At 39.0% G+C, this 103431-nt stretch overlaps 3 protein-coding genes across 5 annotated transcripts in view; all 3 read left to right on the plus strand.

The window, feature by feature from the left end:
• Positions 1–4236: 4236 nt before the first annotated feature.
• SLC25A31 (solute carrier family 25 member 31) lies at positions 4237–22874 on the plus strand. Its single transcript, XM_070417203.1, has 6 exons — positions 4237–4480; positions 11414–11541; positions 12997–13114; positions 15576–15730; positions 17988–18113; positions 22680–22874. The coding sequence occupies exons 1-6, from the start codon at positions 4237–4239 to the stop codon at positions 22869–22871; spliced, it is 963 nt and encodes a 320-aa protein (XP_070273304.1). The 3' UTR covers positions 22872–22874.
• A 4098-nt stretch (positions 22875–26972) lies between these two features.
• HSPA4L (heat shock protein family A (Hsp70) member 4 like) lies at positions 26973–86479 on the plus strand. Of its 3 annotated transcripts, none has more exons than XM_070415165.1 (20): positions 26973–27020; positions 27174–27371; positions 36082–36139; positions 38726–38866; positions 39446–39568; positions 41712–41811; positions 42244–42377; positions 46357–46601; positions 46727–46803; positions 48275–48426; positions 49341–49453; positions 57091–57224; positions 60934–61133; positions 63267–63362; positions 68830–68967; positions 71476–71601; positions 72130–72237; positions 74275–74394; positions 78710–78871; positions 81623–86479. In XM_070415165.1, the coding sequence occupies exons 2-20, from the start codon at positions 27265–27267 to the stop codon at positions 81812–81814; spliced, it is 2526 nt and encodes an 841-aa protein (XP_070271266.1). In that variant the 5' UTR covers positions 26973–27020; positions 27174–27264; the 3' UTR covers positions 81815–86479. The 3 variants fall into 3 exon arrangements, with proteins under 3 accessions (XP_070271266.1, XP_070271265.1, XP_070271264.1); XM_070415164.1 differs by having other exon boundaries at positions 27012–27079; XM_070415163.1 differs by lacking the exons at positions 26973–27020; positions 38726–38866 and having other exon boundaries at positions 27040–27371.
• A 12096-nt stretch (positions 86480–98575) lies between these two features.
• PLK4 (polo like kinase 4) overlaps positions 98576–103431 on the plus strand; it is a 21292-nt gene continuing 16436 nt past the window's right edge. Inside the window, exons 1-4 of the mRNA XM_070417204.1 lie at positions 98576–98694; positions 99290–99385; positions 100090–100185; positions 100266–100380. Coding sequence (XP_070273305.1) covers positions 98665–98694; positions 99290–99385; positions 100090–100185; positions 100266–100380 — 337 coding nt within the window. The 5' untranslated portion in view covers positions 98576–98664. The remainder of the gene's footprint in view (positions 98695–99289; positions 99386–100089; positions 100186–100265; positions 100381–103431) is intronic.

Genomic DNA, 103431 nt, shown 5'->3' on the forward strand with positions numbered 1-103431 from the left:
ATTTCACAAAGGATCTTAAAATCAATGTAATGAGAAGACTTTAATGTTTTTAAACCTATGAATAATGACTAGTCCAGTGATGACGAACCTATGACACACGTGTCAGAGGTGACACGCGAACTCATTTTTTTGGTTGATTTTTCCTTGTTAAATGGCATTTAAATATATAAAATAAATATCAAAGATATAAATCTTTGTTTTACTATGGTTGCAAATATCAAAAAATGTCTATATGTGACACGGCACCAGAGTTAAGTTAGGGTTTTTCAAAATGCTGACACGCCGAACTCAAAAGGTTTGCCATCACTGGACTAGTCCAATTTCTTCAGAAAGATTAATCTTGCGACAACATGTAAAATGGAGAGAGACTTGGGCTGAAAAACCAGTTAAGAACTGAATAAGTAGCTATAGAAAGGAAAATAGCATGAAACACCAGACCAGTAGGACTTGCCAACCTTTTATGTGAGGTAATCAAAATATTAACAAAACTAGAGGCCCGGTACACAAAATTCGTGCACTGGTAGGGCCTTTAGGCCTGGCTGGCCATCAGGGCCGATTGGGGCCTTCTGGCTGCCAGCCGGGGCCTCCCTTCCCCAGCTGCCAGCTGCCAGCTGCTGGCTGCCGGCTAGGGCCTTCCTTCGTTCCATGGTGCCCCCTGGTGGTCAGCACACGTCATAACGCGCAACCAAATACCCAAGGGGACACTTTGCATATTAGCCTTTTATATATATACACTAGAGGCCCGGTGCACAAAAATTTGTGCACTCGGGGGGGAAGAGGGGGTCCCTCAGCCCGGCCTGTGCCCTCTCGCAGTCTGGGACCCCTCGGGAGATAATGACCTGCTGGCTTAGGCCTGCTCCTGAGTGGCAGAGGGCAAGCCCAATCCCTAGGTGCAGCCCCTGGTCGGGCTCAGAGCAAGGCTGATTGGGGAGTTGGGGCGCCGCCCCCTGTCATGCACAGAGCAGGGCGGATTGGGAGGTTGCGATGCCACCCTCAGTCACGCTCAGGGTAGGACTGATTGGGGGGTTGGGGCACCGCCCCCTGTCACACTCAAGGCAGGTTCAATGGGGAGGTTGCGGCGCCACCCCCTGTGATGCACAGAGCAGGGCCCATCAGGGGGTTGGGGCACTGCCCCCTGTCACTCACAGAGCAGGGCCAATCAGGGGGTTGGGGAGCTCCCCCCTGTCACGCACAGAGCAGGGCCCATCAGGGGGTTGGGGAGCTCCCCCCTGTCACGCACAGAGTAGGGCCGATAAGGGAGTTAGGGCACCGCCCCCTGTCACCCACAGAGCAGGGCCAATCAGGGGGTTGGGGCGCCACCACTGTCACACTCAGGGCAGGGCCGATGGGGAGGTTATGGCTCTACCCCGTCACACACAGAGCAGGGCCCGTGGTGGGGGGGGGGGGGGTTGGGGCACCACCCCCTGTCACACACAGAGCCGCAGGGCCATCAGGGGGTTTGGGCGCTGCCCCCTGTCATGCTGATCTGGTGCCAGGAGGCCTCGTGGCTCCGCTGATCCCTGTGCTGGGAGGCATATTACCCTTTTACTATATAGGATAGAGGCCTGGGGGCTGGCTGGTTTGCCCTGAAGGGTGTCCTGGATCAGGGTAGGGGTCCCCACTGGGGTGCCTGGCCAGCCTGGATGAGGGGATGATGGCTGTTTGCAGCTGGTCACACACCCTTCAGGGTGGGGGTCCCCACTGGGGTGCCTGGCCAGTCTGGGTGAGGGGCTGAGGACTGCTTTCAGGCTAGGGGTTTTGACTGAAGCTCCCAACCACTCCTTTTTTTCTTTTTTTTTTTTCTTCTGGGCCAGCTTTAGCTCTGGCTCTAGCTCTGAGGCTTCCGCTGCTGGTTTGTTTGCCGTTCTATAATCGAAATAATGTATAACTTCAGCTCTGAGATCCCAGCCAGCTATATTTGTTAGAATGTTTCAAACTGCCAGCTCAGAGTCCGGCAAGTCAGGCGGGGAATGTTGGAATCTGCAGTCACGGGAGCAAGCAAGCCTCACGTTCGCTTCCAGCTGCCTGGCTGCCAGCCGCCATCTTGGCTGACAGTTAATTTGCATAAGGATACGCTGATTAGCCAATCGGAAGGGTAGCGGTCGTACGCCAATTACCATTTTTCTCTTTTATTAGTGTAGATTCCTACTCTGGCCTTTTGGCCTACATATTTGGTGTTTTACTAGTGGCAAGTAGCATGAAAAGTGTTAAAACACACTTAAGATAATGAAGAAAAACTTAGAACGTAAGTTCAAAATTGTCAATGACTCATCTTGGGTTTTCTGGGTGTGTTTCAAGGCTGCAGATCCTACAGAGTAAGCGATGATAACACAGTGTCTCCATGTATGAGAAACTATCAAACAGGCTATCAAAAGGAGTCAGGAATCTATTATAGAGGGATCTCTAGGATATATGATTTTTTTAAAAAGGCAGGTGGAAGGAAATGGAGGCAGGCATGATGTACTGAGTGAGTATTCTTGCCCAAAGAAGTCAAACCTCAGTCTGCTCAGCCTCAGAGGAGTTCTCAAAGTGCAGGAGAGAAGGAGAGGAGAAGTGTAGGCGTCACCAAGCCGTCTGGGCCTCCATTGAGGTCAAAACTAAGATAACATCTGCCAGTGTCACTATCATTCTCTCGTTTGTGTAAGTGCTCTAGCAGCCACATGGGGTGTGACACTGCCACAGGCGGAACAGCAATTATGTAAATCCAGCTGTCTTTCCAAACATATAAAACAAGGCTATGCTCCTCACTACATTTTTTTGTTTTGAAAAAATATTTTAATTATTTCTGTTATTTTAAATGAAATAATAGTTTTACATTTTGTTTCAATTTCTGAAATGGCACATATCAATTAATGTCCCACAAAAACGGAAGCTTCTTTGGGCTCCTAATTTTTAACAGTGAAAACGGGGGTCCTAGAATAAAATAGTTTGGTCCTGGCAGGTGTGCTCAGTGGTTAGGGCATTGCCCTGCGCACTACGGGGTGGAGGGTCCAATTTCCGGTCAAAGGCAAGTACGTGGGTTGCAGGTTGATCAGGGAGGGCCCTGGTTGGGGGTGTGTGGGAAGGCAAACAACCAATGTGTCTCTCTCACATCAATGTTTCTGTTTCTTTGTCTCTCTCTGTTTCTCCCCATTCCTCCCTCCCTCCTTTCCATTCTCTCTGGGAAGCAATGGAAAAATATCCTGGAGTGAGGATTAACAAAAACAAAAAGTTTGTGAACCGGGAGGCGACGGCCTTGGCGCTGGAAGAAGGTCGTGGCGCCTGGACTGGAAGCTTCTCGCGCTCCCTGCGGGGTTGGCTCTGCGGGTTGCATCGCCAGGGAGGGAGGGAGGGACGCAGCGTGGGGCCACCGGCCTGCCGGGCGGGCGGGAGTGGCTTCTGGGGGTCCCCAGCCAGCGGAGGGCCCTCAAGGCCGCCCTCGGAGCGCCGCCAGGTACGTGTGTTTTCCTTGTCTCCTGCGCGTCTGTCCGGAGCGCACTCGGCTTAGGGAACAAATAAAAACCTGGGTGGTGTGTACGAAAAAAAAGAAAAAAGTTTGTGAACCTCTGTTCTAGAACAGGTCACTGGCAACCTGCACATGAGCACTGCCTAAACCCAAGCTGTAACATGAAAAGCCACTCCATCTCCTCGGAATGTGCAGTTTGGACTGAGAGGCACTGTTCTAGATGGCATTGGCCAATTTCAGTAAAATAAAGGAGAAAGAACATGTTGACTTATGCTTCCGGGGCACAAGCAGCAAAAGCAGTGACAATGTGACTAAGTGACCCCTGCAAAATGAAAGGAGCAGAAATTAAAGCGATTTCTAAGAGAAAAATGAAGAGTGACCCTGGGAACTAAAACTAACCTCGGTTCATCCCACACTGCTGTGCTCTAATTTGCACACTATCTTCATAGAGAAATAGCTCTTCGAGGCTCAGAAGCCACGGGTTTCTTCCCGGCAGCAAGGAAAAACTCGGGCACCGACACTTACCCAGACAGCACGCGTGCGCGCGCACGCACAAGTGCACGCGCTGGTAGCTGCGTGTCAGGAGTCACGTGGCCCGCACCGGTGGCGGCAGGCGGTTGGAAGTGCATGCGCAGCTCCCCGGCCCCGCCCCACGTGGTGCGCCCATCTCCCAGCATCCTCAGCGCCGCTTTCCCGCCAGGACGACGCTCAAGCGGTTTTCTGCTTCCCTTCGCCTCTTCTGAATACGTTTCAGCCTGCTGCTGCTGGATTTTTACGTCCGTCATCCCACCATGCAGCGTGACCCTCCGAAGAAGAAGCCGGAGAAGAAGACAGAAAAGCGGTTCTTTGATGCCCTGTCCTTCGGGAAGGACCTGCTGGCTGGCGGAGTGGCGGCGGCTGTGTCCAAGACGGCCGTGGCACCCATCGAGCGGGTGAAGCTTCTGCTGCAGGTGCAGGCGTCGTCCAAGCAGATCTCCCCCGAGATGCAGTACAAGGGCATAGTGGACTGTCTGCTGCGCATTCCCCGCGAGCAGGGTGAGTAGGGGCGGCCGCCATGCCTTCCCCCCGCCCCCGCCCCCACCCCTGTGGATCGGGAGGGGACAACTGCAGGGGCCAGGGCCGTGTCCGTTGGGGGGTGATGGGTTTGTTTCTTCAACTTGAAAAATTCAAGAATGGTAACTAGTCTAAGAGGCTCTGCTTTCCCAGGGCCTGCACGTGACCAGTCCTAGTGCAGGCGAGAACACCTTCTCTTTCTCTAAAGTTCTCCTTCGCAGCAGGATTTACATACACCTTGGCGCAGAAGGCAGTGTTTGACTCCCAAGATTAGAGGAGAGGAGATGCTATTAAGCGTTTTGCTGTGTGTTAACAAATGTCCAGATTGCTTAAATACTTGTTGAAATACTATGTTCTCCAAATATGGGACCATTGGGGCCTCCCGGTACTCTGATCCCTATTCGGTGAAAAGAGGTTCTGTTTATTCTTGAAAACTACTGAAGAGGCAGTCACCTCTGCACAGATATGAGGGGGGAGCAAAATAACATAATAAAGACAAATAATTTTTTAAATATATTTTATTGATTTTTTACAGAGAGGAAGGGAGAAGGATAGAGAGTTAGAAACATCGATGAGAGAGAAACATCGATCAGCTGCCTCTTGCGCACCCCCTACTGGGGATGTGCCCGCAACCAAGGTGCATGCCCTTGACCAGAATCGGACCTGGGACCCTTGAGTCCGCAGGCTGAAGCTCTATCTACTGAGCCAAACCGGTTAGGGCTGACAAATATTTTAATGCAGTATTTTTTTAAATCCAAGATGAGCAAAATAAAATTTTAAAGACAGGATCAGTATTACCAATTTTTCTTTTGCATCAGATCCTGTCTTTGTTTAAAATTTTAATGTTTTTGTGGCGTCTCCTCTCCCTCCCCTCCCCCCCATTAATATTGAAAGAAAGATTTCAAGGGCTAACTAATGAAAGTGCTTTGTTAGCCATTAAATGCCTTCCAGTTGCAAAATGGCTTCTAAGTTAGCTCAGAGAATGTCAGGATAAATTTATCAGTAGTCTTCTATAATCCATCCATATAGTTGGATTCAATTGAAAACTCTGTACGAACTTTTTTTTTCTTAAATATATTTTTATTGATTTCAGAGAGGAAGGGAGAGAGAGAGGGAAACATCAATGATGAGAGGGAATCATTGATTGGCTGCCTCCTGTACGTTGGACGGAGCCAGCAACCCAGACACATACCCTTCACCGGAATCGAACCTAGGACCCTTCGGTCCACAGGCGGAGGCTCTATCCACCGGTTAGGGCTCTGTACGAACTTTAAAAAGGAAATAGGCCTATTGACCCCCCGTCATGTCTTGTTGTGTGTTTACAGCTGTGGGCAAACTACGGCCTGGGGGCCGGATCCGGCCCGTTTGAAATGAATAAAACTAAAAAAAAAAAAAGACCGTACCCTTTTATGTAATGATGTTTACTTTGAATTTATATTAGTTCACACAAACACTCCATCCATGCTTTTGTTCCGGCCCTCCGGTCCAGTTTAAGAACCCATTGTGGCCCTCGAGTCAAAAAGTTTGCCCACCCCTGCCTGACCCATGGGTTCTCAACCTGTGGGTCGCGACCCCTTTGGGGGTCAAATGACCCTTTCACAGGGGTCGCCTAAGACCATCGGAAAACACATATATAATTACATATTGTTTTTGTGATTAATCACTATGCTTTAATTATGTTCAATTTGTAACAATGAAATTGGGGGTCACCACAACATGAGGAACTGTATTAAAGGGTCACAGCATTAGGAAGGTTGAGAACCTAACCTAACTCTGATTTAATCTATTTTTTTTTAAATAGATTTTATTGATTTTTTACAGAGAGGAAGGGAGAGGGATAGAGAGTTAGAAACATCAATGAGAGAGACACATCGATCAGCTGCCTCCTGCACACTCCCTACTGGGGATGTGCCTGCAACCAAGGTACATGCCCTTGACCGGAATCGAACCTGGGACCTTTCAGTCCACAGGCCGATGCTCTATCCACTGAGCCAAACCGGTTAGGGCTGATTTAATCTAAATACAAACTATCTGGGCACAGTTCTAGTAAACACCTCTGCTTTCTTTCTAGCCCAAGGGTAGATTTCTCTATTCTTGCTCTGAACATAGCTTTAAACATCTCTCTGGATGTCTTTGATACTTTTTAATAAGCTTTCCTTGGATTATGAAAGCTTCTGGATTTATCCTGAGTAATGCTGTTCTGAAATATTTACTCTATTCTTCAGTTGGTTTTATGATCTTCAACTTTGTGGGGTTTTTTGTTTTGTTTTGTTAATCCATTAATCCTCACCTGAGGATTTTAGGGAGAGTGGGAAGGAGGAAGGAAGTAGTGGGAAGGAGAGAGAGACAGAGACAGAGAGACAGAGACAGACATCAATTGGTTGCCTCCTACACGCACCTCAACTGGGCCTGGGATCGAACCTGCAACCCAGGTATGTGCCCCTGACCAGGAATTGAAACCAAGACACTTCAGTTCTCCAGTCACTGCCAGGGCTGATCTTCAACTTTGTATGTGCAGTTTTATTTAATACTGTTTAAATTTGTATTACACAAGTAATGCATGTTTATTATAGACAATTAGAAAAAATAGAGAAGCAAAAAAGTAAAAACAAATAATTGCTAAAATCACCACAGTTAACATTTTGGTGTCTGTGCTGTGATGTTTCACTGAGCAAAATATGCATATGGAAATATATTCTTAATTAAAGCAATTGTTGTATTTAATATATTGTGAAATAGCCTTTTAAAAATCTGAACTCTGCAGTCTCATTTTTAAGAGCCTACCAGAACTCTTCTCATTTAGATGTTCCTGGCCATGAGTTCATCAGCTATCTTTAATCTAAACTTTTCCAAACTTATTTTTTTGAAGGCTAGAGCAGTGAAGTTTTTATTTGAAGAATGTTTTGGGACATGCAAATAACATTAGATATTTACTTTATTTAAATAAAATGAGAAAATAAGCTTTACTGATATTTAGTGTGTGAATTGGCACTGGCATTTATAATTGGGCCAAAAGTCAGTTACATATCACGGGACACTAAGGCATTCTAAAAAAGGAGTAGGGGTTAGTTCCACAATGTAGAGGGGATAACAGGCACTCGTCCTCAGGTATTACATAATAAACATGTTATAGTTTATGTTTGCTCAGCTAAATGGATCTACAGAGACAAGAAGACTATTTGAATATTTTAAATTATCAACAAGAATATTTGAAATATAATGTACACTATTCTTAAAAATTAACCTCGCTCTAAAGATGCCTTAAGATAGTAGGAAATGATGGCATAAAAACATCATGTGGCTCAGTAGTTGAGTCAGCCTATAAACCAGTAGGTCCCAGTTTGGTTCCTGGTCAGGGCACACGCCCAGATTGTGTGCACAATCCTCAGTAGGAGGCATGCAGGAAGCAGTCAATCGGTGATTGTCATTATTGATGTTTCTATCTCTTTCTCCCTCTCCCTTCCTCTCTGAATCAATAAAAATACATATTTTTTTAAAAAATATCATAATTAGCAAGATATATGAAAATATGTTCTAATGGTTCAAATAAGTGCTCATTTATATTCGAATATCTCCTAGCAATAAGTTTTCCCCAAGCAACCTATTTAAGTAGCTCTTTGTCATTCTCCATCTCCATATACAATTTTTGTTCTTATGACCACTTGACATAAAGTTTTTTTAAGTGAGGAATCTTTATCTCATTCTTTAATTTCTATTTTTGGTATACTAGATAATAGGTATACTAGCAAAGGCATATGACTTTTAAAAATGTATACATATTTATGATAGGCTACATATATTTTTACTGATAGGCATTCTGCCAAAACATACTGGGACCCACTAGTCTAGAATATATTCTAACTGTGCCTAGCATTCCCATTATTGGCTGTAAATTGACCAGTAAATGGCCAGTAACTGCTTCCTATTTCCCATCAGTTCTGTTTTAATTCTTGATTATTTTCTCAGAATTAAGTTCAGAGTATGTTTTTTCTTGCCCTTAAATTTTGAAGAGATTATTTTTTCTGAGCAATTAAGATACTGATATTATCAAAGATACCACAGTTGCTATGTTTTTCTCTACCAATTTTGTGATTATACAGAGTGTCCCAAAAAAATGTATACACACACTTTAACAGCTGATACCTCAATTTGGAAAATGAAATGTATTTTATAAATACTGCCTTTATAATTATTCAAACTGGTATACATATTTTGGGACACTCTATGTATTAGGAAAGTGTCCTTTTAATCTGTATGACTGCTTTTCCCTTTTTTTATTCTGACCTAAAAAAGGCTTGTTTTTTTATTGAGAATGAATTTTTATAGAGAGGCAGTAGAGATTTAATAGCTCTAGGTTGGAGTCAGAACTGGAATCAAGTTCCAGCCCTTCCCTTACCTTGTGAACTTAAACCGTTTTTATTTAGCCTCTCAGCCTCAATTTTCTCAGTTGTATGCTACATACCTGATGAATGGTAGTTGTGAGGGTTAAACAAGATACTGCCTATAAAATATTCAATTATGTGTCTATTGCATAGTTAGTGCTCAATAAATTTTAACTCTTTAAGTCATTATGTATGCATTCATAAATTTGTAAGCATGTATTTCTGATGTTCATTTGTAAATAAGTGCATCTGGGATAAACTTGTGTAGAGGAGCAAAAATTTTCTTTCTACCCCTCTAGCATCTTTGAATATTCTGATAATCAAGTTAACAGAAGACATTTTAACAGGAGAAAAGCAAATTTAATTGGGTACATACATGGCCCTATAAAAATCTGAGAACCACAGGCAGACAGTTGAGGCTTATATGTCCATTCTGAGCTAAGAAGAATGGGGTAGGGTTGGGTCTTCCAATGGGAGGAAGAAAATTTACAGGAAGATAGGAAAAGCAAATATTTTGTAAACAAATGTTTGTTGTGTTTTGCTGAGGTAATGGGGCACTGAAGAGACTTTGAACAAACAGATCCTGCCCAACTACCACCAGTTTATCATACCTAGCTTATACTCTTTGATAATTCTCTTTCTGTACCAAGCCCTCTCTCTAAATTTGTTCTGGTAATTAAGGAGAAGGTTAAAATAAATTTAGAAAGCCTTCTAGCTTTTTGTTTCTTAAAAACCATCAGCCCAAAATAATACTTACTCCAGAGACACATTTTGGGGTGGCAAATTTTATTCCTCTATGCTTGAACAGAGGATAGATTTTTTTTTTAGTCTGAGGGAATGCATTTTTTATCTTTAAGATGAAGAGACTAATAGTACCTACCTCATGAGTGATTATGTGCAACTGTTTTATATTCAGCTTATGGTTCACCAAGATTCTGGGAATTTTCCCCCACTAAATATACTTACTTATTTAGCAGGTAAGTATCTTTCCCTCTGTGTACTACACTAATTTAACTTTCAGGTTCTGAGTACCAGCCCAGTAAGCTGAAATTATTTTATTTTTTCCATCACCATTTATTCCCTCTATGCCCTCTTCCACCAGCACCACCACCCCCTACCTTCCTCCCCACACCCGACAATCACCACCTGTTATCCATGTCCATGAGTTCTCTCTTTTTTCCTTTTTTGTTCAATCCCTCCATCCCCCCTCCCATCCCAGAGCTATCTGCCTGCTCTCTATGAGTTGTCTTTATTTTCATTTGAATGTTCATCTTTAGAAGACTGATTTTGGGTGTTCTCTAAGCTAGGTGGAGAGGTATCTTATTCAGAATAGTAAGATGAAACCATTTGACAATTTGCAATCTAGTAAAAACAATTATGGCTACTGAAGAGCAAGCCTGTTGCATTCTGGGGCAGCTCTGGATTATAAAGGCAGCTCTGAAATATAAAGGTAACACATATTAGGATTGGTCAATCCATTGAGATTTGAAGTGGGAAGATTATTAATCTCTAAAGTTTCTTCCAATCTCTCTATCAAGCCTTCAATTATAAATTGTTCCCTTTTCTGTCTGGGTTTCAGAACGTAAAGATAAGGATGCTTTAGACTTCTGTCACTTTCTCTTTCTCATAAGTATGTATACAAACCAATTCTGTTCTAGCAGCCTTACTACTATAGGAATTGTATGTCAGGATTTGGAAATGACGCTTAGAGTTACTAACTTCTCTGACAAATACTCCTGTACTGTTTTTCTAACTAGTGAAGAAACCTATATTCAACTGATAATGGTTTTCCAGAGGTTGTTAGGTATTCAAGGCTTTTTATTGGAAACTAGAGGCCCAGTGCATGAAATTTGTGCACAGAGGGGAGGGTGTCCCTCAGCCCAGCCTGCCCCCTCTCACAGTCCGGGAGCCCTCATGGGCGGGAGGCGACCTGGTGATCAGGGGAAGGCAACGCCCCCATCACACCTCTGCTGCTGCCACTGCCGGCAGCACAAGCCTCAGCCAGCCCTGGTTACCTGAGCCTCGGGCGGCCCTGGAAGGCTGGGCAGCCACCATCCGAGGCTTGCCTGTGCCCTGGGCTGGCCCTGGGGCTGAGGGGACTGGGGGACTCCAGAGGAAGGTGCACAGAGCTGCCGGGCCACCTGGGGGTGGGACCGGCCTTGCCATGCACCTGCCGCCCTAGCAGGGCTGAGGGGGACTGGGCGCCGCCATCTTGTGGCTGTGGGCACTGCCATCTTTGAGGGCGTGGCAGTCAATTAGCATATTCCCTCCTTATTGTCTGTGGGTGCCCAATCTTTGCGAAGGTGTGAGGGTCAATTAGCATATTCTCTCTTTATTAGATAGGATTAACAAAATTGAAATGGAAGTACATGGAGTTAATACTACTTTTTTTCTTCAGTGGAGACACATAAATTTTTTTCATGAGAAATGGATTTGCTTTTATATAGTTCAAATAACTAAGTTTGTTAAAGCTATGGGAATTATTTAACGATAATACAGTATAAGTTTATATGTAGTATGTTTTCTTTTGCAGGTTTCTTCAGTTATTGGCGTGGCAATCTTGCAAATGTCATTAGGTATTTTCCAACACAAGCTCTAAATTTTGCTTTTAAGGACAAATACAAACAACTTTTCATGTCTGGAGTTAATAAAGAAAAACAGGCAAGTATAGATAATATCTCTAAAATTTTCTAAGAAATGGTTTGTCTTACGTATGATGGGCAGATGTACTCAAGTGGTAAAAAAAATATTTAAAACAGTTACTGTTTATACAATATTTCTAAGTTATATAAATTATATGTGAAAACCACAACTTTTACAAATTTCTTTGAACACAGTTTTAATATTTAAGGCATCTCTTGTCTCAAAGCAGTATTTCTCTGAATAAATATTAATTTTAATGTAATTATATTTTATAATCACTGCTACACTAGAAAAATTTAGCATTTTGCCTGCTTTTATTAAGCAAAAAAGAAAAATCAGGCAAGAGGTATGTATTTCTGCCCTAGCTGGTTTGGCTCAGTGAATAGAGTATTGACCTATGGACTGAAGGGTCCCAGACAGGGGCACATGCCTGGGTTGCAGGTTCTATCCCCAATAGGGGGCATGTAGGAGGCAGCTGATCAATGATTCTCTTTCATCATTGGTGTTTCTATCTGTCCCCCTCCCTTCCTCTCTGAAATCAGTAAAAATATATTTTTTTAAAAAGAGATATGTATTTCTAACTCTGAGGTAATTTATTCCTTAAAAAAGCAAGTTGTTTCTTCTTTATTACTAAGGACCTATTTAGCTGAGCTTTTTGTTTTTTAAATCCCCACCTGAGGATATTTTTCCATTGATTTTTAGAGTGAGTGGATGAGAGAGGGAAAGACAGAAATATCCATGTGAGAGAAACACATCAATTGGTTGTCTCCTGCACCAGCACCACCAGGGTATGGGCTGGGGAGGGGAAGAATCTGAAACCGGGGTTCAAAATTGAATTGAGACCCTTCGGTCCCCAGGCCGATGCTCTATGTACTGAGCCAAACCAGCTAAGGTTAGCTGAGATTTAAAGTGCATAGTATAGCCCTAACCGGTTTGGCTCAGTGGATAGAGCGTCAGCCTGCAGACTGAAAGGTCCTGGATTCGATTCCGGTCAAGGGCATGTACCTAGGTTGCGTGCACATCCCCGGGGCGGGGGGGGGGGGGGGTGCGGGAGGCAGCTGGTCGATGTTTCTCTCTCATCAATGTTTCTAACTCTCTATCCCTCTCCCTTCCTCTCTGTAAAAAATCAATAAAATTTATTTTTAAAAAATAAATAAAGTGCATAGTATATATAATCTAAAGGCATAATTACCTCATGTGTCCACTCTCGCTAATTTGGGCTACTTTTTCTGGAGGCCATTAAAGTATTTTGCAATTCAGTATGTCAGCATCTAAACTGTACCTCCTAGACTGCCTGGTAAGAAACAAAGGACATGTAGACAAGTATTCTGGATAGTATGATATGCGTTATTACAGATGTTTACTTTAGAAAATCAGTTTGTAAATCTGGCCTTTCAGCCTTTAGAAAAATAAGGATTTCACACAGTTAGGTTCTGTAGTTTAATAACCACATTTTAATTTACTATGTTTCAGTTCTGGAGATGGTTTTTGGCAAACCTGGCTTCTGGCGGAGCAGCTGGGGCAACATCCTTATGTGTAGTATATCCACTAGATTTTGCTCGAACCCGAATAGGTGTTGATATTGGAAAAGGTATGGGATTTTTAGAAATACTGACCCTTCCTTCTTTGTGTTTTGAATAATGTATTATTTATTCTAAAATTATGCTGTAACAAGTGTTAGTTACAATCTAAAAATTGTATTCTCAACCAAATGGTAAGGTCATAGGGGCTAAAGATTACTACTTTTTTCCTTTTCCCTTAAAAGAGGGAAGGGGAAGGCCAACACTCTAGTAACAAAAGAGCAAACATAAAGACTGTTTAAAACTTACTTTCTTTTTTATTTTCCTGGAGAGCCACCTCCTAGATCCCTCATACACTTACTCCTGCCTCAACTATGACTCCTCTCTAGGTTATATGTACAGCTCTCATGCTAGAGATTCCTTTTCCCACTGTTCCTATGTGTTTTATTTACCATATCTTCTGTATTTTTGTTATGCAACTGTTTTGGTAGATTATGTTCTTCAGTAGCTTTCTGAGCTTTCTGAAAAGAGTGGAACAGGAGATAAGTTGAGATCTTGCTTATTTAAAAATATCTCTGTTTTATCCTCTTAATTCTTGGCCATATAAAAAAATTCTGGGTTTACATTTAATTTCTTTCACAATTTAAAAAGTATTACTCTGGATTCTAGTTTCTAATATTGCTCTTATGAAGTCGATCTCTTACTGTTGATCCTTTTGTATGTATCTTTTTTTCTTTTTAATCACCTTATATCCCTGATGACCTGATATTTCACAAGATGTATCTTTGTGTGAGTCTTTTTTCTGTAATTGTGGAGGCAACTCAGTCTGGAGCCTTATGTTCATTTCTGAGGATGGCAGAGGAGAAAGAGACTTGGCTGCTCAGGGTGAAGTAGATTTTGAGTACCCAAATGCTACTTTGCTTTCACTACAAGAATAGTACAGTACTTAGTCCCCCTAATTTCTAGGTTTTTCTGAGGTTGGAGTCCAGGGCTTTCTTTTCAACAATATCTCCTTCTGCAAGAAAATAAATTTCAGTTTTCTCTGCTCTACTTAGTGAGGTTCCACTCCTCCACCTCCTTCCCGTCATCCTAAAATTTGTGGATTTTTGTCAATGTTCTTCTTTGCCTATATGGCTTTAAACCTGTTTTCTTTACTAGAGGCCTGGTGCACAGATTCAGGCACTGGTGGGGTCCTTTGGCCTGGCCTGTGCCCTCTCACAATCCAGGACCTCTCGGGGGATGTCGGAGGCCCAGTGCACTGATTTGGTCTGATCCCCACAGGCCAGGCTGAGTGGCCCCACCAGTGCACAAATCCATGCACCGGGCCTCTAGTATGCATATAAGATCTTTGTAAATCTCTTCCTACCCTCCCACCTCCTCCCTTCCCTCTGAGATTCATCAGTTTGTTCCATTCTTCCATGCCTGTGTGTTGAGCATCTGCCCCCTGGTGGTCAGTGTGCATCATAGCTACCAGTTGAACAGTTGCTTAGGCTTTATATATATAGTATCATTTTAATAAAATGTCTTAAGGGAGCAGAGATTCATTTAATAAATATTTCTCCATTGAATGCTGTGAACCAGGTGTGCATGTGCGCGCGCTCTCCGCCCCCCCCCCCCACCCCCCGTCACTTTCACACACACACACACACACACACACACACACACACACACACACACAAAATATAAAACATGGATTTTGCAGCTCATGTACCTTATAGTGTAGTGGGGGACACAAGTAAAAAACAATGAAGCAATGACTAAAATATACTGCCACTTAGCAGTAAATGTCATAACAAAATTAGGAGAAGGGAGTGACATCAATTTTAGATAAGTGATCAGAGAAAATATCTCAGAAAGGATAACAGTTTGAGGAAAAATGAAAATAGGGGTTCCATCTTATCATGTTTAACTGGCAGTCCAAATTTTCTTGTTATTGCTAAGAAAGTGAAAATAATTCATGTTCCTTATTTAAGTTCAGTAGTTTTGTTTTCTCTGAAAATTGGGAGAATTTAGCTTATTTTGAAGAATTATATTCTACACATAATATTTCAGTTATTGGCAAAGAGTTCAAGTCGGGACAATAAAACAAAACCAACAAACACTCAAAAACTGTGACACTCCATCTAAAATGTTAATGATTCTTAAGTTACTAGTTTTTAGTTTTGTCTTTTTGCTCTATTTGTCTGTTTGCTCTTCAACTGAAACAAGTCATGAAGTTTTTCATTCCTAATGAAAACTAAAAATTTCTAAATTCCTGGTTGTTACATTTCTAGGAACTTCTGGTAATTTTATTGAGCCTATCATATTGCTTGAATTAGATTGGTTTTATAAGAGATTAATATTTTTAAAAATTTAAAGATACTATTTGAAACCTTAATTATTTGTTAACTAATGGGAGAATTTTGATGTGTGCTCTTATTTTGTTAGATTTTTAAGTGGCAATTCCAAATACTTTAAATCTGTAAAATGTTTAAATAAAGTATTTATCTGATATATAATGCTGCTAATAAATTTTAAATGGCTTTATTTTAGGTGCTGCAGAGCGACAATTCAAGGGTTTAGGTGACTGTATTATGAAAATAGCAAAATCAGATGGAATTATTGGTTTATACCAAGGGTTTGGTGTTTCAGTACAGGGCATCATTGTGTACCGAGCCTCTTATTTTGGAGTTTATGACACAGTTAAGGTAATTTGGGGCTTTAGTATATATTAAATGGTTCGTTTCCTTTTTTAAATTCTTTATTGTTTAAAGTATTACATATAGTATTACATATGTCTCCTTTTTCCCCTCATTGACCTCCCTGGCCACTATCTCCCTTTCCCACACCCCCACCCCCCGCACATGCCCTCACCCCACTAGTGTCTGTGTCCATTGGTTATGCTTTTATGCATGCATACAAAGTCCTTTGGTTGATCTCTTACCACCACCACCACCCCCGCCTTCCCTCTGAAGTTTGACAATCTGTTTGATGCTTCTCTGTTTCTGGATCTATTTATGTTGATGTTGTTTATTATATTCCACAAATGAGTGAGATAATGTGATATTTATCTTTATCTGACTGGTTTATTTCGCTTAGCATAATGCTCTCCATGTCTATCCATGCTGTTGCGAATGGTAAGATTTCTCTCTTCTTTACAGCAGCATAGTATTCCTTTGTGTACATGTACCAGAGTTTTTCAATCTGCTCATCAGCTGATGGGCACTGAGGCTGTTTCAGATCTTAGCTATTGTAAATTGTGCTGCTATGAACATAGAGGTACATATGTCCTTTCTGATTGGTTTTTCTGATTTCGTGGGATATATTCCTAGAAGTGGGATTACTGAGTCAGAGAAGAGTTCTATTTTTAATTGTTTTAATTAGTAACATGTTCAGTAGATATGTTTACTTATAATTATATAAATCAAAATAAATGATGGAATAAGAGACATTATAGAGTTGTTTAATCATGACTTTGCCATACCTAACTAAATTATAACTCTATTGTGGATCTGATTTGAGATATAGAGCATAAACCCAAACGTTAAGTTTTTTTGCTGTTTACACTGAAAAACTCACTATACATCGTATTGCAAATATGAAGCATTCTGGTTAGGCTTACATCACAGTCAACTCTTTGACATATAGAAAGGCTCTGACAGAACTTCCTGATTTTACATTGAGTTTATTATCTCATTTTTCACATGCAAATAGTAAGTTTACTATCACCATTTTAGAAAGTAGGCAAGGCATAATTAGTTAAATATAATAAATGCTACTATAGCTCAGGTGTTTATTAGGTACTGTTAGATTCTTTATTGTATTCTCCAGATTGTTTTAGCAATTGCCTTTTCATTTCAGATTTTAATATCATTTCCATAAGGTAGGAAAGAGAATGTAACAATGGCTACCATTTTTGAGCTATTACTTAGTTCTAGGAACTTCATTAAGTTCTTTACATCCTCACAGTGTTCTATGATAGCTTTTTTAAAAAATGTTTCTATTGATTTTTGAGGGGAGAAGGGAGAGAGAGAGAGAGGGAAACATACATCGAGAGAATCACTGACCAGCTGCCTCCTGCACACTCCCTATTGGGGATCAAGCCTGCAACCCGGGCATGTATCCTGACCAGGAATCGAACCAGTGACTTGTTCAACCACTGAGCCACACTGGCTGGGCAAGGATAGCTTTTAATATCCCCATTTTAAAGATAAATAACTGAGGAGTGGTTAAGTAATTTATGTACATGGCAAGCAAAATATCCCATTATCTTAATAACTATATCATAATGCTTCCAAAATTAGGCAACGAAATTAATATGAGTATTATTTACTAAATTAGATTAAACATTGATGGAAGTTTTATAATAGTTTTCTATATTATCTCTACCCTCTATTAAATATAGTTGCATATCATTTTTATTATGGTTCAGACATAGAACTTTTAGTTTATAGTGTGCTTTTTCTTATGTATATTTACTTAATAACGGAAAAGTTTATGTGCACTTTCCCTCTTTGCTCTATTAGCACCTCTAGTAGCTGTGAAATTTAGGAATGTTTCTTCACTAACTTAGTGCTTTAAAGCTGTTTATCAAATATTATCTTTTGATGATAATAGCAGGCATTATTATTTCAGTTTTTTTCAACTCTGTGAAGAGCCATGAACAACTTTTTTGGTCACTAGCTGTTATCTTCCCTAGTTTTAAGTGCCATTAATGACAAATCAACTTAGAAAATATGCTTTTTTTTCCCAAATATGTTTTTATAGTATAGTCATGTATGACATTCTCCTTTCTAACTGATAGCATGCTAATATTTCAGTTTTTCCACATTAAATTCAACTGTTTTTAATTGCATCTTAAATATAAATGAGCCTTCTTTCATATATTCTTAAGAGTTATTCTTTGACTTAAGATTTAAGATGCTTTAGAAATTTAGATAGTTACTTTATACATTTTTTTTCTAGGGCTTATTACCCAAACCAAAGGAAACCCCATTTCTTGTCTCCTTTTTCATTGCTCAAGTTGTGACTACATGCTCTGGAATACTCTCTTATCCCTTTGACACAGTTAGAAGACGTATGATGATGCAGGTATTTTATATTATTATTTGAAAGTTTAGTTGAGTTTTCCACTATCTCTGATACTCAGGTATAATTTATTCAAATTTTAGAGACATTTTGACTGGAAAATAGGTCATTTGTTAATAAATGCATGCTGTGCTCTCGCCCAGTGGCTCGGTTGGAGCATTATCCCATACACCAAAAGGTTGCCATTTTGATTCCCAGTCATTTGCAGGTTCAAACCCCTACGGCAGGCAACCGATCAATATTTTTCTCGAATTCATCGCGCTCTCTCCCTTCCTCCTTCCCTCCCTCCCTCCCCCTATCCTCCCTCCCCCTATCCTCCCTCCCCCATCCTCTCTAAAAATCAATAAAAACATATCTTCAGGTGAACAATAAAAAATAAATAAATGCTTGTAGTTTTGACTTGTATTTCTTTACTGTTACTATTATTAGACAGCCAACATCCAGCAAAGCTTTTTTTTTTCTTCTGCTATGAGAACAGAAATGCTTTTTACTCCTGTATCATATATTGTTTGAAGGGTAGAGGAAGATGGTAGGGATTTAATGAGTATGTCTGTCTTAACTGAATATTAGATCAAGTAGAATAAGGCTAGTCACAACTTAGGTAATATCACTAGTTGTAGTATATTTCAATAAAAGTAAATAATTTTTACTTCAAAGATGAAAACTTGTTAATCTATGTTCTAAATATAGTCAGTTTTGATACATTCAATCTCCAATGCTGTTACTTGTTAACATTCATTCATTCAGCAAATATTTGACTGCCTAATCTATGCTAAGTTATGGTGACACAAGTAAAATAAAGCAGAACCTGCACCAAAATTCATAGCATAGTATTGAAGGCATACAGTTAATGGTTTAAATAGAAATGTGCATAGGTTCCAGGAATGCAATAGAAGAGGGTGCCCAAATGCTTACTGTGATCAGATGTGGCCTCTTGCAGAGCTCATCTCAGTAAATAGGCATTTTCCCTGGGGAGAGAACATTCTAAGCAGAGTGGAACAAACATAGTACATAGAGGTACACTTGAGAAGTAGTTACTTATACCCAGATGATAGGTTTCATGGGGCAAGTGCAAATAATGAGGCCAGAAAGCTAGAAAAGTTCTGTATGGCTTACTATGCCAGATACTGCCCTAAGCATTTTACACTTTAACTCATTTAATTCTCAGAGTAATCCAAAGAGGTGTGGTTACTACCATTACCCTCATTTTATGTCTATGAAATGGTCCTGGAAGAACACACTAGACCACCAGAAAGGGTAAAACATTATCTAACCTATTACATTATTCTTGGACCATCCTTAAAAGTTATTCCATTTATGCCTTTGTTTCTTCTTGATCTATATCTAGCTCTAGTTTAATATATTGATAACTTTTTATCTTCACCCAAGGACATGCTTAGAGAGAGGAAGGGAGAGAGAAAGAGAAAGATCAGTGTGAGAGAAACATCAATTGATTTCCTGCTGTATGCTACCTTGACTGGGAATCAAACTGGCAATCTTTTGATGCACAGGACAACGCCAACTGAGCCACTCTGGCTGGGCTACATTGAAACATTTTTTAAATGAAAAATTGATTTATACAGTATAGTAATAAGTCTGTATTGTGGATTAGTAAATGGTACTGTATCAATGTTAAGTTTTCTGATCTTGATAACTATACTTTGGGTATGTAAGAAAATATTCTTAGAAAATGCACACTGAAGTGTTTAAAGATAATGGGTCATGATATCTGCAACTTACTGTCAAAATAACTGCATTTCAGTGTATTGCTAGGGCTGCTGTAACAAAGTACAATAGATAACAGAGATTTATTTTCTTTTTTTAAAAAATATATATTTATTTCAGAAAGGAAGTGAGAAGGAAAGAGATAGAAACATCAATGATGAGAGAGAATCAGCTGCCACCTGCACGTCCTCTACTGGGGATTGAGCCCACAACCTGGGCATGTGCCCTTTACCAGAATAGAACCTGGAACCCTTTAATCTGAAGACCAACACTCTATCCACTGAGCCAAACTGGCTAGGGCAAGATTTATTTTCGTACTGTCTTGGAGCATAAATGTTCAAGTCAAGGTGTCCACCAGGGTTGGTCCCTTCTGAGGGTATGTCTCCTTGGCTTATAGATGGCTGTCTTTTCCCTACATCTTCCCATGGTCCTTTTGTCTCTCTTCTTAAAAAGATGGCCATATTGTATAACAGTGCACCCTAATGTGCTCATTTGATCTTAGATACCTTTATTAGACCCTTTCTCCAAATATAGTTAGTCACATTTTTAGGTGTACTGAGGATTTAGACTTCAATATGTGGACTTTGTGGGCACACAATTCAGCCCATAACCGTACTGTTGAATTTTTGTACTTTTATTTTATATCCCACAACTTTCTTAAACCCTATTACAAATACTAATCTATGTGTACACTCTTTGAATATTTTTTTTTTACACACAGAGGTCTACAATCTGCAAAAAATGCCAGGTTCTTTCATTTCTTTTATCAATACTTACACCTTGTATTTCTTTTTCTTGCATTTATGCACTGTCTGAGACTCCTGTTACAGTGGTATATTAAAGAAGTAATTGGCCACCTTGTCTTGTTCTAATCTTATAAGGCAGTGGTCGGCAAACTGTGGCTGGCAAGCCACATGCGGCTCTTTGGCCCCTTGAGTGTGGCTCTTCCTAAGCCTTAGGAGCACCCTAATTAAGTTAATAACAATGTACCTACCTATATAGTTTAAGTTTTAAAAATTTGGCTCTCAAAAGACATTTCAATCGTTGTACTGTTGATATTTGGCTCTGTTGACTAATGAGTTTGCCGACCACTGTTATAAGGAGTGCCTTCAGTGTTACATAATTTAATGTTAGCTGTGGGGTTTTTGTAGTTATCCATTGTCAAGCTATGGCTGTTCCTTTCTGTTTTGGGTTATAATAGGTAGTAATTATGAATGGCAGTCATGCTTTTTCTATATTGACATCAGATCATATTTCACTTTTCATGTGAATATATAATATTATCTTAATCTATTTTTTAAAATATACTTTTATTGGTTTCAGAGAGGAAGGGAGAGGGAGAGATAAATAGAAACATCAATGATGAGAGAGAATCATTGATTGGCTGCCTCCTGCACATCCCCCACTAGGGATCAAGCCTGCAACCTGGGCGTATGCCCTTTACAAGAATTGAATCTGGGACACTTCAGTCTACAGGCTGAAACTCTATCCACTGAGCCAAACCTGCTAGGGCTGTTTATCTATTTTCCAGAGCTAACCCAACCTTTTGTGCCTGGAATAAATCCAGCTTGGTCATGATGTGTTGTATTTTGTATCCCTTACTGGGTTTGATTAGCTAGTTTTTGTTCAGGATTTTGGCATCCATGTTTCAGTGACATTGGCTTGGAATTGTTCCTTCGTATATTGTCCTATTCTAATTTTGATATCAAGGCTTTGTAAGCTTCATAAAATATGTTGGGGATTCTTCTTAATTTTCTCTTCTCTAGAATAATTTATGTAAGATTAAAATTAAATGTTTACTGAATGTTTAGTAGAACTTAACATATAAAGCCACCTGGTTTTCCTTATGAGAAGATTTTCAGTAACTGACTGAATTTAATGAATTTATTCCATTTTTTTCCTATTCTGTTGGTAAATTATGCTTTTAAGAAATTCATTTTTTAATTTATTTTTTAATTAAAACTTCTGAGTTTTCCAAATAATTGCCATGACGTTTTTTGTAATATCATGTTACTCTTCTTCTTCTTCTTCTTTTTTTTTTATTGATTTCAGAGAGGAAGGGAGAGGGAGATAGAAACATCAATGATTAGAGAGAATCATTGATCGGCTACCTCTTGCACACGCCACACTAGGGATCAAGCCTACAACCCGGATATATGCCTTGACCGGGAATCAAACCGTGACCTCCTGGTTCATAGGTCAATGCTCAACCATTGACCCACACCAGCTGGGCTATCATGTTTCTCTTAATCTCTGAATCATTTGCTATTTCTAATAGTTTTGGTGCCAGAATGTTTCCAAAAATTTATCAGTAAATTATTTCAAATAACTAATTTTCGGCTTTTCATGCTTTCTGTTGTGTTTATTTTCTGTTTCCTTTATTTTTTTTATTTTTACTTCCTTTGGGTTTATTCTTTGTCTAAAAATGTTTAGATTGCTCATTAATTTCCTTATAAGTTACCACTCAAGCTGCATCTTAAGGAGTTTTGTGGTTATTACTAGGTTTAAAATATTTTCTAAGATGTGTTCTTAATATCCAAACATGATATTTTTCTAGTTATTTTTTTTTTACTATCTATTTAGCACTTCGTTGCGGTGTGGTGAGAGTATAAACAATGGTTTGTGATGCCATCTTTTGAAATTTGTTAAGCCTAATATTTGCTCAGTTTTCAAGTATGCCTGCAAAGTACAAGTATTCTCCGACCACTAGATATACATTCAATATATGCCCATTAGCCCAACATACTTGCTCAACATGGTATTAATTTTATCTGTACTTAGTGCTGAATAAAATCTAAACGTAAAAGCTCTTATAGTAATGGTAAACTATTTGTCTTCATGTAGAGTGGTGAGACTGAACGGCAGTATAAAGGAACTGTAGACTGCTTTGTGAAGATATACAAACATGAAGGAGGCGTTGCATTTTTTCGTGGTGCCTTCTCCAATATCCTTCGTGGTACAGGGGGAGCTTTAGTGTTGGTATTATATGATAAAATTCAAGAATTCATTAATATTGGTAGTGGAGGTAGTTCATAGGAGATTGAGAAATGCATACATTTAACTTGTTAAACATACAAATTATATAGCTGCCATTTGTATATATTTTGATAGTTGTTACTGTCAGCATTTTTTAAAGTGGTAATTCTACAATAAAGCATAAGCTTTTTCAAGCATTTAAATAAAAATCAGATAAATGTGGGTTTCCTTCCCACTAAGACTCAAACTCACTTTACTGAGACATTTTACTTAGTAAACGTTATTTTTATTAGTTAAAATCTTTTTCTTTTGTGATGAAAAATTAAAAAGTATAATGTTAAAATGTAAGAAATTAAAGTTCTTAAAAAATGCTATTATTTTAATGTAATTGTCTTCCCTTCTTTTAAAATCATATGACATATATTTCTTTAAAGCTTATCAGAAGATGTCATCATCATATCTTTGGGCATAAGTAAGCTTTCTTCAACATCTCTACTAAAACAGCTCAGTTTATTACTAAGTATAGTGTTTATGGTATTATATAGCTTTTAATAAACCCAGATTCTGGGTCTCATTAAAAAAAACCTGATAATGACATTAATGACACTATAAACCTGTAGTTGGGAAAAAAGAGATACAAAATGGCATATATCTGCTAACTTTTTTCTTTAAATAAAATCTTGCTAATGTGAATATATCTTGGAACAGAAAAAGTCCCCTCAAAAATTAGTTTGTGTATCTGGTATTAATAAAGTAAGTTTAAAGGTTATATCTGAGCTTTTTAAAAAATTAATCTTTATTGTTGAAAGTATTATAGATGTCTCTCTTTTTTTTCCTCATTGGTTCCCTCCTCCCCCATCTCTTCCCCTCCCCAGGCCTTCACCATACTATGGTCTGTGTCCATGAGTTATGCATATCCTATATAATAAAGAGGTAGTATGCAAATTGACAATCATGCCATCGCACAAGATGGCCGCCCCCATGATCACAAGATGGCCGGCAGGGGAGGGCAGTTGTGGGCGATCAGGCCAGCAGGAAAGGGCAGTTGGGGGAGACCAAGCCTACAGGGGAGGGAAGTTGGGGGTGATTGGGCCAGCAGGGGAGCAGTTAGGTGTTTATCAGGCTGCCAGGGGAGTGGTTAGGGGGTCATCAGGCTGGCAGGCAGAAGCGGTTAGAGGCAATTAGGCAGGCAAGCGGTTGGGAGCCAGCAGTCCCAGATTGTGAGAGGGATTGGGCCTAAACTGGCAGTTGGACATCCCCCAAGGGGTCCCATATTGGAGAGGGTGCAGGCTGGGCTGAAGGACCACCCCCCCCACCCCAATGCACGAATTTCGTGCACTGGGCCTCTAGTATGCATATAAATTCTTCAGTTAACCTCCACCTGCTGCCCCCTCCCCTTCTCTCTGAGAATCCTCAGTTTGTTACATGCTTATGGCCATGTTACCCTCCACACATGGACTATTAGACTTTAATTAGCTTGGATACTAAGCTACTCCCAACTGAAACATGGAAAGTAAGCTCCAGATACAGGCCTGCTCCTGGAACCCCAGCTACACCTTTTCCAGGACTGGCTTCTCCCAGTAAACTTTGGTTCTATTAATCGTTTTTGTCCACAACTTCATTCTTCAATTTCGTAAGACATTGAACCGGACTCAAACACCCACATTTTTTGTTTCAGTGGGGAAAGAAAAGAGGGACATCTGTAATACTCTCAAATTTTTTTAAATGACTCTATTTTTTATGTTTTTATTGATTGTAGAGAGGAAGGGAGAGGGAGAAACATCAATGTGAGAGAGAAACATTGAACAGCTGCATAGGACCAAGCCCACAACCCAGGCATGTGCCCTGATTGGGCATCTAACTGGTGTCCTTTTGATGCATGGGATGATGCTCAACTAACTGAGCCACACTAGCCACAGTCTCATTTTATAAAAATATATATATTTTTATTGATTTCAGAGAGGGAGGGAGAGAAAGAAACATCAATGATGAGAGAATCATTGATTGGCTGTCTCCTGCACACACCCCCATGGGGATCGAGCCCACAACCCTGGCATATGCTCTAACCAGGAATTGAAATGTGACCTGGTTAATAGGTTGAAGCTCAATCACTGAGCAATGCTGGTCTGGCCAGGTCCTCATTCTTGAAAAGGTAAACAACTTTCCTACAAGATAAAGACTTATTATCATGGCGTACAATATCCTTCATGATCTAGCTCAACTTCAGCTGTACATCATATCTGCCCTAGGCACCACAGGCATACAAGTAACTTCTGATTCCTCAAATACAGTATGTTTTTTGATACTTTTGGGCTGTTGCACCTGTTGGTATTTTTATGTCATTTATTTTCTTTGTAGAGTTAAATAACATGCCTAAGGCCCTACTGCTAGTAAGTTAGGCAAGCCTGGGACTACAAATCTCTTTGACCCCCAAAGCCTGTTATGCTTCTAGCCACTAGGTACGCTCATTTCCTCCCAGGAAATGTAAAGAATGTGGTAACAATCTCTTGCTCCTGGCCTCAACTATTTACTTTCACTCTGGTATTTTAAGTGTGTGTGTTTTTTAATAGAAAAATCATTCTCACACCCTCGTTATACAGACAGAAAGCATGGGTAATTATATGGCCCTAGGAGATTAAGGAGATTCTGGGATAAATCTAAGTGGTGGGCCCAAGAGGATGATGGCTGCAAAGGCAACTGAGGGAGAGGGTCAAAGCCACGTGCCACTGGGGGCGGGTTTCTGTGGGGAGCCCAATAGCCAATCCCCATTGTGCTCGCGCACTGGCCCACGGGAGGCCCCTCCCCAGCCTGCGGTGTCCCTGACAACGGCAGCGATGTCCACCAGGAGCTCCAGTGAACTTGTGAAGGTGTGACTCCCTAATGTAGAAAGACCAGAGTCAAAGCAGTACTGTACATTCCAGGTTCCCAGTATTGCCCTTGAAAATGGACTTCACGGTTTTTATAGCAATAGCAGCAGGAGTTATAGCCACACTTGCTGCTGCTGCTGTTGTAGCATTGATAGTAGTAAAAAGCATAAATTCTTTTAAGAAGTGGACAAATAATGACAATAGGAGCACTGGAAAATTTGGTGAAACCGTCAATTTCAAGATTGAAACAAGTAGGAAACAGGATAAAGAATCGATCGAGAAGGAACAGAAAATATCCGAAGAATTAGTAGAAGAGGAACAGAGAACATCCCAAGAATTGGGTGAGAAGGGCCAGGAATCATATGAAGAATTGGGCAAGAAGGAACAGGAACCCCATGAAGACTTGAACCAGAAGGCACAGGACAGCCAAGCTCCGTAAGTGTAAACTATGACTTGGTTAATTTCAGAAGGACAGACAGCAGGTGCTGATCACCGGAGAGGGACACAGGGCTGGGCTACACCAGGCTCCTATCCTGCCCCCTACAGGGCAGGTGCTGGAGGGAAGCCCTGGCTTGCCGGGTGTAGTGGTGGCGGACACACAGAAGTCACTTTTCTGAAAAACCGGGTTTTGGTGGCAAGGGTTAGTGGAGGGGACTGCATCTTTAGAACGGGGCGAAGGCAGGTACATGGAGGGAAGGCTGTCAGTGTGCTGGTTTCTTGACCGTTTCGTTTGGGGTATTTCAAGCCCTGGTAAGGAGAAAGAAAACACACACACACCAAGATCTGTTGAGTCGGCTTTCACAAAGGCATTGAAGTGAAAAGGCCGCTTTCCCCCTGTCGGCGGCGCCCTCGGGAGAGGCGGCCGCGCTGCACAATGGGCGCGACCTCACAGAGCCGAGCGCGGCGGGCGGCACGTGGGCCCCTCGGGACGGCGAGGCGGCGGGTGGGTGCTGGGCTGCGGTTGGCCCTGAAAGGCTCGGGGCCCGTCTCGGTGGCATCCCGCCGCTGTGCCAGGCCCCGGTTGCCAACCACAGCCCAGGGCCGCCTCCGAAGCCGCGGGGCGGAGCGCCGGGCGGGGGCGCCGCTCCCTGAGCCAGCCGCAGTGCTCCCGGCCGCCGCGCGAGGGCGAGCGAGCCAGCGCCGTTTCCTGCCTCCTCCCCGATCCTCCGGCTCCGCCTTCCCATTCCTGCCCCCCCACCCGGCTGGCTCAGCCTCCTCCATTTTCCAGATCTTTCTCGAACCCGCAGCTCCACGAGCGGCCGTTGCCCGAGCGCTGACGGAAGCGGCCGAAGCAGCGGCTCGCGCGTCTCCCGGGAGGCCGAGCGCGCAGGCTCAGAGCTCGGTAACTGCCGGTTGGAGACGCCGACCCGCAGCGGAGAAACCCCGGCGGCGGAGGCGGCGGTGCGGCGACCTCTCCCTCTCCGCGGTTGCCGGACGCGCTGCCCCCGATTTAAAGCGTAGCGACTTCAGGTCACCTCTCCTTTGCTTCTCGTAGGAGTCGCAACCCCAGGAGCCACAGCCCAACAGAGGACGCGGCCCCCACCCAGGAGCTTTCGGCACCAGCATCCCGACTACTCGGCGGCGGGATGTCTGTGGTTGGCATTGACCTCGGCTTTCTCAACTGCTACATCGCGGTAGCGAGGAGCGGCGGCATCGAGACCATCGCCAACGAGTACAGCGACAGGTGTACCCCGTAAGTGCCTTGTCCGGTCCTCATCGCGGCCCTGGCGGTAGGTCCCGCCAGGTGACTCCTCGGGAGGCGCGCCGAACCCCGGGGTGACAGGTGCAGCTCGGCGAGCCAGGGGGGCGTCGGGCCGCCCGCTCTGCCCAGCAACCCAGCACCGGGACTTCACTGGCAGTTTGCGCATCGCTACTTTCTGTTCCCTAGCAGCCCTGCTTTCGTTTGTGTCAAGGGGTTGGGGTGGGACGCCCTGAACATTACAGAAAGATCTCCCATTACTTCTTTCTACTGGGGCTTGCGGGAAATTCTCGGCCGCGGGAGCCGCCCCCCCCCCCCGCCCCCCGCCCCCGCCAGCTGAGTGAAGAATTCTGCATTCATTCTGCCCTTCCTGCTTTCCCCGTCTCTCTCTGCGTGACAGCTTTCTCGCAGGAAAGTAAGAAATGAGAGCTTAGACTGCACACATGAGAAGATGAGTTATAGGGTCATCTGGCCCAGAAATCTTTTTTTCCCCCATTTTCTTTCTTTCTTTTTTCTTTTCTTTTCTCTTTTTGGAACCAGTTGCGGTGTGCAGGGTTTTCCCCCAGTGTCCTTGAGAATTCCAGGTAATGGCCCGGTTTCCAGGGGCGTGTGTATTAACACATATTAACAGGAGAGAGTTGCGGATGGGAGTCGTTGGTCTCTTGTATGGGTAATGTACATCCTTTAATGGGAAATGGTGGAGTTAGACTCTATCCAAAGCGTATTTCTGCAGAATGAATTGTTGGGAGAGTCGGAGGCGGCTGTCCTGTATAAACATGCTTGAAGAGTGACTGTGTTGTGAACACTTGATGAAAGACTTAAAAGAAGTGGCATTATGTCATGGAAACATGTTCCATTGTTTCTTTGGTCTGGGAAGTTTGTTGGTGAAAACGTAATAGTAATTAGGGCAGGGATATGAAAAATTGGCTTCGTGTTGTAGGCTCCTGTTACCGGTAATTTTATGAGGAAACCAAGTTTCCATGTCTTACCTTCTATGGACAAGTAACTAAACATGTTAATTTGACCTTTCCGAATGACCCAAAATATAATAAATATAAGACTAATCTTAACCACCATCAGTGTTAAGCTAAGCCTTTAAATAATTAAATTACTGCAATTCTATGAATAATTTTTAAATATGTCAAGATGTCTAAGAGTAGCTTACTTGAAGCAGTCTGCTTTGGTTTCTTTGAAGAATATTCTAGAAGGTTTTATATAACCTTTTCCAGATATGCACTATACTTCTATTGAAATTTTGGGTCTTTATATACTCAAATATGAGCTTAGGTCAGTTAATCTTCATAGTACTGTTAGAACTCTTCTTTTTACATTTAAAAATGTTTTCCATGTTCTAGTTGTCAAGCTAACATGACACAGATATTTCTAAGATATAAATATATTATGAAAGGATTCTATGGAAAAGAGGAAATTCAGTTGGTTCAGCATCCATATAATTTGCACATTTGTTTCATTTTTTAACATACTTGATTATGTATAAATGAGAGAATACTGTGTGTAAACCAAGGACAGTTCAATGAAACAAATAATTACTTAATTTTGGCCTACAATTAAAGGACGGAGGCCAGGTAATTTAACATATTAATTCTTTAGACTTCACCTTTGTAAAGTTGGGAGTGCTTATACTAGCCTCTCATGTCATGCATAAATTGAAGAGGGAGAAAGAAATTAACAGGCATAAATTGAAATTAGCTTAATTTTTCTGAAAATTTTCTTAAAAGAATAATTATACAAGAAGTACATGCTCATTGTAGAAATATGGGCACATTAAAAGATGAAATTAATAATTATAATTATTCCACCCAGAAATAAAACTTGCATGGTTTTCCCTGCGTGTGGTTTAAGAATAGATTATACTTTATATTCTGTTTGGTAATCTCATTCTATCTAAAACATATCTTTACACTAATTTTAGCATTTTTATCATTTCCTTAATTTAATCTATCCCTTATTGGACATTCAGATTGTTTATATATATATTTATAAACAATATAACTATCTTTGTAACTAAAAATTTTTTAAGTAGCTAATCTTTACTGGAATTTTTATGTGGCAGATACTAAGCTAAGATCCTTCTATTTTAGAGAGAGGAAGGGAGAGGGATAGATAGAAACATCTATCAGGTACATGGCCCATTCACCCTAGTAGGGATCGAGCCTGCAACCTAGGCATATGCCCTAAACAGGAATCGGACCATGACCTCCTGGTTCATGGGATAATGCTCAACTACTGAGCCACACTGGCCAGGCTAGAACTAAATTTTTTACTTTTAATTCCTTCAAATAAATTTCTAGAAATAGAATTAATATGTGTACATTTGAAAGGCCTTAGATATGTTTGTACTGTTCAATTAAGTATACAGATGGGGATTGGAATTTCCATTCCAGGCTTAATTATATCAAAGTAATTAGTTTCAACGTAGGAAAAGAAACTGCAGCCAAAGATCCTCATTCAATATCAGATTAAAGCATGTGGTCAACTAAAACATTCTGCCATGTTGATAATAGTGCTTGCACTATGATACATACCTCACTAATTCTATTAGTTTGGTATTAATAGCTACCTTTTTTCATAAGAAACCTAAAGCAGAGTTAAGAATTTTTGCCAAGAACTAGTAAGCAATAAAAGATTCAGTTCAAGCCACTTTGATTCCAGAACCCCAATGTGCTTCCATTATCCATTCACATATACAGACTAGGTTACTGGGGATGTAATGATCAAAGGGATAAATTACCTGGGCAGTTACTGTACGGAGAAACATCTTTGCTCTAATAACAAACTCATCTATTTTTGGCTAGTTTCTAAGAAATACTATCTTTTTAAAAAATGTTTTAATATACTTTTAAGTTATTTTAATAACACAAAAATTTATTTTGTTTAAAAAATCATAAAAAACGTAACACAAAATATGTTAGTATAAACATAAAGGAAAGTAGTGTGGAAGACTACTAGTATAAACTATTAACAATGGCTGTTTCTTGGAAGTAGAATTAGGGAAGGTGTGCTTTTAATACATAGTCTGTAATGTTTTGGATTCTTAGGAATGAACATATTTTACAATGAGGAAAACTGATTTTTTGAATGAAACTATTATTTCAAGATATTTTTGTTAGGTGTATTGTTTTATCATCAAAATTTTGTGTGAACAGACTCATTATTCAGTGCCCTGACTTTCTGTCTCTATTATTTTCCCCTATTTCTTTACCAGTGTGTGAATAACCTGACAATATGGGAAAATATTATTTATACATTACATCTCATATATTTGGGATGTCCTCTTCAATGCACAAAAGTAGAAATCACTTACTTTGGGGTATTACAATTTTTTACATCAAAAATGCTAAACTAGCCCTGGTGAGGATTTTTTTTTTTTTTTTTTAAGTAAAAATAGGAAACCAAGCTAAACAGATTAACAGTGATTATAGTTGGATAGGAGACTTTATAGTGATGAGTTTTGGGGGGAAGAGGAGGCTTTTATGTTTTTTTATTAAATATTCTTTGTATTATATGAATTGCTTTTGTTTGTATATTTTACTATGAGCTTATGCCATAGTTGATTTAAAATGCTGAGCCCAGAAGGCATGGCTCAGAGGTTGAGCATCGATGATTCAATTCCTAGTCAGGCCCGGGTTACAGGTTCCATCCCCATTGTGGGTTGTGCAGGTCTCTCTACCTCTCCCTTCCTCTCTGAAATCAATAAAAATATATTTAAAAAAATAAAATAAAAGATAAAGTGCTGAGGAATTACACAAAGTAAATCTTCCCCTTTGTCCTTTTCCAACCACCTCTTAACTTAAGTGTGTACTATGTTCCTAGTTTTATGCAAGTATGTGAGCATATGTACATAACTGGGATGTTTTTCTATTTGTTTCTTAACCAAGTAGAATTACATTATACACATTTTGCAGTTGCTTTTTAAAAAATATATTGTGGACATCTCAAACTTGTACATAAGGCTCTAATTTACCTTTTTAATGGCCATAAAGTATAGAAACTCTGCCTGTTAGTGGAAAATTCAAAATATTATTTTTCTGTTGACAAACAAAAATTCAATGAACACCTTCACTTTTTTAAAAATCAAATTGTGCTGAGATGGGTGGTAGGACAGACTTCTCACACTTTAGCATGCCAAAGCTAGGACTATAAAAACATTTTATTTTATGATTACTTTTATCCTCACTCGAGGGTATGGTTTTATTGATTTGAGAGAGAGATGAAGGGAGAGAGAAGGAGAAGAGAGAGTGAGGAGGGGAGAGAGTAAGAGGAGAGAGTGAGAAAGAAAGAGGGGGGGGGGGGGAAGGGGTGGGGGAAGGGGGAGGGAAGAAGGGAAAGGAGAAAGGAAACATTGATCAGTTGCTTCCCATAGATGCCCTGACCAGGGATCAAACCCAAAACTTTGCCCTAACCAGCTTGGCTCAGTGGATAGAGCGTCAGCCTGCAGACTGAAGGGTCCCAGGTTCGATTCCGGTCAAGGGCATGTACCTTGGTTGTGGGCATATCCCCAGTAGGGGGTGTGCAGAAGGCAGCTGATCAATGTTTCTCTCTCATTGATGTTTCTAACTCTCTATCTCTCTCCCTTCCTCTCTGTAAAAAATCAATAAAATATATTTTTTTAAAAAAACTTTTAGGTACACGGGATGATGCTTCCAACTAACTGAGCCACCTGTTTATCTTTTAGTAGAATATTAGCTACAACAAAACAAAATAAATCTTCACTCATTGCCTTGAATTTGTGGGTGAGAAATTCTATAAGGTTTCTAGAAGGCCAGGAATGATAAATACAAATTGCATAATATCTGAGTTTAAGATATTTAAAATGCCATTGGTAGTCTTTGTTGGTATGTGGTTGGTCACTACAGTATACATTAATGAATAGAACCATATTTTGATAAAACTTTATTTACAAAAGTTGGGGGCAAGTAGTAATTTGCAAAGTGGTCTAGAATTTTCAATTTATTGTGTACTGTTACTTGTTTTTGAACTGGTAGATTTTTAAGTAAAAATCTCTAATCTAATAATCTAATAGTTAAATAATATGTCTAATGCATCTAATCAACTTTTCAAACATTGTCTCTATGTAAATGTTTATGATTTCTATTAATGGTTTCAAGTTATGAACTAATTTATTTATGAATTATGCTTACTAAAAGCATTTGGAAGCTCTTAAATATTTTTAATTTAATATATTTTTATTGATTTCAGAGAGGAAGGAAGGGGGAGAGAGAGAGAGAGAGAGAGAAACATCGATGATGAGAAAGAGTCACCAATCCGCTGCCTCTACATGCCCCCTACTGGGGATTAGCCCACAACCCGGGATGTTCCCTGACCTGGAATCGAACCACAACCTTCTAGTTCATAGGTCAATGCTCAACACCTGCCAGGCTTAAATAAATTTTTATTATTTTTATATGTTAAAATGTTGTATACATTGTCCATACTGAAAGATTGGCAAGTTTTTATTATTACTAAATATAAGGCCTAAAAGAAGTCCTATTTTTCAAAGAAAGCAAATGGTAATAAGTCCTTTGAGAATATTCCTCCCTCACCTCCTCCTAGGGCAACATTTTTCTAGATAGTTAAGTTTGGAAAATAATAACCAGATATTTTTGTGTTATTTTTATGGCATAACTTCTCAGATCCCTTCATTTACTTATAGCCATTGAAACACTCCAAGAATGTTTTTCCCAACTTATTTGAATGTCTAAGCAATAATATTCCACAGGATAATATTTGAAAAATGATGCAGTAGGTCAGTGGTTCTCAACTGGAAGAGATTCCCCCCCCCCCCCCCCCCCCCGACCTAGGGCACATCTGACAATATCTGAAGATATTTTTCTTTGATATACTGGAGGTAGAGAGAGGTTAATGCTACTAGCATCCAGCAAGTAGAGTCCAGGGATGCTTTTAAAATGCTACAGTGCACAGAATACCCCCACTCTGCCAACAAAGAATTGTCTAGCCCAAAGTGTCAATAGTGCCAAGGCTGCTTTATGGACATGTTGGCAATCATAGTTGAAATTGGCAGTGTAAGGAGCTAACCCCTTAATTTAAAACAGTTGATTGCCCTCTCGTATCATTAATTGAGCTATGGTGTTTCTTAGAGTCTACTCAATGATAGAAGATGAAGCTACAAATAGTAATTGTGATCTTATAAAAACTGGCAAGGGAAGGTCAGATTTTTAAAAATAGGGCTATATTAAAAGTGTAAGTGGTAAATCAGTGCATTTTGAAAGAAGCAAAGAAATTTAGAGTGCTGACCTCTTAAGTGAGAAATCTCTTATTCTGCGGGCAGTATGTGTTTCCTCCAACCTAATCAAGCATGTCCTTATAAAAATAGGCTCTATAAGAGAGAGGGAAAGTTCATCTTAAATTTTAAGGGAAAATATAACTTTCTTAAAGTAATATACTGTCATTTGATTTTTATGTCCCTCCTCTACTAAAAGTGACATAGGACATTTAGAAGTTCTGTTTGTTTGTTTAGAGTTCTGTGGCATTCTCTGGGAATCTGTGAAGGCCAATATAGTGACAATATTAAATTGAATATTATGGATTTAAGCTGCATTGTAAACACTCCTTTTTTTTTTAGGTACAAAATGGAATTTCTAAATAGTAGCTGAAATAATCTATAAAAGTGTTATATATGTGAATTATATGCTATACATTTGTATAAACAATTGAATATCCTTTCCTATAAAAACTTATATCTGCCTAATATGTGATATAAAGTGTCCATTCCCTTTGTTATCACTAACGTTAGGTAAAAGTTTTGAGAGCAAATGGGTATTTATTTAGATATTTTTGAAAATCCTTGACAGATATTTATTTAGTGGTTATGTTCTATAATATTTTTGACAGAAAAATTAAAGAAAGGTGTTTGAAGACCTTTAGCTATATTTTCTATATATTGATTATTTCCAAGTTATAACATTAAATTTTTTAAACTTTATATTTCTACTCTTAACTGAAGAGAATATCTGATTATGGTAATTGTTTAGCTTTCTCTGTGAGGTAATGTATATGTGAAGTATATGTCAAAGAATCTAGCACTTACTTAATAAGTGATAGTTGTTGAATCAATCTTATTTGGATCTAGTGTTCTAAAAGAAGTTAAACTCTTGAGAAATCAACCTAAGAATGAGATTTTCTGTGCACTCAAGTAATGGTGGTGAAGTATTGAAAAGTTAAAAATTATTCAGGAGATTACTGTGCTAAGTGAAATAAGCTAGTCAGTGAGAGACAAATACCATATGATCTCACTTATATGTGGAATCTAATGAACAAAATAAACTGACCAACAAAAGAGAAACAGAGGCATGGATACATGGAACAGACTGATAGCTGTCAGAGAGAAGGGGAGAAGGGGACTGGAATAAAGAAGGTGAAGAGATTAGCCAAAGAACATATACGCATAACCCATAGACACAGACAATGGTGTGGTGATGGCCAGAGGGAAGGTTGTAAGCAGAGGACTTTGCTGACCTTAGTCTTTAGGAGAATTCTCTGGGTATCATATTGAGAATAGACGTGTAATATATACCGGAAATGTCCTCAGCAAAACACATATTAAAATGCTTTCTCTTCTTTTAAGCTTTTATTCAAAAATCACCTTTACTACTAGCTTTTTCTAAACCTTATTATCTAGATGTGATTAGTCTCTTTTTTTTTTGCTAATGTCACTCATAATCATATTCTGATTTTTTTAATAGACTGTAAATTATCCAAGAGTGATTGTAGCTAGTATGCACACAATGCCTGTAACTATTTGTTAATTAAATAAATAGTTACCTTAGTTACAATGGAAATCATGGAAATACTTTCTTGAATCATTACATTATTGATAATAATGTTACTCTATACTTGCTTTTATAAGCAGAATTACATATAAATGCAGAAATGAAAACAGTAATTGTATTGTTCAAAGCATTTACCTATACTCAATTAATACAGTCCTATGAGCAGGTGTTACCATTACTATCTGCCAGATGGGAAACTGAGGAAATAATGGTTAGGTGATTTCCACAAGGTTATTTACTTGTTATGTAGCAGAGCCAGGATTTAGATCCAAGCAGCCTGTCCTTACTGAATACAGTTAGTTTTATTTATTTTTTATTTTTGTTAATCCTCATCCAAGTATATTTTTTCCATTGATTTTTAGAGAGTGGAAGGAAGGAAGGGAGGGAGGGAAGAGAAGATCAGAGAGATAGAGAGAGAGAGAAAACATCAATGTGAGAGAGACATATCAATTGGTTGCCTCCTGCACACTCCCCTGCTGGGGCTGGGAATTGAACCTGAAGCCTAGGTATGTGCCCTTGAATAGGAATTGAACCCGTGACCTTTAGGTGCCAGGGCTCATGCTGGAACCACTGAGTAACACCGAGCAGGGTGAATCCAGTTAATTTTATTAGTAAGTCATAAACCAATAGAATTTGAAAAACAATTTTAGAAACCAATACAGTGTAGCCACCAATAGAACATTTATAAAAAGTATAACATTTATTCTAACAACTATTCCATTTCTTATGAAAGTTTAAAAATATGTAAAATTCTGATTTTAGATAACCTCTTTTTAAAATAGTACATGATTATATTAATCCTTTTAATTTATTTTTATATAAGGTGAAGTGGAATAATAGCACATTGATATAAAAACACCATGGGAAACAATATTGTTTTTTTCCCCTTTTAGGGCCTGTATATCTTTGGGATCAAGAAATAGAGCCATTGGAAATGCAGCTAAGAGCCAGGTAAATTGTTAATGTAGATGTTTTGATTTATTGAGACAATTAACTGAATCTTGGTAACTGAGCTCCCATTTTACATAAATTAAGAGTGAAAACAAAGAGTAGGGAAAATATGATAGATACTAAACCTTTGTATTTTATTATATATATTTTGCTTTGGTTTATAAAATATTTTTAAATTTTATTTATTAAAAATCTTTAGTTGTGAAGTTAGGATGTGCCATCATATAGCATCAGTTTTTCACTGTATAGTCATTTTCTATGGGATATCCTATCTAGAACATATACTTCAATAACAAGTGAGTGATGTCTTGGTAAAAGAAGGTAGGAAGAATGGAGGAACTAATTTCCAGAGGAACCCAATGTGGCTACCAGTACTTTACATGGAATCTGTTTAAGTCTTCATATTTCTAGACTTCTGAAATACTTATGGTAGCACATTCATTTTTAATATTCCAGGCTACAGGTTCATTGTCCATGGACTTTGTTTTTTGCCCTGAACTAAATGCCCTTAATAATTACTTTTCAAATTTTAATGTATGCCTGGGTCTTCTTTTCTTCATTATTAAGATAAATTTGTTTAATAGGGCTTTTTCTTCATGACTTTGTAGAAATAATTGCTCATTTATCCAGGAATTTTTGCTTACAATTTTTTTTTTTTTTTTTTTTTTTTTAATATTTTATTGATTTTTCACAGAGAAGAAGGGAGAGGGATAGAGAGTTAGAAACATCGATGAGAGAGATCGATCAGCTGCCTCCTGCACGCCCCCCACTGGGGATGTGCCCGCAACCAAGGCACATGCCCTTGACCGGAATCGAACCCGGGACCCCTCAGTCCGCAGGCCGACGCTCTATCCACTGAGCCAAACCGGTTCGGCTGCTTACAATTTTTATCAAGTTTGTCTTATAATTGGTCTAGATATGAATATGTTTGTATCTTCTACTTTCATCTGTATATATAAAAGCCTAAGCAGCCATCCGTTCATTCGATTGCTTGACCGGTAGCTATGATGCGCACTGACCACCAGGGGGCAGACACTCAACACACAGGCATGGCAACATGGAACAGACTGATGAATTTCAGAGGGAAGGGCGGAGGGAGAAGGGTAGGAAGAGATTAACCAAAGATCTTATATGCATACTGGAGGCCCAGTGCATAGATTCATGCACCTGTGGGGTTCCTTGGCCTGGCCTGCGGGGATTGGGCCAAAATTGGCAGTCCAAAATCCCTTGAGAGGTCTCCGATCGCAAGAGGGCGCAAGCCAGGCCAAGGACCCCACCGGTGCACGAATCTGTGCACCGGCCTCTAGTTGGTACATAAATGTTGAGTTGGTTCCAAAATGACCCCTTCACTAAAGTTTACATCTCATATTCTGGCTGATCTTCTAAGTGTATCATAGATATCAGAGTCTCTAAAGAAAACAAACTATAAAGTTATTTCTCCTATAAAGCTAAAGACCAACATGTTAATTCAGCATTCCTGCAGTTTTCATCTCATAATTGAAGATCAACATCTATTTGGCTTTTAAAGGTCACTAAGAGGGCACCAATGGATCTCAGTAATATTCTTTTGTTAGAACTACATGTTCTAGTTAAAGAAAAAATAGCTTTGCCAAAGTACAAGCCATTTACTAATTAGCACTTTAACTTAGCACCATGCTTCATGGAAGGAGTTTTAATTTACTAGCCTAGGAGCAATTCGTTGTAATCGAAGCAACATAGTAGTACATGAGAAATTTCATAAAGAATTACGTATTCAGAGGAAAAGAAAGAAACATTTTAAGTAAAAAGTGAAAGTGGAAAGAAATAAGAGAAATCAAAGATACTAATTTTCTTGAGCAGCGATTTCAACCTTTTTCTTCTTATGGCACACATAGACTAATTACTAAAATTCAGTGGACACCAAAAAAATATTTTTTGCCAATATGACAAAAAATATATAATTTTAATTTATTTACAAAAATAATAATAATAGTGATTACCTACCCTATTGCTCCAAAGTGATTTTTTAAAAACTCAGGTGCCTATACTTGTATATAAGGAGTTCTGGTACCAAGAATTAATCAGTCAGACACAATCAGATGCAACTCTATTATATGACCTATATATTTATGACTCAAGACAAAGGCATTCACACTAGATTGCTATTGTCATGTTGGCTGTTGTCATTTTTTATTTGACAATCTAAGGGAAAAGGAGGTCAGGTATTTCATTTTTAAAAATTCTTGTGGCACACCACTTGAAAATCGCTGTACTAGAGCAAAAGTGTTGAGGAAAACCAGACACAGGTTGTAGATAGGTTTTATTATTTGAAAAATATTTAAATTTTATTCTTTCTTTTTTTAAGACAGTAATTTTATATCTAACTTTTCTATGAAAGGATGAAAATTTGGGGGGGGGGGCAATAGTTTAGATGCATATGTTCTCATTGTATAATTTTACTATTAGTAGGAAACCAGAAAAAATGAATGAATGTGTGTAATTCTGTACTTGGATGTGTAGGATAAAGAGACTTAGTGGTTCTCAAGTAATAGCATAGTGTTTTATTTGCATTTATTAAGTAATTGATAAAGTGTTTACTGCCAACAGATAGTCACAAATGTAAGAAATACAATTCATGGCTTCAAAAAGCTTCATGGACGATCATTTGATGATCCTATTGTGCAAACTGAAAGGATCAGGATTCCCTATGAGCTGCAGAAAATGCCCAATGGAAGTGCAGGAATTAAGGTAAGTTTATATTCCCAGAATACAAACATATGTTTAAATGAAAGAAACCACTAACCGGTTTGGCTCGGTGGATAGAGCGTTGGCCTGTGGACTGAAGGGTCCTGCGTTTTATTCTGGTCAAGGGCATGTACCTTGGTTGCGGGCACATCCCCAGTAGGGAGTGTGCAGGAGGCAGCTGATCAATGTTTCTAACTCTCTATCCCTCTCCCTTCCTCTCTGTAAAAAATATATAAAAAATATATAAAATATATATATTTTTTAAAAAGAAACCACATTCCATATTTTTTTCTTTATTGTTAGCTAGGAAGTTGAATGATAAAAATTGCTTTTGTGGGAGGTAAGGATATGGAACAGGTAAAGACACTTTGCAGATTATTTGCTTGTAACAATGTGTTAGGCACTGAAACTTCAGAACTAAGAGATTATAACACTAGAACAATCTTCTGGAATGTAACTTCCTTGAGCAATGACTTTGCCTTTTTCACTGTTGTATATCCAGTATGTATAGTGGAGATTTTCACAGAATATTTATTGGATGAACAAATGACTCAATAAAAATCTCTCAACTTTTGGTTTCAGGTGCGGTACCTAGAAGAAGAGAGACCTTTTGCTATTGAGCAAGTTACTGGGATGCTGTTGGCTAAGCTTAAAGAGACTTCAGAAAATGCTTTAAAGAAACCAGTAGCTGACTGTGTGATATCAGTAAGTTTTACTTCAGTGATGAGTACTCTTGAATCCTGTTTTCCAGTGTACTGTAGTCCTTCTTATCCATGGGGTTAAGTTTCAAGACCCCCAGTGGATGCCTCAAACCATGATACCAAACCCTATATATGTACTATGTTTTTTGTATGCATTCATACCTTTTCTCTTAAAAAAAGGAAGCACTTTACAGCTTCTCTTTGGCATATTCAAATTACCAGCATTACTACTCTTGCACTTTGGGGCCGTTATGAAGTAAAAATAAGGGTGAGTTGAACACAAGCACTGTGGTACCACAACAGTCAATATGATAACTGAGATGGCCACTATGTGGCCCCTGGGCAGATAGTGTATACAGCATGGATACTTGGGACAAAGTGATGATTCAGCCAGGCAGGACAGAGCAGGATAATACTAGATTTCATCACACTACTCAGAAGAGCATGCAATTTAAAACTTAAGAATTGTTTATTTCTGGTATTTCCCATTTAGTATTCTCAGACCTTGGTTGACCATGGGTAATTGAAACCGTGGAAAGCAAAACTGTGAATAAGGGAAGCATCCTGTATTAATGTCACATTAAAATGCTTTTATTCCCTTTCTTTATTGTATCTGCCCTTATCCAGTAAATAAACTAAATCCAGTTTTACTTTTTTGTTGTTGTTAATCCTCACTGGAGGTATTTTTCCATTGATTTTTATTTTATAGAGAGTGGAAGGGAGAGGGCGAAACACAGAGAGGGAAATGTCGATGTGAGAGAGACACATCGATTGGTTGCCTCCCACATGAGCCCTGACTAGGGCCAGGGATTAAGCTTGCAATTAAGGTACATGCCCTTGAACGGAATCAAACCCAGGACCCTTTGGTCCACAGGCCAATCACTCTGTCCACTGAGCCAAACTGGCTTGGGCTCTATTTTTACTTTTACATTAAAAAGAAATTACCTTATTCAGTAAAATTCAGGAGTGAGTTTCCCCAAAATCATTTGTGATAATGAATCTTAAAAAAAATACAACTAATATATATGATTAGTGGCTGCTGTAAATGTCACTTCTCCCTAAGAATCTTTCCAGGGAGCACTGACTTTCCCACCTCTAGGGACTTGAACATTGTATGTCAAAGGTTGAAAATTCCCACATGGTACTTTGAGAGTATGAATATTCTGTATCAGAAAGAAGAGATTTATTTTTTAATGATAAATTGGATATATTTCTAAAGTTTTGACATATGCATATACCCATAAAACCATCATCACTGTCAATATAATAAACATATTCCTTTGTGCCTTTTTAAAGATAAAACATGTTGGTTATATAAGCTGTACAATGTGATGCTTTCATATCATAGTGAAATGATTAGTGCTGTCAAGTTAATTAAAATTAAAATATCCACCTCCTCATATGGTTACCTTTTTATTTATTTTGTGTGTGTGTGTGTGATGAGAGCACCTGACCTACTTTCTTACAAAATTTCCTTGATACAATATTATAAACTACAGAGCCCGTGTTGTATATTAGATGAACTAATATATTTTTTCATAAGCCAAACCGACATAAGTTGGTTTCATAAGCCAAACCAACATTTTGGAAGTCCTGCAGTATTATTCCATATTATTCCTTGCTTTACAATTGTTTGTACTTTAGGTCACCATCTTATGATATAGAATAGCCAAACTTAAAAAACAAACAAAAACAATGCCCATCCCCCTGGGTCTCTCATAGTGCCCCATGCCAGAGCAAACTGTGACCATGAACCATAGCCTGCAGGCACTGAAGCAGGTTACACAGTGGGCGGGGGCGGGTTGGGTGGAAGAGTATGTTTTCTCATTTAATTTACATTTTTCAGCTGATGAAATGTTTAAGTAAAACATATTACATAGCCGAAACCAGTTTGGCTCAGTGGATGGAGCGTCGGCCTGCGGACTTAAGGGTCCCGGGTTCGATTCCAGTCGGGGGCATGTGCCTGGGTTGTGGGCACATCCCCAGGGGGAGATGTGTAGGAGGCGGCTGATCGATGTTTCTCTCTCATCGATGTTTCTAACTCTCTGTCTCTCTCCCTTTCTCTCTGTGAAAAATCAATAAAAATATATTTTAAAAAAACATACTACATAAATTTAATATACTTAATTGTTGTTTTTAAATATCAGATTCCTAGCTTTTTCACTGATGCTGAGAGAAGATCTGTGATGGCTGCAGCCCAGGTTGCAGGTTTAAATTGTTTAAGATTGATGAATGAAACTACTGCAGGTGAGCACTTTGCTGTTTGAAATGACTGTCAAAAAATACTGTTACTTTTTAAAAACTGTTATGTACTGGTTCCTGTAAGCTTTTCTATTTGGAGTATAAAATTTTGGCATGTTGTACATTGGCTATAAGAATCATTAATTTTCGAGAGTTATAGATGAGTAAAGAAAAAAATAACATTAAAAACATTAATTAAGAGGGAGGGCGGCTCGGACCCCGCTGCAGGCTCCGGCCACCAGGGGGTGCTGCGCCTCCCTGCCGCCCGGTGGGTGTGAAAAAAATTAAAAAAACATTAAGCAAATTATGAAAAGTTAATTTGAAATTAATAATTTGTATTACTCTACTGTGTATTAAAGTGTGTAGTATCAAAGTGATTTATCTGTCTTCCACATGACTGCTATACTGAAAGTAACCTAATTCTTTGTTCTTGCACAGTTGCACTAGCATATGGAATTTATAAACAGGATCTTCCCTCGTTGGATGAGAAACCAAGAAATGTAGTATTTATTGATATGGGACATTCTGCCTACCAAGTCTCACTTTGTGCTTTTAACAAAGGAAAACTTAAAGTAAGTAAGTGATTTGCAATATTTAGCTTTAATGGTTCAGAGCATTTAAGACCATATAGAGGACCTTTATGTCTGGGTTTAAAATCCTTTCTCTGCCACATGAAAACTATGAACTTAAGCAAGTTACTTAACCTCTCTAAATCTTAGGTTTCTCACCTGACGATAACAGTAACTATCTCATAGAATTTTTGAGGACAAAATGAGTTAACATATACAAAATGCTTGGAATGCCAAATAGTAGATACTATAGTGTACGTTAGCTATTTATATTATTGTTGAGGTGTTACATTAGCTATCAGATAATTTTACGTATTTATCTATAAATATACATAAGGAAACATTTTTAAAAATGATTCCATTGTTTTTAGAAACATTTGTATCTAGGAATCCTAATCAAAATTTTCTATAATGTGGCATTATTTACTTCTATGTGACTATTTTCTTATAGTCTGTATTTGGTTTTATATTTATTTTTACATTGGTTATCTTATCTAGACTTGCACATTCTCTCCATTATGTACATGTGTAGAATTGACTAGAAGATGAAATGCTTTGGGTTATCCAACACTTTTTAGAGCCTTTTGTCTTACCTATATATATAAAAGGCTAATAAGCTAAGTGTCTGAATGTCTGACCGGTCGCTATGACGTGCCCACAAAGCAACACTCGGCTTCCCCCAAGTTGGACACAGGCCCTGCCACCACCCCAAGCGACAGCCCACCAAATCACAGCCGACGCTGCTGCTGCTGAGACCCCATGGCACAAAATGTGGCCCACAGCCCAGCCCAGCCTGGAAATGGTGGCTGTTGGTGCCAGGTAATGACATCATATAGCAATGCCTGGCTTCCTTTCCCTACCAACGACTAGCCTCCTTGGAGTTTCTTCAGCCCAGGAACATGACTTGCTTTATAGCCAGGTGCAAACATTTCACACTTTAACCAAATGTCTGTGAAGCTTTTTCCCATGCCTCATCTCATTTAATCCTCACAGAAGTCCTGGAGTAGGTAAATAGGAGACTTGGTGGAATCCTATTTTCTTTTCATTAGTCAGAAAACGGAGATTTAGAAAGTTTAGACACTTGACCTGACTGAAAAGAAGTAAGAAATGGTGGACCTTGAAAATGACTTCAGGTTTTCACACTGCAAAGAATATAGGCAAACACTGCTGCAGTTAAATATTTTACCCTTTGTTCTCCCTGCGTGATCTACAATAATAATGTGCTTCATGTTGATATTTACTGCTGTGTTGCTGACAGTTACCTGAAAGAGAAGTTGGGGTGCTTCACTGGGCTGGAAAAAGTTTAGCTTAATCAGAAAGCAGGTCTAATTAAGCAAGTTTATCAATATATATATATAAAGCTCTCACTGATGCCATATGCATCAGTGTGTTCAATATGTCATTGTCAATCGTGAATTTGGTTGACACTTCTATCATAGAGAAAGGGCGAATAGCGATATTAAAATATTTCTTCTAATTAATTTCCTTTCAATGTGCATGATTTCGTGCACTGGGCCACTAGTAGTTTATATAACTATATCATCCTTCATATCAGAAAATTAAATGGAGATGACTCACACTGAATGTAAGGTAGTTTTCTGTAAATTGGTTTCATTCTTGGTAGTTACTCTTGAATTTCAATTTAAGGAAAATTAAATGAAAATTTTCTTTCCTTTTTAGTAAATACCTTAAAGTAGTGATCATAGAACCCTTTGAAAATTTGGTAAAAGCTGTTCTCTCCAGGAGGATGCACATTTGTACAAGTCACATACCAATACAATTTTGCATGATACTGGACCATGTGAGAAGTCTGTGCATTGATTCCCCGTGCTAGTCTGCGGGAGGACATTCCAGTCAGATTACACTCACTTCCTACTATCATGCTTACCACTATTCCACCACCCATCCTTATGGGGGGAAAAAAAAAAGTTGACGAAAAACACAAACAGTGGGATTCCATGTTTTAGTAGTCACTTTGTAAGTAGTCATTTCTGCCCTCTACTGTAGGGTGAGAGGCTAAACATCTTGGTCCTATGATTTCAAGAGCTCTGGTGTTAAAGTTCTGTGACTTGTCTATTCCTGTTCCACCTGATTGCTAGCTGGGCTTATTGCTCAGCATGCTTACCATGTCAAATTCTTGTCTTTCTTCTTCATACTTTTCTGTGTTCTTTTTTGTTCACTCGTGTATTCTTTTGTTTTTCTGTATTTTTATAAAAATAGCCTAGTTTTTTTAAAATAATTGAAGTTCTACTCCCTGATCTATAAATTGACCAATTATAGTATTTTAAGTTTAATCTTTGGATCAGCTTTTCTTGGGTAATTTATTTTTGGTTATATATTTATGACTATTCTTTGTTCTGTTAAACTTAGTTTTTGGCCTACCTGTTCAGTGCTGTTATAGAATAAAAAGGTGTGTAATGGTAAAGTTTTAGTTGTTGTAATTCAATTATTTCAGAACTAGAGGCCCGGTGCACAAAAATTTGTGCACTCAGTGGGGGGGGGTCCCTCAGCCCGCCTGTGCCCTCTCGCAGTCTGGGACCCCTCGGGGGATGACCACCTGCTGGCTTAGGCCTGCTCCCCGGGGGATGGGCCTAAGCTGGCAGTCAGACATCCCTCTGGCAGCCCGGGAGCCCTCAGGGGATGTCCACTTGCCAGCGGGGAGCAGGCCTAAGCTGCAGTCGGACATCCTTAGTGCTGCTGAGGAGGCAGGAGAGGCTCCCACCACCACCAATGTACTGGCAGCCGTCAGCCTGGCTTGTGGCTGAGCAGCGCTTCCCCTGTGGGAGCACACTGACCACCAGGGGGCAGCTCCTGCATTGAGCATCTGCCCCCTGGTGGTTAGTGTGTGTCATAGTGACCAGTCATTCCCAGTCGTTCTGCTGTTAGGGTCAATTTGCATATTACCCTTTTATTATATAGGAGTGCCTGGCCAACCTGGGTGAGGGGCTGATGCCTGTTTGCAGGCTGGCCAAAGCCCTTTCAGTGTGGGGATCCCCACTGGAGTGCTTGGTCATCCTGGGTGAGGGGCTGAGGGCCATTTGCAGGCTGGCCACAGTCCATTCAGGGTTGGGGGTTCCTGCTGGGGTGCTTGGCCAGTCTGGGTGAGGGGCTGAGGTCTGTTTTCAGGCTGGCTAAGTCCCCCAGTGGGGTACCTCACCCCATGAGGGTGTGGCCAGCCTGGGTGAGGGGCTGATGGCTGTTTGCAGGCTGGCCACGGCCCCCAGTCTCCCAAGCTCCCAGTGGAGGCTGGCTGGAAGCAGGTATCTGGGATTTATTTGTCTTCTATAATTGAAACTTTGTTGCCATGAGTGGAGGCCACAGCCGGCTCAGGGCAGGTGGGAAGCTTGGCTTCCTCCATCACCCGGGCAACCGAGCCTCCTGCTTGCTCCACCTCTGTGTCTGCCAGCCGCCATCTTGGTTGGGTTAATTTGCAATATAGTTGCTCTGATTGGCTGGTGGGCATGGCTTGGGGCATAGCAAAGGTATGATCAATTAGCATCTTTGTCTTTTATTAGTGTCAATTAGAGTTATTTTTTTAAAATATATTTTTATTGATTTAAGAGAGGAAGGGAGAGGGAGAGAGAGAGAGAAACATCAATGATGAGAATCATTGGTTGGCTGCCTCCTGCACATCCTATACTGGGATTCTAGCCGACAACCCGAGCATGTGCCCTAACCAGGAATTGAACCATGACCTCCTGGTTCATAGGTCGATGCTCATCCACTGGCCAGGCTAGAGTTATTCTTACATTATGATATGTTGATCTGTAACCTAATGCAGATAATTCAGAGTGGGTAAATATTTTGGCTAAATATAAATTATAATTGATATAAGTGACTTCAAATTTGGCACCCTAGTGATTTTTGACAAGTTTTTTGGGTTTGATTTTATTTTAATTTTAAAAGGGTGTTTTTGTTTATTTGTTTGTTTGAAAACATCTATATTTCTGAAAATTCAGTTCTGATTTTTTCAATTAAACAGGTCTTGGCTACTACCTTTGATCCATATTTGGGTGGCAGGAACTTTGATGAGGCTTTAGTAGACTACTTCTGTGATGAGTTCAAGACCAAATATAAGATAAATGTGAAAGAAAATGCTCGAGCCTTGTTGCGTTTATATCAGGAATGTGAAAAACTAAAGAAGCTAATGAGTGCAAATGCATCAGATCTTCCACTGAACATCGAGTGTTTCATGAATGATCTTGATGTTTCTAGTAAAATGAACAGGTACCATGTATGTTTTCAGTTGGGAAAGTGTTTGCTTATTTTATAATGTTTAGACTCTGTTATTTTAGAAGATATGCTTGATTTTTAGGTCTCAAAATAGTGAATTTCATTTCATTTTTCCACAGGGCTCAATTTGAACAATTATGTGTTTCCCTCTTTGCCAGAGTTGAACCACCATTAAAAGCAGTACTGGAACAAGCTAGTAAGTGGAGATTATTAGACTAACCATCGAAACTGTAGCATGGTGTTACTCATTTGAATGGTATAGGACAGCAATTTTCAACCGGTGTGCTGCAAGAATTTTTAAAACATATAATACCTGACTATTTAATCAGAGGCAATGACATTTTTCCCCCTTAGATTATCAAATAAAGAAATGACAACAGCCAGCACAACAATAACCATCCACTGTGAATGAATCAAAATTATACCTATTTTTTTTGTGAGATCAGCAAAAAATATAATTTTGGTGTGCCACAGAATTTTAGAAATTAGTTTATATGTGCTATGAGAGGAAAAAGGTTGAAAATCTCTGGTGTAGGAAATGGTAAAACTATAAACCTTCATCTGTTTTTTGAAGATTTGTATTTCTCATTTTAGAGGAGGAGATTATGACTCACTCTTTATTCATAAAAATAAGGTAGTAGAAATCTGGGTTTTTGAGAACTTATCCTGGTTCGTTTTATTGTTTATATCATAAAACTAATGCTAGTAAAAACTGAGGTGTTTAGAAGATTTCTAAGATGAAAGTAAAGTAGAAATGGGACCCTAGCTGATTTTCTCAGTGGTTAGATCATTGGCCTGTAGACTGAGCGGTCTGATTCCGGTCAAGGGCACATAACTCAGTTGCAGACTCAATCCCCAGTTCTGGTCTCCCCGGTTCTGGTCGGGGCACGTGCAGGAGGCAAGTAATCTATGTGTATCTCACATCAATATTTCCCTTTCTCTCTACCTCTCCTCAACATCTCTCTCTCAACATCAATAGAAAAATATCCTCAGGTGAGGATTAAATTTTTTTAAAAAGTAGAAATGGGGATATGCTTGTTTGTTGTCAAAGTTTTTGGTAATAATTAAAAGTACCTTCTATGAAAAAAAATTATAATTGAAAACTTCCCAAGGAAAAAAGTGTATTTTGTCCTTTAAAAAAATTTCTTTCTGTGTGGATTTGGGAGGTGAAAGATAAAACATTGAAGGACTCTGGAGAGTCCCTTTAAAGCCCATGAGGCCCTAGCTAGTTTGGCTCAGTGGATAGAGCATCAGCCTGCGGACTGAAGGGTCCCAGGTTTGATTCCAGTCAAGGGCACATTGTGGGCTCGATCCCCGGTAGGGGGCATGAAGGAGGCAGCCAGTCAATCATTGATGTTTCTATCTATCTCCATTCCTCTCTGAAATCAGTAAAAATATATTAAAAAGAAGTAAATAAATAAATAAATAAATAATAAAGCCCAAAGGTGCTTGTTTTTATTGTCACTGCATCACCAAGTCAGTGCCTGACACATAGTTAGTATTTATTAAATTTCACCTTTTATTTGCCCATCTTCTTTCCTTTTATTCTTGTTTTAAGCAAATGAAAAAATTCACTTTTTAATAAAGTACTTTCCAGGGTCTACTTTTTACATTGTTATAAAGATTACCTTATTTTTCTCAAAATTTTCTCACGTTTTGCTTTCCAGACTTACAGCGTGAAGACATAAGTAGTATCGAAATTGTAGGAGGAGCAACTCGAATTCCTGCAGTAAAGGAACAAATCACTAAATTCTTTCTTAAAGACATAAGTACCACATTAAATGCTGATGAAGCTGTTGCAAGAGGATGTGCATTACAGGTATGATTAATATTATTTTTATTTTGGAATGTATATTTTTCCAGAAATATGGTGACTGACCTAAAAGGAGTTTAAATATTATCTATTCTAACCACTTGTCAATAGGCTAAACGTAAATTGAAATTATTTCTGAAAAGTAAGTCTTATGCCTTTCTTATTTTTTATTTTTGTTAAGGATATTTTTATTGATTTCAGAAAAGAACGGAGATGGAGAGAGAGATAGAAACATCAATGATGAGAGAGAATCATTGATTGGTTGCCTCTTGCAGGCCCTTTACCAGAAATCAAGCCTGCAACCTGGGTATGTGTCCTGACTGGAATTGAACTGTGACCTCCTGGTTCAGAGGTCGATACTCAACAACTGAACCACACCAGCCAAGCTATTTATAATTTTACATGATCATAAAACAGTATGTTTATAACTCTACTGAAATAACATTTATTTTATGAATCCATATAATTATTCCGATTAAAAATTCTTTTTTGGGGTTTTAAAATATTTTTGTATTAATTTGTATAAGGTCACAGAAAAAGTACTCTGACACTTTTATTAAAAGATATATTTTTTTATTGATTTCAGATGAAGAGAGAGGGAGAGAGATAGAAACATCAATCATGAAAGAAAATCATTGAACAGTTGCCTCCTGCACGCCCTAGTGGATTGGGCCTGCAACCCAGGCAAGTGCCACGACCAGAAATAGAACTGTGACCTCCTGACTCATAGGTCAACACTTAGCCACTGAATCACACCAGCTGGGCAACACTTTTAAATTTTAACTAGTTTTACCATTAAACAGTAATTTTTAAAATGTAACAATTTTATTGCAAGGACTTTATTAAGCAGTTTAATCAGGGGTAATCTAGTGTGTGTTTTGTGTTTGTTGATTTAAATATAATGTACATTTTATTGGCAGTGTGCGATTCTCTCACCAGCATTTAAAGTGCGTGAGTTTTCCATAACGGACATTGTTCCCTACTCAATCACATTACGATGGAAGACCTCTTTTGAAGATGGAACTGGGTCTGGGTAAGTTACTTTTTAATATGTTTGTGTTTTTTATTTCAGAGAGAGAGAGAGAGAGAGAGAGAGAGAGAGAAACATTGATGTGAAAGCGAACCATAGATCAGCTGCCTTCTGTACACCCTCTCCTGGGGATTGTGCCCGAAACTCCAGGCATGTGACCAGGAATCAAACCAGCAGCCTTTTGGTTGTGAAGCAAAAAATGCCCAATCAGAAGAGCAAAAGAAAAAAATAATCTAAAAATATGAAGATAGTATAAAGAGCCTCTGGGACAATTTCAAGTGTACCAACATTCAAATTATGGGGGTGCCAGAAGGAGAAGAGAGAGACCAAGATATTGAAAACCTATTTGAAGAAATAATGACAAAAATGCCCCTACCTCGTGAAAGTAATAGACTTATAAGTCCAGGAAGCACAGAGGCCCCCAAACAAAAGGAATCCAAGGAGGCCTACACCAAGACACATTATTATTAAAATACCAAAGGATAAAGACAAAGAAAGAATCTTAAAAACAGTAAGAGAAAATCATTTAGTAAGAAGATAAAAAATATGAACAATATCAAATGGCAATAAATATATGTCAGCAATTGAATCTAAAAAAATAAATGAACAAAGAATCTAATGAACAAAAGAAACTGATGAATAAAATAGAACCAGAGACATGGAAACATGGAACAGACTGACAAATCTCAGAGGCAAAGGGGAGGAGGGGCAGGAAAAGATTAACCAAAGAACTTATATGCATACTAGTGACCTGGTGCATGGATTCGTGCACATTGAAAGGTAATTAGGAGGTGGCCAGCAGGGTGAGACTGGATGAGACAGGCTGGACACACCCTGGAGCCAACCTCCCGCAGTCTCTCCCCAGCCAAATACACCTGGAGCAGTGCTGTGGCTCGAAGGGCATCTGTAGAGTGAGCGGGGTCCCTCCAGCAGGTGGGGTCCCTTGGCGTGGCCTGCAGCGATCTGGCCAAAACCAGCTCTCCGACATCCCCCAAGGGGTCTCGGAGTGCTAGAGGACACTCTGCAAAGTTGCTGTCTTTCAGGGTGTGGAACACAAATGTGCAGTAAAATCGATTTGGGGCCAACAGTGCCCCAGCAACAACAACAACCCACAACCAAAGGTGGAATTGCGCGGCCCCCCAAGGAATCAGAATCTCTCCTCTCTGGTTCCGGGGTGCATCACCCAAGAACTGTTGCTGCCAAGTCACGGCAGCTGGCAGCTCCTGTGTTGAGCATCTGCCCCGTGGCGATCAGTGCACATCATACCTACTGGCTGGTTGGACGGTTGGACCTTAGCCTTTTTTATTTATATATATATATATATATATATATATATATATATATATATATATATATATATACACACACACACACACACACACACACACACACACATATATATATGTTATATATATAGATATGCATTACCTATGGACACAGACAATAGAGTATTGAAGACTTAGCTCAGGGCCAGAACCAGGTGGAGGGGGGCAATGGGGAGATAAAGGGGTATATCTGTAATATTCTCAACAATATAGATTTAAAAGAAAGAAAATATAATGCAAAGTTAAATTTTAAAGTAAATATATCTTAGTGACTACAATAAGAAAATAGGAGGTAGTGGGTTCTTGAATACTAGAATATAGAAATGGTCCATGAATGTGAAAATTTTAAACTTTGCCTAATTAGTAGGATGATGCTATGTATTGAAGAATGTGTTTCTTGGACACTGTAAACAACAGTTATAAAACTGTTATACTACTTAATGAATAGGAATTGCTTTGGAGGTTTTTATTTTATTTTTTTTTGATTAGTTAAATCTTTATTGTTCAGATTATTACATTTGTTCCTACTTTTTCCCCCATAACTCCCCTCCACCCAGTTCCCACCCCACTCTCCTCCCTCACTCCCCACCCACTGTCCTCATCCATAGGTGCACGATTTTTGTCCAGTCTCTTCCCGCATCCCCCTCACCCCTTTCCCCCCCAAGAATAGTCAGTCCACTCCCTTTCTATGCCCCTGATTCTATTATAATCACCAGTTCATTCTGTTCATCAGATTATTCACTTGATTTTCAGATTCACTTGTTGATAGATGTGTATTTTTGTTCATAATTTGTATCTTTACCTTTTTCTTCTTCTTCCTCTTCTTCTTAAAGGATACCTTTCAGCATTTCATATAATACTGGTTTGGTGGTGATGAACTCCTTTAGCTTTTTCTTATCTGTGAAGCTCTTTATCTGACCTTCCATTCTGAATGATAGCTTTGCTGGGTAAAGTAATCTTGGTTATAGGTTCTTGCTATTCATCACTTTGAATATTTCTTATCACTCCTTTCTGGCCTGCATAGTTTTTGTTCAGAAATCAGCTGACATTCGTATAGGTACTCCCTTGTAGGTAACTGACTTTCTTTCTCTTGCTGCTTTTAAGATTCTCTCTTTGTCTTTTGCTCTTGGCATTTTAATTATGATGTGTCTTGGTGTGGTCCTCTTTGGATTCCTTTTGTTTGGGATTCTCTGCGCTTCCTGGACTTGTAAGTCTATTTCTTTCACCAGGTAGGGGAAGTTTTCTGTCATTATTTCTTCAAATAGGTTTTCAATATCTTGCCCTCTCTCTTCTTCTGGCACCCCTATTATTCTGATGTTGGTACGCTTGAAGCTGTCCCAGAGGCTCCTTACACCATCTTCGTATTTTTGGGTTCTTTTTTCATTTTGCTGTTCCGGTTGGGTGTTTTTTGCTTCTTCGTATTTGAAATCTTTGACTTGATTCTTATGATCCTCTGGTCTGCTGTTGGGAGTCAGTATAATATTCTTTATTTCAATCAGTGTATGCTTAATTTCTAGTTGGTCCTTTATCACAACCTCGAGGGTCTTATTAGATTTCTTGTAGGTCTCATTAAGTTTATCGGCAGTTTCTAGAAAATTCTTGAAAAACCTTAAAAGTGTGGCTTTGAACTCTATATCCAGTAGTTTGCTTTCCTCCATTTCTGTCATTTGTGTCCTTTTTCTTTATCTCTGCATTTTTTATGCTTCCCTGTGTTGATAATGTGGTTTTCTGTGCTAAGTGTCCTCTAGGGCCCAGTGGTTCAACCTCCCCAATTACCTGAGGAGGACACTCTTGGTGCACCCCCTTGTGGTCTTTGTGCACAGTCTTGTTGTAGTTAAGCCTTGACTGTTGTAGGTATCTCTGGGAGGAATTGACCTCCAGGCCAATTGGCTGTGAGAATCAGCTGTGTCTGCAGTGGGAGAACTTCTGTGCTGGAGAAACCCCTCTGGGGCTAGACTTGCTTCAATGGGGCTTTGGTGCTCACTGAGTCTGCCCCCTGAGTGTGTACTTTATGGTTCCACGGAGCTGCAAACTGGATGGTCCCACTCTGACCTCTGGGTATATTGGCTCCTGGATCTCTAGGGAGATGCTAATTTAGCCTCTGCCTCAGGCTATCCAGCAAAAGCCTCCCTGCAGGGCTTGGGCTGGGCTGGTCCCACAGGATCAACAGGGCAGGGTTAGCAATTATGGCTGCTCTCAGTCTTGCCCTCAGAGGCCCTGCTTCTCAGTGTCTCAGCAATTGCTGCAAGCCCCTCTGAGAGAAAGCTGCCCTCGAGTTCCAACTGATGCCAGACAGTCCCGCTTCTCCTGTATGAGTCTGGGTCCCCAGAGACTCGCCCGGAACTGGAGCTCAGAGCCTGAGACTCCCTCCCGATTGAGGATCTCACTACATTTATCAGCAGTCTCACCAGTCTTTTCAAGGGGCCTTATTACATTTATCGGCGGCTTCTAGACAGTTCTTTAAAGACCTTAAAAGTGTGGTTTTGAACTCTATATCCAACAGTTTGCTTTCCTCCAATTCTGTCATTTGTGTCCTATTTCTATGTCTCGGCATTTTTTATGCTTTGCTGTGTCGATAGAGTGCCTTTCTGTGCTAAGTGTCCCAATTACCTGAGGTAGACACTCTTGGCACACCCCCTTGTGGGCTTTGTGCACAGTCTTGTTGTAGGTAAGCCTTGATTGTTGTAGTTATCACTGTGAGGAATTGACCTCCAGACCGATTGGCTCTGAGAATCAGCTGTGTCTGCGGTGGGAGAACTTCTGTGCTGGAGACACCCCTCTGGGGCTAGACTTGCTTCAATGGGGCTTTGGTGCTCACTGAGTCTGCCCCCTGAGTGTGTCTTTTATGGTTCCACGGAGCTGCAAACTGGATGTTCCCAGTCTGACCTCTGGGCTTCCTAGCTCCTGGATCTCTAGGGAGGTGCTAATCTAGCCTTTGCCTGAGGCTATCCAGCAAAAGCCTCCCTGCAGGGCTTGGGGGGGGCGGGTCCCACGGGATCAACAGGGCGGGGTTAGCAGTTATGGCTGCTCTCAGTCTTGCCCTCAGAGGCTCTGCTTCTCAGTGTCCCGGTAATCGCTGCAAGCACCTCGGAGAGAAAGCTGCCCTAGGGTTCTGTCCGATGCCAGACAGTCCTGCTTCTCCTGTATGAGTCTGGGTCCCTAGAGATTCGCCCGGAACTGGAGCTCAGAGCCTGAGACTCCCTCCCGATTGAAAATGACAACCGCGCCCTCAGCCGCCAGCCCGCTCCGCATGCACTCCGAACCTTAGTATTTCACTTCAGCACTGTGCCTCCTCTGAGTCACGGTATGCTTTTCTCTTTCCTCCTAGTTGTAGAACTTCCACTCAGCCAGCCTTCCTGTGGTTCTGGATGATGTCCGTTCCGTCTTTTAGTTGTATTTTTTTTTTTATATGCTGGATTTCCTTATGGGTTTTTGTCTTTTTTTTAATAATTAAATCTTTATTGTTCAGATTATTACATTTGTTCCTCTTTTTTCCCCCCATAACTCCCCTCCTCCCAGTTCCCACCCCACCCTCCGCCCTCACTCCCCACCCACTGTCCTCATCCATAGGTGCATGGTTTTTGTCCAGTCTCTTCCCGCATTTCCCACACCCCTTCCCCCCCCCAAGCATAGTCAGTCCATTCCCTTTCTATGTCCTTGATTCTATTATAATCACCAGTTCATTCTGTTCATCAGATTATTTATTCACTTGATTCTTAGATTCACTTATTGATAGATGCGTATTTGTTGTTCATAATTTGTATCTTTACCTTTTTCTTCTTCTTCCTCTTCTTAAAGGATACCTTTCAGCATTTCATATAATACTAGTTTGGTGGTGATGAACTCCTTTAGCTTTTCCTTGTCTGTGAAGCTCTTTATCTGACCTTCAATTCTGAATGATAGCTTTGCTGGATAAAGTACTCTTGGTTGTAGGTTCTTGGTATTCATCACTTTGAATATTTCTTGCCACTCCCTTCTGGCCTGCAAAGTTTCTGTTGAGAAATCAGCTGACAGTCGTATGGGTATTCCCTTGTAGGTAACTGAGTTTCTTTCTCTTGCTGCTTTTAAGATTCTCTCTTTGTCTTTTGCTCTTGGCATTTTAATTATGATGTGTCTTGGTGTGGTCCTCTTTGGATTCCTTTTGTTTGGGGTTCTCTGCGCTTCCTGGACTTGTAAATCTATTTCTTTCACCAAGTAGGGGAAGTTTTCTGTCATTATTTCTTCAAATAGGTTTTCAATATCTTGCTCTCTCTCATCTTCTGGCACCCCTATTATTCTGATGTTGGTACGCTTGAAGCTGTCCCAGAGGCTCCTTACACTATCTTCACACTTTTCGGATTCTTTTTTCATTTTGCTTTTCCAGTTGGGTGTTTTTTGCTTCCTCGCATTTCAAATCTTTGACTTGATTCTTGTGATCCTCTGGTCTGCTGTTGGGAGTCTGTATAATATTCTTTATTTCAGTCAGTGTATGCTTAATTTCTAGTTGGTCCTTTATCACACCATCGAGGGTCTCATTAGATTTCCTGTACATCTCATCAAGTTTATCGACAGCCTCTAGAAGCCTCTTGAGAGATCTCAAAAGTGTGGTTTTGAATTCTATATCCAGTAGCCTGCTTTCCTCTGGTTCTGTCCTTTGTGGCCTGTTTCTTTGTCTTGGCATTTTTTAATGCTTCGCTGTGTCGATAGACTGGCTTTCCATGTTAAGTGTCCCAATTACCTGAGGTAGACACTCTTGGTGCACCCCCTTGTGGTCTCTGTGAGCAGTCTTGTAGTCAAGCCTTGATTGTTGTAGGTAATTACTACTTGACCTCCAGGCCAACTGGCTGTGAGAATCAGCTGTGTTTGCAGTGGGAGAACTTCTGTCCTCTAGGGAGGTGCTAATCTAGCCTTTGCCTGAGGCTATCCGGCAAATGGCTCTGTGCAGGGCTTGGGCGGGGCGGGTCCCACGGGATCAACAGGGTGGAGGAGGGAGCAGTTATGGCTGCTCTCAGTCTGTCCCCAGGGGCTCTGCCTCTCTGTCCCAGCAACCGCTGCAGACCTCAGAGGGACCGAAGCCAGACAGTCCCGCTTCTCCCGTTTGAGTCTGGTTCCCTAGAGACTCGCCCGGATCTGGAGCTCAGAGTGTGAGGCTCCCTCCGGATTGAAACAGACAACCGCGCCCTCAGCCACCAGCCCGCGCTGCGCGCACTCCGCACCTTAGTATTTTACTTCAGCACTGGGCCTCCTCTGATTCTCGGTTCCTCCTACTTGTCTAGTTGTATTTTTGAAGTGGTTGTTCGAGGCAGCAAACTCCTGTGTTTCGATTTGTAGGTTTTTAAATTGCCTGTACTGGAGAGCAGAAAATACTACAAATGACATTATTACATCAATTTAAAAGATTGAAATATGGATTATACATTAAAGTGTCAATGTAAATTTATAAAGTTGACAGTTGTACTATTGTCATATTAGAGAATATCCCTATTAGGAAAAACACATTGATGTATTTAATGGTAAATGGCCATAAATGTATGTAACAGCCTCAATTGTTTCAGAAAAAAATATACACATACATTGACAGTGTGTGTACACTCAAATTATGAAACAAATGGGGTAAAATGTTAATAGTAGCAAATCTAGGTTAAAAATATATATAGTGCCCTAGCCAGTTTGGCTCAATGTATAGAGTGTTGGCCTGCGGACTCAAGGTTCCCAGGTTTGATTCCGGTCAAGGGCACATGCCTGAGTTGCAAGCTCGGTCCCCAGTAGGGGGCTTGTGGGAGGCAGCCAATCAATGATTCCTCATCATTGATATTTCTGTCTCTCTCTTCCTCTCCCTTCCTCTTTGAAATCAGTAAAAATATATTTAAAATATGTGTGTGTGCATGTGTGTGTGTGTGTGTGTTATTCTGTTTATTCTTGCACAATTCTGTAGGTTTGAAATTCTTTTTCCTTTTTATAGAAGCTAGAATAAAAAAGTTCCATATGAAAGTATTTTGGAAACTAATGGGTAGGATTTGGTCCTCAGATGGAAGCAAAAAACAATAAAAAAAAAATCTATCTGTATTGGCCTTAACATATACCTATTCTCAGGTACTGTTTTTTTTTTTTTTTTTAGTAGAACTATTATGTTGACAGACATTCTAAAATCTTTGAGCCATAAGCCTGTCAAAATCCAGGTTAATAGTACAAACAATTTATTTTTCTATACTTTGTGCATGGAGAGAGGCCTTTATAATTGCTACTTATGAATTAAAAATGAGGTGGATTCTGTAATTATTTTCATAGGCAAGTTTCTACTTGTTTTAAACTGAGTGTTTTCTCACTCCATGTTAGGGAATGTGAAGTATTCTGTAAGAACCATCCTGCTCCATTCTCAAAGGTCATTACTTTCCACAAGAAGGAACCATTTGAGCTAGAAGCATTTTATACTAATTTACATGAAGTGCCTTATCCTGATCCAAGGATTGGTAAGAGAAAGTTCTCATGCATTTTTTATTTTTATAAATAATATGTTAATATTTGAATTAAGGAAACAAATAAGTTGATAGTTAAGCTAAGCCAGCACTGGACTTTAAAAGAAAGATATTCCATAACTTTTTCTAAAATGTACTTGTTAGTGTTTGGAGTTGATTTCTGGAATAACAAAAGTTTGAATATTTTCAATTCATTTTGACATCTATAAAGTGTTCTGTAATTGGCCTAAAAGGTTTGGGTAAGGATTCTTTTTTATGGAAAAAGTCTAATCACTAAATTGAAATTGTTCTGCCAGACTTACTATGCATATATTCTGATTTTAAACTTATGCTCACTGGTGGCAAATAGAATGAGTATCATTAGATTGATATGAAAGTGAGAATAGGAGACTGTAATATCCATTTTAGTTTAGTAATCTTCCTAAAAAATACAAAAAAATCATGATTTTATATCAATTGAAAGAGAAGGGGTCTGGCCAGCGTGGTTCAGTGTTTAAAGTGTCAGCCCGTGCACCAGAGGGTCTCGGGTTCAATTCCGGTCAAGGGCACGTACCTGGTTGGAAGTTTGATCCCCAGCCCCTATCTGGGTGCCTGTGAGAGGCAACCAATCAAAGTGTCTCTCTCACATCGATGTTTCTCTCTCTCTCCTTCCCCCCTCCTTTCCACTCTTTTAAAATCAATGGAAAAAATATCCTCAGGTGAGAATTAACAACAAAAAAAGAGAGAAAGAATAATTTTTAAGTTTTAAAATTCTCTATATGTATTGCTTTTATTGACAGACTAGAAAAGGAATATTATAAATATTTCGAGTACATTATTTCAATCATAGATATTAATTACTGAACGTGGTATTCATTTGCTAGGGTTTCTTAATAAAGTACCACAAACTGGGTGGCTTAAACAATAGAATTTAGTCTCACAGTTCTGGATGCTAAAAGTCTGAAATCAAGGAGCTGGAAGGATTGCTTCCTTCTGAGGACTATGAAGGAGGGATCCATTCTAGGCTTCTTTCCTTGGCTTGTAGATGGCCATGTTCACATGATATTCTCTCTGTATGTCTGTCTCCAAATAAACATATCAGTCATTCGATTAGAGTCCAGTCTGATAACCTCATTTTAACTTGATTAACCTCTGTGAAGACCTTATCTTTAAATCAGGTCTCCTTCTGAGGTACTGGAGAGTAGGACTTCAATATATGATGGGCAGGGAGGGGGGCATAATTCAACCCACAACATAGGCCAACCATATTGTTTACTACTCATTTTTTCTGCCTAGTATTCTTTCTCTACTTATGGGTATCCTTATTTGAGATTTTTTAACATTAGAGTTCTTTTTTTTTTTTTTAATCTTTACCTGAGGATATGTTTTTATTGATTCTAGAACAGCGGTTCTCAACCTGTGAGTCGTGACCATCGGAAAACACATATAGCATATCAGATACTTACATTACGATTCATAACAGTAGCAAAATTACTAAAATTCATAAAAGTAGCAACGAAAATGATTTTATGGTTGGGGGTCACCACAACATGAGGAACTGTATTAAAGGGTCGCGGCGTTAGGAAGGTTGAGAACCACTGCGAGAGAGGGGAAGGGAGAGGGAGAGAGAAAGAAACATTGATATGAGAAAGAAACATTGATCGGCTGCCTCCTGACCAGGGATTGAACCTGTAACCTAGGTCAGTGGTCTGCAAACCCATTAGTCAACAAAGCCAAATATCAACAGTACAACGATTAAAATTTCTTTTGAGAGCCAAATTTTTTAAACTTAAACTATATAGGTAGGTACATTGTTATGAACTTAATTAGGGTACTCCTAAGCTGGCCTTTGCTAAAAATGTCCTCAATCTGAGGGGTCGACCTCAGCGAACGTACCCCCACTTCTTCTAACGCCACTTCTTTTTTTTTTTTTTTTAACCTTTTGTTTATTTTTTTTATTTTTTTTAAGAAATAATTTTTTTTTTTTTTATTGCTTAAAGCATTACAAAGGGTATTACATATGTGTCCTTTTTTTTCCCCGCCCTTGACAATACCCCGGCTTCCCCTACCCCCCAGTGTCTTATGTCCATTGGTTATGCTCATATGCATGCATACAAGTCCTTTGGTTGATCTCTTACCCCCCTCCCTCCTGCCCCCCAACCCTCCCCGGTCTTCCCGCTGCAGTTTGACAATCTGTGTGAGGCATCTCTGCCTCTGTATCTATTATTGTTCAAAAGTTTATAATGGTCTCTATTATCCATGAATGAGTGAGATCGTGTGGTATTTTTCCTTCATTGACTGGCTTATTTCACTTAGCATAATGCTCTCCAGCTCCATCCATGCCGTTGCAAATTCACTTCTTCTAACGCCACTTCTTCAAAATAGACTCGCCCAGGCCGAAAACCAACTTCTGTGCATGGGCCACGAAGTTTCAATCGCACTGTAAGTGCGCGCCCGCGCACACGTGGTATTTTGTGGAAGAGCCACACTCAAGGGGCCAAAGAGCCGCATGTGGCTCGCGAGCCACAGTTTGCCGACCACTGACCTAAGTATATGCCCTGACTGCAAATCAACCCGAAACCTTTTGGTATACAGGACGATGCTCCAACCCAATGAGCCACCTGGCCAGGGTAGCATTAGATTTCTTTTTTTTTCTACTTACATAATTTACTCCTTAATGTACTTATATATTTATTTTTACATTTGCCTTAAGTTATAAATAATTCAGAATAATTGCATGATCTATAAATCTCTGTATATCAAAATGTTGATTTAATGACTTGATGGTGAATGTTTCATCATTTGTGTTTTATCTCTCTACCATTTTAATTTTGAAAAATTGCAGAGCTATAAGAAATTGAAGGAATGGTTTAGTGCAGTGGTTGCCAACCTTTCGGACCTCACGGACCACCAGTGGTCTGCAGACCACCGGTTGGCCACCGCTGATTTAGTGAACGCCATACATTCACCTAGATCCAGTTGCTAACATCACAGATACATACACTTTTTGACAAACCGTTTGAAAGTTTGGTATAGATATCCCAACAACTCACCACTAATTACATGTCATAGGTCTCTTAAGAAGAACATTCTCTTACATAAAGACATCATTATCATACCCAAGAAATTTAACATTGGAATAATACTATTTACTATACAGTCCAAATTCAAATTTCTCTGATTATCTACAAAGATATTCTTTGTAACTGTGCTTGAAAAATTAATATGACCTTTGTAGGTATTAGTGACTGGATAACAGCAATTTTGCTATAGGAAAAATGCAGGAAAATTTTAAGTCATTTTATTTATGAATTACCAAGATGATTATGATTTGCATACCTTGTAGCAAAAAGGGGTAATTTTATATTTGGTTTTTAAACTCAAAAATTTGAATTTTATTTTGGTTTTAGAGCATTAAAAACATACTTAAAAGTTACATTGCCTTGAGTCAGATTGTCCTTGGTTAAAATCCCAACTCTCCTTTTTTCTAGCATTGTTGATTTTGGACGGGTTACTTACTCTTTCTGAGTCTTAATACCAAATTTATTAAGGTATGAAAATGATCTGGGGAAAATATCTGTCCCACAGTAGTTAATCTGGATGTGGTAATAATGTTACAATTATTTGCCAGCATTGGAAAGATGATAGTCAAATTACTGAATTTAATGAACTGAATGAGTTAATCTGAGGCCCATGTATTGATCAAAGCTCTTTTTTCTTTAAGGGAGCTTCACTATTCAGAATGTTTTCCCACAGTCTGATGGTGATAGTTCTAAAGTGAAGGTTAAAGTTCGCATTAACATCCATGGAATCTTCAGTGTGGCTAGTGCATCAGTAATTGAAAAGCAAAATATAGAAGGGGATCACAGCGATGTTCCTATGGAGACAGAAACGTCATTTAAGGATGAAAGCAAAGATGATGTGGTATGTAAAATTGTTTCAAATTCCTCTAATTAAATATAGAGTACTAGAGGCCTGATGCATGAATTCATGCACAGGTGGGGGTCCCTTGGCGTGGCCTACAGGGACTGGGCTGAAACCAGCAGTTCAACACCGCCTGCTGCTCCCGCTCATCCCAGCCCCGCAACGCCAGGGGGAGGGACCATAGGAAGTTGGCCTGCCAGCCCCCCCAATTGGGGCCCTGGGGGAGGGACTGTGGGAGGTTGTCTGGCTGGGGGGGAGGGACCCCAGGAGGTTGGCTGGCCAGCAGGGGGGAGGGGCCACGGGAGGTTGGCAGGCAGGGGACGGGGGTGGAGGGGTGGGGGACAGGTGGGGACTGAGGGAGGTTGGCTGTGGGAGCGCACTGACCACTGGGGGCAGCTCCTGCATTGAGCGTCTGCCCCTGGTGGTCAGTGCACATCAAAGCAACTCATCAACCAGTTGTTCCAGCTGTTCGGTGGTAACAGTCGCTTAGGCTTTTATATAGAGAGATATTAAAGGCCTACACTGGAGCAATTTTTTAAACAAATGATAGGTCACTTATTAATGGTCTTGATGGCACAAAGGACATTATTATGTAGAAAAATACATACATTAACAAATTAATTTAATGATTTTCAGAAGCATTGGCTTCTGAATGTGAACAAGTTTTAGAACTACCTTAACCAATTTATTTGGTTAATTTGCCTTTAGATGTATAAATATATATACACACTAGAAGAGCTCTTTGAGTAAGTGTAAAACAAAAATGCCAAGTGAGCCCTGGCTGGTTTTGCTCAGTGGATAGAGCGTTGGCCTGTGGACTGAGGGGTCCCGGATTCGATTCTGGTCAAGGGCACATGCCAGGGTTGTGGGCTTGATCCCCAGTAGGGGGCATGCAGGAGGCAGCTGATCAATGATTCTCTCTCATCATTGATGTTTCTATCTCTCTCTCCCTCTCTCTTCCTCTCTGAAATCAATAAAAATATTTTTTAAAAATGCCAAATGGCAAAGCATTTTGGCCTTTTAATTGGCAGCATCTTTTCTTAGTATTATAAGAAATGGAGTAAATAATGTAATTGTGTTTTCCTACATTACGTCAACTCACCACTGTCACTTTTTTTTAATTATTGTTAATCTTCACCTGAGGATATTTTTTCCATTTATTTTTAGAGAGAGTGGGTGGAGAGAGAGAGAAAGAAAGAGAGAAAGAGAGAGATCTGTGTCAGAGAAACACATTGATTGGTTGCCTCCTGCACACTCTAACCACTGAGCAACCAGCCATAGCCCCCATGTTACTTTTTTCACCTCTTCTCAATCACAGGGTTGGAGAAACTGTACAGTTAGAAGGTGCAGGGCGAGTTGATATGTCAGAAATAATTATCCTTTTATCGACAAAGAACACTTACAGCTTGTTTTTGTCTTTGGTACAAATAAACTTATTTTTTTATTAAAGCTAGCCTTCTGATTATCCTGTATGTGCTTAACTCCAGATATATTAGAAGACCTAAATTATACTGATTCCTGAATCCTAAGCTTTCTTCTCTTTGAAAGGACAGTAAAGGATAAGATTTTAAAAACCAGAAAAACCTAATACTTAGTACTATTTGCCAAATAGAGAGTCCATTTTGGCAGCCTTAACTGGTTGAAAGTTTGTCTTTTAGACATAAAAATATTTAAGTTTATGTTATAATAATTCATAGACATCAACTTTGACAATTTTGCTGTATTTCCTTGAGTATTTTGTTACATTTAAAAATATTGAATTTATGAAGTACATAAGTTTTGTATCTTTTTTATTTTCCCACATTAAATTCTTTATTGACATTTTTCATGTGAAATTTAATAGGGGTTTTTTGCTGCTGTTCTTGTTTGTAAGCTTGCTTTTATGAATTTGACTTGAAATTTTTCCATTTATTTTGTGTGTGTTTTTACCACAGGTGAATCACACAAGATTTATTCACAGCATCAAATAGATCTTTTCATTTTAATTACTTGTTACTTGTAGTTATTCTCATGATTGAAAACAAGCTTCTATTTTACTATTTACATAGTTCAAAACAGACTTGAACTCTAAGATGCTGTTTATTAAAAAAAATAGACACCATAACTACTATCAATTACTTATTTTCTTTTCAGGATAAAATGCAGGTTGACCAAGAAGAAGGTCATCCAAAATGTCATGCTGAGCACACCCCTGAAGAGGAAATTGATCACACAGGAGCCAAAACAAAGGTTTGTTTTACTATTTCTATGGTTGTGTCTTTTTGGGAAGTTTATGTATTTTCTTTATATTGCATGTTTTTAATACACTTGATTTTTTTATTTTTTAAATATTTATTATTGAGAGTATTACAGATGTCCCCATTATTCCCCCATTGCCCCTCTCCATACGGTTCCTGCCCTACTCCAGGCCTTCACCCCCTTATTGTCTGTGTCCATCAGTAATACATATATGTATATCTTTGGTTAATCTCTTCCCACCCACCCATCTTCCCTCTGAGATTGATCCATATTTCCATGCCTCTGGTTCAGTTTTATTCATCAATTTATCTTGTTGATTTGATTTCTTGTTCATTTATTTTGACATTTAGACTCAATTATTGATAGATATGTATTTATTGCCATTTCATTTTTCATATTTTTTATCTTTTCTTCTTCTTCTTCCTCTCCTTAAAGAATACCCTTCAACATTTCATATAATACTGGTTTGTTGTGATGAACTCCTTTAGCTTTTTCTTGTCTGTGAAGCTCTTTATCTGACTTTCAATTCTAAATAATCACTTTGCTGGGTAGAGTAATCTTGGTTGTAGGTCTTTGCTATTCATCACTTTGAATATTTCTTGCCACACCATCTGGCCTGCAAAGTTTCTGTTGAGAAATCAGCTGATAGTCATATAGGTGCTCCCTTATAGGTAACTAACTGCTTTTCTTTTGCTTCTTTTAAGATTCTCTCTTTGTCTTTAAACCTTGGCATTTTAATTATGATGTGTCTTACTTGATGTGGCCTCTTTGGCTTCCTCTTGTTTGGGACTCAGCATTTCCTGGACTTGTAAGTCTATTTCTTTCACCAGGTAGGGAAAGTTTTCTATTATTATTTCTTCAAATAGGTTTTCACTATCTTGCTCTCACTCTTCTTCTGGCACCCCCATAATGCGAATGTTGGTAAGCTTGAAGTTGTCCCAGAGGCTCCTTACACTATCTTCATACTTTTGGATTCTTTTTCTTTTAGCTCTTCTGATTGAGTATGTTTTTGCTTCCTCATGTTCCAAATCATTAATTTGATTCTCAGAATCCTCTACTGTTAAAATCCTATAAATTATTCTTATTTCAAGTAGTATATGCTTAATTTCTGACTGGTCCTTTTTCATGTCTTTGAAATTCTCACTAAGATCCTTGAAAGGCTCACTAAGTCCCTTGAAGCTCTCATTAAGATCCTTGAGTAACTTATAACCATTATTTTGAATTTTGTATCCAGTAGATTGCTTGCTCCCATTTCTTTCATTCTAACATGTTTCTTTGTCTCCTCATATTGGCTGCTTCCCTGTGTTTGTTTCTATGTATTAGGTAGAGCTGCTATGTCTCCTGGAATTGGTAGGGTGGCCTTGTATATTAGGTGTCCTACAGGGCCCAGTGGCTCAGCCTCCCCAGGCACCTGAGCTGGGCACTCGAGGCGTGCCCCTGTGTGGGCTTTGTGCACAGTCTTGTAGTTGAGCCTTGACTGCTTTTGGCATCACTGGGAGGAATTGACCCACAGGCCAATTGTCTGTGAGGACCAGCTGCGACTACAGTGGAAGAACTACTGTGCAGGAGACAACCCTGTGGAGCAGGACTTGCTTCAGTGGGGCTTTGGTGCTCACTGAGTCTTCCCTTTGAGTGTGTCGCTTGTGGATGTGAAGAGTTGTAAACTGGTATAGTCTCAAGCTGTCTATTGGGCACACTGGCTCTAGGGCCTCCCAGCAGGAGCTATAGAGAGATCTACAGATTGCTGCTACTTGTATTTGGCTGGCAAGTGCCCAGGCAAGGCCCAGTTGTGAAGCAAAGCAGGTTGGTGCTAGTGCTGGGTCTTGGGCCCATTATTGATAGGTTTGTAACAGGCTGACTCCAGCTACTGCTTGTTTAAGAGATTTTAGCAAAGTCTGAAGCCTGAGTCAGGACACGCCATTCATATAAAAATGTATCTGCAAACAGCTTGGGTGGGGCTGCATATTGGATGGGGTGAGATCTCAGGGAATCATCAGGGCAGAGAAAACAGTATGGGCCATGCTGATGGAAACTCAGATATGGTTGCCAGTTCACTCTGCCATAGGGGAGGTACCAACATGGGAACCATGAACCCTGTGAGCACCCCAGGCTGTGAGAAAGTCACCTCCAAGTTCCTGCCCTGATATCTGACAGTCCAGTTCCTCCCCATATGTTCCTAGATTCCTCCAAAGCCTCTGCCCAGCACAGGAGCTCAGAGGAAGCTAGACTATGAAAGATTGTGTGTGGGCCCTTCAAGAGGAACACCTAGGTCTCCAGCAGCCTCCACGTCACTCAGCCATAATCCCCACTGGTTTTTACAGCCTGAAGTTTTGGAGACTTCTCTTCCCAGTTCTGGAACCCTGGGCTGGGGGTTTAGTGTGAAGCTGGGATCCCCTGCTTCTCATGTGAGGCCTTGGAGATATTACTCCTGATTAAAAATAAATGCCACAGGTGGTTGTCAGACCAGCCTGTTCTATTCCTCTGCCCCTCCAATCAGTCTTTCTTTACTTAGAGAATAAAAAAGAATGTGCTCTCTTCTTACTTCTCTAGTTGTAGGACTTCCATTCAGTCAGATTTCAGGCAGTTCTGAATGATGGTTGTTGTGTATTTTAGTTGTAATTTTGATGTTATTGGGGGAGGCAGTGAATACTGGAGTTTACACTACCATCTTGGTTCTCCAATCTTATATAATAAAAGGCTAATATGCAAATCGACCAAACGGCAAAATGACCAGTCACTATGATGCACACTGACCACCAGGGGGGCAGATGCTCAACACAGGAGCTGCCCCATGGTGGTCAGTACGCTCCCACAGGGAGAGCACCACTCAGCCAGAAGCCGGGCTCTTGGCTGGTGAGTGCAGCAGCAGTGAAGGGAGCCTCTCCCATCTCTGCGGCAGTGGTAAGGAGCAGCGAGCCGAGCAGTAAGGAGCAGTGAGTAGGCATGTGGTAAGGAGCGAGGACTCCCGGACTGTGAGAGGGCGCAGGCTGGGCTGAGGGCTCCCCCCCTCCTCAGTGCATGAATGTTGTGCACTGGGCCTCTAGTACACTTGATTTTTTAATATATATTTTATTAATTTTTTACAGAGAGGAAGGGAGAGGAGTAGAGAGTTAGAAACATCGATGAGAGAGAAACATCAATCAGCTACCTCCTGCACACTAGGTATGTGCCCGCAACCAAGGTACATGCCCCTGACCGGAATCGAACCCGGGACTCTTGAGTCCGCAGACCAACACTCTATCCACTGAGCCAAACCAGTTAGGGCACACTATATATTTTTAATCTTACTAATAGGGAAATGTAGAGAAAGCACATAACCAGAATAAATACATTTCAAAGATTTATATTATAGAAGATGTTTTAAAGAATGAACTTGATAATACTATATAAGTAAAATTAACTTTTTGGTAAGAAAAAATGTATTTTTTGGTAACTTCACTAAAAATACAATCTCAGAGAAAATAGAAAATAAAATAATTATATGAAGAAAACTTAAATTAGCAGTAACACTGCATCTCAAAGTTAACTATTGTAAGCATTTGGCTGCATATTATAAAATATTTTTCTTTGTGCAAAAACAAATATTTTTTAAAATAAAAATATAAAGGATAAACGAGAGTCATTGTTTTACGAAGACATCATTGCCTTTCTCATACTAAGCAAGATAAGTCAAACAGAAAAAGTCAAGAACCATATGATTTCACTTACATGTAGGATATAAAACTGAAAGCAGCCCTACCTGGTTTGGCTCGGTGGATAGAGCATTGGCCTGCGGACTGAAAGGTCCCAGGTTTGATTCCGGTCAAGGGCATGTACCTTGGTTGCAGGCACATCCCCAGTGGGAGGTGTGCAGGAGGCAGCTGATCGATGTTTCTCTCTCATTGATGTTTCTAACTCTCTATCCCTCTCCCTTCCTCTCTGTAAAAAATCAATAAAATATATTTTTAAAAAACTGAAAGCAATAAATGGACAAACAAGAAAAACAAACAAAAACTCAGAAAACAGTATGGTCATTTTCAGAGGAAAGAAGGATGAGGGTAGTGAAAGGTAAAGGAGTCAAATATATGGTGACAGAAGATGGGACTTTGGGTAGTGGGCACATAATGCAATATACAGATGATGTATCATAGAAATCTATACTTGAAGCCTATACTATAATCTTATTAACCAGTATCACCCCAATAAATTTAATTTTTAAAAATGACATCATTGCTGATAAAAGGAGGGAGAGACCCTACCCCCATCATCCAGATAAATGTGGCTACAGTTCTAAACTATCATCTTCAATAGATTGTTCTAACCTAACCTGAACAGAATTTAATCTGTGTAGGTTAGCTATATAGATTTTTCTTCAGAGATTATATTCAGTTTTAACTATTAGGCTCTTAAGTAATTTAAAACCTGAAACCTATTTTTTATAAATTTTTAATTTTACCTAATATTTTTTGCTTTTGTTTATTGATATACAGTTTACCTACCATACAATCTACCCATTTAAGTGTACAATTCAAGGGTTTGGTTTTTGTTTTTGTTTTTCAATCCTCACTCGAGGATATTTTTTTTATTGATCCTTACAGAGGGTGGAAGGGAGGAGAGAGGTGGGGTGCAAGAGAGAGAAACATCGATGTGAGAGAGACACATCCACTGATTGCCTCCCACACAAACCCTGACCAGGGTTGGAATCGACCCTGTGACACTTTGGTGCATGGGCTGATGCTCTAACCACAAAACGGTCAGGGCTCGATGGTTTTTAATAAACTCAGATTTTTCAACCATTTTCACAATCAATTTTACATTTTCATCACCACAGAGAGAAGCCCTGTACCCATTAATAGTAACTCCCTATTTTTCCCCAGCCCTCTTCCTGCCAGTCCTAGGCAACCATAGATCTTTCTATTTGTCTATTCTGGACAGCTTCTTTCACTAATGTTTTTCAAGTTTTTCCAGGTTGTTGGATGTATCAGTACTTCATATAGCTGAATTATACTGCATTGTATAAATGCATACCACATTTTATCTAACTATTGATCAGCTTGGGCATGTACCTAGGACTGGAATTGCTGGATATATGGTATCTCTGTGTTTATTTTTTGAGAAACTGCCTGTTTTCCAGAACTGCTCTAATTTACAATCTTGTCAGTATGAATGAGGGTTCCAATTTCTTCACATCTTCACTGAATCTGGTCATTTTCCATTTTTTATATTATAGCCATCCCAATGGATGTGAAGTAGCGTCTCATTATGGTTTTAATTTACATTTCCAGCCCAATATATTTTATGTGAAAAGACTTAATGTGCAGAGTATAAAATACTATCAGCATTTAAGTAGTATTTTAAAATATAGTTGATAAGTTTTGTTTGATTTTATTTTCTTGTTTCATCTGAAATTACTCTTAAATCTATTTTTAATAAACTAGCTTTGGAAATTTACTTTATTATTATTATTATTATTTTTCAGACAGCTCCCTCAGACAAACAAGACCGATTAAACCAGACCATTAAAAAAGGAAGAGTCAAGAGTATTGATCTACCTATCCAGAGTAGCCTGTGTAGACAATTGGGCCAAGATCTTCTCAATAGCTACATTGAAAATGAGGTATATAAATCCGAGTTGATGTTGAAATAGGTAGTAGTGTATTCTGAGATTTTTGTAGAAGTCAACAGTTATCCCCCCAAATGAGGTAATTAGCCTATAACTCCTAAGAAATTATTAAATAGATCATTGAACTACTTTATTTTGGACAAAATATTGAGCTGTATTAATGTCATGTACAGTACAGTTTCATCTTAGTTATATGAGAAACATGATATTTCCACTATAGAGGAAGACTAGTCTAACAATAGTGATTCCTACTCCTTTTATTCTGTCTTTAACAGTAACACCCAGCAGATACCTTATGGGGGAGTAATAGCAGCTCCCCTCTTCTAATGTGTTGTCCTAAAAGATTAATGCTCTATTCAGAATGCTTTCTGACTTACAATTAATACTTTGTAAAATCTGTTGTCATTCTTGAAATTTTCCTTACATGTCTAAATGTTTAATTTTAGTCTCTTGAAGAGTTTGTTTCTTTAACATAAGTAGTTGTATAAGAAGTAATTTATTTTTTTTATTTATTTATTTTTATTTCAGAGAGGAAGGGAGAGGGAGAGAGAGAAAAAAAAATCAATGATGAGAGTCATTGATTGGCTGCCTCCTGCACACCCCTACTAGGGATCGAGCCCACAACTTGGGCATGTGCCCTGACTGGGAATTGAACCGTGAGTTCCTGGTTCATAGGTCGATGCTCAATCACTGAGTCACACAGGTCTGGTTATTTTTATTTTTAAAATTTACTAGTTTCTGCAGGCTTGGCTGGCATTAAAGAAAGTCAGTTTTCTTTGAAGTGCCCCAATATTCTTCCATCTTCTGCACATTATTCTAGGAATTTTTTCATGAGATTCTGACTATTAACCAATGTCACTGCAATAAACTTAATAAAAAATAAATTAAAAAATAAAAGATTTTGACTTTACAGTACTTGCTCTTTTTAGTACCTACCTATATCACTTATGCATTAGTTATTGAAGGCTGCATTTTATGTGAAGCAAGCATTCCTGCAGACCCTGAATAATTCAGAATTTGTATGTTTTGAGACTAATTTTCCCAAAGAAATGATTGTGAGGAAGTGCAATTCTGGCAAATTTTGCATATAAAATTGTTCCTTAAGTTTTTAAGTGTTTCACTGTTTTAAATTCACAAATGTCAGTATACTGAAGTCTTGTGTTTAAAATAGTGTTTTTATTAAAGTGAAAATTTTTTCTTCAAGTAATACTAGCCCCCAATTTTTTTTTTTTTGCTTTTGATTATAACAATACTAATTTTTGCTAGCATCTTAAACACGTTGATATCCTATTTAATCCTCAGAACATCCCTATGATGTAGGTACTGCTATAAGGCTACATTTTACAGATGAGGAAACAGGAGCAAGTAGACTAGATCACTCAAGGTCAGAGAGTAACCTTTCATTTAAATCCAGGTAGTCTGTATCCAAAGCTCAAGATCACAACCACTATATTATATTTCCTCTCAGGGCTAACATTTTTTCAGCATCAGTTACATGCCAGGCACTGGACTAAATATTTTATGTGGTCTCTGTCAATCTTATTAACCCTATGAGCTAAATAGAAGTATGCTCTGTAGTTTTAGGATGAGAAAACTGAGGCTGAGAGGTTGACTTTTCTCGATGCTAATAAATGGGAAACCTAGAATTTGAACCTGAGTATGTACAATGACATGGTCTATGTGGCTTTCTTTAAATATAAATTCTAACCCTAGCAGGTCTGGCTCAGTGGATAGAGCATCAGCTTGTGAACAAAAGGCTCCTGGGTTCTATTCCAGTCAAGGGCACATGCCCAGGTTGCGGGCTCAGTCCCCAATGGGGCTGTGCAGGAGACAGCCGATCAATGATTCTCCCTCATCATTGATGTTTCTGTCTCTCTCTCCTTCTTCCTTCCTCTCTAATCAGTAAAAACATATTTAAAAAATAAATAAATAATAAAATAAAAATTCTAATTCACTTTCTGTCTCTATAAATTGGCCTATAGGTGAATGTAATCATACAATATTTATTATATAAATGTAGTTATACAATATTTGTCCTTTGGTGTCTGACTTATTGCACTTGATATTTTCAAGGTTTATCCATGTTGTAACATGTATCAGAACTTCTGTTGTAGGATAATATTCCATTGTGTATATATACATTTATTTATCCATTTATCTGTTAGTGGACAACTTCCACCTTTTCGCTATTATGAATACTACTGCAGTGAACACTGGCATACAAATATCTGTTTGAGTTGCTACTTTGGATATATACCTAATTGCTGGGTCATATTGTTATTTGAGGAACCACCAAACTTTTTTTGTTACTGCAGCAGCATTGTACATTTCCAACAGCAGTGTACAAGTATATCACATTCTGCACATCTTCACCAGAATTGTTTTGTTTTTTACTTAGTCATCTTAGTAGGTATGAAGTGATATTTTCATTGTGGTTTTGATTTGCATATCCCTAACTCCCTAATATTCTTAATGGCAACTAATCTGAAACTTTTTGAATAGGGGAAAATGATCATGCAAGATAAATTGGAGAAAGAGAGAAATGATGCTAAGAATGCTGTTGAAGAATATGTATATGATTTTAGAGACAAGCTGGGCACTGTCTATGAAAAGTTCATCACTCAAGAAGTAAGTCTAGCTCTGGCCAGGTGGCTTAGTAGGTTGGAGTGTAATTCCTTACACTAGGAGGTTTGGGGTTCTATTACCAATCATTTCATATATGGGAGCAAACCAATTGATGTTTCTTTTATATCTATGTTTCTCTTTCTCTCTCGCTCATCTTCCCTTCCCCCTCTCCCTCCCTCCCTCCCTCTGTCTCTCTCTAAAAATCAATAAAAAACATATCCTCAGGTGAGGTCTGAAAAAAAGTAGTATAAATTTTACAGTTTTTAACTAGAACTACTTAAGTATTTGCTGGTGACTGCTAATACAAATTATATAAATAAATGTGTTAAATGCATTATTGTCAATCTTCTTGAGCACATTTAGGAATGGTTCTTATTTTTCCAATTAGTGGAAGTATGGTGAAGAACATTTATGAATAAAAGTCAGAAAATATGAAATTCAGTTTTCTATATTTGAAAACAGTATTCCTTCATTGAACTTGTATTTCTAAGGAGAGCATTTTTAGTCACTGTCTTATAAATGTATATCTAGGACTTGAATAAACTGTCTGCAGTATTGGAAGAGACAGAAAATTGGCTTTATGAAGAAGGAGAGGACCAACCTAAACAAGTTTATGTGGATAGGCTTCAAGAACTAAAGGTAAACTTTTTAAAGTCCCTGTTAGTATAAAATAGAACATTATTAAGTTTTCCTAAAAATTGGTTATAAGGTGTATTTTTTTTTTCATAAATATGTAAGAAATTACTAAGGCAGACGTATAAGAGGAAATGTTTCTAAATGTTTCTCGTTTAAAAAGCATTTTGAGCCGAAACCGGTTTGGCTCGGTGGATAGAGCGTCGGCCTGCGGACTGAAAGGTCCCGGGTTCGATTCCGGTCAAGGGCATGTACCTGGGTTGCGGGCACATCCCCAGGAGGAGATGTGCAGGAGGCAGCTGATAGGTGTTCCTCTTTCATCGATGTTTCTAGCTCTCTGTCCCTCTCCCCTCCTCTCTGTAAAAAATCAATAAAATATTTTTTTTAAAAAAAAGCATTTTGAGAAGTGAGCAATGCTACACATAATTGAAATCAAATAATAATCATATTTGTCTGTCATGATACTCAGATATAAATATTTAGATGACCAGAATGTTAGTATTACTTTAACAAACCATATATTTCTGAGATGTCTTATTAAAAGTGATTTGTCAACCTGACCCCTTCTTATTAGAGGAGTCACGCTTCCTCAGCTTCTCTCCCCCTTCACTGGTTTGATTTTCACATTGCAACTGTGGGGACACTTGGTCAGCAAAGAACTTCAAAAATTTTCTTTTTACAAAGAAATAAGGAGACGTGGTCACCAGATTCCCTTTTTCTAGGCCAATGGTATGATTTTAAGAAAAGACCACTAGTAATCCTTTTTCACCTCCTTACTACCCAATCCTCCTCCTATCCTGAAAAAAAGTAGTTTGATTAGAAACTCAGACTGGAAGGATGACAGGGAATTTTAGTCTTTCCTTCTTAGTGTGGATCATAGTGGGCTTAAATGTGTACATGAATTACCTAGGGCTCTTACTGAAATGCAGATTATGATTCAGTATATCGAGGTGGGCCCAAGATTCTGCAGTTTTAACAAGCTTCTAAAAGACTCTGATGCAGTTGGTCCCTAAATCATTCTTTGAGCAGCAAGGGACTACATAGAAGCTAAATAATGGCATTAATAAGGATTTCTAGAATATGAGAAACAGCAATCTGTTAACTGGAGGATGGGGGTGCAAAAGAAGTTAAGCCAAAGAAGTTGATATCTTGCAACAATTACTTTCATGCCAATAAATTACTTCCAAAGGGAATAATTAGAAAGCAACTAGTAAACCCAAGTTTATGACAGCAATACAAGGCTTTATCACATTTTATCTTCTTGGTGATTTTACTCCCTCTCTCCCTAAGAGAATGCATGTATTTTGGGCCATAGGAACAGCCACGCAGCTAATGCTAATAGAAATAACTGGAAAAGCCCAAAAGCACCCCAAATGGATATTTTGCCTCAAATGTATAATTAACCATAAAAATGAGTGCTACATAAGTTTTTATAGGCTTTACTATTGTTTTGAGATGTCTTTTAGAAATTTAAAATGCAGTACTTGCTTCTTCTTCAGATATATTTATAATAAAAAGTATGATGTATAGACTAAATGCAATATGGTATCCTGGAACAGAAAAAGATGAAGTCCGAATAAAGTCTGAATTTCAATTAATAGTAATGTACCAGGGTTGGTTTCTTAGTTTTGACTAATACGCTGTGCTGGTATAAAATGTTAACATTAGAGAAAAGTGATAAGAAGTGCTTGTGTCTGTCTTTTATTTCCTTTGTAACTTTTCTGAACATCTAAAGTAAACTGATTCTTATTTAAGTATATAAACAATTTAAAAGAAAATAGTTACTCATTCTTCTATATTATACCTCTCCTGAATGTTATATAGGCTATATTTTAACATTTAGAAACTCCCCATTCCAGGGTCCAAAGATTTTTTTTTCTGAAAAAATACAGATTTATTTTTTAAAGCACTGCATTTATAATACAGTATACATTTTTAAAATAATTAATAAACATAATATACATAATATTCAATGTCTTCTGTTAAAAGGTTTTTTTCTGTTAGTAACTTTTTCTTTTTAAAAAAATTTACTTATGTTAACAGAAATATGGCCAGCCTATTCAAATGAGATACATGGAACATGAAGAGAGACCAAAAGCTTTAACCGACTTGGGGAAAAAGATTCAACTTGTCATGAAAGTGATAGAAGCATACAGAAACAAGGTATTGAATTCATAAAGTCAACTGATGATGAAGGCATGTGGAGTTCATGGTGAGAGTGGGGCAAATCTAAAGGTTTTCAGCTACAAAGCTGTGACAGTTGTTGCTACCAAATTTCAGAGACATTGTGCACCAAACTTTTCATTTTTTATGAGAATTATCAGTAAATGATATTACTGCATTTAAAATACAGTGCAGGTATGTGCTTTTAATTTTTTTAAATTTCCTAAAACCACATTAAAAATTAATCCAGTGATCAAATCCATAGTGAGAGGTTTTTTTGGACCTTTTTTATTACAGGCCTTTTTGTAACTGGTCTCTGCTAGCCTTTATTTTTGTCCTGTGTCCTTTTTCTTTTGGTTTCCCTCTGTCTTCCAGTCTATTACTCATTTGCAATCCCCTGTACCCATGGTTCTTTTATATACATACCCAAATCTATATTACTACCCTTGACCTTTCCACTGATTTTAAGCTTCAAAAATTTAGTTATATAAATGCTATCTCCACTTGGATATAACAATAAGATTTAACAAAATTAAGCTTATCATTTTTTTCCTCTAACCAAAGGTTAGCCAACTTTTTCTTTAAATATTTTTAATATATTTTTATTGATTTCAGAGAGGAAGGGAGAAAGAGAGATAGAAACATCAGTGATAAGAGAGTATCATTGATTGGCTGCCTCCTGCACGCCCCACACTGGAGATTGAGCCTGCAACCAGGGCATGTGCCCTGACCTGGAATCAAACCATGGCCTCCTGGTTCATAGGTTGATGCTCAGCCATGGAGCCATGCGAGCTGGGCCAACTTTTCTTTAAATGAACAAATAGTTTAGGCTTTTCAGGCTTTATCTCTATACAGCTATTCAACTCTTCATTGCAGTACAAAAGCAACCATATAGGACATGTACATTAATGGGCCTGGCTGCATTCCAAAGTAACTTTATTTAAAAACGTGGCAGACTGTATTTGGTCTGTAGGACAAGTTTGCTGACTCCTGCTTTAAATAAATATTCACCCAGCCAGTGTGGCTCAGTGTTTAGAGCGTTGTCCCAAGCACTGAAGAGTCGGGTTCGATTCCCAGTCAGGGCACATATCCAGGTTAAGGGTTTAATCTCCTGTCAAGGTGCATACAGGAGGCAGTCAATCGATGTTTCTCACATCAATGTTTCTCTCTCCCTCCCTCTCCCTTCCTCTCTCTCTATAACCAAAGAACATAACATATCCTCAGGTGACGATTAAAAAAAATTAAATATTCATTTTGGTAGCAAGGGAATACATAATTTCCCCAATTTTTATCATTGCCATTACATTGAATTTAACAAATACATTTTTATTGACTTCAGAGAGGAAGGGGGAGAAAGAGGGAGGGAGGGAGAGAGAGAAAGAGAAACATCAGTGATGAGAGAGAATCATTGATTGGCTGCCTCCTGCATGCTCCACACTGGGGATCGAGCCCAGCATCGAGAGAGAGAGAGAGAGAGAGAGAGAGAGAGAGAGAGAGAGAGAGAGAGAGAAGAGAGAGAGAGAGAGAGAGAGAGAAAGAGAAAGAGAGAGAGAAAGAGAAACATCAGTGATGAGAGAGAATCATTGATTGGCTGCCTCCTGCACGCTCCACACTGGGGATCGAGCCCGCAACCTGGGCATGTGCCCTGACTGGGAATTGAACCATGAGCTCCTGGTTTATAGGTTGATGCTCAACCACTGAGCCATGCTGGCTGGGCAGGAGAGGCTAGCTAGCACCTGAAAGATTCAAGAAGAGTATCAATAATAGCTTATGTTGATCAAGCACTTAGTGAATTTGAAGCATTTTTATATGGATTATCTCACTTCATTCTCACAAGGATATATAAGAAAAGTGCAGTGCTTAAGCAATTTGTCAAGGTCATAAATAGTGAGGGTCAGGACTAAAACCTAAGCATCACCCAGCCAGTGTGGTTTAGTGGTTGAGTATCGACCCATGCACAAGAGGTCGCTGGTTCAATTCCTGGTCTGGGGGCATGCAAGAGGCAGCTGATCTAGTTGATGTTTCTCCCTCGTCGATGTTTCTATCTCTCACTCTCTGTCTCACTCTCCCTTCCTCTCTCTCTAAAAAGAAAAAAAATCAATAAAAACCATATTAAAAACAAAACACCTAAGCAGTACCAAGTTAACATACAAACTCTTAACTATGGTGCTTTTTACTATACAATATAGAAAGAGGTCACTTATTGCAGAAAAAGATTTGTGAAATTTATAAAATAATATTGCAATCCAAGCAACCTAGAAGACGATTCCAGGTAAAGATTGTGAATATCCCTGCCAATGTCAGCGTCCTAACTGTCCAAACAGGTACAAATAGAACATAAGGATAATGGAAAAATAGGAGGAGCAAGCCGACAGCGAAAACACCAAGACTGTTTCAAATGTGATATTGGAGATTCCCATACAATTACTACGGCCCAGGCTGTAGCAGTCTTCTTGAGAGTGCAGGTTTAAGAAATTATCCAAAGTAAGAGAGACACTTATGTTCAAGGATTTTTCGTTTTTATCATGTGCCAGACTCCCTTCAAGGGGCTGGAACTACAGCATCAAACAAAAACATTGAACCTTATGCTTTAGTGCGAAAAGGTAGCATATAGTGATAAAGAGCTACGGAAAAAGTAAGGAACTGTCAGAGGTAGAGATTTGTCAGAAGGGCAGACTGCTAATTAGATGACATATATGTAAGGGGAGAACTGCAGGAGGTGAGGGTTCAAGATGTATGATAACTGTTAAGAAAAAAGTTCTACAAAAAGGGAATAGCAGTTGCAAAACCTCGAGGGGAGAACATGCTGGAGAAACAACAAGGAGGCCACTGTGGTTAAAACGGTGGTGGGTAAGCAGTTATCAGATCATAAAGGGCCTATTAGGCCTTTAGAAAAGTTTGGCTTTTCCTCTGAGAATAGGAATCCATTGCAGATTTTGAGCATAAAAGAAATATGATTTAACTTATTTATGTAAGGACCTAGAAGCAGAGAGACTAGTGCAGCCATTATTAGAATAATACAGACAAGAGACAATGGGAGACTTGAACTTGGGTAGTGGAGGGGGAAGAAGTGGTTACTTTTGCTGCATTTATTTAGAAGGCAGAGCTAATAAGATCTGATAGATTTATATAAATATAACAGAAAGAGGAGTCCAAAATGACTCAAAGGATTTTGGTCTGGAAGGATGAAGTTGCCATTTACTGGGAAGAGTAGGTAGGAAGGTGATTGAAATGTAGGGCATCATTTCAAACTTCACAAATAGAAAATCAATTTGGAAGTTGGATATAGAGTTGGGATTTCTGGGAAGAGGTTCAAGGCTAGAGTTTGTGGTTTTTTGTTTTTAAGAATGTAGATACAGCATGAATGGGGAAGAACTTAAGCAATGATCCATAAGTTGGAAGGAATTCAGAAAAATGGGGGGGGGGGGATACCCAGAAACTGAGAGATGATGGGTGCATAATTTATAATCATACAAATAGAAAGATGGATCAAGTATCTGATGAAGCATCACCATCCTCTCTGTTCTTTGGCTTTGGAGTGTTTTTTCATTCTCTTTTCCTTTATCTCCATGTCCAATCTCCAGTTCATCAGGAGACCCTCTTTTCATATGTTGCATTGCCAATTTTTTTCTGGTTCTGTGGCTAACAATTTAAACCATGGCTTGTTATCGTGTCCTGTATGTGTGGCAGCTGCAGTTCTCTCTTTTTTAAAAATATTTTTTTATTGTTTTCGGAGAGGACGAGAGGGAGATAGAAACATCAGTGATGAGAGAAAATCATTGATTGGCTGCCACCTGCACACCGCCTACTGGGGATCGAGCCTGCAACCCAGGCATGTACCCTTGACTGGAATCAAAACTGGGACCCTTCAGTCTGCAGGCTGACCCTCTGTCCACAGAGCCAAACCAGCTAGTGCTGCAATTCTCTTTTTCAGACAGCATTATGCAATTCCCCTTATCAACAGCTTTCTATAGTGTTTTGTTGTATATTCAGAAATTTCTGTTTAGTTTTCCATATGCCTGCTTCCCTGATTTCTCTTTCCTAACAAATTCAATTCCGTGCAGCTTCTTTTTTGGCTAAGTATCTTTCCTTGAATATTCACCACTAGTCATTTTTTTTCTAAACCTGAATCCTTCAGAAAGCCTTTCCTTTTAAGAACCCATACTGATTTTTATTTTGCCCCAGTCTCTTCAGTTCTATGTAACATGTATGTGGCTTCTTCACATGGGTATGTGCAAGGTATATATTCAATAAATTTTATTAATAAAATTTACTTACTGAAAAATGTTCCATTAAGTAAAGTTTTTTTTAATAGGATGAAAGATATGATCATTTGGACCCTGCTGAAATGGAAAAAGTTGAAAAATATATCAATGAAGCCATGGGTTGGCTGAACAGTAAGATGAATGCACAGAATAAACTAAGTCTCACTCAAGATCCTGTGGTGAAAGTTTCAGAAATAGTTGCAAAGTCAAAGGTAAGAAACTATAGAATTCTCTTTTTAAGGGGTTCAAGCACTAAAATTTTTTAATGGGAGTCATAATTTTTTATTTTGAAAAAATTCTAGGTGGGTCATCTCTGTTCCTTGATTTCATTAGTCACACAAGGCCTTTTTTAAAAAAAAAATTTTAAGTGTAATGGCAGAATGAAATAAAGCACTTTGCCAACTTTTGACTGTCAAATATGTTAGACTTTTCTGGATTGGGTAAGACCTCTAAGTCTCCATTGTAAACTTGGCAGTTACGGTCAGTCTTTGCATAATTCAAAATGTGTTAAGTCCTAAAGTAAAATCTTATTTCTAGGATAAAGTTTCTATTCTGAAAACATTACTACTGAAAATTTCAGTTGATCATAGAAAACATAAAAATAGGGCACAAACTTTTCAATAAAGATCAGCATCGCCCTAGCTGGTGTGGCTTAGTGGATAGAGCATCGACCTGTAGACTCAAGGGTCCCGGGTTCGATTCCGGTCGAGGGCATGTACCTTGGTTGTGGGCACACCCCCAGTGGGAAGTGTGCAGGAGGCAGCTGATCGATGTTTCTCTCTCATCGGTGTTTCTAACTCTCTATCCCTCTCCCTTCCTCTCTGTAAAAAATCAATAAAATATATTTTTTTAAAAAAATCAGCATCAACATAGGAATATGAATAAAGACATTGGATAAGCAGTTGACAAAAGAAATACATGTTCAATAAAAATATGGAAAATATAAAAAGTATTGTTTATCCTTATCACTAATCTAAAAAATACAAATCTCTTTTCACCCATCTGAAGTTGTGTGTTTACATTTATAATCTTGCCATAATTGTCAAGGGTATGAAGATGAATGCTTTCCCTGCATAACTTGGTTAAATTTGTTTCAACTTTTCTGGGATATTGTATCACAATATGCATACAAATTTAAAGTGAGTAGGCACTTTAACCTGGAAATCACATTTCTAGGAATTCATCCTAAATTGATTATTGCACAGGTATATGCAGATTAAATACCCTTGTTTATAATAGCAAAAAATTGGAAACACCTAAAATACCTATCAGTAAGCAAGTCAATGAATAAATTGATACATCCATATAACACACTGTAGTCATTAAATATTTTAAGTATAGAGATACATCTATTTATATATAAAGATGTGTGCAACATATTGAGTGAAAAATGAAGATTACAGAATATAAAGTTATCTCACTGTATAAATTAATGTGTTAATAGATGGATATATTTGTATATATGTGTGTGCCTGGACATTCATTTAGAAGGATCATCACCCAAAATGTTAGTATCTGTAGGATATGGAATTTCAGATGGTTTTTCACCTAGTATGTTTTTAGGTATCTGATGTTTTTTAACAGAAACAGGTATTATTTTAATCAAATAGAGCACTAAACGTATTTTCCTTTTGAGAAAGTTTTGCAAAGAAGCTGTAATAATTTATTCCTCATCAAATGAAGTGCTAAGCATGATGAAAGCAGTTTGCCATTAAAACATTCCCCCAGGATGTTAATCCCTATCTTTCCATCCCTATCTCAATCTCTGTGACACCGGTCTTGAAAATATTTTAATGGTCTTTTTGGTATATGTATATAGAAATTAATTAATTAATTAATTAGTAAATAAAGCAAGCAACAATTTAGAAATACTTGTATTTCTTCTAAATTATTAAATTGCATTTACTTTCATGGCTTATTCTCTCAACATAAAAGGCTGCTCAGTTGTTTTAAAAAAGTAAAGTTAGTGTGTATGTTTTCATGTAAATGTTGAGAAATATCAATTCATGAAATAGGTTCTGACATAATTCTCATAACAGAGCAGTGGGCATATTTTAATGAAATTAATTAAAAGTTATTTGCAATAGTAATTCAAAAAGAATTATGCATCCCTATGTTAATTACAGCATTTTTGTAGTAGCTAAGATAAAGAAGCAAATTAGGTGTCTGTTGATAGGTGAATGGATAAGGAAGATGGAATATTACTCAGCCATAAAAAAGAATGAAAAATTGCCACTTGCCACAACATGAATGGACCTAGAAGGTGTTATGCTAAGTGAAATAAGTCCAGTAGAGAAAGAAAAATAGCATATGATTTTAGTTTATGTGTACAATCTGAAAATCAAGACAAAATAGAAACAGACTTCATGATACAGAGAACAAAAGTGATGGTTGCCAAAGAGGAAGGGGAAGAGGGATAAGTATAAGAGGTGAAGAAGGAGGGAAGGATAAGAGGCACAAACTTCCAGTTATAAAATAAAGGCATTATGGAGATAAAATGTAAAGCATAAAGAAAATAGTCAATGATACCATAATAACTTTGTATGGTGACAGTTAATAGACTTATTGTGGTGATCATATCATAAGGTATATAAATGTTAAATCAGTATAGTATGTTGTACACCTGAAAGTAACATCATATTGTATGTCAACTATAATAAAAAAATTTTAATGTTTAAAAATAAATAATAATGATTCCTGCTGAAGGTAAACTATATTTTAAATTATGAGGAACCAATTTTTAGGAAGATTCTATATAAAAACCAGTTAAAGATTAAAAAGTTCCACTGACATGCACTAGCACAGAAGGTAAATCTCTCATTGAGGTATTTGAAGAAACTCAGTTGGTTATGTAACTGAGCTAACATAAATTCAGGAGTGTGGAATTATATGGAAATTTAGAAAGTTAATGTGGAATTTAACAGTGGAATTTTTAATGTAATCAATATCCTTCATGTCTTTAGGAACTGGATAATTTCTGTAACCCCATCATTTACAAACCCAAACCAAAAGTAGAGGTTGCAGAAGACAATGCAAAAGCTAATAGCGAACACAACGGACAGATGGATGGACAGAGTGGGACTGAAACTAAACCAGATACAACAAAAGACAGCTCACAGCATACTAAATCTTCTGGAGAGATGGAAGTGGACTAAGTCTTAAATTTACCTTCACATAATTCAAACAGTGCAAGTAACCATGGGATCCATTCTTCTTTTACATCTGATACACACAACAGATGTTCAGTTGTTCTTGACCACTTTTTGTCATTTGTTATTTGGAGTAGTTTTGAAAAGTGTTTTATATTGAGTACACATCTATTAATTTCCATTGCTGCTTATGTGAAGCTTTAGCTGAATATAGATTTACAAGTCAGTTTAAGCTCTCCTAATATATTTTATATCACATGCAAGATTGATATGTAGTTGGCCACAGTCTATCTTATTTAAAGCTTCTACTTGGATAAACTTCAGCTTCTTATTCAGGAAAGTACACTGTATTGCACTATCGTCGCAGAAGCATAGATATAACTGATCATTATTTTGAAAAACAAATATTGAAACTGATGTGGTTTAAAGTCACTGGGGCACTGACTTTTTCCTAGTTATTGTATTGTTCTAACTTAAATATTAAAACAAATAAGAGGTTCCTTGACAAATTAGTCCATCTCATTGGTGTGTCATGAGAACTCCAAAAGCTTTGCTTTCATCACGTAAATGAACCAAATCGCACGTTGAAAGGGAAAATGCATAATTTTATGTTAAGGTGACACCAGCTGTTTTCTTCCTTTATTAGAAATGTGGATTGATGTTTTCCTAGAGTAATTCAGTATCATTTTCACTTGAAACTTCTGATCTACTTATCCTGAAGAACTGCTGCTGCTACTAGCCTAAAGAAAGCTTTTTTATGAAAATACGTTCATGTGAAGTGGGAAATGCTGTTGACCTACTCAGACATGCATCTGTAATATTGATAGCCTGTTTCAGTTTTGATAGTTGTTTTAGTTTTATGAATTGATTCTGTTAATATCTTAACACAGGGAAGGGGGAAATGGCACAATGTATTGCATTATGTACACTTATCACTGAAGTACTTAATGTTAAGATATAGAAAAACACTATTAAATAAGTGGTAATACTTGAAAAGAATCACTTATACCCTAAGTCTTAGGAAATAATGCTTGTAATGAACTTAACTATGTTACATATCAATAGGCAAAATAGAGAATGTTACAGAGTTTAATATGATGTGATTAAATTATAATTCCTGCTATATATTACCTGTTCAGACCTTGGCTCCAGTTTTGGTGCTTCTTACATAAATTATATGGGACAAGGGACTGTGAAATTAAGATATTTTAAGGACTTAATCTGTGTTTCATCACCAGATTTGTTCACATTGTTCAGTTCTGTCCACAGGCTTGAAATTAACTGGGAGTAGACTGAAATGATTTTTAAACCTATAAGAAGCATAGACAATGCCTGGGTTCTTGTATTTAATGCCAATCAACTAGATTGACCTAATACTGAAATTTTCAAAGGCTCATTTTTTCCCCAAAGCTAAACCTTTACATTGAGAATAATTAATATTCACTTAAGTAGTACATATTGAGAGTTTAATATCTTTATGGATGGTCATTATTTCTCACAACTAGTTCTCTAAGAGAGATTTTTGTTTCTACAATGTAGTCTGCACTGAAAGGGGAGTGTGGAGGGAGTGCACTTTCCAGGGATGTTTATTCATCCTTTTTGAGGAAGATGTCCCTTGTTTGCATTTTTAAAAATCATATATCCTCAATATATTTTAATGTTTTCTAGTCTTTAAACTGTCCTTGTTACAATACATTTAAAATGAAATAATTATATCCATTAGTAATAAGTGATAAAGTACCTTATTATAAAAAGCATTTATCAGTTACTTTTCATTTATATGTTGAATGTATATGTTCATTTGGGGAAGAATAAAATTATTAAAGGGAATTCATAACAATACAAGTAAGGAGTTTATAGCTTTTTCTTGAGTTAGCAAGACCACCACTATCACTATTTTAGGAGCTATTCCTCAGAAACCTCTTAGGAATAAATGTGGGAACAACCCTTTCTTCATCTTAATTGTCTAGTATGTCCTGATATTTTTCATTCCTTAAATCAGTTTATGTAGTTCTGTGTTTTGGTCCGATATATAACATTCCAATTGTTGCAGTTATATAACACTTAATGAGTTAAATACATCCAAAGATAATATGTATGCTTTTTACCTATTTAATCAATTTATATTTTCAAACACTCTTTAACCTTATTATGTAGTTATTTATTGACTACATGTAGTTCTTCTACAAGAGAATGTTCTCCTGTACAGTTTTGGGTAGGTAGTATGGTTTAGTTTAATTTTAATCACTGAAATATGCAGTGCTAGACAAAAGAATTAAATATTTTTTTCCAAAGCAAAAGCCATTATAGATTTTTAAAAGATACATAGCAAAATAGACTGTTTTCCTATAGTAGGCAAATAAGGACTAAGTATAAGAAATATCTAGGATGATCTACACCAGGGGTCCTCAAACTACGGCCCGAGGGCCACATGTGGCCCGCTGAAAACATTTATCCGGCCCGCCGGGTGTTTTTGCCACCACTGCCTGTCCTGCTTAGCAGCCGACTCATCCCGGGCCCGCAGTGCACATATGTGGAATGTCTGAGGGACAGTGAACTGGCCCCCTGTTTAAAAAGTTTGAGGACCTCTGATCTACACTAATAAAAGAGAAAGATGCAAATTGACCATATCTTTGCCACGCCCACCAGCCAATCAGGGGTGAGTATGAAAATTAACCCAGCAAAGCTGGCGAGTTAATTTGCATATGCAGGTGTCGAGCTGCCTGGGGTAGGGTGGGGCGTAGATGTTCTGCACTGCCCCAGCCACTTCCGGCAATATGGGGAGGCGGAAAGGCGGCTCCAGCCATAGAGAAGGCGGTGCCGATATCCAGGGAAAGGAAGGCCCATTCTTGCACGAATCTTCGTGCATCAGGCCTCTAGTTAATAAATATTAGTATATTCTGACTATGGAAAAATATAAATTCTTTGGTTTGAAAAATAACTTTTTTTTTATTGTTTAAAGTATTACACATAGTAGTACATATATATCCTTTTTTTCCCCCATTGACCTTCCCCCAGCCTCCCCTACCCTCTGTTGAAAAATAACTCTTGATAGCCTATTATTATGATTATAAAAACAAACACTGCTCAATAATATAGCAATAATATAACAAATTTTTATTCCTTAGCAGTAATCAGAATTCTTGAGTTTTAAAATAACTAGAAACAGCACACCAAAGAATTGGACTATTTGAATATCAGATAATCTCAGTTTTAAAAGGGTAACTGGTCTCTTATTAAGAACTAAAGATTTCTTAGACTTTTGGGGGTGGCAGTTTTTAGTATGTTCATGATTATTTCCTTGATAGAACTCTGTATTAATTTTGGGGCTCAGTTATCAATATAATAAAATGGTAGTGTTAAAGCATTTTATCCAAATTAGCACATCTTTAACTATTTTGAAAAATTATTCATATTTAAAGACAATAGATACTTGAATACAGTAATCAAATTAGCTTATTTCAGTTTGTCCCAAAATAGATATAGCCATCCCTCTTTTTCATCAATTTAAACTGTAAACATTCCCATTAAGAATTTTTTGTTGTAATTATTGTTAATCCTCACCTGAGGATATTTTTTCCCATTGATTTTTTAGAGAGAGTGGAAGGGAGAGAGGAAGGGGGGGGGACACAAAGAGAGAGAGAGAAAGAGAGAGAGAGAGAGAGAGAGAGAGAGAAAACAGATGTGAGAGCCTCACATCAACTCATCGCCTCAGGCACATGCCCTGACCAGAGCCTGTAATCAAATCCTCGACCCTTCCATGCCCAGGCCAAAGCTCTAACCACAGAACAACACCAGCCAGGGCAAGATTATTTTGTTTTTTGTTTTTTCAATATTTTGTTTTAATGGTTGGTTTTGCTTGTCCACACAAATTAATGCTAAGGCAAGATTTACAAGTCATAAATTACTAGAAAAACAGAGTTCATGTTTCTCACCTTGTAGAATTTTACAACAAAAAAACTTCAGTTCTAAAGTAAATGTTATTTTGTGTTTAAACTTTGGAAGTTTTGAGTTTTAAGTGGAATTTTATTTTGTGGTATTTGATTCTGTAAAACTTAATCAGAGGCATATAACTAATTGTATTGCTCTATTAATATTTGACATCTGATAGCATAAATTAAATAGCAACTGCTAACTTTTCAAATGATGTACGTAGGGACACTTACAAAGTTGGATACTGATAGTGTATCCTTTTAATGTGTTTTTAACTGAGTGATTTAGCAAACTAAATCTTCTTAAAGCAGTCAGTTTCAGAAGATAGACTTTTTGATCAAAAAAGAAAAACAGGTTTAAAATTACCTTTTGTTTTTTATCAAGGTCTGATTTAAAGTATTTTAAAGTAATTCTCTGGAAGCACATAAACTTTTCTTTTAATAATTTACAAAAAATTATTGCAAATAAAAAAACCAAGACTTTTAACCAAACAAAAAAGAAACTTTAGCCAAGACCGGTTTGGCTCAGTGGAGGGAGCGTCGGTCTGTGGACTGAAGGGTCCCAGGTTCGATTCCGGTCAAGGGCATGTGCCTTGGTTGCGGGCACATCCCCAGTGGGAGGTGTGCAGGAGGCAGCTGGTTGATGTTTCTCTCTCATCGATGTTTCTGACTCTCTATCTCTCTCCCTTTCTCTCTGTAAAATATCAATAAAAATATATTTAAAAAAAAAAAAAAAAAAGAAACTTTAGCTATTTTACTTTCACATCTATAATTTAAAATACACTATTCTTCTATGTATGCATATGTTTCCTTTGAAAGAAGCTTTGGGTTTACAATACGGCCACGTCTAAGTTTTTTCCTACTAAATTCAAGGGTAATTGTTTCACAGAATAAATGGGCACCTGGAATTTTTAGAATAACAAACTGCTTAGAAGAAGAGAAGAAAACGTTAATGTCTGTGGCAGTGGTTATCGATAGGTAGTAATGGCTTTTTCCATTTGCTGGTTCCCTAAAGGATACTTGACATATTGTTAGAGTATTAAAAGAAATACATTATCAAATGACTTGAGCTTTCAGTAAAAAAAAAAAAAAAAAAAAAAAAAACACAAAAAACCACAATTGAATCTTGAACATTTTGATTCAGTCTTTCAAATAGGTAAACATCCATAACAACAGTTAATTAATAGTATGATCTTTGCTTTGGAATCTCTAATTAGTATCATGTTCTAAGTCACAGGATAATTATTAGGGAAATGTACTGATACCTAGAAATGACCCATCCTATAAAGAGATGAGTGAAAATTCAACATGTTTTAGATAGTTTGATTGCATTATGATGTGTAAACTATAAATGGAAATGGTCCTTAGTCTTTTCTGTCACATTTTATTTACCTGTTTGTCCAGTTCTAGACTCTTAATAATCATTATATTTTTCAGAAGTCTATTTCTTTTTATTTTGAATTATTCTTTAGACCTTTTATTTCGTGAATTTTGAAAATTTAAATCATTTTTTTATTTTTCAATTACAATTGACAGTGTTATAGTTATATAACTAAGTGATCCTCCTGATAAATCTAGTTCCCATCTGATACCATGCATAGTTATTAGAATATTATTGACTATATTTCCTGTGCTATACTTTACATCCCCATGAATATTCTGTAACAATCAATTTGTATTTCTTAATCCCTTCACCTTTTTCACCCAACCCCCCTCCCGTTTGGCAGCCATTGAAATGTTCTCTGTATAAGTCTGTTTCTGTTCTGCTTTTGTTTATTTTGTTTTTTAAGATTGATGAGAGAGCCCTAGCTGGTTTGGCTCAGTGGGTAGAGCATCAGCCTGCGGACTGAAGGGTCTCAGGTTTGATTCCAGTCAAGGGCACATGCCCAGGTTTCGGGCTTGATCCCCAGTAGGGGGCATGCACGAGGCCACCAATCAATGATTCTCTCTCATCATTGATGTTTCTCTCTCTCCCTTCTCCCTCCCTCTCTGAAATCAATAAAGATATATTTTTTAAAAAAAGATTGATGAGAGATATATATTTATTGTCATTTTATTGTTCATATTTTTCATCTTTTTTTTTCTTCTTCTTAAAGAAGACCCTTTAACATTTCATGTAATACTGGTTTGGTGGTTATTAACTCTTTTAGCTTTTCCTTGTCTGTGAAGCTCTTTATGTCTTTTAGTTCTAAATGATTGCTTTGCTGGGTAATCTTGATTGTAGGTCTTTGCTAGTCATCACTTTGAATATTTCTTGCCACTGCCTTCTGGCCTGCAAAGTTTCTTTTGCGAAATCAACTGACAGTTATATGGGCATTCCCTTGTAGGTAACTAACTGCTTTTCTCTTACTGCTTTTAAGATTCTCTTTGTCTTTAACCTTTGGCATTTTAATTATGATGTGTCTTGGTGTGGGCTCTTTGGGTTCCTCTTGTTTGGGACTCTCTGTGCTTCCTGGACTTGTATGTCTATTTCCTCCACCAGGTTAGGAAAGTTTTCTGTCACTATTTTTTTCAAATAAAGTTTTCAATTTCTTGCTCTCTCTCTTCTCCTTCTGGCACCCTCATTATTCAACTGTTGGTAAGTTTGAAGTTGTTCCAGAGACTCCTTACACTTTCTTCTTCTTTTTAATTCTTTTTTCTTTTTGCTATTCTGATTGGGTTTTTGCTTCCTTATTTCCAAATCGCTGATTTGATTCTCAGTTTCTTCTCTTCTACTGTTGAATCCCTGTAAATTAGTTTTTATTTCAGTTAGTGTATCCTTCTTTTCTGATTGGTTCTTTTTGTTTCTTTGTTTCCATGTCCATTTTTATGCTGTTGAAGTTCTAAGTTCAGCTACTCTCCTCTAAGTTAATTGGACATCTTATAAACAGTGTTTTGAAAGCTACATCTAGTAGATTGTTTGTCTCCATTTTATTTACTAGTTATTTTTCTGGAGTTTTGTTCTGTTCTTTCATTTGGTATGTGTTTCTTTGTCTCCTCATTTTGGCAACCTCTCTTTGTTTCTGTATATTAGGTAGAGCTGCTATGTCTCATGGGCTTGGTAGAGTGGCCTAATATAGTAGACTAGAGGCCCAGTGCATGAAATTCACACATGGAAGGGGGGTGTCCCTCAGCCCGGCTGCACCCTCTCCAATCCGGGATCCCTCTTGCAATCCGGGACCGCTGGCTCCTAACCGCTCACCTGCCTGCCTGCCTGATCGCCCCTAACTGCTCTGCCCTGCCAGCCTGATCACCCCTAACTGCCTCTACCTCGGCCCCACCACCGTGGCTTTGTCCGGAAGGACAACTGGAAGATGTTTGGTCGACCTGGTCTAATTAGCATATTACCCTTTTATTAGTATAGATGTCCTGTAAGGTCCAGTGGCACAGCCTCCCAGGTCACCCAAGATGGGTACTTCAAGTGCTCTCTCCCATCCCAGTATGGGCTGTATACACCCTCCTGTTGTAGTTGAACTTTGATTGTTGGCACATTAGTAGGAGGGATTTACACCCAGACTGAACAACTGCAATGACTGGCTGTGACCAATAACCACTGTGGAGGATCAGCTGTGCAGGAACTCCCCTCACAGAGCAGCACTTACTTCAGTGGGGATCTGGTGCCCACTAAATTCTCCCCTTGTGTGTGTCACTGTGAATGTAGTTGGCTGGTGCTTTGATATGGTCTGAAGCTCTCCACTGGGTGTGCTGTCTCTGCAGTCTACAGCCAGCTATCACCTGTGTTCTTCCTAGGGCCACCCAGCTTGAGCTAAAAAACCATCTGCAGATGGCTACTATTTGTGCTGGGCTTGGAGGTACCCAGGAGAGGCCAAGCTGCAAACCACTATTGCTTTGCTGGGCCTGGGGCCACTTAGCAAGATGTAGGAGGCACTCTAAGGCCAGATGCCGCTTGTTTAAGAGATTTTAGGAAAGTCTGAAGTGTGCGCCAGGAAAAGACACAAGAAACAGCTTGGATAAGTTAGCAAGTTTGGTGGGGGTGGTGTTTCAGGGGATAATCAAGATAGGGCAAACTGTGAACTGGGTTGATAAAGACTATATGGGACACTCGCCTGCCAGCTCTGTGGGGGGAGGGCTCATCAAATAAACGGTGGCCTGTGCCAGCACTTTTGTCTGGGAGAAAGCTGCCCCTGACCCCAATTCTCACCCTGATGCCAGACAATTCAGTTCCACCCCATATCTCCCTGGTGCCTTTCTAGCTGCTATCCCGGTGCTAGAGCTCAGATGAAGTGAGTCAGAGTAAGTCTGTGTGCAAGCCCTTTAAGAGGACCTACCTGGGACTCAACAGCCCTGTCTCTCCCTCAGCCACAATCCCCACTGATTTTTACAGCCAGAAGTTGTTGGGATTCCTCTTCCCAGACTGGAACCCTGGGCTTGGGGACCTGGTATGGAGACTGGGTCCCTTTGCTCCTCAGAGAGAACCTCTACAGCAGAGATACCCTCCTCAAAATCCTCCACGTGGGTGTGTAACCAACTTATTCTGCATCTCTGCCCCTCCTACCAATCTCAGTGTAGCTTCTTCTTTAAATCCATGAATGTACGACTTCTGTTCAGCTAGATTTCAGGTGGTTCTGAATGATGGTGGCTCTTTAGTTTAGTTGTAATTTTGATGTATTTATGGGAGGATGTGAGTATCATGTTTACCTACACCTCCATCTTTACTAGAAGTCTCTATTTCATGGTTTTTAAAGAAGTTTCACGGCTATCATATCACTTTAATAGCTAATTTAATTATCTTTGTCTCCCATTTATTCTAATACCAAATCTTACTGTTAAGAATTTTATCTTAAATTCATACTGGAAAAGCCATTTCCATATATAATACCTTTAAATTTTAATAGTGGCTTGGTCAAATATATTTTTTACATCTGACCTTAGAATATTTTTAAGCAGTTCTGGACCAAACGAGATCAATTTTATGAGTATTAAGCAACCAACATCCCTCATTTTTAATTCAAATATCAATGTGACAAAATAACAAGGGTCAGAAATTAAAATGTGTGTTAAAGATTAGACACCTTCAATTCTTTGCTGCTTTCTGATTACATACCTGTATTGGTGCATCTCCTCGTTTTTGAATTTCTTAAATTTCTTGCTTCCAAGAACTTAAGTTAAAATAAAGTGATCTTGAAATCATATGAACCCACCCAGAGTGTAGATGTTAAAAATGTAATTAGAGGTGGAAATCTAGGTAATGGAAGCTTTAAAGTGTTGTGATATTTTCCCCCCTGAAACAAGCATTTATGGCTTAGTCTTAGAAGGACACTCACATTAAAAGCGATTACCTTTTATATTTGGTAGGATGAAGCCATTGTTATTTAATACCAGTTTATAGAAGCAATATTTAGTAAAGTTACCAAATTGTTTAGTATTAACAATATGGCATCCAAGTCATTTTTCTTTTCTCCATTATTAAAATAATTTATGTACACAGTGACTCTGACTCTAGTCATTAATGTAAAATAACTTCAGGCAATTTAGTTGCTATTAGCTTATAATAACTTTTTTTTTAAAGGAAACTACCACAGCCCTAACCGGTTTGGCTCAGTGGATAGAGCACTGGCCTGCAGACTGAAAGGTCCCAGGTTCGATTCTGGTCAAGGGCATGTACCTTGGTTGCAGGCACATCCCCAGTAGGAGGTGTGCAGGAGGCAGCTGATCCATGTTTCTCTTTCATCGATGTTTCTAACTCTCTTTCCCTTCCTCTCTGTAAAAAATCAATAAAATATGTTTTAAAAAAATAACTAACTAAAGAAAACTACCACATTTGATTTCTCAATTTCTTTTTTTTTTCAATACAAAGAGTGACCAGTGCAATGCAGAAAATCATAATCAAGTGTGATGTGTCTATAAAAATTATTAACTGAGTTGTGCATGTAACAGACACTAGCTTTAATGAACGGACATGAGAATGGTTTGTGATTTTATGTTGGTAACATTCTAGGAATATATACTTGGCATACAATCTTGATTCACAAACATCCATAAAAATGCTTACTACATCAGTATCAAAGTATATCAACATTTTCTATGTATGCAGTGGGCATCTTCATACTAGTGATCAAACAAATGACAATTGATAATAAATGCAATTCATTTTGGATGTGAGTGCACATTGTCAAGAAGATATGTAATTAAAATAAACATATACCTACTTACTCCTTTAACCATGAGTTTTGCACATCTGATGTTTAATTTTCACATACTGGATTTCACTGACCCACTGGCGGTTTGTAGACAGGTCATCAGAGTCACAGAAACTTGCTTGGCAATAATGGTTTTTGAGTAAATTGGCAAATTTTTCAAAATCAAATGTTACTGATTCTGAAAACTAAAATATGGTAAACTCGTAATGCAGGACTTAGGGGCATCAACCCCCTGGTGTATTTGAAAATCCACATATAACTTTTGACTCCCCTCTCTATCACAGATTGGTTCCAGGACCCCCTATGAATGCCAAAATCCACAGATGCTCAATTGGGGTAGAACAATGCATACAGTTGGCTCTCCGTATTTGAGGATTCCCAACCGCAATGGACAGTACTGGTTTTGATCCCCAGTTGGTTGAATATGAGGATGCAAAACCCAGGGACAGAAGGCATGGTTTATATATACTGGGAGGTCGGGGGGAATCCATGTTTTTCAAGGGTCAACTGTAGTAGTTCATTTTGGAATTGTCAGAGTTTTATATTAGTTTTATATTAGAAGAGAACTAGGAATAAATGAATTTGAAGTCTAGAAATTTTCAATAGGCAAAGAGAGGAGCTCCCTTCTCCAGAGTCTCATAACAGCTCCTCTGTTTAAGAATTGCTGTTCCTGAAAAAAAAATGTATCAAATAACTTAGCATGTTGAGATAAGAAAATGATTGAGGACCCATGGTCTAGATTAGAGCATTTGGTCCTTAATGTTATAGGGGTTGAATGATGCATGAAAACTTGAAGGATAATGGACCCTCAATCGAGAAAAATGTTTAAATTCCCATGCACGTTAAACTTTCCAATGAGATGCAATCAAATATTTCTAAAGTGAAGAAGGCTGACCCTGGCCAGGCAGCTCAGATGGTTAGGGTATCGACCTGATAGGCCAAGGTTGTGGGTTTGATCCCTGGTCATGTCACATACAAGAATCAACCAATGACTACATAAATAAGTAGAACAAAAAATCAATGTTTCTCTCTAAAAAAAAAAAAAATTTTTTTTAAGCTGAACAATTGACAATTCATTCCTAGTCATCGTATCCTGAGTTTGGGATTTTGCATTTTTTTTAAACCTCAGTTCCTAATAATTAAATAGGAAAGAAATTATAATCTTCCAGAGGTGAAGAAAGAATGTCTGTTGATTGTAAGGTGAAAAAAATAGGGGGATATTGGGATAAACAGTGAGCTTTAATATGATAATAGAGCAATTTACCAGGAAGATAATAACTCTGAAACAACAGCCTCTAAATATATAAAGCTATTAACAGTTACAAGAGAAGTTTAGGTCCACAATGACAGTGATAACTGATAGTAGGCAATCCTATATAATAAAATCCTAATATGCAAATCGACCGAACAGTGGAACAACCGGTCGCTATGACACGCGCTGTCACTATGACACGCACTGGGGAGCAGACACTCAACACAGGAGCTGCCCCCTGGTGGTCAGTGCACTCCCACAGGGGAAGCGCCACTCAGCCAGAAGCTGGGCTCACAGCTGCTGGGCTCACAGCCGCCAGGCTCACGGCTGGTGAGTGCAGCGGTGGTGGCGGGAGCCCCTCCTGCCTCTGCTGCAGGCTAAGGACCCCTCAGGGATGTTCAACTGCTGGCTTAGGCCCACTGAGAGTGGGCCTAAACTGGCAGTCGGACATCCCCAAGGGGTCCCAGACTGTGAGAGGGCACAGGCCGGGCTGAGGGACGACCCCCCCCCCCCTCCAACCCCCATGCACGAATGTCATGCAACTGTTTAGTTAGGTTAAACTTTTTAAAGTACACACAGAATATTTGTAAAAACTGACATATCATAGACTACAAAGCAAATCTCAATAAATACCAAATATTCATACAGATTTTTAGACAACAGTGCAATAAGATTAGATGTCACCTATCAAAGAAGCCCCAATGAAATTTCCTTATGCCCATATGCTTAAATTGACCAAATTAACTTCCAGAAATGTCAAATCATGCTAAAAATTAGAAAATTTGACTACTAATGGAGTAATGTAAACTTATTTTAAATTGCAAATGCACACCCTTAAATCTCAATCCCTTTTAGATCTGCTTTTTTTCTCATTGCAATTCACAAGAATGCACATAAGTGCTTAATGATCTTTAAATAAAAAGCTGATTATAAAACTTGGTAATGTGCAACTGAAGAACTATTTTAGAAGTTTATATACTTTAATACATATACTTACAATGAAGGTTACAGATTAAATGACCTAATCACCCCAGTAAACAGAAAGACAACAGCAAAATAAACACAAAGAAATTGGAAGGACCCAGCCAGTGTGGCTCAGTGGTTGAGCATTGACCTATGAACCAGAAGATTACTGTTCGATTCTTGGTCAGGGCATGTACCCAGGTTGTGGGCTCGATCCCTGGCAGGGGGCATGCGGGAGGCAGCCGATCAGTGATTCTTATCATTGATGTTTCTACCTCTCTCCCTCTTCCCTCCTCTCTGAAATCAAAAATACATTTTAAAAATGGAAGAAGAAAAAGGATAAATTAATAGCAAATGAAATAAAGAATAAACAAAATCAAACCCCTATCTGAAAATATTTTTCAAAAACAGATGCCTCTAGCCCTAGCCAGTTTGCCTCAGTGGATAGAGCATTGACTTGGGGACTGAAGGGTCCAGGGTTGATTTCGATCAAGGGCATATGCATGGGTTGTGGGCTCAATCCCCAGTAGGGTGTGTGCAGGAGGTAGCTGATCAATGATTCTCATCACTGATGTTTCCATCTCTCCCTCTCCCTTCCTCTCTGAAATCAATACAAATATATTTTTAAAAAATCACCATATCCTCTAATATTAAAAACACACACATACAAAGATGCCTCTAAGTAGTTGATCAAGGAATATAAATACATATGCATTAAAGAAACTGATTTTGAGTTTTCAAATATCCATTAAAAATACAATTCCAGATAATTTTTCATATATTCTAGGAATAAACTAAGTCCTTCCTAACTTTAATGTTTCGGATATTAGGGGAAAACACATTTCCTAATGCCTTTTTATAAAGCCCATTTCACAGTACACTTTTTTTGTTATTCCTCACCTGAGGATATGTTTTTGTTGATTTTAGAGAAGGGAGAGAGAAACCTCGATTGGTTGTCTCCTGTGCATGCCCTGATGGGACTGAATCCTGAACCTATGTATGTGCCCTGACAGGGAATCAAATCAGCAACCTTTTGGTGTACGGGACAACTCTCCAACCAACTGAGCCACCAAGCCAGGGCCACAGCATATTCTTGATGCCATACCAGGGAAGAATATTATAAGGAATACAATTACTTTTTCAAACTCACTCATGAACATAAATGCAACAAATGACAAATTTTATAAAGTCCTAGCAAAATGAATTCTAAAATATATTAAAAATATACTACCAAATAAATTTTATCCAAAGGATGCATGAGTGATTTAGTGTTAGAAAATGTCATTCCCCACATTAACAGATTAAGGGAGGAAAAAATACATGATTATATTAACAGATGCTGAAAAACCATTTTCTCATGATTTTAAAAAAGTAATCTTGCCAGGCCGGTGTTGCTCAGTGGTTGAGCATTGACTCATGAACCAAGAGGTCACCAGTTTGATTCCTGGGCAGGGTACATGCCCAGCTTGCAGGCTTGATCCCCAGTAGGGGCATGCAGGAGGCAGCCGATCAATGTTTCTCATCGATGTTTCTATCTCTCTATCCTTTCCCTTCTCTCTCTCTAAAATCAATAAAACATTTTAAGAAATAATAATCTTACACTACTCCTTAGTCCAAGCCACCATCATCTCTCCCCTACATTATTGCATTAGTGTATATATTAACTGGTCTTCCTAACATTTATACCCAACACAGGACTCAAATTGATCCTTTTAACAGGTGCATCAGACCTAGCCAGTTTGGCTCAGTGGATAGAGCATCTGCCCGTGGACCAAAGAGTCCCGGGTTTGATTCTAATCAAGGGCACATACTTCAGCTGCAGGCCCATTTAGGGAGGTAACCAATTGATGTGCTTTTCTCACATAGATGTTTCTCTGTCTGTGTCTCCCCCTTTCCTTCCCCACTCTCTAAAAATCAATAAAAACATATCCTTGGGTAAGATTTTTTTTTTAAAAAGTTACCTTCCAAAAGAGAAAGTACTAGGACCAGATGGGTTCTCTGATGAACTCCACCAAATATTTAAGAAATTATACCAAATCTCTACAACCTCCTTCAGAAAACAGAAGCGGCCAGATGCAAGAGATGGATGCATAAGGCAAGATATGAGGAAAGGGTGTGCCGTTTCCATGCCTTCTTCAGGCATTCCACTCTCCCCAAAGGTCACGTGTTCACCAACCCAGAAGCTCTCTGAACCCCATTCTTCTGGGGTTTTATGGAGACTTCATTACATAGGTATGATTCATTAAATCATTAGCCATTGTTAATGGATTCAACCTCCAACCCCTCTCCCCTCCCAGGAGCTCTGGGGGTAGGAGTAAAAGTTCCAACTTCTAATCGCATGGCAATCAACCCGCATTCTTAGGTGTGTTCCCAAAGTATCCTTATAGACAGATACGTTCAAGCTAAGTGATGAGAACTTAGGATATTTAAATGGTGTTGGGAGCTGTAAGCCAGGAACTATGGATGAAGATCAAATATATATGAGAAATTTGAATATATTTTGGTCATCTGAATGATCAAATATATACATATATATATATATCTTTTTCTTTTTTTATATTTTTTATTGATTTCAAAGAGGAAGGGAGAGGGAAAGAGAGAAACATCTATGATGAGAGAGAATCATTGATCGGCTGCCTCCTGCACACCCCCCACTGGGGGGTCAAGCCCACAACTGAGACGTGTGCCCTTGATCGGAATCGAACCCGGGACCTTTCAGTCCACAGACTGATGCTCTATTCACTGAGTCAAACCAGCTAGGGCCAAATATATATTTCTTATAAATTACAATAGCAAAGTTCAGCCCCTGGTCTTCAAACACAGATCCCCTACAGCAAAACAATCACATAAGTCAAAAGATACTGGCACATTAGTAGAATCTTGTTCATCTTTAATAACTATCCAGTTCATCTTATGGAAATTTCTCCCAGGACGACGCCTCTCAGTTTTGAAGGCCTTCATTTGATCTTGTCCGGTTCCCAAAGTAGGAGTGATCTCAGCGATATGTGGCTTTCAGGCATTTAGTATAATTGAGCTAAGAAACAAGCCTCTTTCGACGTGTTAATACTGGCTTTTCCTTATTACATAACCCATGTTTTCATTCCCTTACCCTCAGCTACTATTCCCCTTCTCTCCAAACGTTTCCACCTTTGGAAGGGACGTTAGGTTTGGCCCCTGTGGTCGAGACTGCAGGCAGCAATGCTAATCGAGCAGTTCTGCCCCTCAGTCCATTCTTCATATGTAAGGTTACATAGATGCAGAACTAGTGGGTTATATGACTGACAATCTGCACACCTAATATGAATGGAATAAAGGATAAATACTGCCCCCTCCACGATGACAGTGAATTATACCTATTTCTGGAAAGTCAATAGCAAAAGCGAATCTAATTGAAAGATTGGACTCTGAAACCAACTGCTCAAATATCATATAACCTTTCAGGAATGATTTCAGAAATGAAGGGGAGAAGTTGACTTTTCACTGAACAGATATTTTGTGGTTTTTGTTTGTTTACAGCTTGTAGGCAATGTTAAACAATGTATAGAAACAGAGTATCTGCCCTGGATGGTGTGGCTCAGTTGGTTGGAGCCTTGTCCCACACATTGAAAGGAGGCGGGTTCGGTTCCCTGTCAAGGCACATACCCAGGTTGTGGATTTGATGCCCTGGCATGTACACTGCTTTTCTCATACCGATTTACCCGTCTCTCTCACCATTCCTCTCTCTAAAATCAATTTTTTTTAAAAAAGTGGATCAGCCCACCTTTTGATCAGTACATCATTACATGTGTAACAGCTCAAGTTCTTATACAAATGAATTATTACACTTAAGAGGAATTTACCAAAAGAATAGGGTTCATTTTCTTAAAGCACAGAACACATTCGTTACAGTTATGGAAAGTATGGAGTAAACATAGAGATATAAAGGGCGTTTAAGCCAGGTAAGGTTTTTCCTCCCCAAGTGCTGTCCTGCCAAGTTTAGCCTCCCGCACACCACATACTGGGGATCGCACCATGACCACCTGGTTCAGAGGTCTATGCTCAACCACTGAGCCACGCCCACAGGGCAACATTTGTACCTTTTAAATAGTCTTAAAACCCTTACAGACTTGGAGTAGTTTTCAGACCCTCAGGTGAGTAACGGACAGGTGGACATGTCTCACAGGTCAGGCTAGCTTTCCCACAGGTCGCGCACGGTCTCCCCAGGGCAGGAGAGCCAACACTTCCCGCACCGGCGGCCTTCAGCCCAGCACTTCCGGCCCGCCAGGGAAAGCCAATTACGCATGAGCGCCCTGGCGCAGCCTATCCGGAGCCTCCGCCTCGTTACGTCACCGCTAGCCTTGCCCCGACGTCAACCGGCGGGAGTTTTTCAAAATGGGAGCGCGGAGGCGCCGCCCAGGCCTCGGAAGGCGCCCGGGAGACCTTTCGGTGGCTGTGCTGTCGTCGCCAGGAGCGGCGGCCTAGAGAGCCGAGCCTGATGGGCGCCAAGAACTGCTGGTTGCTTGGAGCGTTGCCTCGAAGGGACCGCAAGAAGGGCGCTGATCCCGGGAGCCCAGGCCGTGGCCTGGAAATATGGCGACTTGCATCGGGGAGAAGATCGAGGTGAAAAGACTAGCGGTCCTCGGCGGGGCGGGACCCGAGACCGCTGCAGGCAGGGGACCCGGCGAAGCTAACGGCTGCGGGGTGGGCGTCCAGGTGCCTTGGGAGGGTCCCAACCGCCCGGCCCTGCTGTTTGGGGGCGGAGCGGCCCGCCCCTCCGAGCCGGGGGTGGCGGCCCAGGTGCGTCGCTCGCGGCCCCGCCCTTCTCTCCCTGGACTCCGCGGCTTCGGGTCTGCGGTCCCGCCCGGGCTGCCGCGCTGGAACGGGCATCTCCAGGGGGATGGCGGTTACCTCTGGCGGGAGCCGCGGCGGGAGCCCTGGCCCCCCCGGCTTAGCTGGGGGTGGGAGGAGGGTGCGGAGGCCGCACTGAGGTTGAGGAACCAGAGCATCAGGCTACTCGACCCGGAGCCCAGCCTGGGAGCGCAGGGAGCCCCGCGAGGCGTCGACATGCTTTCCAGCCCAGACACCCGCTGCATCGAGGTGTAACACCTGCTCGAATTTTGAGTGCAAATTCCCCTCTCGATCCATTTTAACTCCTTTATCGAGCCCCTTCCTTAATACTCCTGTGAGTCATCACACATATTCTTTCACTTTTAAGGATTTTAAAGTTGGAAATCTGCTTGGTAAAGGATCATTTGCTGGTGTCTACAGAGCTGAGTCCATTCACACGGGTTTGGAAGTTGCAATCAAAATGGTAAGATTATATTGATCAACTTCTCACCTCTCCTAGAGAAGTGTAGTACTTGAGATGTCAGAAATTCCTTACCTGACAGTCTTTTCTTTGAGTGTGATGTAAGGAACCCATTGCTTAGGTAGAAGAAAATAGCCCACATCCAGCAGTTGAATTTAAGGATAACTTAGAAGGTCCTTGATCGTGATTAAATAGTTGTTTTATCTTCATTAATGTCAGTAGACCTAGTATCTGTTCCAGTTATACATACGTGGAGTCATTGGTAGAATTCAAAGAACAAATAATGATTTGTTTTAATAAGAGTACACTTGTGCATAGTTCTGTATTACACTGACAACCTAAAATGCTCTTCTTGACTGTTAGAGTGAGTAATATAAGCAATTAAGAATCCCTTATCTAAACCACTAGGGGAGTTTTGCTTTAAAGCTTGGCTAAATTGTTATTGTAGATATGATAGTCTTGCTATTCTTTAAGTTGTGAGAAGGCATTAGACTGCACTGGGCAAACTTTTCTGAATGTTCACACTCTGCTATGCAATCTGCTAAATGCAAGGGGAAGATAGACAACAGTAAATTGATCTCATAAAGAAGTGGGTAAAAGGAATTCAGAATATTTTAAAGTGTTCGTTCTCTTTTCAAAGTTAACTTTCGACTACTTCATGTTTGAAAGTTTATCATCAATATCTATACCTCTCATGTTATTTTTAGATAGATAAGAAAGCCATGTACAAAGCTGGAATGGTACAGAGAGTCCAAAATGAGGTGAAAATACATTGCCAGTTGAAACATCCTTCTATCTTGGAGGTAAAATACAATTTTATAAAATTCGCCAAGGACATTGAATTTTTGTATATTATAATTTATTGTGCTCTTTTAAATTTCAGCTGTATAACTATTTTGAAGATAGCAATTATGTGTATCTGGTATTAGAAATGTGCCATAATGGAGAAATGAACAGGTATCTAAAGAACAGAAGGAAACCATTCTCAGAAAATGAAGGTAGGCTGCTGCTTTTTTTTTCTTTTTTAGTAGATATAAATTTTACTTTTTGTGGTTTTGAAGAATGTTGCATTACAAAAGAACTGTTTTAATTGTTACTTTGGGCTACAAAAGGAGATTCCCCACCCCCAGTTGTAAGAGCCATTAATTCCTATAAAATAGGGTCCTCAAACTACGGCCCGCGGGCCACATGTGGCCCGCCGAAAACATTTGTTTTTTTACTTCAAAATAAGATATGTGCAGTGTGCATAGGAATTTGTTCATAATTTTTTTTAAAACTATAGTCCGGCCCTCCAACGGTCTGAGGGATGGTGAACTGGCCCCTGTTTAAAAAGTTTGAGGACCCCTGCTATAAAATATCCAAGCATTACAGAAGTAAAGTAAATGGAGAAATTTGTTATTTTCCAAAAATTACACTTTAAATCTGTAGCAATTTAGTATGTATCCTTTTAAATCTGTAAAAAGCTCTTTAGAGCCCTAGCCGGTTTGGCTCAGAGGATAGAGCGTCGGCTTGTGGACTGAAGGGTCCTAGGTTCAATTCTGGTTGCGGGCACATGCCTGGGTTGCAGGCTCCATCCCCAGTAGGGGGAATGCAGGAAGCAGCCGATCAATGATTCTCTCTCATCATTGATGTTTCTATCTCTCTCTGCCTCTCCCTTTCTCTCTGAAATCAATAAAAATATATTTTAAAAAATAAAAAGCTCTTTAGAATGCTGTTGATGACTATAAAATAACGTCTAAGTCAAGCACAAAATAACTATTGAAGCGACTTACATAGAAAATATCAAACATAAATAGAGAGAGTATTATAATGAGCCCCCATGAAGTTAAACCATTCAACCTTTAAAACTATCAACTCATGGTCAAATTGTTTCATTCGTATCCTTATTCCCCCAGGTTCCTAGAGTATTTGAAGCAAATCATAGACTTTTTAATACATATATATACATATACTAGAAGCCTGTTGCACAAAGATTCGCGCATTAGGCCTTCCCTCCCCTGGCTGCCGGCACCCGGGACCCAGGCCTTTGGTCCGGCCGCAGCAGAGAAGCCAAGCCTCTTCAGTCTTCACTCCGCGCCTGTGTATGCACATTAACCCTCATCTTTGTTTGGTTAATTTGCATACTCATCTGATTGGCTGGTGGGCATAGTGGAGTGACACCAATTTGCATGTTTCTCTTTTATTAGTGTGTGTATGTATGTATATATCCTATATAATAAAAGGCTAATATGCAAATTGTCCACTCGGGAGTTGGACCGACCAGGAGTTCGACTGCCCACTATGACGTGCGCTGACCACCAGGGAGCGGTGCGGAATGAAGGAAGGCCCAGCAACCGGAGAGAAGGAAGGCCCCAATCGGCCCTGATCACCAGCCAGGCCTAGGGACCCTACCTGTGCATGAATTTCGTGCACTGGGCCTCTAGTGTGTGTGTGTGTGTGTGTGTGTGTATATACACACATATATATATATACATATATATATATCATTAAAAGATACAGACCTAAGAAAAATAACCACAAAATTATCACATCTAATAATTTCTTACTAACAAATACATAATCAGTTTCAACTTTCCCAGTTTCTTATAAATAACTTTTTACAGTTGAGTTCAGGTTCACATGTAAGGTCCATACATCATCTCACAAAACATTGTTTTCATATTGTCTTGCCCTGCTAACACATTGCAGGTAAACTAAGAAAGGTGGTTGCTGATAGACTTTTTATACATTCAAATCTATATAACCTATTTGAAAAACAACTTGACCATATGTACTAGGAGTTATAGAAATGTTCATATCTTTTGACTTAACCCTTTACGCTCCAATGTTATTTTTGGAATTCAAACAGTCTGGTCCAAATTAATTGACAGAATTGAATGTTGAACTTTCTAATGTTTTTATTGCTTGATGTTGGTCCTGCTCCTAGCGCCTGGTCTGTCAAGTCAGCCTCGAGGTTGGACCGAAAAGGGTTAAAATAAGGACATAATTCAAATTGTAAATAAACCCATACAAATATTCATGGTGATTAATGTATTTTTCATAATACTGTGTAAAAAAAGGCCTTTTTATTTACTTATTTTTAAGATTTTTGTTGTTGTTAATCCTCACCCGAGGATATTTTTTCCATTGATTTTTAGATAGAGTAGAAGTGAGGGAGGAGGCAGTTAGAGAGAGAGAGAGAAACAGAAACATCAGTGTGATAGAAACATACATCATATGTCCTGGCTGGGGCCAGGGATGAAATCTATTACCCAAGTACATGCCCTTGACTGGGAATTGAACCTGAGAACCTTTGGTCCATGGGCCAATGCTCTAAACTACTAAGCAACTGGCCAGGGCTAAAGATTTTTTTATTTCCAGAGAGGAAGAGAGAGAAACATCAATGTGAGAGCAAGATATCAATTGGCTGCCTCCTGCACCAATTTCCTATAGGTAATCGAGCCGGCAACCCAGCCATGTGCCCATCCTGTAAACAAACCAGCAACCTTTCAGTGCACGGGATGATGCCCAACCAACTGAGCCACAAGGGCCAGGGCAAGGCCTTTTTTAAATAAGACAAACGTGTAAAAACAATGAAGGAAAATAATTATTATATTACTTAAAATTAAGAATGTGTATGGCAGAAGAGTCTGCTAACAAATTTAAATGACAAAGACTGGAAGAAAATATTTGTAAACTATATGTCTGTCAAATTAATATTAAAAATATAAGGCATGCCTAAAAAAGGTAAATGGGGGATATAAGCAGACTGTCTACAGAAGAGAAAATACAAATGGCCATTAAATATGAAAAGATGCTTAAACTCAATGGGAATCATAAGAATGCCAACTAAAAGAGTACCATTTTTTTTTTACTCATTGGATTGAGACTGCCTAATATTAACAGGGATATGCATAAAAATACAGCCTTTATGGAGCAATTTGGCAAGGTATTATGATATGAAATTTAACCCTTCAGTACGGTGATTTTACTTTTTGAATTTACCATGGAGAAACACCCCATGATATGCACAAGAAAACAAGCATGTACAAGAATGTCTATTGGCCTAT

The sequence above is a fragment of the Myotis yumanensis genome, unplaced genomic scaffold (assembly GCF_028538775.1).
Source record: "Myotis yumanensis isolate MYYU_CA2020_CCGP unplaced genomic scaffold, mMyoYum1.0.hap1 SCAF_5, whole genome shotgun sequence".
Classification (NCBI taxonomy): domain Eukaryota; kingdom Metazoa; phylum Chordata; class Mammalia; order Chiroptera; family Vespertilionidae; genus Myotis; species Myotis yumanensis.

Bases quoted from the DNA above. Each gene is read 5' to 3' on its own strand.
- SLC25A31 (XM_070417203.1), top strand. From the start codon at position 4,237: ATGCAGCGTGACCCTCCGAAGAAGAAGCCGGAGAAGAAGACAGAAAAG. The intron at 11,542-12,996 runs GCAAGTATAGAT...ACTATGTTTCAG, and splicing joins GAGTTAATAAAGAAAAACAG to TTCTGGAGATGGTTTTTGGC. The intron at 13,115-15,575 runs GTATGGGATTTT...GCTTTATTTTAG, and splicing joins AGGTGTTGATATTGGAAAAG to GTGCTGCAGAGCGACAATTC.
- HSPA4L (XM_070415165.1), top strand. From the start codon at position 27,265: ATGTCTGTGGTTGGCATTGACCTCGGCTTTCTCAACTGCTACATCGCG. The intron at 57,225-60,933 runs GTAAGAGAAAGT...TTTTTCTTTAAG, and splicing joins TTATCCTGATCCAAGGATTG to GGAGCTTCACTATTCAGAAT. The intron at 68,968-71,475 runs GTATATAAATCC...CTTTTTGAATAG, and splicing joins ATAGCTACATTGAAAATGAG to GGGAAAATGATCATGCAAGA.